The sequence below is a fragment of the Ostrea edulis genome, chromosome 6 (assembly GCF_947568905.1).
Source record: "Ostrea edulis chromosome 6, xbOstEdul1.1, whole genome shotgun sequence".
Taxonomy (NCBI): Eukaryota; Metazoa; Mollusca; class Bivalvia; order Ostreida; family Ostreidae; genus Ostrea; species Ostrea edulis.
The window spans coordinates 79,988,867-80,133,045 of NC_079169.1; the positions used below are offsets into that span (position 1 = coordinate 79,988,867).

Genomic DNA, 144,179 nt, shown 5'->3' on the forward strand with positions numbered 1-144,179 from the left:
TAGTACGCTCTAAATTAACAAAGCTAAAGGATATCTGCTCACCCTTTAGAAATCGAAACTGGTAGATATTCAAAACCAAGTATCCCAAAAGAATGTCGTTTTTGTCAGTTTTGTAAAACTACTGTTGAAGATGAGTTACACTTTATATTTGACTGCTTTATGTATAAAGATATAAGAAAGAAATATTACCCTTTAAACACCTATAATTCAGACGGTAATATACATGTATCAAAGGAAACCAAATGTAAAGTACTATGGAATCCTGTCAATGCTGTTTATGCTAGAAGGTTATTTGAATTTTTATTTGAATGTTTTGAATTGTGCAAGAAAAGTAGAGTGCTATAATTATATTACTAATATCATATATACAATACAAATTGCATACATACAGTTTAATATGTCACATGTACATGTGGGGTATGTATGTGTATATATATATGATATATTATATAAGCACTGAAAAGGCCACGACAGTTGGTTATTTAAAATTCGAATTTTTGACGCAACCCGCGTCTTTATCAAGAGACATATATTACATAAACAAATAACACGCAAAAACGACAAGTATCGATAAACTACATGTACATTGATGACAAGAGTGATCCACTGTTGTACTGAGTGATAAAAATGGTGTTGGTTTCGTTGTAAAGCGTGTTTACTGACTATGGTTAAGAGAGTTTGTACCATGGTCGGGTCGGGATGAAAATAGAATTATTCTTGAAAATTACAGAAATCAGATAAATTTAGAGGGAAAACTTACAAAACAATGTGATTATGGAATAAAATGGTGGGAAGATAATGATATGGACTGATTAGGTAGCAGGGAACAGTTTCGCACTATAGGCCCGGTCAACTTTTTCAAAAAATGGAATTACCCCGTATTTGAAGTGATATTACATGTGTAAAAATGTATACAATAATTTTAGGATGCATGTCAAATGTAGCTGAGTACTTAGTAAAAATGTTGATATACAACATGTAGGTGTCACCATGATTCCTAACATATAGATGGGTGCAAATACGAAACTAAGACACGTGGTCAGTTGCTGAAGAAATTCCGGTGAAAACATGCAGGGTCTAGCAAAAGGTCTGTAGCTGTGAGGGAAGGTGGATGGCCCCATATGAGAGGTAGATTTTTGAGAAGGGCAGATATGATTCTTGATTGTGCACAGTGTCTAAATCCCCATGTTTGGTACTGTGATGGTGTGGGGGTGGTTCGGATTAGCCCAAATGAGGGAAAATCAAAGCAAAAAAGGGGAACCTGCTCAGAGCATGTTTTGTGCACCAGCACCAGTATTTATAGATTACATGTAATTTAGGGTCATAATTTATTAACTACACTAATATGAAATACAAGTATTGACATAAAAAGGAAAATAAAATTAATATGATTTTTCATTAGTCTGTCATAATCTGACTTTGGTGTATACCCCCTATCCACATGTTTCAAAACCAAAGAAACTGTCCCCTGCCACCTTAAGTTCAAAACAACTTAGGAAGGCAATATACAAGAAAAAAATGTTGTTTAACAAGTACCAATCCATAAACTCTGAAAATTGGGAAAAGTACAGAAAACAAAGAAACTATGTAACCACCCTAAAAAACAAGTCTATAAATCAATACTTCATTGAAAGATGTGCTGGAGGCCCAAAATCAAAAGATTTTTGGCCAACTGTAAAACCATTTTTAACAAACAAAGGATGCACCACACAGAAAGACTTAATTCTCTCGGAAAATAACACGCTTGTAAACAGCCAGAAAGAAGTATGTGAAATTTTTAATGACTTTTTCATAAATGTTGCTAAAAATATTGGGGATGCAGAACAAGTAGATGAAAATCACCCAAGTATACAGGCAATAAAAGCAAATAAAACAGAATTACCACAACAACATCCATTTTCCTTTAAAGCTGTCACTGAAGACTTTGTAACAAAAAGTATAATGAAAATAAATATTAAAAAAGCCACTGGTATTGATGGAATTTCTCCAAAACTCTTACACATCGCTTTACCAGTTATCAGCAAACCTCTAAGTCAACTAATTAACATGTCCCTATCAACATCAACTTTCCCTAACCAGCTTAAGATAGCACAAGTGACACCATTACATAAGAAGAATAGTTCATTAGAGAAGGGTAACTATAGACCTGTTAGTGTTCTTCCTGCAATCTCAAAAGTTTTTGAAAGAGCAATTGAAAATCAGTTAACAATGTTTTTTAAAAATGTTTTCAATCCTTTTTTGGCAGCTTTTCGGTCAGGTTTTGGATGTCAGTCAACTTTATTAAGAGTAATTGAAGATTGGAAACAAGCATTGGATAAAAACAAGTACACAGCAGCAATTTTAATGGACCTTTCTAAAGCCTTTGACTGCCTTCCTCATGAACTACTTCTTCTTAAACTAAAAGCATATGGTCTCTCAAAAGCAGCACGAGAGATGTTAAGCAGCTATCTCTCATGTAGAAAACAGTGTGTTAAAGTAGGGGAGCACACCAGCATCATGTCAAATATAATCAAAGGTGTGCCACAAGGGTCTATCCTCGGCCCCTTACTCTTTAACATCTTTATCAATGGCCTCTTTCATTTTGTAAATAAATGTAATCTCTACAACTATGCAGATGACAATACTTTATCAAAATCAGATAAATCTTTAACTCAGGTAATAGCAGCACTTCAAGATGACAGTAGATCTCTGATTAAATGGTTTAAATCAAACAAAATGCAGGCAAATCCAGAAAAATTCCAAGCTATCTCTGTTGGAAACAAAACACACAATGAAAACATAGTTTTTGATTTAGATGGAATAAAAATTTCATGTGATGAAGAAATAAAATTGTTGGGTATTACAATTGATTTTAAACTTTCTTTCAACACACATATTACCAATATTTGTAAAAAGGCAGCAAGGCAATTAAATGTTCTTAAACGAATAGGCAAACATCTTAGCAAATTAGGTAAATTAACCATATATCATTCATTTATTATGTCAAATTTTAGTTATTGCCCGTTGACATGGCACTTCTGCACTGAACAAAACACCCGCAAAATTGAAAAGATTCAGGAAAGAGCTCTGAGGTTTATCTATGGTGACTATAAAAGTACTTACGAAAACCTATTAAAACAATCTAAATTGCCTTCACTAAAAACCAGAAGAATGCGAACAATAGCTTTAGAAACTTTTAAAATTATCAACAAACTGTCCCCACTTTTTTTACAAGATCTAGTTGTTATAAAAAACCATTCATACAATTTTAGATATACAAATACAGCGGAAATACAAAGACCCAGAACAACCAGGTACGGGATTAAATCTTTCAGATATGAGGCAGCAAAGCTCTGGAACTCTTTGCCAAACGAAGCAAGAAATATTACATCATATAATCTATTCTCAAATTATATTCAAAATTGGTGTGGGGAATTAAATTGTAAATGCAGCTCATGCAAATTCCAGCCTCTCCTGCCTAAATCTTAAAGTTTTGATCTAACTTCTAACTATGCTTCTAAGCTTATATGTACAATTTTAACTGTTTTATTTTTACTCCGCTCTGTCTCTTAGGTATGCATATTTATTTATTCTATGTATATATCCATATTTTTATGTTTGTGTTGCAAACTGTTTTCAGTTATGCATGCTCATCTTAATATATCTAGTCCCTGTGTATATATATGCATGACTTGTGATGTCTGTATACAAGTATGCGTCCTGTTTTATTTCAAATTTCTGTTTTTATGTCTATGCATGCAATTATATATCATTAGTGCTTTGTGGGTTTTTTTTTTTTTTAATGCTATATAGTCGGTTAAAGAGCTCTTAGCTCATGTTTATTGTTTACCTGTATATAGTTTTCCGACTTTAAATAAAAATTACTTACTTACTTACTTAACAATATTAGGTAGGCCGTACCATTGATGATTCGGATATCGTGAACAGCGAAAAATAATGATTGCCAGAAGAACACGATCGAACAACAAAGTCAATCAAAAGACACAGATCTAGCATTAAAATCAAAATCAACAATCAAATAGGTGAATGGGAGAGAAGTCTAAGGAAAAAGATACAGTATTATTTTTCAAGGTAATACACCTTTCAAGGTCAGACAAATTAAAGCCGCATTCTAGAAACCCCGACATCGCAACACGAAGAGCCATGCGAATCCGAACCTATGTGGATTTAGAATAATGTTTTACCATAGTTTAGAGGTCTTAAGATGATATATTAATAAAATACTTGTCTTCAGGGTCAATTCATTTTTTCCTTTATTTTAAAAAGCCGCAATGTCGAGACTAAAATACGAAAGGGAGAGAGAAAGAGCTATATAAATTCATATTGTAATGATTTCTTATCATGTTCTAACATAATTGGGAAGTATTGAAGGTCAAACAATAATCGAAATTTTGGGAATCCTCGTTATGGCTAAATAAAGGAACTCAAGGTTAAATAAAGGAACTCAAGGTCAGAGCCTTGAAACCGGGGAAACGAATTGTATTTATATTAATCAAACAAAATAAGATATCTTATCGGGTAAATTTTGGTGATTAGGCTATGGAAACTGATTTTAACTAGGGATTTATCCTGGATTCATGCGCGTGAAATCATTCAAATTATTCATTCCACCTGGACGGAATGATTTCAAACGGTGCATCCAGGATTTTTCTGTGCTCTTTCTCTCTGCATCGGTCCATATCAATACAAAATAATATTCTCGTGATTTTCTATCTATATTTCAGGGTTCTTGCATATTAATTTTTTTGTAAAATCCCTACCTACATGTACTTACCCTGATGTTTTAGGCCTTATCTTCACCTCTTATCGAATTGCTTGCTTCAACTCAATCGATTGCATCTTTACGACCGAATCGTCAACGAATCGAATTTCCTATATTTTCCTTTCACGGGAAATTGAGGGCGTGTTTAACGTAGGTCGCGGGTTTACAGACCCTTTTCTCTCACTCGAAAACCCCATCTGAAAAGATCGATGTATCTTGACAATGTACACTGAGTGGCCAAAAGTATTGCAACAAACATGGCTGACGTCATCACAATGTAAATAACAGCTGCATGGGAAAAACCAAATTTCAATGATATAAACGTTATTTATTTACCATTTTTTTCCTAGTATTTTGTTGTAAAGTCTTTCTGAATAATAACTTGTCGTAGTCTTGAAGATATTGAAGCATGGAAGCTACGGATATATGTTTAAGAGAGGCCATTCCAAATTCTTGTCACTGCAGCAATTAGGTCATACCGGTTTTTAATATCATCAAACTCACGGGACAGTTTCATTTTGGTACAACGCCAGACATTTTCAATGACATTAAGGTCCGGGGACTGTGCAGGCCAGTTGAATTTTGGAATACCGTTTTCTTGTTTCCAAATATTGGTCTGTCCAGAGGAGTGGGGGTGGCATTATCGTCTTGGAAAATAAATTGCTGATTTCCAAAAAAATTTGCTAACAACGGGTCATAAGTGATTATCCAGCAATTCAATATACTTTGCTGAGTTTAGATTTCTATCAACAGGTACACGAACACCAATACCATAATAGGTAATACACCCCCAAAACATACAACTTACTCTCACGGGCGTTTTGCGTTGGTTCAGACGGTAAGGAATCACTTCTCGGACAATTTTCTCCACAAACTTAGTTATTTTGTCCAATGACTACCTGTGTTTCGTCTGAGAAAATAACTTTCTACCACTGTTCAGGTTTACAATGTCTTTTCCTCGGCACCACAAAATTCGGCGTTGTTTGTTGACTTTAGCGATTGTAAGCGTTTTCTGAATTTTGTCCCTACTGTATCCTTCCTGGTGTAACTTACGACGAACAGTTCTCCTGGACACATTTGTATCTTCATTCCTATTAAAAGTTGATGTAATGTCTTGAAGAAATTGTCTTCTGTTAGTTTTCAGAATGCGATAAAGTTTCCGATCACCCCTCTCATCTATCACTCGGGGCCTTCCACTCCGGGGATTGTTTTTAACACTTTCTTTTTGACGGAATGTTTTCAAAACTCGTCCAACAGTGCTTCGATGAATTCCCAATGATTCACTAATTTTGTTGTCATTAAATCCCTTTGAATTTAGAATTACAATCCTTTCCTTTAGGTCCTTTGACAATTCTCTCTCATTCTTCGACATTGTTTTCATTCGATACCTCACCGGAAATCGTCTGCTACTTTGAATTACAAACGGTTCCCCATATAATTCGTACCCTAGTTAATTCGCATACCTGACATCACGACCCAGGCTTACTTTGTTACGCGTCAGCAATAAAAATAAAATTTGAAGCGAGTAAAATTGTGATGACGTCAGCCATGTTTGTTGCAATACTTTTGGCCACTCAGTGTATATACTATTCTGTGAATATTGTTTTTCATTGAACAGCACAGTTTTTTGGTAATCACGTCTTGAACATACCATTGTGTTATTGGTAGCGACACTGTTTTCCATTGAATTATATAGAAAATAATAGTGATTGACTTTATTCATTGCATAATTCAACTTAAAATAGATAGAATTTGGTGCTGTTCATTCGAACTTTATAAAACCCATCAAAGCAACAGCTTTTAACAAATAACGTTACAAATATTCGCGACGTCATTCAACAACGTTATTCATTTACTTTTCATGCATCACTTCAAAAAGAACTCAAAACAACGTTATTGACTCCTGGTTTTGAAGGGGAAATCAAATATATATGGACAAAATGATCAATTATTTACAATATGTATGTCGCAGAATTTCTTAATATTTATAAATGTGTACATATATTGTGCTATATATCTAAATTGTGTTGCGCGGATATACGATCGCATGCTCGCATTAACAATGAATAAACTAATATAGCCTACATGTAATAGTGTAATTTTTATTTTTGAATCCCATTAAGGTTAAATTTTTCATTTCATATACATGCAGTTTAATCATGTCTTAATATTCTAACCAGAAATACAACTAAAGTTGTTTATATTTATCTAACACCCCCCCCCCCCCTCACAAACACATAGAAATGCTCACTTTCCCAAGCCAAATAACCCCTCGAAAACATGAACGCGGTTTAAAATTATAAATTTTTAAAAATTGTATTGCAGATTCACTTGAAACGTCAGCTAGTTTTTCTAATTTTCGACCAACTTCACATTCTTGTTCTTTACACATTTCGAGTCTTGAGCCCGTTGCAGTGTTTGAAATAATCGTGTACCCGACCGCCCGAGACGCATGTAATTTACCACGGGCGAATAGATTTCTTGGTATAGTCCCCCGATCGGACGTGATAAAATTTCTGTTAAATAAAATTTAGATGAATCAACTTCATTATTGCACCTGTAAGTAAATGGACAAACCTCGTCAATTTAGTACATTTTACTGCATATCCTACCGTATATAAAAATTTCAATACAATATAAAGTACTAGAAACGAATTAGGTCCATCGTACTTCATTAGAAGATAGATACATGTAGTAACACATGTAAAAGTAATTTTAAACTATGTGGGGCAAGTAGGTCTTTGGCAGGGCTAACAAGTTTTACAAGCAGTCAGCCCTGCATGTCTAGCTAATTTTACAGCGATTTTCAAATACTCCATGAGGTGGGCAGTTGTAAGGTTCATCTTTGCTAGAATACATGTATTGTTAGTTTGCTGTTCTCCAATACCGGCATTCATTCGTTAATACGATCAATTCTCTCTCTCCCTCGTATAGGCAACTCCTGCTCAATTTTTCCAGGGGTTCTGGAAATGTTTTCAGAGACATTTGCAGCAGGACACATTGAAACATTTGTTATATAGGATATCCCTGCCCAACGCTTTTAATTATTCAATGTTGTCCAATCTTCACGTTTGATAGGGTAGGAATAAAATTATGAACTCGCCATTTTCAAATGTCCGTCATAAACGCGTCAAATCTCTGAATAAAACTTTCATTAACTGGAAAACTCCCGTCCGATTTTTCTCGGGTTCTAAAAACGCCCAAAAAAGCATTCCCAACATCGCCAGTTGTCTCTACTCCCCAAGTTGCCCGCTGCTAAACTTTATACAGTAACAATATAAAACATATTATTAGCCGAAATTTTGCACGGAAACGAAAGGACTTAACAAAATTAAATGTTCTACTTTGATATATAATTGTTGGTAATATTTATGTGATATCGGTAAAGTATTACGTTCTTTATACTCAGTCAATGACCCATGTATACTTTATTCAGATAACTGTTACATTACAATTGAATGTGCACATAAAAAGACGTCGAGTCGTAGGATTTGCGTACCCGAAAACGATGACGTAAGCAAACCCGCGACCTACGTTAACGTTCCTCTCGAGAATTTTTCACTCATATGGATACGTCACTTATGTCTGTGAAGGGCTGCTAAAATTAGGGCTAATGCTCGGCGTTTACGGGCTTTGAGCAGGGAAGGATTTTTATCGTGCCACAACTGCTGTGACACGGGGCCTCGGTTTTGTGTTGTTTTGGTCTCATCCGAAGGGCCGCCCCACTTAGTCGCCTGACATATGACTGAAAATGATAATTGATATGTTTTACGGCGTGACCGTGTTTGAGGGCGAAGCAAACAATATTGGCATTAGTATCTAGATCCATAACAGGACAAAAAATATCCCGAAATAATATGAATACGGTGTGACCATTGGGGCGAGCGCAGCATATCTGAATACATTTTCAAAAAAATTATATTGAAAACAAGGAAAACTGATCTGGTTCACTGTCAATACGTAAGATTACTGTCTTGCTCTTCTCGCCAATGTAGGAACCAGTTTAGCGGGAAATGCAACGAGCTTGTTGTGACGTAGCCTGGTAGTTGTGACGTGACTGTTTACATTTCTGTAGACAATATTTTAAAAAGAAAAAGAAAGGGGGAAGAATATGATTGTCATCCTTTCCTTTCAAATAAGAAATGTTTGTAATACTTCAAAGATTTTTTTATTATTATTTTACGAATCGAACCATCCGCCATTTTGTACGAGGGACTTCTGGGATTGGCGTCAAAAAAAAAATCTTGTTAAAGGTTGAGATTTAGCTCGGATTATTTCCCGCGCTCTAGTCATTAGAGCTCGCAGTACGAGCCAGAGCTCCGCGCTGGCTCGCTATTAGTACCTAATGTGTGAGGACAGAACTCATCAAAGTATTCTAACGTTAGACATTTTTGATCCGCACATTTATTGAACGCGGGAAACACTATGCAACTGATGTAAACAGTGCATTGTGACGTCATATTCAGCGTCGGTGTTTAGCAAATACAAAAACATAGTAAACGTTGTACAATTCGCGTTTTAAATCAAGTAGTGATTATATATGATTAAGAAAATAAGATTTACATGCTTTTATGAATTTTATGTAACATCTCAGAAGGACGTGAGCATGGGTATACGAGATTCAAAATGGAGAAATACATGTCCACGCGATAGTATTCGATTCGACGCCATTGGTACCAAAATTTTCAAGTTCAAAAATTTTCTCGAGAGACGTTAAACAAGATCCAATCAATGGAGTTGAAGGCCCCAGCAAAAGATTGTTTCTTTTTTAAATAAATTCTCCTCATAACAATAGAAACATAGGTCATCTAATAAAGAGCACAATTTGTGTCCATGGGACTTCAAACAGACTGTTGGAAGACCTGGTCATCAAAGATCTTAAAATCAATTTCAGAGTACATGTGCGTAGAATTGATAAAGGGACCGGCTCACGATTTCCCCTAAAAGTTTGTTTTTCACTTTAAATGATCAACATATACAATCTAATATGTTAAGAAGGTTTTATAAAAAAAAAATTTAAGGCTATTTTTAATGACAGAAGCTCATTATAGAGAGTTTATTAATATTTGTTTTGAAAACAAAGATTTAGATGTGATATTGTTTACAAAATTTTCAAAATAAATGAATCCAAGCTTATTATATATATCACATTTCAAGTATACGTTAGATAAAATGTGTCATTTAAAAGTTAAAATTTGTGATTGTACAAAATGAAGATGCTTTAAATTACAAAATTAACGTTTCAATGGTTTGTTTATTTACATAAAAAGATTCGAGTCTTTGTTTATATAATACAGAATAATAGCTAAAATATTGCTCTTATCCTTGCATTCAGATGGTCCATTTGGTTGTCAACATTAAATGAATTATATTTTAAATTTTGAAAGTGAAAAATATTTCTTATGGAAAACGTGAACCAGTCCCTTTAAAGTTGTGTTTAAGAAAAAAACTTTCTATTGACTGATTACTATGTAGCCAGGTGTTGGATCTTGGATCCACCTACTTGTTGTTCGGGTTGTTTTATGTCCTTTGTGTTAGAGACAGAAAGAGTGTATGAGAGAGAGAGAGAGAGAGAGAGAGAGAGAGAGAGAGTTGTGTTTACATGCCTACGGAAAAAACCATGTTTACCTGTCCGCCCCATACCCACGCACACCGTCAAGGTTGAAGCACGTAACTTATGAAGTAATATATAGTATAGAGTTATGCTGAGGTATAGCCTTCATCGACTTCTCTTCGCATGCATTCATATTTTGATTCTGGAAAACGTGTAAATGCCGGAGTCGGTGACGGTTTATGCTTCGACCGACATTTCGACTCAGATGTGCCTGGATTTACGCAATAGACAACTTTGTTTTCAAACATTTAGCAGTAATGCACAAAACCGTCACAAGGAAATCAACACTTACTTGCTTTTAATCCATTTTCAACATGTCCCCTGTCCCGGGTTTAAATCACAACTCTGTTTACTTTCTCTTAACTGGTCCCCTATTTTGACAACTCCCAAGACCAGTTAACCAGTTAAGAGGCACAGTAAGGAATATGTTAATACCCTTAGGTGAAAAAGCAACTACTGGTGAAATTTTAGACAAGCTTGATGCATTGTTCTCAGACATTTCAACCAATGGTATGATTATGCAGTTTTTCAATTCTTTTCAAATACCAAATGAAAATGTTACATCCTTTGGCTGTAGAATTGAGTCGTTCTTTAATCAATAAACTATGTTCCTATGTGGAATGATGAACAGTACAATATTTTCATAGACCTGTGCATTCATATTACACAACAACCCTTTTACATATGGCATTACTTAACTCATTGTTCTGACATGACTGCAACACCTTTAATAGATGTCATCAGTTCATTTGCCTTTGGTTGATAATTCGAGTGTTTATCTTTGCCTTAATATCATATGTCAGTTGCTACATGAGTTTTTATATTTTCTTTTGAGAATTCAAACTGTACAACAGTTCTTTTCCTCCCTAGACCTATTTTTACTTATTACATGCTGTGCATTTGTGTTCTTTTTTTGTAGTATTTGTTTAGCTTTTCGTCAGCCACATTACGGTTTGAAATTCCTGTGCACACAAGAACATGTTAGTGTAAACAAGCGGAACTACAATGATCTCGGATATAAATTCCCTTTCTTTATCTTTAAGTCGTAACTTGCAAATATTAGAAGTTATGATGAAAATGTACCACATTTAAACCCCCCTCAAGAAAACGACCCAAAAAAATGAAAAGCAAAAAAAAAATAAAATAAATAAATAAAAAAAAAAATTAAAAAAAATTGGAAAAATATTGGACTTGAACAGATTACCGAGCACCTAAACCACTAGGCCACCCAGGCATGTAAGTTTAAGGGTTTAACGTTTGACAGGCTGCTAAATCTCAAGGTAAATTTTGAGAACGATTTTTTCATATTTTATCCATTTTCAACAAGAGGGCCACCTTAAACCAAATTTCCTCAAACAGATTTATACACAGTCATAATCAAGTAAAACAATTTCAGTGTTTTATTTCTGGTTTAAGGTGGCCTTTTGCAACAGTTTGCAATTTTTTATGCCCATTACGTTATGAAGCAGAATTTATTCAAAAACTTCTACGTGAGAAGAAAAAATCTCTCGCTGTGACCTTCAATTTGACTTTTACATATATCGATGATGTTTTGTCTATTAACAATGATAGCTTTCATTCATATGTCGATTTGATATCCCTGTGAGCTCGAAATAAAGGACACCACAGAGTCGTCCACTCCTGCTTCATACTTAGATATTTTATTGAAAGTAGACATTAACGGCAAACTAACAACTCAACTGTATGACAAACGGGATGATTTCAGCTTCTCCATCGTCAACTTCCCACATTTATGTAGCAATATTCCATTATCACCTGCATATGGTGTTTATATATCTCAACTGATTCGATATGCAAGAGCTTGTTCTGGGTATAGTCAGTTTTTAAATCGAGGTAAGCTACTGACAAACAAGTTGATGGTACAGGGATTTCAACAGTCTCGATTGAAGTCAGCATTTCGCAAATTCTATGGTCGTTATATACGATCTAGTTCGTCAATACAACCTCGCATTGGGTCAAATGCTGTCTGACGTGTTTCATACCGATTGTTAAGGCGTTCTTGGCACACTGATTTTGACTGCGGATAACTCCGTTTACCTGATCAGGATATGGGGCTCACGGCGGGTGTGACCGGTCAAGAGGGGATGCTTACTCCTCCTAGGCACCTGATCCCACCTCTGGTGTGTCCAGGGGTCCGTGTTTGCCCAACCATCTATTTTGTATTGCTTGTAGGAGTTATGAGATTGATCACTGTTCGTTATCTTCACCTTGCATGTACATATACTAAATACTCTATATAATCACGGTGAAGTTTATGCTTATCAAATAAAAATACTATCAACATATCGATATCTTTATTAAGTAATTTGGGTAAACATAAGTATAAACTGACATTGTATAGTAGAATATGATCATGTAATGACAACTAGTACAGATGAGACAGAGAAAAGGTTGTCTGCACTACAGAGAAAATTGGATACCAAGGTGAGTGAGATAGAATCTAAAATAGATGATAAGTTCAACAAGATTCTTGAGAGACTTGACATTCACACAAGTGGAAATTCAAATTTCAAAGGGAACTATGATAAAGGTAGAGGATACAAAGGTAATGGTAGACATAGAAATTCAGGTAACAAATTTGCAAAGCAGAATGAGTCAAAAGATTAACCACCTTTGCTGATGGCCAATCAGAGGTTGGTGAATCTCATGGCCAACAAAGTTGTCAATTAGTTGGTGAAAGTAACAAAAGTGTCATTATGATTCAAGATCAGATTATGTTAGCAGTTATAGACAGTGGGTCTATGGTCAGTACTATATCACTGTCAGGTTATAAAACTTTGATTGACAAACCAGACTTAAGAGACAGTAGTTCACTTGAAGTGTCTGTAGCAGATGGTTCTGTGTTACTATACCTAGGATCCATAGCTTGTTGTGTTAGCATACCATTACTTTGTGAACAAGAGCTGCATGTACCTATGTTAGTTGTGCCAGACAATGACTTCAATATGCAATGCCCTGTCATTTTGGGAACAAATGTGATAATATTTTACAAAGATTTTGTTTCAGATGTTCCGCAAGCTTGGAAGCTAGCAGTTAACAGCATGAAAGGATCCTACAGTGTGCGGTCATTGAACAAAAAGCCTGTTGTTGTGGAGCCATACCAATCCTATGTAGTACAAGGTCTGGTTAGAGGTGTTCAGGGTGAGGATTCACAGTTCATTACTGAAAATTTTGACAATGAGTCAAACTACATTGTTTGTCCTAGAGTAGTCAAGGTAGATACGAAGACTAGCAGTTGTAGAATTCAAGTGAAAATATGCAATATCACTGCTAAGACTATTTCTATAAGACCTAAGTCAGAGGTGTGTCAGCTTAGTCAGGTTAAGATAGTGGACAACTTAGTATATCAGAAGTCTTCTCGTAGCACTGTAAATCCTAAGCACAATTTGTCAGATTTACCAAATGTTCAAATTGATAAGAAAAACTTCAATATAGAACAGTATGAGCTTTTCTCAGATATTTTATGCAGTTGTAACAGACAACAATCCACTGACATAAGTGTTACCAAAGCTAAGTTAGATGCAACTAGTCATCGATGGGTTTCGGCACTTGCAAATTACAATTTCAGCATTTCTTACAGACCAGGAAAATTCAGCTCTGATGCAGATGCTCTTTCTAGGAAATCCTGTTTATTTTCAGACTCAGTTAAAGCCATTTGTAATTCAGCTTCTTTAGATGTTTCAGCTGCAGAAACTTTATCACAGAATTTGCCATTGGATGATGCCTTTCCAACTACAGATATGTCAGGAGGAAAGAACAGAAAGAGGACATAAATATAGCCATAGTCATAGAGATTTTAGAGCAGGGAGAGAAGAGTAGGAATGAAACAAAGCAAGTTCAAAAATATTTGAGAGAAAGGAAGAAACTTCAAACCATCAATATGGTCTTGTACAGAATTTCATTCTTAGATGGAGAAAGTCTTACAACTTTGTTTGCCAGATCATTTTAAAGAGGTAGTATTTGTTGGATTGCACAAAGAAGTAGGGCATCCAGGCATAGAGAAAACAGTTTAGTTAGCCAGGCAAAGAGTTTATTGGCCATGTCTAGAGAAAGATATTAAAGCTAGAGTAGAAAACTGCGAGATGTATAAGAAGCAAACCGCCTGTCAGACCGAGAGCCGATCTTTGTCCCATTACTTCCACCAAGCCATTAGATATTGTCTGTATTAATTTGTTGTCTTTAGAAAAAAGTAAAGGGGGATTAGAAAATATTCTTATGACCGACCACTTTACCAGATATGCCTGTGCAGTTCCATGCAAAAATCAATTAGCAACCACAACAGCCAAAGCCTGATATGAAAATTGCATTGTTCACTATTATTAGTTTCCAAACAGGTCAAACAGAAAAAAACCCATCAGAATCCAGCCACTACAGGGGTCAACATTAAAGTTTGTCCGCTTGTCCGGTACCAGTGGAAAAACATTTCGGACAAGTGAATATTAATGGACACTTGTCCGATTGGACAAGTGCTTTTTTATGTAAAGAAGTCTCCAAAAAATTTGGTGAAAAGTTTATCGGTAGTTCAGAGTCAGAAGTAATGCATGAAAACTAGACTTCAATCCCGATATCAATCGCTATGTAAACTAGCTGAGTCAAACTCAATCGGGATTGGTGTTCACTTATTGCGTACTACTTTCAATCATCCATGGATCTTACGAAGTCATTGATTCGAAGTCTAGATAAAATTTTGTTTTATGCATTTGTGGTTTTTATCAAGAGAATAAGATAAAAAAAAAAATCAATCAACCAGGTATAAAAATAGACTACATGTATGTATTAAGTAAATTCAATACAGTTTTCAAGTTGACAAAATTAGATCCTTTTTTGAAAATTTTTCGGACAAGTGAAGTTGAAGTTCGGACAGGTAAATATCTTTGTCCCTTGTCCGAATGGACAAGTAGGAAAACAAGTTAATGTTGAGCCCTGCACTATTTCTTCAGATGATTCATCCCAAAGTTCTTCGGAATCTTCAGATGAGAGTGGCAGTGGAGTGTACATACTCCCTCAGCGTCATCATCGACGAGAGCCTCTATCCTCTCTACATCAATCTTCTCCACAACATTCTACCATACCGTCTTCTTTCTCAAGATCTTCAATTTCGGTGATTTCACCCAGATGAAGTACTCCACCACCCAGAAGAACCACTAGAGTTTGTAGACCTCCAGAGCAATATGGAGAGTGGCAGTACGTACTTTGAGACATTGGTATAAGTGTATCAGAGATGCATGAGTTAAAGACACCTGTTTAGTTTGTTCTGTGTGTCAGTGTGTTTGTGCATTTTAAATTTGTTGTTTTTTATTGTCCATATACATCTGTATGTTATTAATACAAGTATCTGTATATATTAGGATGACAACTAGGAGTTTGTTCAACATCAGAGTCACCACTGATGTATGATGGTATTTTTCTTGCCACTTGACCCATGCCCTGGTATCCTTGTCAAGTAAGATAATGTCAGGAGCCATTTTCTCCTGGCAGGGGGAATATGTAGCCAGGTGTTGGATCTTGGATCCACCTACTTGTTGTTCAGGTTGTTTTATGTCCTTTGTGCTAGAGATAGAAAGAGTGTATGAGAGAAGAGTGTATGAGAGAGAGAGAGAGCGAGTTGTGTTCACTTGTCTACTAAAAAAAACCATTTTTACCTGTCCGACCCATACCTACGCACACCGTCAAGGTTAAAGCACGTAACTTATGAAGTAATTATATAGTATAGGGTTATATAGACTGGTAAGATTTATCTATTATTATATTAATAGTTCAGAGTTTAATGCTATACATTTAATATAAATCTTTCCAAGCATATTGTTAATTTGGTGATATCTAAAGTTAGTGAACTGCATGTACAGTATGAATGTTAAGTATTTTGTATGAATGTTGTAGGTTTTTCCCCCAGAATATAATATTTGAAAACCCAAGAATATTGTCCTGATCTATCGACGGGTTACAACTAGATATATTTCCTTTTTTTTCAATTTTGTTGAAGTAACTGTTTATGATGTCAAAATGTTTGGTCTTTAATTTATCGTATGGAATGGCCGTGTAAAATATTGAAAAGTCATACGTTTTGATGCTGTTGATTTGAGAAAAGTTTTGCGATTTCAAGTTAAGTTCTTTAGAATTGTTTAGAATCCACATTTGATTTACACCACTTCTGGCATGTGTAGTCGCATAATACGTTTGAAGTTTCTCCTTGACAGCTGTTAATATTTTCGTGAGGAGCAAAGATAGGTGCTTAGTCGAACATTTACTAGATCCAACCATGTATCTTTCTTTGTAAAAGTTTTTATGAAGTTTATGAATCCAGTATAGGTACGGTAACTCATATTCATCTCACACATTGACTGAGATATTAAATGTGTAATAAGGTGAAAAAACTTGAATCTGCACTATGTCAGGAAGCTTTCATGTAAATTTAAGCTTTTCTGGCCCAGTCGTTCTCGAGAAGATGTTTAAATGTCACCACCCTATTTTTGTGATTATCTCCCCTTTGAAAGGGACATGACCCTTCATTTGGACAAACTTGAAAGCCCTTCACCCAAGGATGCTTTGTGGCAAATTTGGTTGAAATTGGCCCAGCGGTTCTTGAGAAGTCGAAAATGTGAAAAGTTTACGACGACAGACAACGGACAAATTTTGATCAGAAAAGCTCTCTTGAGCCTTTGGTTCTGGTGAGCTAACAAAAAGGGTCGTGGGGCGCTTTGCGCGCAGTCTGAATGACTAAGCACAGTCTGTAACACAGTAAATGTATAAATGATGGAGAACACTGATGAGATGTCATACATGTACCTTGTTACAACAATACATCACATAACACTCTCCCCAAACCTGTCTTTGAAATTTAGGAGAATTCTAGCCCCCCCCCCCCCCCCCCCTTGCACCTTCGATGAAGTGAAGTCAGGCCCTGTGATTTGAACAACAATATGTTTACTCTTGGGTTTGAATAGCCATGCCTGGAGCGGGGCTCAAACTTTAACGGTACTACCTACCGGATACTAAACGAACGCTCTAACCGTGCTAAAAAGGAGATAGAGGGATCAAACCTATTGCCATGTCATTTTTAGGACGCCAGATGGTAAGATTTATCAGAATAAAGAATGTTGTTAAAGCAAAAGATACCCATCAAATTGCGTTTTACAATGTACAATTTCTACTTGTCACAGTTTACTTAATACGTGTGTTTCAAGTCACGATGCATCATTTCGTTATCTTCACCTTTCATCTTTAGTGAGGTGAAGATAACGAACAGTGATCAATCTCATAACTCCTATAAGCAATACAAAATAGATAGTTGGACAAACACGGACCCCTGGACACACCAGAGGTGGGATCAGGTGCCTAGGAGGAGTAAGCATCCCCCGTTGACCGGTCACACCCGCCGTGAGCCCTATATCCTGATCAGTGAGAATTTTTGAAGAAATAAATATACAGGCGGTATGCAAATATTTTATTCAGAAATATAACTACATGTATAATGCATGATCAATAACAGGAACAAACACATACTACAGTGTTTACGCTATGTTCTGTTGTAATGCAAACAGAATCGTGAATTCCAATACGTCACATTGAGTGGTTTTGAAGAATGGTGGACAATCCAGTCGATCTTGCTGCTTAAGTGGGTTATGAAAGATCTGCAAAAGAAATAATACTATATATTTGTGTTTATAAATCTCGTACTTCTATTTGTTCACAAACTTATGAAATGTGTAGAGTTCCTTTGTGACTACAGCGGAATCCTCATTGTTCGTGGGGGACTGATGTTCGTGGATTTCGTGGGCCACTCTTACCCACGAATTTACGTGTCCTTCTACAGGTTTGTAAACCAAGCAGAGTTATCTCTCTAAGTGACGTCGTATCGCTTACCCACGAAAGTACGTCCCCTAGAACCAGCAAAATATTGCTTACCCATGAGCATTGGCCCCACGAATTAAAATGATTCCACCGTATTTAATTTGATACTTGATAACATAATGAAGTCAAATAGGCAAGGATAATATTTAACCCACTAAAATGACCCACGACACGAACAATATAAAACTGAAATTATCTAAACGATCCTTCTTCAGGACGACAAAATATTTATATAGAAAAGAGTACTTACTAAATGAATAAGATAAAATAAGAATGCAAACTAGCACTAAAACCTAAAAACAAACAGTACATCTACAAATTGGAATTATTGAATGTTATATGGGCCCCAGAGGGTAAGAGTAAGAGAGGCCGCCCCCCAAAAAAACATGGCGAAGAAGTGCAGAGGCAGAACGCGAACAATTAGGATGGCAAACATGGAGCGAAGCAGTCGCAGTAGCAAATGACAGAGTGAGATGGCGGAAGATGCTGTCAAGCCTTATGAGCCGACCATGGCTCTAAGAGGATAGGTAGGTAGGTATATGAGGCATTAAACAATGTCTGCCGAGAACGAGCGTCAAGCCTGAACTGCTGGAAAGCAGTATTGTCCAGTCTTGACGCTCGTTTTGAGTAGATAGTATTTAATTGCCCCATATAACATCCGATGACTTCAATATGCAGACGTACTGTTTGCTTTTAGGATCTGTAGTTAAGTGTTAGTGTTATGTTGCATTCTTTTTTTTTATTTAGGTCATTTTAATGGTCAAACTCCAAGATCAAGGTCAAAATTGTGTTATCTCCTAAAAAAGGTCTTAAATGAATACACGTGAAATATGATAGTCCTTTCACCAACCAATGAAACATTATGACCAAGGCTAAACTCCAAAATAAAGGTAACGAGGTAAAAAAAAATTCACCAAATAAAGGTTTTGTCACATGGAATACACATGTGAAATACGAAATCTCTATTACCATCCATTCCAAATTGATGGCTAATGTTACGTTTTTGCGGACAAACCAAACTATATACTAATACCCCCGAATCACTGAGAATGGGGGCATAAAGATATATTAATTCTATTCTACTCAATAATGACCGTACCATTACTCCAAATTTGCATCCGAAATACAAACGTATGATATTTTTTTATGAATGTTGTCGGATTTTTAACTTCATTTTACTTTTTGGACCAATCAAAACAAATAGTTGCTTTTTATTTCCGAAAACTCATGGCGTGTGCTCAAGAATTCCAATGTAATTCTGTCTTTTCACATGGAAGGGATGAAACTAGAGATTTAGAAATATGAGTACTTACCACACTCCCCTGTGATGACTTGGATATTATCAATAGCAATATCTCCTCTATATCCAGTTCCACGTGTACCCACAAACTGAATCTACAAGCAACAAAAATTATATGATAAAGTGCAATACGGATCAAATTTCAATTGGTTGTTGTCCGTCGCGCGCTAACAATTGAACATTTTTAATTTCTTGATAACTAGCATTCCAATTCTTTTCAAATTTGGTATGAAGTATCATTGGGACAAGGGGGACAAATTCCAGGACTCCAGCACCCCTGGGGCCTTAGGGGCGGGGCAAAAGCTGACCAAAAAAGTCTGTTGCGGACGGAATTCGAACCCCGGGCCTAAGTTTAGGATAATATTAATACATCTTGATATCTACATAATACTCCCATTCTATTGCTTTTGTTGTCCATAACAACATAGCAATTGTGGGCAGCTTCATTTGTATGGAATATCTATTATTCCCTTATATATTACTCCATTTTTAAAACTGACACATGCGCACAATCACTACAAGTTCGTCATATTGTTACCAAACTAAATGTCGTTGATTCGTTGTTTGTTCGTTTTACGTCCCGTCGAGATTCCTTCATATTGAGACGTCACCAGGGCTGTAGCAATAAGGATTCTTTAACGTACCAACGCCTGACACAGCACTAGACCTCTATTTTTCCGGTCATATCCCAGAGAAGACCTGTAATTCTTACTTCTAAATGTCGAGTGTTTGGTGAAGGAGCGATCACTACCTATGTTTACGTGAATAACGTCTTAGGTTTGACGTGGCGATGGCATAAGTGGGACTTGAATTCACGACATCCCGGTTACGAAGTGAACGGTTTAACATACGGGTGTTAAAAGTAGGGTTTCTTTAGTAAAGTTCAAAGTAACAAGCATTCTGACCCCTACCGGTCACTAAAATAAATGGACCGCAACAATATTCGAAGTTCATTATGTAGGTTATGGTAAAGGAGGAAATTGGGGGAACCAGGATAGGAATGGTTGGGAATCAACTACTATTCAGGTACAAAGACTAGACCAGGAAAAAGATTGATTGAATGATTGAATACAGGGGCGGATCCAGGAATTGTGGTTAAGGGGGCGCACATTTATGATGCATGGGGTCTGGGGTCGCCTTGAGGCCCCCAGTGGGTCCAGGGCGAAGACCTGGTGGGAAGCCCAGGGGTGAAGCTCCTGGATATTACAGATTTTATAGGGCTTTATATGTCTCCTATTTAGTCATTTGTACCATTTTCTATCATTTTCAATTCGGTGAAATTTATAAAATGACGCAAATGCTTAAAGTTATTTTTTTTTGAGTAACTTAAGTTCTCCCAATAAAGTAATTCAAGAAAACTAAAGATTTTGTCATTTATTTCTCCGGGAGTGGAAGAAATTATTGCTTCTTTTATCGTTAGGTACATTTTGCTAGAGACCAAGATTTACCTTACATGTGAAAATTTTAAGGGGGGGGGTATCAGCTGCGCCCCTCCCTTAAATCCACCACTAGAAGATTGTTTAACGTCCCTCTCGAGAATAGTTCACTCATATGGAGACTACACAATTGCCGGTGAAGTGCTGCAAAATTTAGGGCTATGCTTGGCGCTTTGAGCAGGGAGGGATCTTTATCGTGCCACACCTGCTGTGACACGGGACCTCGGTTTTTGCGGTCTCATCCGAAGGACCGCACCATTTAGTCGCCTCTTACGACAAGCAAGGGGTACTGAGGATCTATTCTAACTCAGATCCCCATGGGATTTCAGGAAAAAGAAAAATTTATAATTCGGGTTAGGTCGTTAACAAAGTCAATGAACTATGAAATGTAGGTGATCGTGAATAATTCATCTATATTGTTGTAATACTAGGCGTTTTAATAATAAGAAACTTGGATGACAGGTAAATATAACGAACAGCGAAACCTCTATAAGCAATACATGTACAAAACAGAATTGGGCCAAAACGGACCCCTGATGTAAACTTTAAGCTGGTGTTGATGTGACTCCACTAAACACAAGTTTTTATCTACTTTCTAGAGGTTAACTAAAAATCTACCAATTATCAAAAGAATATATGCAAGTATAACAAAGAAATATAAAACAAAACTGATGATTCAAGGGCCGTAACTCAGCGAAAAATCACAAAATTAAAACTTGATCTGTAACATCTTATGGCAAATCAATGTATCAAATTAATAAGAATTTGTCTGCCTTTTTGTTTCTTTTGACATTTGTTTTCCCCTTTTAGTTATGTATTTTCAACTGATATTATCCACAAATATTGCGACAGTTTTGTACATGGGTGTTTAAATCATGTTGTTGGTCCTACCTTCTCACGTAACAAGGCAACATTTTGATTGGTGCTAAGTGTTTCAAACCTAGGGTTGTTGTTTTTTTTCAATCCTAGGTTTTCATGGTCTTTTTTATGCACCACTTTTGTTTCCAGTAAAGATTCATGATATTATAGGGTTATTGAACTTATATTGGCATGAGTTGGCTGTGAAAATGCACGAGCTTGCGAGTGCATTATGACAGCCAACGAGTGTCAATATTCACTTATATAAGTTCAATAACCCTTTTATTATATAGCTAAAGTGTTTAGTTCTAAAATTATATCCCTTTTCACTCAAACTACTCCAAAATAGACGAAAATTCATCAATATTGGCATCTAAGGTGAAGGTGTGCAATAACAGCATGCATTCGTAACTGTGCAATATTTAACCCGTCATTACATGAAGTAAACTGATATTGTAAATGGGGACATCATAATTTATGTACAGTAAAACATTTTGCTTAAGTAAATTTCAAATACTGGCTCTGTCAGATTCGGAGGACCGTCGTCTGTCATTTTGTCTTGTTTGCGTCGTTACGGTAACGTCAATATTGAACGCTCATACTCGGAATGTTTCGGGCGCATACAATTTACGCAATGCAAAGTTAGCGTTCAATAAATTCTCTGGATATTGAACGCCAACATTCTCTAGATTTTACGCAGATTTTATATTAGACTATTTATAAGCTATATAATAATGTATTTTATCTCATTTGTTTTTTGTAACAATATTGTGGCTGGGAGAACGCTGTGTGTATTACTTTTTTTTATATTGCATTTCTAGTCAAGATGGCGGGTATGTCTCCCAGACAATTTCGTTCTGTATTTTTAGGACTCGCAGTTTTCGTCATTTCAAATAAATGACAATCTTTTACACCTAACATGTTTTTCTGTGATGATTTACATGGAAATAAATAAAGCTGCAATGTTGCCTTGGAGTAAGAACAAATTTAAATATAAATATCTATAAGTGAAATAACAAAATCCGTAAACTTATAATACACGCTATTTTTCTAAGTCGAAGGGCCATAACTTAGTGAAAAATGAACGTACCAAAACAAAAATTAAAATTTGGTCTGTAACTTGTTATGGCTTTGCCATGTACCAAATATCAAAAGGATATCTGAAAGCATAACAAAAAGGTTCGGAAAACTGATAAGTCATGCTATATTTCTAAATTCAAGGGCCATAACTTTGTGAAAAATCAACGCACCGAGACGAAGCTCGAACTTAATCTGTGACTCGATATGACAACACAATTTACCAAACATGAAATAAGCATGTAAAAACAGAGAACAAAGGTGTAGAAAACCGGACTGACGGACGGAGTGCAAACCTAAAATCTCCTTTCACTTTGTCGGCGGTGCACTAAAATTACGTCGCTGTAGTTACAAAATTGGTACCGTATAAGTTTTACATTATGACCCCTGGGTCGAGGCCTCTGCTGGTGGACTGTTATTCCCCGAGTGTCTCTACAGCCCAGAAACTAAGTACTTCATTACTAGCTTGAAAATACTAATGTATATTTAATTGCTGTTATAAAATTTAGAAATTCATTTCAAAATTAAGGATTATCTCCCTCATGCATAGCTCTTATCCTTAGACGAATTTGACTCCACTTTTTTTTGGCACGCTGTTTTTTCCTATAATAGTTCTAAAACTTCATTGTTATTTCGGATTTCAAACATTTCGGTTGAGCATCACTGAAGAGACATTATTTGTCGAAATGCACATCTGAAAAATGAACGTACCAAAACAAAATTAAAATTTGGTCTGTAACTTGTTATGGCTCTGGTGCATCAAAATTGGTACCGTATAAGTTTTACATTACAACTGATACCTGTATAACATAAATAGTATCAAATAAAGTTTTTCAATGTGATGTCTGTAATATAAGCATCTTAACATCGGTTCGTACCGTTATTTCAAAAATACATGTAGACATCATTAATTGTGTAGTACATGTCAAAATATTGGTTTCGACCTTGACGTTTGGTATTGTATTGACTTTATGGTATTGTATTTGGTTAATGTATGCATTTTTACATAACCACGTTTCGGTAAGTTTTTTTCTTATTGTTAGACGGCAATGCTGTGTAAGATTGACACATATAGCGATCGTTAAAAAGTTCCTCTCTTATACAGATCGATACATGATGAATGAATAAGGGGAGAAAACTGCCTACAAGTGGGTAGATATGAAAGACATAAATAAAATAACTCTCAAAGGAGTTAAAATTCGTCAATTACCTTTAAGGTACATGTATGTATATTTACTATGGGTTGTAATGAAACACACGAGCAATTAAATCATTTGAAATATTGGGATGTGAAAATAAAAATACTGTCAAAATTTGTCAAATTTGACCATTTTTGGTCAATTTTTAAGGTTAAATTTCAACGAGTGTACGTCGACTTTCCAGTTTTTGTAATGTACATTTTTCTATATGTATATGAGTTATAGAAAAATGTTCATTTTTCAGTCTTCAAAAAAGATGGAGGAATGACCCAATATATATCTATACAGATGAAAGAAGTAAAACTCTTGTACAAAATAACAGAATTTTATAAATATACTCCAGGTCCCTTATATTGAAGACGGTACATCATGCATTGTTTAAATCCCCATGAAATTCTAAGCAAGTTGAGGGAGTGTTCTAAACTGCAAGAACACAAACGTGATATACAATGCATCATTTGCGGTAATGGCGTACAATAACTCTGACGTCTCTTTTATTTTCATAATTTTTGGGGACTAATATACATGTATTCCATTTATATCACCGATTATTTTATATATTGTCCAACAATAAAAATGCAAGATATCGGTTTATCACAAGAATAAATATATGATAAAAAATAGGTTTATAGTATATCAACTTGTTCACCGATCGTCTTTCTCATTAATATTGAAAATACTCATACCGTTGATTCTGAAGACTGGGATGCTGGAAGAGTAACTTCCACCTGGTTCCACTGGTTTCCTTTGTTGCCAGATTCGTTAAAGACGGCCGTGTTGTTGTAGACTACTTCAAGAGAGCCGATGTTGCTACCGTACATGTGATATGCGAAAGAAAGGCACATAAATGGATCACCTGAATGCAGAAGAATATACATGAAATGATTGTTATGCTAAACCAAAATTTAACAAGAGGCCCAAGGGCCATATCGCACACCTGGGCTCATATTTAAAGATTTTCTATAATTATTTGTATGCAAAACTTTGATCCCCCTTGTGACCCCATCCTACCCCTGTGGGCCATGATTTTAAAAAACTGAAATCTGAAATATATTAGAAAGCTTTCATGTATATATCAGCTTTTCTGGCTCAGTGGTTCTTGAGAAGAATATTTTTATAGATTTATCCTATATATTAGTATTTAAAACTTTGATCCCCCTTGTGAACCCATCCTACCCCTTTGGACCATGATTTTAAACAAGAGGCCCAAGGGCCTAGAATCGCTCTTCTGATAAATTGTACAACCCCACCATTTCTATTCTTAGCCTCTTAGTATTCTAAATCTTTAGTTAAATCCTAAGAATTCAAAAAAGTAGGTCAATGTGACCTACTTTTTGGTTTACACATTTTGAGAACCCAAGAAATATCAACTGACAAAGTTTGATGATTTTAGGCCAATTAGTATCTGAATATTGAAATATAGCTGTCAAATTCCAATCGTAGGTCATGGTGACCTACTTTTTGGTCAGCGAACTCCGAACATGCAAGACCCATCAACTGACAAAGTTTGATGACTGTAGGTCAAATAGTATCTGAAATATATAAATATAGCCGTCAAATTCCAAAAGTAGGTCAAGGTGACCTACTTTTTCGTCAACACCCTTCAAACATGCAAGACCCAACAACTGACAAAGTTTGATGACTGTAGGTCAAATAGTATCTGAAATATATAAATATAGGTGTCCAATTCAAAAAGTAGGTCAAGTTGACCTATTTTTTGGTCGAAACCCTTCGAACATGCAAGACCCATCAACTGACAAAGTTTGATGACTGTAGGTCAAATAGTATTTGAAATATATAAATATAGTCGTCAAATTCCAAAAGTAGGTCAAGGTGACCTACTTTTTGGTCGACACACTCCATTGACTCAAGATGCATCAACTGTCAAAGTTTGATGATTGTAGGTCAATTAGTGACTGAAATATATAAATATAACTGTCAAATGCCAAACGTAGGTCACAGTGACCTACTTTTTGGTCGATACACTCCGAAGACTCAAGATGCATCAACTGACAAAGTTTGATGATTGTAGGTCAAATAGTGTCTGAAATATAGTAATTTAGCTGTCAAATACCAAAAGTAGGTCACGGTGACCTACTTTTTGGTCGACACAAACCGAAGACTGAAGACGCATCAACTGACAAAGTTTGATGATCCTAGGTTTTACAGCGCCCAAAATATGCATCTAAAATTGAAAATGTGAAATTTGAATATCTGCAAAATTCAAAAAGTAGGTCACTGTGACCTACTTTTTTTTATAAATATGTTTCAAGGTCTCAAGATGCATCAACTTACAAGATTTGATGATTCTAAACCTCTCGGTATTTGAAATAACAACTTAAAATATATCTATAAATGATAAGCCATAAAATTCAGAAAGTAGGTCACGGTGACCTATTTTTCAGTTGACGCATTTCAAGGTCCCATGATCCACCAACTGACAAGTTTTGATGATCATATGCTTCAAAGTGTCCAATATATGCATCAAAATTAATTTTAAAATAAATACCTGCAAAATTTAAAAAGTAGGTCACCGTGACCTACTTTTGAGACAACTTGACACAAGGTCCTAAGATGCATCAACTGTCAAAATTTGATGATCCTAGTCCTTATAATGACTAAAATATCTAAGATTTAAGGAATTTAAAAAAAAATTAAATTTAGGTCAACTTTGAAGTGACCTTGAGACCACGCCCTTTGCCCCAGGGTAATGCCTTGACCAATTTTCAATCTACAGCATATCCTCATCCTTATGTGTAAGTTTGGTGATAATCTGCTCTGTGGTTCTTGAGAAGAAGATTTTTTAGCAACCACTACTTTTGTTTGTATTTTCCTGATTATCTCCCCTTGTTAAAGGGTCACATCCCTCTATTTAGTATGTATGAAAGCCCTTGGGCCAATGATACCCTGTAACAAATTTGAAAAAAATTGGCCAAGGGTTTCTTGAGTTATAGCCCTTTTTCTAAAAAGTTTACGCACACAGCACAAATGGCCATAGCATTAGCTCTTTGAGCCTTTGGCTCAGAAGAGCTAAAAACTGAAATCTGAAATATATTAGAAAGCTTTCATGTATATATCAGCTTTTCTGGCTCAGTGGTTCTTGAGAAGATTTTTAAAGATTTTCCCTATATATTTGTATGTAAAACTTTGATCCCCTATTGTGACCCCATCCAATCCCACGAGGCCATGATTTGAACAAACTTAAACTCTGCACTATGTCAGGAAGCTTTCATGTAAATTTCAGCTTTTCTGGCTCAGTGGTTCTTTAGAAGAAGATTTTAAAAGATTTTTCATATATATTTGCATGAAAAACTTTGATCCCCTATTGTGGCCCCATTCAACCCCCGGGGGCCATGATTTGAACAAACTTGTATCTGCACTATGTCAGGAAGCTTTCATGTAAATTTCAGCTTTTCTGGCTCAGTGGTTCTTGAGAAGAATATTTTTTATAGATTTATCCTATATATTAGTATGTAAAACTTTGATCCCCTATTGTGGCCCCATCCAACTCCTGGGGGCATGATTTGAACAAACTTGAATCTGCATTATGTCAGGAAACTTTCATATAAATATCAGCTTTTCTGGCTCAGTGGTTCTTGAGAAGAATATTTTGAAAGATTTATCCTATATATTAGTATGTAAAATTTTGATCCCCTATTGTGACTCCATCATACCCCCGGGGGCAATGATTTAAAAAAAACTTGAATCTGAATTATGTCAGGAAGCTTTCATGTAAATTTCAGCTTTTCTGGCTCAGCGGTTCTTGAGAAGATTTTTAAATGACCCCAACCTAGTTTTGCATTTTTGTGATTATCTCCCTTGTGAAAAGATGCTTTGTGGCAAGTTTGGTTGAAATTGGCCCAGCAGTTCTTGAGCAGAAGTCGAAAATGTAAAAACTTTACGACGACGACAGACAAGGAGCAAATTTTGATCAGAAAAGCTCAGCCTTTGGCTCAGGTGAGATAAAAACGGGGAAAATGTGAGTTTTCCCCGTTAGGTTTATGTACATTATTGATTTAATACATTGATATAATTAAACAAAATAAACTACTTCGTAATAATTATGCTGAAAAGACACAAATTTACATTGAAATTGGTTTTACTTCTACAAGAAGCATGGTCAAATACCTGTTAGGACTGGTAAACTTTCCAACACAGCAATATCACCAACTGCTTTCCCAGATGTTTCAATGTAAGTGTACCAGGTTCCTTCAAACGCAGAGGTGGGTCCTGTGTTTTGTGAAGGTGTCGTACCCTACATTACAGAACACTCCAAACAAATTAACATACACAAAAACCTGCCTCTCTAGTCTTCACTGAGAGAGGGAGAGAGAAAAAATAGAATTGTGCAGGATTAACAATTCATGCCTGCTTACAGCCTGTACTATTTCATCAATAATAAAATTTATATTCTAATCTTCTCTACGTTTAGCAATCAAACTTACACTTCTCCTAGACCAGTTAAAGTCGTCTGTCGAGGTCACATCCTGCAGGAAACATGTCGTTCCACTCTCAAAAGTACAACTGAGTGGGAGTGTTAATGGGGCAGAGGTAGTTGTGGAAGGGATCACTGAAAGAAAGGGAGGGGTATATCACAATGAATAATAATATCTATATAGCCTTTAAAGATCTTCAACATACTGCCTCGTAGCTACCTCAAATGTAAAACATTTTATGCGAGATATCTGGAGTTTCATTACGAGAATTTTAACGGGCATGGTTCAAATGATATACTAAATAACCATTTCAAAACCTCCAATGTGATATCAAGAGGGTGATTACGAGGTCAAATCTTGTCAATAAATATGTTCATGTATCACCCCTTAGTTTAGGAGATATTGACTAAGGATTTTTGTCGCATTATTCTGAAAGGGCCAGCGCTTGAAATGGTCTAATAAGGAAAACCTACGGGACTATAAACCTTGAATCCGATACACCCCACCCCCATTACGAAAAGGAAGTCTGGCGGAATTTTCTAAGTCGTCACAGAAGTCTATAACCCACCCCCACACGATTTACGATTCTGAACGTCAAACAACAAATTTTTATTTGCTGATTAAGAACCTTCGAATATTACTTCCTACTGCCCATCCCGAACTGAAAAACGACGATACGTGCCTGTTACGCAATGGATTATTCGCCGTGGGTTGTTTAAATAAAGATAGGTGAAGATAACGAACAGTGATTAACACTTTAGTTGTTGATGTGCATGATAATTCATGTGTAAAGCCTGATGAACATATAAAATTTGTACATGAACACCGTGGAGTAAGGACAGTGTATGCGTGTGTTTCAAAATCTGGGAATCTCTACGAAATCACTTTAGACGGAAGAGCACCAACTCGGTATCTAATGGAGGTGATCAAAGTAGGGGAAAGGGTTTTTGAATGCAGAGAAGTTGTACAGAGTTTCTTGGTTGTTAGCTTCTTATATTTACCAGCATACATTTGTATATAGAAGATGAAAGTTGAATTATTATCCCCCCTTACATTGCAGATGGTACACATTATGCAGAGCATGTCTTCATTTCCATACACGATAAGATTCCAGAAACAATATTACAGATGCATACATAATGGGCAAATTAGAGTGCCGTCCCTTGTCTATTCTAGCGAACATTTACATGTATTTAGATCGTGTCCTAAACTTGTCACATATTTACAGTGATTTTCTTTTGTTGTTCAGGTATTGTATCTGGTTATCATCAATAGGGTTTTGTTATTGCATATGTGATAAAACGAGCTCCTCCCACCTTGTTATCGCATGGGCGGTACTAACATCAGAATTACACAATAGAAACAAGACAGGGATAATTCAGTTTTCGTGAAGTTACTTTTGCTGTTTGACGGGTAAAGCGTGCGTCGATCGATGTCTGGGGCGTTGAAACAGACGAGAAGTGTTATGTAAGAAATACATATTGTACATGTATACACATACCTGTGGCCGTTTTTGCAGACAGTAATGTTAAATAGTTATATCTCTCTCTCTCTCATTTTATAAAGAGTTTGCTAATGCAAATCTTTAATCCTTTTCCCACTTTAATATTTGTGTTATACAGCCACCATTATGTGATAGATACTGCCAGTTTTTGTTAAGTTAGTTTTACGGGTAAAGCGTGTGCCGATTGATGATGGGTGTTGAAGCAGACAGGAATTGTTATGTAACAGATATACACATACCTGACTGTGACCGTGGGTTTTTTCCAGTCAGTAATGTTAAATATCTCTCTCTCTCTCTCTCTCTCTCTCTCTCTCTCTCTCTCTCTCTCATTTTATATAGAGTTTGCTAATGCAGGTCTTTAATCCTTTTCCTACTTTAATATTTGTGTTATACATGTTTTCTTAAAACATTTGTACAAAATACATGTATAGAATTAAATTCCTGAAAAATTATTTATGAAGCCACCAATATGTGATTGATACTGACAGGGATAATAAATTTTCGCTAAGTTAGTTTTGCTGTTTTACGGGTAAAGCGTATTAAATTTTATATACACATGCATCTATGGCAATCTACCATTGTATTGAATGTATGGTTCAATAAATGTAAAATGAGAAGCTTTTGAAATATGTGACAAGTCGGTAATCTTCTAGCATCCTCGTAAAATTCACATTATCAAAGAGATGGGCGGTCCTTCTCTCACTCGTGCGCTCCGCGCACTCGTGACAGAAGACCGCCCATCTATTTGATAATGTGAATATTACTTGGATGCTAGAAGATAACCATTACTTGTATGCTTTAAATGTAAATGTCAAGGTCATTATGTAAGAGTTTGTAAAACTCAGTCTTGTAAAAAATGCGGTGGATGGATTGGAACAAAGGTGTGTCTGCGAACAACGCATGAGTGAACATGAATCGGATACTGGAGATGAACGGAGTTCCTATAACCAGGATTAGGCGGCGAGTAACGAGAACGACGACGGAGAGGTTCAAAGAGAGGAATCTGGTGAACCGTTTACGCCTTTGGAAGGAAACAAAAATGCAGAAAAAAGCACAGAAACTGACAGTGAAGAAGCTCAGACTAAAACAGTTAAAGAAAACGCGAGTGATAGTAACGTTGTGACGGAAGACATCAATGATGATGAATCAAACAGATGATGAGAACACGGGAGACAACTCAGAATCGGAAACAGAAGTTGTTCTGAACACCACCAATGTTAAAAAGAAACGCAAAAGGAAAAGTAGAAAGAAGAGTAAAGTAAATAAATATGGGAAAGGTATTTCTTTTTGTCTCGTGGTTGTGATCACTTCGTGGAACTGTAATTGGTTATGTAATATTGACAAGATGAAAATATATTCAGTTTATTTGAAGAAAAGGGATTTGACATTGTTGCTTTGCAGGAAACACACTGGATTGATCAATTAATAGAAATTTACAAACATTTATGGAATGGAAGTTTCATTTATAGTAATTTAATTACGTCGTCTAGAGGTGGAGCCTTTTTGATAAAGAATAACATTAACTCAAATGTTGAATTTGTTAAAGATTTTGAAGGAAGGTTTTACATATAACTATAGATAAAATGATGAAATATTTGATATTATTAACTTATATGCACCAAATGATCTTCAAGAAAGGACGTTATTTTTATGCCCCCGACATCGAAGTTGGGGGGGGGGGCATATTGTATTTGTCCTGTCATTCTGTACGTCTCTAATCCTGTCAGTTTGTAATTCTGTCTGAAACTTTAACCTTGATAATAACTTTTGAACAGTAAGTGATAGAGCTTTGATATTTCACAGGGGTGTTCCTTGTGACAAGAACTTTCCGTGGGTACCATCATTTATTGACCATTCCATGGTAGTATCATTGTTCAGTACTGAAGTGTTTTAAAGAGGTCCAGGTATATGGATTCATGATTCTTTGTTGTTTAATAATACATATAATCAAAGAGTAAGAGAGATCATCGAAAAGGAAAAGAGTTGCCCATGGTACAAGTCATCAGTGTTAGTGTGGTGGGATAATCTTAAATACAAATTAAAGAAATTGTCACAGTGTCATATGAAGATGAAAGCAAAGGAAAAGAATAAAAGAGTTTTACAGAATTCAAAATGCTTTGCAGAGAATGTTACAAAATGTTGCAAATGGTGTTTATGTTGATATTGAAAAGTATGAAGCATTAAAGATGGAACTAACTGAATTTGAAAATGAAAAATGTAGAGGTGCAATCTTGAGATCTAAACCTTAACCCCCCACCCCACCCCACCGAAGACACACTGACCAATGACTTTCACAATGTAAGAACAGGGCATTTTGGACATCACAGCCATGAATTTAATTTAACTCACAATACTGTGAAAGTATATTATTTTGATACAGTTATATTTTGTGGCCATATTGGCCCTGTAAAAGGATCTGAATCTCATCGAGGAGCCATGAATTTCACATTTTAGTAGAGAGCTTCATAAACATCATCATTATCATGCATTTAGTTTTTCTCATATATATATATATATATATATATATATATATATATATATATATATCTGTGTGTGAGCTCGAAATAAAGGACACCATAGAGTCGTACACTTCTGCTTCATACTTAGAGATATTTTATTGAAAGTAGACATTAACGGCAAACTGACAACTCAACTGTATGACAAACAGGATGATTTCAGCTTCTCCATCGTCAACTTCCCATATTTGTGTAGCAATATTCCATTATCACCTGCATATGGTGTTTATATATCTCAACTGATTCGATATGCAAGAGCTTATTCTGCATATAATCAGTTTTTAAATCGAGGTAAGCTACTGACAAACAAGTTAATGGTACAGGGATTTCAACGGTCTCGATTGAAGTCAGCATTTCGCAAATTCTATGGTCGTTATAACGATCTAGTTCGTCAATACAACCTCGCATTGGGTCAAATGCTGTTTGACGTGTTTCATACCGATTGTTAAGCCGTTCTTGGCACACTGATTTTGACTGCGGATAACTCCGTTTACCTGATCAGGATATAGGGCTCACGGCGGGTGTGACCGGTCAACAGGGGATGTTTACTCCTCCTAGGCACCTGATCCCACCTCTGGTGTGTCCAGGGGTCCGTGTTTGCCCAACTATCTATTTTGTCTTGCTTATAGGATTTATGAGATTGATCACTGTTCGTTATCTTCACCTTGCATATATATATATATATATATATATATATATATATATATATGGCAGTAAAGAAGATTTTCGAAAATTTAATGTATTTTCACAATATGGCCATATTGGTTCCGTCCTAGGACCTGAACCCCAGACCCAGAAGTCTTGAATTTCACAAATTAAGTAGAGAGCATCATGGACATCATAATCATGCATTTAGTTTTTCTGAAATATACATGTATATGGGATTCAAGAAGAATTTTCTAAGATCCAATATATTTTCACTATATAGTCATATTTGTCTCCGCCTTTTGCTTGAACCGTGGATTTCACAATTCAATCAGTAGATAGCGTCATGGATATCAATCATGCATTTGGGTTTTCTCAATTATATATGGCAGTAGAGAAGATTTCCTAAGATGCAATTCATATTCACATTTGCCTCGCCCTAGGGCTTGAATCCTTCACCCAAGTGCCATAAATTTCAGTTTTAGTAGTGGGTTTCATGGACATGACCATCATCTCCGTTCGTTATTTTCACCTCCCATGCATTTAGTTTTTCTCCAACATGTATGGGAATTTGATATTTTTGAACATTTGGCTTTTTGCATACTTCCCTCCGCCCATGAGACCCCGAAGGAGATTAATCCTAAATTTTACAATCTATATTCTTCTTATCCTAAAAATGATTGGCCTTGTAATTTTCAAGAAGTTAAAAATGTAAAAAAAAAAAAAAAAAAAAAAAAAAAAAAATTAACGCATAACGTATGGTGACGGACGAAGACCGATGGCAATGGGTTACCTGAGTTTCCTCGGGTGGTCTAAAGAGGTGGTTAAGTTAGATGAAGCAGAGACCATCGCTATTCACAGAATTCCGAATAAAGCTGGAAAACTAAAACCAATTCTCATGAAGATAGAAATAATATGGCAAAATCCAGTTTAATGCATGAAAGGTGAAGATAACGAAGTGATCAATCTCATAACTCCTATAAGCAATACAAAGTAGATAGTTGGGCAAAAACGGACCCCTGGATACACCAGAGGTGGGATCAGGTGCCTAGGAGGAGTAAGCATACCCTGTCGACCGGTCACACCCGCCGTGAGCTCTATTATCTGCCGTTAAGAAAAATTCCAATGGACATTGTTGGTTATCGGATGATGTCATGAAACTGTATACTGTACTGATCAAGAAACGGTAGGAAGATATGCAAATCGACAATGCCTGATGTTTTAATGGCAGTGAGTACGCTGAGCAAGATGGTATAACCGTTCAACGCTTATGACTAAGGTTAAAGCTTTTGCAAAGTGGGTCCAACTTCCAGATCAAGGTAAGCAGTCAATAACTTTTATAACTAAAATTGTCTTCTCAAAACGAAGAACATGTAAAATATGAAAATCCTATCATCAAGAATTATGACCAAGACTAAAGTTTCTCAAAAGGTGAAACCCTAAAGTAGAGGTCACAGGGTCATTTTCTTTTTCCTAAACAAAGGTTTCGTCACATGGTATATGCATGCGAATTATGAAAAGCCTAATTATTACCATACATTCAAAATTCATAGCTAAGGTTAAAGTTTTAAGACATAAAAATAAATTGATTCTCTCTTATTCAATAATTTCCGTACCATTACTCGAAATTTGCAACCCAAATACAAAAGTATATACTCCTTGGATAAATAATTTAATTCCCTTTTTGGATAAAAGGAGCTACTTTAAATTGTGTTTTATTTCTAACAAATCATGGCATGTGCTGAATCAGTAAATTCCAATGTAATTCTCCATGGAAAAGATCGAACTATAGATCTAGAAATGTGATTACTTACCACACTCCCCTGTGGTGACCTGGATATCATCAATAGCAATATCTCCTCTAAATCCACTTCCGCGTGTACCCACAAACTGAATCTACAGGCAAAGAATTCAATGATAGAGTCAAATGGAGATAAAACTTTTTTGTTTTGATATATGTTCATGTACGTTGTTTTACGGCTCTTGAGGCGGTTCAAATAATAGTTGACATTGAAGCCAACGCCTACTGTGACAATCACATTGTACGGTCATATTTGAAAGATAAGTAACATCTCATTCACGGGAGTAGAACGAGCTGCGTAGCTATCACCCTAACCACTCAGTTAACCCAACAGGTCATATTGGAGTTGACACGAGCGAGGCTCCTGTTCAACTCTTCGGTTACAAAACGAACAGTCTAAGCAATGAGTTGCCGCAACAAGGGTTGAACAAGAGTACCGCAAACGGTGCAATATACGCCTGTTGGACAGTGAAATTCAACCTGGAAGCCTATTGTGCACTCTGAATTGATTCAACACACATTCTGAATAGAAAAGCCTTACAGTGAGTCATGGTGCACCAATCCATCTGACATGTGAACTGATTATGTATTTCTTCGAGTGTGAGGTTGTGACAAAATGTCGGAGATGATATATATGATGATAAAAATTCTAGGTAACTATTTGATCTACTTTAAGCCCTAAAGCAGATCATGGTGCACCATATACATGTAGATGTAAGCTGAAAAGTCAACTGATTATGTATTTCTCTGAGAGGGAAGTTGTGACTAAATTTCAAAGCAATACCTGTGACCATAGCCAAAAAAATCTAGAAAACTGTTTGATCTACTTCTACCCCTAAATTACAATAGGCCATAGTGCGCCAATCCAGCTGAAATGCTAGGTAGACGGTCAATTCGAATCCTGGTTAATTTCCATACTTGCACAATAACGTCTAGATGTGAACTGATATCCCCACAAATATTTTAGCTAAATATTTTAAATAATATATCATCCCAGTGCCTTTAAATAATAATTATTCAAATAGCTAAACTCACGGCAATGCGGCTTTCATTAGTCTGGTCCGGTGTCCATCCCTGCCACACGAGTGTTAAGGACTTTGGTAGCATTTTCATGAATCAAGAGCTTATTTTACCTTTAGAAAAACTTTATTTTTTTAAATTTCTATAAATTATTCGTATTGATAATAAATGAAGATCGAATACATAACATATAACGAATTTTATGAATATATACCAACAACAACAGGGTACGAACTAGTTTCTGTGGAAACGATAAATAACCCCCTCGTTTCTACAGAAACTAGGTACGAACTGACCCGGTTACCTAACATGGCTACGTCAACAAACGAATTCATTTGAAGCTGGGAGTTTTCAGGTCGTGTGGGGCTTTAATGAATATTTGAAGGTATGTTTAGACACAAGTATAGTAAGAAAATATGTTAAGAATTTTTTGATATTAAATTTATGAGACAGTAACTCAAGAATACAACGATATAAGACCTCAACCGTGCGCAGCTTTTTGTGCGCCGTAAATCGAAGGTTTTTATAAGAGGTGGCTCTGTAGCTCTCCGTTATGTCAAAATATTTTTTCAGAAAGCTACAGTTCTGCAGCTATTGAAAGGGCAGTTGGAGTATAAGTATGATTACCAAAAGTGGAATTAATGCCAAGTTCGTTTAAAATACAGTTGTAATAATGAGCCTTACAAACAAAGACAATGTTGTTACTAATTCTTTTATCACTTCTGGTTTACTAAACACAGAAGGATAGATGATACGTAATTTTGTTTTAACATGTCTATTGCAGGATTTTAATATTCCTCTTATGCTTTTAACCCATTCTTACAATGTATCAAGTTCTTCTTTTTCATACTTAGCCCATCGTCTGACATAATCTTCGACAGAACTCATAATAGAGATGAAGTTCTGTCGCCAATTAAATGACCGAGGTTCTCTGTATTTTGGGTCTTTAAGAATAAGTGATTTGGGGTCCTCATTTTCAACTATATCAACGGGGGGGGGGGGTGTCAGCTGCGCCCCCTTAAATCCGCCACTAGAAGATTTTCTAGAATATTTCACTCATATGGAGACGTCACCATTGCCGGTGAAGGGCTGCAAAATTTAGGGCTATGCTCGGCGCTTTGAGCAGGGAGGGATCTTTATCATGCCATACCTGCTGTGACACGATACCTCTGTTTTTACGGTCTCATCCGAAGGACCGCCCCATTTAGTCGCCTCTAACGACAAGCAAGGGGTACTGAGGATCTATTCTAACTCAGATCCCCACGGGATTCCAGGAAAAAGACAAATTTATAATTCGGTTTAGGTCGTTAAGAAAGTCAATGAACTGTGAAATGTAGGTGATCGTGAATAATTCATCTACATTATTGTAATACTACACGTTTTAATACATGAAGTATTCTAATGCACAGAAATAAGAAACTTGGATAAAGGCAAATATAGCGAACAGTGAACCTCAATAAGCAATGCATGTACAAAATAGAATTGGGCCAAAACGGACCCCTGATGTAAACTTTAAGCTGGTATTGATGTGACACCACTAGACGCAAGTTCTTATAGACTTTCGAAAGGCGAACTAAAAATCTACCAATTATCAAAAGAATATCTGCAAGTATAACAAAGAAATATAAAAAACTGATGATTCAAGGGCCGTAACTCAGCGAAAAATCACAAATTAAAACTTGATCTGTAACATGTTATGGCAAAGCAATGTACCTAATATCAAATTCATAAGAATTTGTCTGCCTGTTTCTTTTGACATTTGTTTTCCCTTATCAGTTATGTACTTTCAACTGATATTATCCGCAAATATTGCGACAGTTTTGTACATGGGTGTTTAAATCATGTATAATCATGTTGTTGCTGGTCTTACCTTCTCATGTAACAAGGCAACATTTTGATTAGTGCAGGGCGTTTTAAACCTAGGGTTGTTGTTTATTTTCAACCCTAGGTTTTCATGGTCTTTTTTATACACCACTTTTGTTTTCAGTAAAGATTCATGATATTGCATTTTATCTCATTTGTTTTTTGTAACAATATTGTGGCTGGGAGAACGCTATGTGTATTTATTTTACTTTTTTTATATTGCATTTCTAGTCAAGATGGCGGGTATGTCTCCCAGACAATTTCGTTCTGTATTTTTAGGACTCACAGTTTTCGTCATTTTAAATAAATGACAATCTTTTACACCTAACGTTTTTCTCTCATGATTTACATGGAAACAAACAGAGCTGCAATGTTGCCTTGGAGTAAGAGCAAATTTTAACATAAATATCTATAAGTGGAACAACAAAATCCGTAAACTTATAATACAGCTATTTTTCTAAGTCGAAGGGCCATATGATAAAAATGGGGTTGATAGTATTTCAATGACTTGTTCAGCTATCTTCTTTCTCATTAATATTGAAAATACTTATACCGTTGATTCTGAAGACTGGGATGCTGGAAGAGTAACTTTCGCCTGGTTCCACTGGTTTCCTTTGTTGCCAAACTCGTTAAAGACGGCTGTGTAGTTGTACACTACTTCAAGAGAGCCGATGTTGCTACCGTACATGTGATATGCGAAAGAAAGGCACATAAATGGATCACCTGAATGGAGAAGAATATACATGAAATTATTGTTATGCTAAAACAAAAACAAAATTTAAAAAACGGGAAAATGTGAGTTTTCCCCGTTAGGTTTATGTACATTATTGATTTAATACATTAATATAATTAAACAAAATAAACTACTTCGTAATAACGTTGCTGGGAAGACACAAATTTACATTGAAATTGGTTTTACTTCTACAAGAAGCATGGTCAAATACCTGTTAGGACTGGTGAACTTTCCAACACAGCAATATCACCAATTGCTTTCCCAGATGTTTCAATGTAAGTGTACCAGGTTCCTTCAAACGCAGAGGTGGGTCCTGTGTTTTGTGAAGGTGTCGTACCCTACATTATAGAACACTCCAAACAAATTAACACACACAAAAACCTGCCTCCCTAGTCTTCACTGAGAGAGGGAGAGAGAAGAAATAGAATTTTGCAGGATTAACAATTCATGCCTGCTTACAGCCTGTACTATTTCATCAATAATAAAATTTATATTCTAATCTTCTCTACGTTTAGCAATCAAACTTACACTTCTCCTAGACCAGTTAAAGTCGTCTGTCGAGGTCACGTCCTGCAGAAAACATGTTCCACTCTCAAAAGTACAACTGAGTGGGAGTGTTAATGGGGCAGGGGTAGTTGTGGAAGGGATCACTGAAAGAAAGGGAGAGATATATCACAATGAATAATAATATCTATATAGCCTTTAAAGATCTTCAACATACTGCCTCGTAGCTACCTCAAATGGAAAACATTTTATGCGAGATGTCTGGAGTTTCATTACGAGAATTTTAACGGGCATGGTTCAAATAATATACTAAATAACCATTTCAAAACCTCCACTGTGATATCAAGAGGGTGACTACGTGGTCAAATCTTGTCAATAAATATGTTCATGTATCACCCCTTAGTTTAGGAGATATTGACTGAGGATTTTTGTCGCCATTATTCTGAAAGGGCCAGCGCTTGAAATGGTCCAATATGGAAAACCTACGGCAATCTAAACCTTGAATCCGATACACCCCCCACCCCACCCCCATTACGAAAAGGAAGTCTGACGGAATTTTCTAAGCCGTCACAGAAGTCTATAACCCACCCCCACACGATTTACGATTCTGAACGTCAAACAACAAATTTTTATTTGCTGATCAAGAACTTCGATTTTTTTCCTACTGCCCATCCCGAACTGAAAAACGACGATACGTGCCTGTTACGCAATGCATTGTTTAAATAAAGATAGGGAAGATAACGAACAGTGATCAATCTCATAAATCCCATAAGCAATAGAAAATAGATATATAGTAGAGCAAACACGGACCTCTCGACACACCAGAGGTGAGATCATGTGCCAAGTAGTAGCCATCAAATTCCAAAAGTAGGTCACGGTGACCTACTTTTTTGGTCAACAAACTATGAAAACTCAAAATGCAGCAACTGACAAAGTTTGATGATCCTAGCTTTCATATTGTCCAAAATATGCATCTCAAATTGAAAATGTGAAATTTGAATGTCTGCAAAATTCGAAAAGTGGGTCACTGTGACACAATTTTTTTTTTTTATAAATATATATGTTTTGAGGCCTCTAGACGCATCAACTTACAAGGTTTGATGATTTTAAACCTCTCGGTATCTGAAATAACAACCTAAAATTTATTCATAAATGATTAGCCAAAAAATTCAGAAAGTAGGTCATGGTGACATATTTTTTACATGACGCACTTTAAGATCCCATGATCTATCACCTGACAACTTTTGATGATCATAGGCTTAATAGTGTCCAAGATATGCATCAAAATCCATTTAATAATAATTACCTGCGAAATTCAAAAAGTAGGTCACCATGACCTACTTTTGAGACAACATGATATTAAGTTCTAAGATGCATCAACGGACAAAATTTGATGATCCTAGTCCTTATACTAAGCAAAATATCAAAGATTTAACAAAACAAAATTTATGGTAAACTTTGAAGTGACCTTGAACCTTTGCCCAAGGATGATGCCTTGAACAATTTTTTTTTATCTACAGCTTATCCTCATCCTTATGCATTAGTTTGGTGATAATTTGCCCAGTGGTTCTTGAGAAGAAGATTTTTTAGCAACCACTACTTTTGTTTGCATTTTCCTAATTTTCTCCCCTTGTTCAAAGGTCACAACCCTTGTTTTAGTACAAATGAAAGCCCTTTGGCCAAGGATACCCTGTAAAAATATTGACAAAAATTGGCCAAGGGGTTCTTGAGATATAGCCCTTTTTACAAAACGTTGACGCACACATCACGCCAGACATATGGCCATATGATTAGTTCTTTGAGCCTTCGGCTCAGAAGAGCTAATAAAACCCAAAGTAGACACATCACTTTCTGAATATAAAAAAATCTGAAACAAATTCTGCCATTTTCAAGCAAAAAATATCCGAAATAAAACATTCCAAACATACTACAACTCATACCTATACAGATGGTTCAAAAGACCAAAATTAAGTCGCTGCTACTGCAGTAATCACAAACGACGTATTCTCTGCACGACTTCCAAATGAAGCAACAATTTATACCGTTGAAGCAAAGGCTATTCAGCTTGCGTTTGAATACATACAAACTTCTAATGAGAAACATTTTACTATATTGTCAGACTCCCTATCATGTCTTCAGTCAATAAACATGAATATTGATCATCCATATATTTTAGATATCTTACACCGGTACTATCTTTTAACCAAACAAGGTAAAATAGTTGAGTTCTGCTTGATCCCAAGTCACATTGGTATCCATGGCAACACCAAAGCGGATAAAGCGGCCAAAAATGCACTTCAAGGTGATATTGTACACTTCAAAATTCCATACACTGATTTTAAATATCTCAAAAAACTATATGTAAATACTGTTTGGCAAATCTATTGGGATTTCTGCGATACAAGTAAACTTTATTCTATTCAAAACAAAGTAAACAAATCGTGTAACATCGTACTGAAACGCCAAGACTAAGTGATTATTTCAAGAATACGCAATGGACATTCAAAATTGACACATTCATACATACTAAACAGAGAACCTCAGCCTGAATACATATCTTGTATCTGTACTTAAACTATACATCACTTTCTTTTACAATGCAGTGATTTTACGCCCATACGAAATAGACTTTGTAATGTAAAACTTATACGGTACCAATTTTGATGCACCAGATGCGCATTTCGACAAATAATGTCTCTTCAGTGATGCTCAACCGAAATAGTGTGCAATCAAAGAAAGAACTTTTACAAATATCGATAATCATTATATTATACAATATTTACAAGAATGCGACTTTTACAGAAAAATTTGAAAACTTTTATAATGCAACTGTTTAAATACACGATTTATTTTTTGTTTTTTAACCTGTTTATATACATGTATTTTAAACTTTTATTTCCGTCGGACGGGACGTTAAAGGGTGTCCCGTGTCAAGGATCACAACCCCCATGGCAAGCAAAAGATCGTTTCCCTGATGTTCGAAAAAGAGAAGGCTCACTGTGGGCCGTCAGGAAAACTCAAACACTCGCAAACCAAACATAATTGAATTAGTTAACCGCCGTAAAATGGCTGAAATATTGCCAAAACGGCGTAAAACCCCAATCAATCAATATCAGCAATATTTGTCAATTCATTTAAAAGATCATTGCCTAGCTGTGTAACTCAGTAAGTTAGCACGTCGACTGTGACTTCCGGTTGCCCTTTAGCATAGTGAGCTCGAGGAATTTTCGCTGATTCGAAAACGACCGTTTGTGCTTTATGTAAGTGGCAACTACAACTGTTGAACTTTAGACAGAAACCCATTGTATATATGTTTGTTTTTCTACTGTAATACATTTGATTTTAAACCTGTATTTTTTTTTATAACACAAAGCACTTTCACATCAGCAGCCACGTCGGGTGGCAGCCATAGGGGAGGATCTAGAAATTTCACCTTTCAACGAAAATGCTGTCGTGAAAACACTTTAGTTGTTGATGTGCATGATAATTCATGTGTAAAGCATGAGGAACACAGGTGTGTCTGCGAATAACGCATGAGTGAACATGAATCGGATACTGGAGATGAATGGAGTTCCAATAACCAGGATTAGGCGGTGAGTAACGAGAACGACGACGGAGAGGTTCAAAGAGAGGAATCTGGTGAAACGAATTCTTTGGAAGGAAACAAAAATGCAGAAAAAAGCGCAGAAACTGACAGTGAAGAAGCTCAAACTGAAACGCGGGTGATAGAAACGTTGTGACGGAAGACATCAATGATGATGAATCAAACAAATGATGAGAACATGGGAGACAACTCAGAATCGGAAACAGAAGTTGTTCTGAACAACACCAATGTCAAAAAGAAACGTAAAAGGAAAAGTAGAAAGAAGAGTAAAGTAAAATAAATAATAATGGGGAAGTTATTTCTTTTTTCTCATGATTGTGATCACTTCGTGGAACTGTAATTGGTTATGTAATATTGACAAGATGAAAATATATTTAGTTTATTTGAAGAAAAAGGATTTGACATTGTTGCTTTGCAGGAAACACATTGGATTGATCAATTAATAGAACGTTACAAACATTTATGGAATGGAATTATCATTTATAGTAATTTAATTACGTCGTCTAGAGGTGGAGCCTTTTTTTTTTTAAAGAATGACATTAACTCAAATGTTGAATTTGTTAAAGATTTTGAAGGAAGGTTTTACATATAAGTATAAATAAAATGATGAAATATTTGATTATTAACTTATATGCACCAAATGATCTTCAAGAAAGGACGTTATTTTTATGCCCCCGAGATCGAAGATCGGGTGACATATTGTCCTGTTTGTCATTCTGTACGTCTGTAATCCTGTAATTTTGTCATTCTGTCTGAAACTTTAACCTTGCTAATTAGTTGTGAACAGTAAGTGGTAGAGCTTTGATATTTCACATGAGTATTCCTTGTGACAAGACCTTTCCGTGGGTACTAAACCTTTTGACCTTGACATTGACCTACTTTAAAAACTTACATTGGTTATAACTTCTAAATGGTGATTATTAAAGCTTTCATATTGTACATGAGCATTTCTTGTGACAAGATCTTTCTACTGGTACCAAGCTATTTGTCCTTGTGACATTGGTCATCTTCGGAATTAGCCATTATTGGGGGAATCTGTGTTTCACAAACATATCTTGTTTCAAACTCTATTGGGTGTTATCCCTGATACACCAAATCTTATCATTATGGGTGATTTTAATAACACATTTAGTGATATTGATTGAAAGGGAAAACAAAAAATAAGTATGACCAAAGTTATAAAGCATTGATGGAGCTCGAGATAATGAACAATTTGCATGATATAGATATATGGAGAAATAGAAATGCAAGAGAACAATTGTTTCAGCGAGTTATTGAAGGTAATCCTGTTCAAAGCAGAATTGATTATATATTGGTGTCAAATTGTTTACGTGTTTTTGTTAAGAATATTATGTATCTGAACACATCATATAGTGACCATTCCATGGTAGTATCATTTTCAGTACTATAACTTTCAGAAGTGTTTTAAAGAGGTCCAGGTATATGGATTCATAATGATTCTTTGTTGTTTAATAATACATATAATCAAAGAGTAAGAGAGCATCGAAAAGGAAAAGAGTTGCCCATGGTACAAGTTATCAGTGTTAGTGTGGTGGGATTATCTTAAATACAAATTAAAGAAATTGTCACAGTGTTATAATAAGATGAAAGCAAAGGAAAAGAACAAAGAATTTTACAGAATTCAAAATGCTTTACAGAGAATGTTACAAAATGTTGCAAATAGTGTTTATGTTGATATTGAAAAGTATGAAGCATTAACGATGGAACTAACTGAATTTGAAAATGAAAAATGTAGAGGTGCAATCTTGAGATCTAAAGCACAATGGGCAAATGACTCGGATAGATGCATAAAGTATTTTTTGAATTTAGAAAAGAAAAGACAGAAGTCTAATATGGTAAAAGAATTAATAGATAGTGATGGCATGATTAAGAATGACATTGATTAAATTTTAGATTTACAGTACCAATATAATTCAGGTTTATATTCTTTGGTGACAATAGAATGTGAAATTAAAGACAATCTCTTATCTTTTGTTGACAAAAAACTTAATGAAATAGATGTGGAGATATGTGAAAAATATATTGACAGTGGTGAAATATATAAGGCTGTTAAAGAAATGTCAAATAACAAAAGCCCAGGTTCAGATGGTTTGACGGTTGAATTTTACATAATGTGTTGGCACCACTCTAGCCTTTCCTATATAAGATTTATCAAGAAGTAGAAATGAAAGGACATCTGTCATATTCTATGAAAATGGGTATTACTGCATTGATATATAAGAAAAAAGGTGACAAACGATTATTGAAAACATTTGAGACAAATTAGTCTTCTTAATGTTGATTACAAAATAATAGCGAGAGTTATGGCCAAGACGTTTTAAAAGGTCTGTATTGCCAAATATTGTATCAGAAAATCATACTTGCTGTGTAATTGGTATAGATATTGCTGATATGCTGGTTAGTATAAAAGACATTATTGATATGGTAGAAATGGATAATTTAGAGGGATATATTATCAAAATTGATCAAGAGAAGGCTTTTGACAGAGTAAGTCATGAATGTTTATTAGATGTTTTGAATGTTTGTGGATTTGGACCATATTTTAGAAAATGGATAAGAATTTTTTATACAGATATAGCAGTGTCCAGAGTAATGGTTTTCTAACTAATTATTTTACAATTAAAAATTCCAATAGCCAAGGCTGTCCTATTTGTGCATTGCTAAGACACCTCAGAGTCGTCCACTTCTGCTTCATACTTAGATATTTTATTGAAAGTAGAAGTTAAGGGCAAACTCAACTATATGACAAACGGGATGAATTCAGCTTCTCCATCGTCTATTTCCCATATTTATGTAGCAATATTGCATTATCACCTGCATATGGTGTTTATATCTCTCAACTGATTCGATACGCAAGAGCTTGATCTGCGCATAGTCAGTTTTTAAATCGAGGCAAGCTACTGACAAACAAGTTGATGGTGCAGGGGTTTCAACAGTCTCGATTGAAGGCAGCATTTCGCATATTCTATGGTCGTTATAACGATCTATTTCGTCAATACAACGTATCATTGGGTCTAATGGCGTGTTTATATCGATTGTTCGACCGTTCGTGGCACACTGATTTTGACTTCGGATAACTCCGTTTACCTGATCAGGATATAGGACTCACAGTGGGTGTGAACGGTCGACAGGGGATGCTTACTCCTCCTAGGCACCTGATCGCACCCCTGGTGGGTCCAGGGGTCCGTGTTTGCCCAACTATCTATTTTATATTGCTTACAAGATTTATGAGATTGATCACTGTCCGCGAATTTCGCCTTTTATTTCCAAACTTTAGCACAATGTTAAAAAGAGATGTTTGATGCATGGTGTGCGATAGAAGATAGTATAGAATACAACAGTAAAACATTGATATTTATCATTATTGTTTATTTTGTAATCCACAGATTGTTACTAATAATAACTAATAAGATGTTGAAATGGGAACATTTTATCGGATCAGATATCTCACATATCAAAGACATTACTTATGAGGTTATGCTTGGTTTTCTTTCCGTTTCCTGTGTTTTAGAAACTATTCAAGAGGATAATTCATATATCGATATCAAAATTATCAAAGAAAATTATATTTGTTTGAAATCAGTTATTCCATTGAAATAGAAAAAAGGTGTGTGAAGATGAATTTACTAGAACTTATTTTATGCCAAGTTTTCTAATCAGTTTCCGAGATCAAAGCATGCATTGTGTTCAAGTCCTGTACTGTGAGGATTGTTTGTAAATTATTGATGGAAAAGTTTTTTTCACACCTTGTTTCTGATCAATTGTGGAGTAATTAATTTGAATTGGTTGATCAAGAAGATGCAAAACAAAGATGGTTGGTTTTATGGTAATCCTGTAAATCACCAGATATTAATGAAACTAATTTTAAAAAATTTCATAATATCAATTTTACACTAGAAAAATCATTTAAATTTGGGAAAAACTGAATCCAAAGTATGTCCAGTATGTGAATCAGTAATGAAGATTTATTTCCTTTGTTTTTGCAATGTAAAGAACTCAATGATTTCAAAAATGGTTTTGATATATATCACCTTGAATCACTCTTAAAGACTGAAAATAGCTCTTACAAATTTTTTTTTTTTGAATTTTGAGAAAAATCATCTTCATATGTAACTGGTTTTACAAAGAAAATCAATCATTGTTAATTCTTTCTTTGTGGTTATTTCCTTTCAGTATGTATACTTTGTATTTATAAAAGAAGACAAGTATGTCTGCAAGGTGGTAAACGACTTGACATGTTGTGTAAATATACTTAGAGAAACTATATTTCCCATCATTTTTTTCAATTATGCACTATTGAGAGCAAAACACATACATTTCATTAAAAATGCTTGTATAGAAATCTTATTGTGAAAGAAACTGAGGATGTATGTGGCCCTGTAAAAGGGTCTGAACCTGATCCAGGAGCCATGAATTTCACAATTTAGTAGAGAGCTTCATAAACATCATAATCATGCATTTAGTTTTTCTCATATACATATACATGGCAGTAGAGAAGAAGATATTCTAGGATTTAATGAATTTTCACCATATGGCCATATTGGCCCCGCCCTAGGACCTGAACCCCAGACCCAGAAGCCATGACTTTCACAAATTTAGTATAGAGCGTCATGGACATCATAATCATGCATTTAGTTTTTCTGAAATATATATGGGATTCGAGAAGACTTTTCTGAGATCTAATACATTTTCACTATATAGCCATATTTGTCTCGGCCTTGTGCCTGAAGCGTGGATTTCACAATTCAATCAGTAGATAGCGTCATGGATATCATAGTCATGTATTTGGGTTTTCTCAGTTATATATGGCAGTAGAGAAGATTTCCTACGATGTAATTCATATTCACATTTGCCTCGCCCTAGGGCTTGAATCCCTGACCCAAGGGCCATAAATTTCACAATATTAGTAATGGGTTTCATGGACATCATAACCATCATCACTGTTCGTTATCTTCACCTTCCATGCATTTAGTTTTTCTCCAACATCTATGGGAATTTGAGAAGATTTTTTAACATTTGGCTTTTTGCATATTTTCCCCCACGCATTCGACCCCGAAGGAGGTTATGTCCTAAATTCTTGCAATCTATATTCTTCTTAACCTAGATATGATTCAAACTAAAAATGATCCCGTGGGGATCCAGGTTAGAATAGGTCCTCAGTACCCCCTTGCTTGTCGTAAGAGGGGACTAAATGGTGCGGTCCTTCGGATGAGACCGACAAAACCGAGTTCCTGTGTCACAGCAGGTGTGCCACGATAAAGATCCCTCCCTGCTCAATGGCCACAAGCGCCGAGCATAGGCCTAAATTTTGCAGCCCTTCACCGGCAGTGGTGACGTCTCCATATGAGTGAAATATTTTTGAGAGAGACGTTTAACAATATTCAATCAATCAATCAAACTGAAAATTAAAAATGATTGGCCTTGTAATTTTCAAGAAGTTTAAAATGTAAAAAGTTTAACGCACGACGCACAACGTATGATGACGGACGAAGACCGATGGTCATGGGTTATCTGAGTTTACTCAGGTGACCTAAAAAGGTGGTCAAGTTAGATGAAGCAGAGACCATCACCATGCACATAATTCCGAGTAGAGCTGAAAAACCAAAACCAATTCTCATGAAGATGAAAATAATATGGCAAAATCCAGCTTAATGCATGAAAGGTGAACATAACGAACAGTGATCAATATCATAACTCTATAACTATAAGAAATACAAAATAGATAGTTGGGCAAACACGGACCCCTGGACACACCAGAGGTGGGATCAGGTGCCTAGGAGGAGTAAGCATACCCTGTCGACCGGTCACACCCGCCGTGAGACCTATATCTGTCGTTAAGAAAAATTCCAATGGACATTGTTGGTTATCGGATGATGTCATGAAACTGTATACTCTACTGATCAAGAAACTTAAGGAGCATATGCAAATCGAGAATGTCTTATATTTGAATGACAGTGAGTACGGTGAGAAAGATAGTATAACTGTTCAACGCTTATGACTAAGGTTAGCAAAGTGTGTCCAACTTCCAGATCAAGGTAAACAGTCAATAACTTTTATAATTAAAATTGTCTTCTAAAAACGAAGAGACATGTAAAATATGAAAACCCTATCATCAATAATTCAAGAATTATGACCAAGACTAAAGTTTTTCAAAAGGTGAAACCTTATGGTAAAGGTCACAAAGTGATTTTCTTTTTCCCAAAGAAAGGTTTTGACAATGGAATATACATGCGAATTATGAAAAGCCTAATTATTACCATACATTCAAAATTCATAGCTAAGGTTAAAGTTTTTAAGACATAAAAATAAATTGATTCTCTCTTATTCAATAATTTCTGTGTTATTACTCGAAATTTGCATCCGAAATACAAAAGTACATTCCTCGGATATATGATTTATTTCCCTTTTTGGATAAAAGGTTCTACTTTATGTTTTATTTCTTTAAAAAATCATGGCATGTGCTCAATCAGTAAATTCCAATGTAATTTTCAATGGAAAAGATCGAACTACAGATCTAGAAATGTGATTACTTACCACACTCCCCTGTGATGACTTGGATATCATCAATAGCAATATCTCCTTTAAATCCACTTCCACGTGTACCCACAAACTGAATCTACAAGTAACCAAAAATATTTGAAAGTGCAATACGGCTCTTGACGCCGTTCCAATAATGGTTGTCGTTTAAGCCAACGCCTACTGTGACATGGAGCCTCGATTTTACGGTCATATTTGAAAGATAAGTAAAATCTCATTCACGTGAGTAGAACGAGCTGCGCAGCTATCACCCTAACCACTCAGTTAACCCAACAGGTCATATTGGAGTTGACACGAGCGAGTCTAACTAATGAGTTGCCACAACAGGGGTTGAACAAGAGTACCGCAAGCAGTGTATTATACGCCTGTTGGACAGTGAAATTCAACTTGGAAGCATATCGTGCACTCTGAATTGATTCAACACACATTCTGAATAGAAAAGCCTTAACGTGAGTCACGGTGCACCAATCTATCTGACATGTGAACTGATTATGTATTTCTCCAAGAGTTAGGTTGTGACAAAATGTCGGAGATGATATCTATGATGATAAAAAGTCCAGGAAACCATTTGATCTACTTTTAGCCCTAGAGGAGGTCATGGTGTACCTTATACATGTACATGTAAGCTGAAAAGTGAACTGATTATGTATTTCTCTTAGAGGGAGGTTGTGACTAAATTTCAAAACAATACCTGTGACCATACGCAAAAAAATTTGGAAAACTGTTTGACCTACTTCTACCCCAAAAGTACTGTAGGCCATAGTGCGCCAATCCAGCTGAAATGCTAACTGCACTTGTCTTCCTCCGAGAGGAAGCCTTTAACCAAATATCAGGGCAATATCTGTATCGATAATGAAAAAAAAAAGCCCGAAAAACTGTTGACCTATTTTTAGCCAAAAAAGTAAGCATGTCAAAGATGGACCAATCCACCTGAAATGCAAACAAAACCTGTATTCATCAAAGAGAAAGCCTGTGACTAAATTTCAGCGCAATATCTGTATTCGTTATCACAAAACCTTGTAAAACTGTTTGACCTATTTTTAGCCCAAAAGTGGGTTAAGGACGGACCAATCCAGCTGAAATTCAAACTGAACTTGTAATTCTCCAAGAGAATATATGTGACTAAATTTCAGGGCAATATCTGTATTCATAATGAAAAGAAAGGCACAGAAAACTGTTAGACCTACTTTTAGTCCTAATGTACATGTAGGTCACGGTCGGACGGACCAATCCAGCTGAAATGCAAACTCACTCTTACAATTCTTGAGGATGAAATTGTGGCCCAAAGTTGTACATGCATCCGTTACGGAACAAAATCAGGAAAACATGACCCCGGACGGATGGACAGTCAGACAGACCCACAAACAGCGCCATAAAAAGGGGTTACTTTAGTAAAGGTCAAAAGGAAGAACGACATTACTGTAGTTAGAACTCTGCATGTTTTAAATGCTGTTCGTATAACCTCAATGGTACCAAATAACGTTTTCCATTGTTGTCTATAATAGAAGCATATCAACATCGGTTCCTACCAATGTAGATATGCAAGGTGAAGATAACGAACAGTGATCAATCTCATAACTCCTACAAGCAATACAAAATAGATAGTTGGGCAAACACGGACCCCTGAACACACCAGGTGGGATCAGGTGCCTAGGAGGAGTAAGCATCCCCTGTTGACCGGTCACACCCGCCGTGAGCCCCATACCCTGATCAGGTAAACGGAGTTATCCGCAGTAATAATCCTAATATCCTTTATTTATAGAAGATTGCACAATTAGTTTTACTAACCAGATTGCATTGTGGACATCATTAATTTAGAAGTATTGCTTTGGACAATGACTTTATGGTATTCTTTAATTCATGCTTGTTTTGCGTACTTACTTTTTTCTATTGGTATGGCGGTAAGATTTTATTGCTATTCGGCAATTCTTTGTAAGATTTACACATACATGTATGGATCGCTAAAAAGCTCCTATCATATACAGATCGACAATAAAACAAGTTTGGTGAACAAGGCAAGACAAGTGCCTACCAGTGGGTGAATAGGAAAATCACTCCAAAAGTTAGAATTCGTCAGTTAGCTTGTATATTTACCATACCATACACGAGTGGGTTGTAAATGAAATACCCGAACAATTAAATGATTTGTAATATTAAAATGCGAAAATGAAAACAAAGTAAAACGTGTCAAATTTGACCATTTTATAGTCGAGTTTAGTTAGATGTTGAATCTAAAAGAAGTTGATAGTGTGGATCGACTCTTCATATCTCGTAATAAAAAACTTTTACAAAAACTAAACACGTACATTTCTCAGTCTTCAACAAGATTGAGAAATTACCCGATGTAAAAATCTTAAACAAAATAATGGCGTTTTCGTAAAACAAATAGTCCAAGTCCCTTACATTGAAGACGATAAATCACCCCGAGTATTATAAGCAATTTTGTCGAGTGCTCTAAACCGCTAAACACAAAATATTTCGGGATTTAGGTTCGATACCTCTAATATCTCTTTTATTTTCATGATCTTTTGTTGTCAATATATTCCATTTTCTCATTGATTGCTTTTATATATTCTCAAATATTGAGAATGCCATATATCAGTCTGTCACACAAAAAATATATATGATATAAAATTGGTTTATAGTATTTCGATAAATAGGTATTTTCTGCACCTTGTTCAGCGATCTTCTTTCTCATTAATATTGAAAATACTTATACCGTTGATGCTGAAGACTGGGATGCTGGAATAGTGATTTGAGCTTGGTTCCACTGGTTTCCTTTGTTGCCAAACTCGTTAAAGACTGTCGCATTGTTGTAGACTACTTCAAGAGAGCCGATGTGGTTACCGTACATGTGATATGCGAAAGACAGGCACATAAATGGATCGACTGAATGCAGAAGAACATGCATGCAATGAATACAATGCGGAAAAAACCCCAATAACAACAAATGGGAAAAGGTGAGTTAAGTTTATGTAGATTTAATGCTGGAATATACATTTACAGAATTAAAGAAAATAAACTCATAGCTACATACTACAAAATAAATTTACATTGAAATTTGCTATGCTATTAATGCAACTAAGTACAAGAAGCATGGTGAAATACCTGTTAGGACTGGTGAACTTTCCAACACAGCAATATCACCAATTGCTTTCCCAGATGTTTCAATGTAAGTGTACCAGATTCCTTCAAACGCAGAGGTGGGTCCTGTCTGCTCTGAGGGTGTGCCACCCTACATTACAGAACACGGCAAATAAATAATGACACGTAACATTCTGCCTCTCTAGTGTACAGGAGATAAAGAGGGAGAGATAAGAAATAAAATTTTGCAGAATTACCAATTCATTTATATCATGCCTACTTACAGCCTGTACTATTTTATCAATAACAAACTTTATATTCTAAGCTGCGCAACAACAAGTAATGAAACTTACACTTTTTCTAGACCACAGAAAGTCGGAAGAGGTCACGTCCTGCAGGAAACATGTTCCACTTTCAAAAGTACAACTGAGTGGGAGTGTTAATGGGGCGGGGGTAGTTGTGGAAGGGATAACTGAAAGAAAGGAAGAAGCTTATCACAATGAATAACAATATCTATATAGCCTTTAAAGATAATTAGAATACTGCCTCAAAGCTACCTCATATGTACAATATCACATGTACAATATCACATGTACAATATCACATGTACAATATCACATGTACAATATCACATGTACAATATCACATGTACAATATCACATGTACAATATCACATGTACAATATCACATGTACAATATCACATGTACAATATCACATGTACAATATCACATGTACAATATCACATGTACAATATCACATGTACAATATCATATGTACAATATCACATGTACAATATCATATGTACAATATCACATGTACAATATCATATGTACAATATCACATGTACAGGTATGTCCGAGATGACATGAATTCTAACTGGCATGGTTCAGGAAATACATGTATACTAAACAAGTTGTTGTCCTTTTATAAAGGCCTGCAACAGGTGGATCATACGCATGTGTTTCTAACAGAAACTTAAAGGGCATAGGAGACGATTTTTTAAAAAAAAAATATATATGTTTTGCACGAAAATGTGTTCTTCTTTAATTACTTAATATATGTAAATAAATTATTCAGAAAAAATCTGTTACCTTACGTTAGCGTCTAACGATCGTCAAATGTTGCTGTGTTATGAAGTATCAAAATAGTATGGTGACTTATCTCCCTTATAAAATGTATTTGTTTATAGTAACAACTGCGGGTTTTAGCCATCAAAATGTTCAATGTGCTTTCATTCAACTGTAATGTAGCACGTCAGGTGTTTCAGTGTACTTTTGTCCAAAGGATCCAACGTTAAGAAAGACTTGGGTGTGAAATCTACACCGAGAACACAGCACTCGAAGTTGTGTGACGATCATTTTACGCGATTACGGGGGTTAATGAGGATCAGTTTCGTTATCGTATGCACTCCTTTGGCAAAAAATAATGGCTATATATAAGAAATTAAATCTTCGACCAGATGCAGTTCCAATTATTTTCAACAACGGACCAATGCAAGCACAGCGAAGACGAGAAAACCCAGCAAATGTGTACTGTATATGATAATGACGGTAGTACAGATATTCATTTTAGAATTTACTAATTAAATTTCATGTGTTTTACAAATGCTCAAGATGAAGTGTCTGGTACTCGATAGTGCTGTAGGCTTAACAAAGGATGGGCTGGTGTTGTAGAACTCTGATATATCTAATATATTGTTGTTCTGTTTGCAATATTTACATCATGTCAAAGAATGGCAATTTTGTCTTTATATCATCCATTATTTGTTTGTAAATGAAATTTATCTATGAAATAGTCATATAAAGCTCTTCTGATCAGATTTTTCTCTCTCTAAATATATAAGTAAATAAAATGAGGATGAATAGATCTAACTTTATATGTTGAGAGTTACATTATCAGACCCCCCCCCCCCCCCCCCCCCCGTTCCAAAGACAATGATGGAGCAATATTGAAATTATAGGTTTATATATCAGGTAAAATAAACCAAATTTTACGGTAATGCAACAGTTGGGGATGTTTTTTTTTTAAAGAAGCACAAATGTGTACGTCGGTTTTCTAACTGGGAATAGAATAAAAGATAATAATAATAATAGTAAAACATTTTCTTAAGTAGGTCTAAAGTGATAGTATAAAATTATTTTTCATATAGGCCCTAATGTCGCAAATGTTATTGTAAAAGGATGTTAAGTAGCCAGTTATGTTTATTATTATATTCGCCTGCACACATTACATATAAAAATCGTAATGGAAAAATTCAAAATACGGCGTTCATAATGTGAGGAAATTCTGATCTGGCTAAAAAATATATCCGAGTCAGGGTGGGATTTAGAACTAATGGGGATGGGGGTGATGTCTACCTTTTTTGTCAGTCAACCTTCAACTTGACCTCCCTCCCTTTGAAAAAAAAAATCAAAATGATCAAGCGTGTCTGCATGGGGTTAGAAATATTGCAGGTAATAACTATATATTTCTCTTATTATCACCAGAAAATATACTCTGAAAATTATCATACATTTATCATTAACTAGTCAGTATTATTTCAGCCGATTCGGAATAAATGGCATCTTGATCGATCTTCGATCTTGCTCGTTCTCCGATGAAAACTCGTCGATGTCAGACTGGCATTTACATTAATTATGAGTTCAAAGTCATATCCTTGTATAACAAACTATGGTTTCTCATTCAAAAACTCCTTTAGTTACGAATAAATCGTCTATGGGTTTGCTTTTGTTTTGACTTGCAATTCTGATCGTGACGAATTCGGGGAATACGAACGATAATCGGGTAACGATTTCCTATTCAGAGTACCTTTGCACTTCGATTTCTAAGAGTTAATTTCGTTATTAATCTCAAAAAAACATTTTATGAGGAGTCTAATGAACAAAGTTGATAATCATGGAGAGAAAAGGTATTGTTGAAAACTGTCTCCTATGACTTAATATTCTAGGTTGAAATGACCCAAAAAAATCATTTTTTTAAAATCTTGAAACATGCAAATATTTCATTAAAGTATTTTTCCTTGAGCTGTAATGATATATAATAGGCCTAATGGAGCTTTCATCTTCAGAATTTGAAGAGTAATTCTTGTATATGATCTGGACCTTAAAGTTCAAATTCAACAAGGGAAACAATCTTATCTAAATTACTAATAATAATACGTCTGGCAACAAAATACCTTAATCCAATGATGAAAGGTGAAGATAACGAGCAGTGATCAATCCCATAACTCCTACACGCAATACAAAATAGAGAGTTGGGCAAACACGGACCCCTGGACATGTCAGAGGTGGGATCCGGTGCCTAGGAGGAGTAAGCATCCCATGTAGATCGATTAAACCCAACCGCGAGCTTTATCTTGATCAGGTAAACGGAGTTATCCGTAGTCAAAATCAGCGTACCAAGAACGGCCTTACAAGTCAGACAGCATTTGACTCAATGAAAGGTTGTATTGGCAAACTATATCATTATAACGACCATAGATTTGCGAAATGCTAATTTTAAAGGAGACTGTTGAAATCCCTGCACAATCAACTTGTTTGTCAGTGTCCTGCCTCGATTTAAAAACTGACCATATGCAGACCAAGCTCTTGCGTATCGAATCAGTTGAGAGATATAAACACCATATGCAGGTGGTTATGGAATATTGCAACATAAATATGGGAAGTTGGCGATGGAGAAGCTGAATTCATCCTGTTTGTCATAAAGTTGAGTTGTTAGTTTACCGTTAATATCTATTTCCAGTAAAATATCTAAGTATGAAGCAGAAGTGAGCGACTCTGTGTTGTCCTTTATTTCGAGTTCACAGGGATATATCGAATCGTTTAATTGATTGATTGTATCTTGTTTAATGTCTTTTTCGAGGATTTTTCACTCGCAAGGAAACGTTACCAAGACCGTGAAGGGCTTCACATTTTTAGGCCTTTGCTCGGAGCTTATGGCCATTGAGCAGTGATTGTTCTTTAACGTGCAACACCTACTGTGACATGGGACATCCGTTTTTAAGGTCATCTCCGATGACCCGTGACATTCACAACTGGTGTCGAGCGCTTGGCGATGGAACTGTCACTACCTGTTTTAACGACTTTGGTCTGTCGCAGCCGGGATTCGAACCCCGACCTTCCGCATGCGGAGCGAACGCGCTAACCTCTCCGCCACCGCAGCAGTCTATATATCGAATTGAAATATGAATGAAAATTATTATTGTTAAAAGATAATGCATCGTCGATACATCTAAATGTAGAATCGAAGGTCACAGCTAGACATGTTTTCTTCTCACTTAGAAGTCTGTGAATAAATTCTGCTTCGTAAGAATATAAAAACAGGTCAGCTAACAAAGGAGCATAATTCGTGACCATGGAAATTCCAACAGACTGTTGGAATACCTGATCACAAAATACCTCGAAGATATTGTCAATGAGGAACTCAAGCATATTTTTATTTCAGAGTGGTGTTTAACAAAGTAATTTGTTTGGATGTCTGATCACTAGATATGAATATATCTGTTTTCCATTTTTGTTGAAGAAGCAACTGTGTATGACGTAAAAAAAATCTAGTCTTTAATTTATCGTGAGGAATGTCCGTGTAAAGTGTTGAAAAGTCATACGTTATGATGTTGTTGATTTCAGAAAAGTTTTGCGATTTCAAATTTACTTAAAGTTCTTAAGAATTGTTGAGAATCCACATTTGATTTACACCACTTCTGGCATATGTAGTCGTACAGTACGTTTGAAGGTTCTCCTTCTCAGCTGTAAATATATTCGTGAAGAGCATAGAGGCTTGGTAGAACATTTACTGGATCCAACAATGTATCGCACTATATCTTGATCAGGTAAACGGAGTTATCCGAAGTCAAAATATTTCCAATTGCAATAATAATGAGCCTGCCTTCTATAAGTCACTGACACATTGTATAACACATTCCGATGAAGACATGCGATCGAACTGATTGATGCCCCAGCTTGGAACCGCCGTTTGATGTCATTACCTTTGATCTCCCAAAACTTCATTAGAAATTAAAGTTAATCTCATTCTGATATGTTTATATCAATTTATCATACCAAAGGGTTACTACAAATACATCCATATACATGTCTTTTATGTGGTTGTTCATGATACTCAACACAGCGACGTTATATCACGGGAAGTCTAATTCTCACAGGTATCCATAATTGTATATAGACGTACATACTTCTACAGAAATAGAAATACAAACAAAAAAAACCCCACTTTGAGATGGAACCCCCTCATGAACATTCTGTCTATGCTTGCTAATTTTGTTGGTAGATGTATGCTGAAGTGATGACCGCCGCACCACGTGTCCGCAAATTGATGTCACGCTTAAGCAAGACAAAAATGTTAGTATTCCGCATTTTTTTTTTTTTTTTACTTTTCCGCAAAAATATGGCATTACGACTCTGCAAGCATTCGTACCTGGATTACATGTTAAAACATAGCATTTTTATGGCATAGCTATTCTAAAATTCTGACTATACAACATACAGCACTGGATAGAACACTAGCATTGCATTCTTAATTCTAAGCAATAGCACTACAGAAAAGGTTCTGAACGATAGATAAATATCTGGAGTTACTGCCCAAATTTGTAGAGGAAACTTAATCTCGGATATGACAGACACATAATTAAGATATTATGATCACCTGAGTTGAACTCATCGCCAAAGATACAAAGTAAATTACGGAACCGTAATTCTTGGGTACAACAATAGCGGTGTTGTTTGGTGGTGGTGTTTTTTTTTTTGCGGAAACGTAACAACACATTTTGTAGAAAAGTAAAAATGATTTTTTTTTTCAAAGTTTGCGAAAACGTAATACGCGTAGTGCTGATATTTCAACTACATGTAAGTATCGGCTCTGATATTTCAACTACATGTAAGTATCGGCTCTGACATTTCAACTACATGTAAGTATCGGTTTTGAACTGGATCAGTGTCCGGTGTCACATAATGAACGACGGAATAATGCCAAAGGGGTTGTGATATCTGGGACGGACATAATTTTACTTCATTTATGACGGACCATGCTTGCTCTATACACATCATTAGATATAGGTTTTCTTTTTGTTTGCAGTTTATATCATACCACAGTCTCCGGACAAGAAGTGAACGTCGTCGATTGCTATGTCACCTCGGAATGAATCGCCACGGACTGCAGTGAACTCAATCTGCGAATTCGAATAACAGATTATATATATATATATAATCATCAAACGATGTGCATCACTGCAGAGGAAAAACCTTGAATATAATCATTATTTATTAGCACGGAGAGCTATAAGATAGCATCTTTTGTTAAACATACATGTAATCTATAATTTGTTAAAATCAAACAATATAAAATGACGACATGCAAGAAAAAAATGTTTACCTGGCCAGTTGTTGGTGGAACAGAAATGTACGCTACGTTCCACTGATTTCCCTTGTTGCCACTTTCATCGAATAAGGTTAGGGAAGTTGTAGAGGAGACCATCAGGACAGACAACGAGCCAATATTGGAGCCATACATATGGTAAGCAAAGGAGAGGCAAAAAGGTTGGCCTGTTATAAACACATCATAACAGATTATTGCCATAAGTCCACAACTGGCAATTGTTTAAGTCAATCAAATAAGTACATGCAAAGAATTGGTAGAATTTTATTCAGATTGGAACTATCCCTTACAATATGCTTTCTTGATTAAAAAAATATAAGTATAACAAAAACATAGGAAATTTAGTTGATAATTTGTAGGTCTCAAAGAGTGTGTTTTTGTTAGTACATCATTTCTCACTCATACTGAGATGTCACCATCTGTACTTCAAGTGCAGCAACTATCTACATATGCATGGATCGTCATTGTGCTGATTTTTCATCGTATCGTATCTGCAGAACTGTAAATCTTTGAAACAAGATGTCCATGGGCTACATTGCTCTCCTGAATCACACTGGCCCTTCCAATGATCAGCTGTTGTGAGTTTAAATATTTTTCATCAATATTTATTCTATTGAAACAATTTGTCCCTATATGTGGCCCAAACCTAGCCCCAAACGATCACCCCATCACTGAAAATGAATGCACTTAATAAAGAGTTGCCTGAACACCAATATGACTAACGTGATCCTTTGCCGATCTGGATAAAACCAAGGTCACAAGGGCATAGCTCATGGTACGATACGAAAGAGCTTGTAGTAAGAAATCTATATACAAACCATAAAATCTCTATTTTGAATAGTTCAGGAGATATTGATTAGGTCAGAGTTGCTTTAAAAGTAAGTTAAACTTCCAGGATAAGGTCATAAACCAAAGTACAAGTCCTTGCCATAAAGAATCGATAAAAAATATATCAAAGCCCTGCTTTTAATAGCTCAGAAAATGTTGAATAGGTCAGAGCTTTTTTTAAGTGGATCAAACACCATTGTGTCACAATGTCTTGTAATGTGGATCCTATATACAAAATATGAAAGCCCTACTTTAAAACGTTCTCGATATACTTCAGAAGTTATGATTTCTTTAAAGCAGATCAAACTCAAAAGTTCAAGATCAATGGGTCAAAGGACACGATATGAAATCTCTTTCCATTAGAAATTCATATACAAGATATGAAAGACATATACCTCAAATTGTTCAGGATCAAACTTCCAGATCAATGTCATAAGATCACCAACCATTGCATCACATAAAAGGCCTTACCGTAAAAATGTATAAACAGATATGAAAGTCCTAGCTTAAATAGTTTAAGAGATATTTTTAAAAGATTTTTCCTATATATCTACATATATAAAACTTTGATCTCGTATCGTGGCTCCACCCTACACCTGGCGACAATGTATTGTACAAACTTGGATCTACTCTATGTCAGGAAGCTTTCATGTAAATTTAAACTTTTCTGGCACGGTAGTTCTTGCGAAGAGGATTTTTCAAGATTTACCTGTATACTTACATGTAAAACTTTGATACCTTATCGTGGCCCCACCTACCCCAAGGACCATGGTTTTAATAAACTTGAATCTGCACTATGGCACAGAACCCACAGTACAAACCACAGAGATTCTCAGAAGAAATTGTCAGTGCTATCAGTAAAAATAAGAATGATCATAACTTATCAGCACGATAACTGTAATTCTCAGCAAAAAACAAATTACACTCTCAGTACATTTTTCGTCCAGTAGTTGTTATACGTATATGGGTTTCAAATTCTATTATAGTTGTCATAATCCCGTGGGACCCGGCTTAGAATAGGTCATCAATACCCCTTGCTTGTCGTAAAAAGCGACTTATTGGGGCGGTGCTTCGGGTGAAACTGCAAAAGGTGTGGCATGATAAAGATCCCTATCTGCTCAAAGGCCGTAAGCGTCGAGCATAGGCTTTCATCTTTAGCAGACCTTCATCGGCAATGGTGACATCTCCATATGTGTGAAAAATTCTTGAGCGAGATGTTTTAAAACAATCTACAACCAACCAACTATAGTTGTTAAACTATCTAACCTGTCCTTAAGTGGAATCCTGTCTAGCGTTTCATGACAATTACTCGGCCTTTCTTTATATACTGATTTTGACTATTGATTACTCCGTTTACCCGATCAAGGTATTATCTCACAGCGGGTGTGACCGGTCCATTGGGGATATTTACTCCTCCTAGAGACCTGATCCCACCTCTGGTGTGTTGACGGTTCATGTTTGCCCTACCCTTTATTTTGTATTCTTTATAGGGCTTGGATTGATCAATTCGTTATCTTCATTTTGTCGTGTTTTCTTGGCACACGGATTTTGACTACGGATAACTCCGTTTACCTGATCAGGATATAGGACTCACGGCGGGTGTGACCGGTCGACAGGTGATGCTAACTCCTCCTAGGCAACCTGATCCCACCTCTGGTGTGTCCAGGGGTCTGAGTTTGCCCAACTATCTATTTTGTATTGCTTGTAGGAGTTATGAGATTGTTCAGTGTTCGTTATCTTCATCTTTATAGGAGTTATGACATTGATCGTTATCGTCACCTTTATAGGAGTTATGAGATTGGTCACTGTTCGTTATCATCACCTTTATAGGAGTTACGAGATTGATCACTGTTCGTTATCGTCACCTTTATAGGAGTTATGAGATTGATCACTGTTCGTTATCTTCATCTTTCATTATAGGAGTTATGAGATTGATCACTGTTCGTTATATTCACCTTATCATGACCTACAAGTACTTGTTTGATTATACAACTATTTACATATTCGTATACTGTGTAATTGAATTACTAAGCAAATAATGTGTGTCAGATCTTCTATGTCAATAGTACGTTTTATTTTAAAGGAAAGTTGAAATATAAGATACTTGTCGAAACTGTTGCACTCTGAAGGCTGGCATACGAGTCTATCGCCTTCGATGTCGCCTCTATGTAAGAATACATGGTCCCTTCAAAGGCTGATGCAGGGCCCGTGTTCGAAGAAGGCGTTTTACCCTTGAAAAATAAAACGGTGACAAGAACGTCTTGTAACGCTTGTTATTTTTAAATAGCACTTATTACGACACGTAGTTAATGATTAAAGTAAAAATAACTTTAATTCATGTACACGACCGATATTTTTCATCATGAAATTCAACACTTACTTGGCGATTTGTCCAGTTGAAATTGTCTCCCAAAATATTTTCTAAGAAACAAAATTCTCCACTTTCAAATGTACAGTGTAGCTCTTGGTCAACTAAAGTTGGTTCTTCGGTTGATGGGTGGTGTGTTGGCAGTATAATTGTTGTTGTCTGTGTTGTTGACTGTCTAGTTGTTGGTGCCTGTGTTGTTGGTGGTGTTGTTGGTGGTGGTGTTGTTGGTGCCTGTGTTGTTGGAGCCTGTGTTGTTGGTGCTTGTGTTGTTGGAGCCTGTGTTGGCAGTATAATTGTTGTTGTCTGTGTTGTTGTCTGTGTTGTTGACTGTCTAGTTGTTGGTGCCTGTGTTGTTGGTGGTGGTGGTGTTGTTGGTGGTGGTGTTGTTGGAGCCTGTGTTGTTGGTGCCTGTGTTGTTGAAGCCTGTGTTGTTGGTGCTTGTGTTGTTGGAGCCTGTGTTGTTGGTGCTTGTGTTGTTGAGCTTCCAGATTCTAAAATATTTATCATTGCAATACTTTAAACTTAATGAAAAAAGTTCTTATATGACTTTGAGAGAGTCGATATCCATTGATATGAATACTGAGGATTCGGACCCCATTGCGAACAAGTATGATCCTTTCATAAGCGTAGCTCAATTGAAAAAATGTCATCTTTGTCTAATTTTTACTTTCAGTCAGTTTGCACTTACTAGACGTATAGTTGTATATTCCCTATTTTCAAAGTGACAAAAACTCAATGGGGGAATAGAAGTGAGTTATCGTTCCTAGTGTAGCGACGCTACATGTCCCGGTCCAAGTGACAACTTCCGCATCCTTGTAAACACTCATGAAACAATAAAGTTAGACCATATATATCTTGGATTTGAGTCAAATAAGATCACAAAAACAATGCCAAGTACTAGATATGACACAAATCAAATCCTGGATTTTAAAACATACATTAAATCCACATATATATTAAATCCGTTCCAATATTTGGATCGCAGTAGAGCACACAATCGTTCTGTTTTTAAAGGATACGTGAAACCATTCGTTTTTAATTAAGGATCATAACTCACCCTGGGGCGTACCTTGCTTTTGATAACAAGTTAGGCACAGCCATATATACAAGGGGTCTGAGGCTCGCTATAGGCCCCTAGTGGGTCTAGGGTGATGCCCTGGTTGGGCCGGGAGGGAGGGGGCGGAAAACGGGTTTCAGGAATATTGAATGCGAAAATCATACATTTTCACATACTTTTGTCAATTCTACCGGTGTCATAAATAAAGATTTCATTCCACCAATTATGAATCGCAATTATAATCGTTGAAAATATCAAAATTGTGCAAGATAAACAGACATAAACTTCATTTTTATGTTCTCTAGAATTTTAACTGTCCAATTTAGCAATGCTTGGAATCTATCGTGGCTATTTGAAATTGAAAGTGTCCGATTCCAGTTAATAAACAGCAAAGGAAGACCAACGGTTACACATGTAGTAGATCTGCTCCAAAGCTTTAAAAGATGTCTCATTGAATAGAAAATGACCTTCACAAGGCAAAGAATCAGCTGCCGTAATAGTATAGATGTATTTATTAATTAGAGCTGACGTAATAGTATAGATGTATTTATTAATTAGAGCTGACGTAATAGTATAGATGTATTTATTAATTAGAGCTGGTGTAATAGTATACTATTAGATGTATTTATTAATTAGAGCTGACGTAATAGTATAAATGTATTTATTAATTAAAGCTGGCGTAATAGAATACTATTAGATGTTTTTATTAATTAGAGCTGACGTAATAGTATAGATGTATTTAATAATTAGAGCTGACGTAATAGTATAGATGTATTTAATAATTAGAGCTGACGTAATAGTATAGATGTATTTATTAATTAGAGCTGACGTAATAGTATAGATGTATTTATTAATTAGAGCTGACGTAATAGTATAGATGTATTTAATAATTAGAGCTGACGTAATAGTATAGATGTATTTATTAATTAGAGCTGACGTAATAGTATAGATGTATTTAATAATTAGAGCTGACGTAATAATATAGATGTATTTAATCATTAGAGATGTACTTATTAATTAGAGCTGACGTAATAGTATAGATGTATTTATTAATTAAAGCTGACGTAATAGTATAGATGTATTTATTAATTAGAGCTGGCGTAATAGAATACTATTAGATGTATTTATTAATTAGAGCTGGCGTAATAGTATAGATGTATTTATTAATTAGAGCTGACGTAATAGTATACTATTAGATGTATTTATTAATTAGAGCTGGCGTAATAGAATACTATTAGATGTATTTATTAATTAGAGCTGGCGTAATAGTATAGATGTATTTATTAATTAGAGCTGACGTAATAGTATAGATGTATTTATTAATTAGAGCTGACGTAATAGTATAGATGTATTTATTAATTAGAGCTGACGTAATAGTATAGATGTATTTAATAATTAGAGCTGGCGTAATAGAATACTATTAGATGTATTTATTAATTAGAGCTGGCGTAATAGTATACTATTAGATGTATTTATTAATTATAGCTGACGTAATAGTATACTATTAGATGTATTTATTAATTAGAGCTGACGTAATAGTATAGATGTATTTATTAATTAGAGCTGTCTAGAGCTTGATCTCTGTGAAGTTAATTTAAGTCCAAACTTTATCGAAACATTGATTGACTTGTATTATATACCCAGTAACTGTTATACGTGTACTTCTATGATTGAAACCAATCACTGTGCAGATTGCTTGATGACAGAGAATTGATTTTATAACAACATCAATGCGTCACATGCATCATTTATTTTGTTGAAGGGGGGGGGGGGGGGGGGTACGGCTGTATTTGCAAAATATTTAGTTTGATTATTTGCCTCATCGCCACAATGGAAGGTACGCCTGTAAACACAACTAGAACAACTATTGGAAATATTTATGTGCATTATACCAATAGTAAAACCACGAAATGACGTGCTATTTGAATTGACGTTCGTTTATACATGTATCAGCATCGCACAGTGTCATGTAGAAATCCGGGGTAAGCTTCTCTGCTTGTTGGCATTTCTATGGCATGTCTCAAGTTTGTTGGAAAAATTGCAATTTCAATTCACGGCAATTTTTTGGACGCCTCCAAGGATTAACTCATTTATGTATATATTGTATGTATGTTCCATGTACTCTATAACTTGTAATTGTACTTTCACTACATGTATTTTTCTAGTCAGTCTCAAAGGGGGATCACACTTTACCTGACACCTATGTACATGTTTCAGCAGGTATTGTTTATTCAGGTGATCCCCCTTAATGGTTTGTTATACATTTTACTTAACAATTTACCTTATGTCATTCAATAAATGACATATTCGACAAAACTGCATTACAGTGTTTGGTTATTTGTTACTGCTTGGACGGTTTCTTCTCATAGGAGGCATAAAATGCTTTATTGTAACATGCGGTTTTGCGTACCGAATTACCTGTCGACAAGTTCTCTCCGGCGACCTGAGATTCTCGCATTTCCTTTTCTTGATACGTTTTTAAACTGAACTAAACTCATTAAACCTAATCTGTAGTTCTTCATTCTCTTTTGCAAATCTTACTGCACCGAATGAAAATATAAGCGGAGAAAAATATTGTGAAGCCTCACATCCAAAATAAACACGATCGGGACAAGAATCGCCGCCTTGCAGGAAACGGGAGCGCAACTCATTTATATCTCCCCTTAGTTAAACACTCACCACACGGAGTAAGTGAAATAGCATCAACAGCAATATCACTGGCCCATGAACTTCCTCTGATAGCCTCAAACGTCACCTGGTGTATAAAAACAGTAATTGCAGTAGATTCTTTTCTAGGTTTATTTCCTTTTAAGTTTTACCGATTTCTGAATGAATGCCTCATACAAAGAGGCTAAATTGCTCATTTTACAAAACGAATATACACCTCAAACTCTGTATCGTATGCTTGAATTATGAACTACTGCTTTTACTTGCATTGTATCCATAATATCTTTCTCGAATATCAAAACATACGCATTCATGTGCCCAGGTAATTGCAGACGTCAGTCCCACTATGCATATTACGTGGTAATTTTTCAAAAACTAATATACAATTCAAACCATATATCATTTCGATATTTCAATTCAAAGTTTCAGATCTCGTGCCATGACCGCGTCAAACCGAAGACCCAAACAAGGGGAGTCAATGTTCCTTCGCAAAACACTCCGCATGACACAGGTCTTTTGAATATGACCCCAAAAACGGAGGTCAAATGTCGCGGCAGATGATGGCACGTTAAAGAACCCCAACTGCTACGGCCTTGATAGCTAAACATACGATGTAGGTCTAAATGTGGTACTTCACCTACAGCTGATGACATCTCAATATGAGTGAAAAATTCTCAAAACAAACAAAAACCATAGTTCTCATGTTGAAGCCGTTTTGATTCCCAGACACTTCTTTTGGTGTAAAGGATTAATTAGAGATAGAGAATAGACGCATGGCGTTGTACCTACACAGAAGCACATGTATACATCAACATGTGTACTTCGGTGCACGTACAATACATTGTATATTGTACATGTAAGGATTTAACCTTGTAATCTGTTGTTGTTGTTATATTAACGTCAGCCTGCTTCCAGCTGTTCCCTTGATCTCCCGTTCGTGTCCAAACTGAGCTTCCATCCACAAGAACATTAAGAGTTCCCATGCTCGAGCCGTACATATGATACCAGAAAGTTAGACATCTCTGAGCACCTTTTAGGATGGAAAATAAGATAAAATGTACACATCCAGCATTATTCACTGTGAAAGTATTGCAGTACTTCATAGAATCGAAAATCATGTTGATTAAATCCACTTCACTAAACCACAATTTTTAATTTTTTTATTTATTTTTTGCTAAATAAAATTCAAATCCATAAAGTTATGAAATCAAGATTTCCCTTGATTTTCGTTATCCACTTAATTGTCTTGCACTCAGTTTCGTTTGATTTTAAAAAAATCCTTAATGGACCAAGTCTAATTTAATCCATTTTGAACGATCTCACCTGGAATGACGGGCGTTTCGAAAAAAAATTTATCCCCGGTTACAACTGGGGATGAAGTTTCTGCATACAAGTAGTTATTCCCACTCTGAGCACCGGAGGGACCGGTTGAGCTAGAGGGTGTTGAACCCTGACAAAAGCAAAGGTGAAAATTAAAGAAATTTATTCTAAACGCGTTGCTAACCAACTTATATTTTCTGTTGATTTTGACTCGCATGACTGTCGAAAATTTAAAGATAGTTTATTGCAAGTACTTTAAATCATAGCATCAAATTATCTAATCCCATACGGCAGTTTCGAGATAAGAGCTCTTCTGTATAGGATGTGCATTTAGTGAAACTTTGAATTACTAAGTGGTACTGAGTGGACCTACAGTCAGTGAGGAAGACGATAAAATGTATTAAAAGCGGCTTCTCTTTGAACATGTAAATGTTGAAAATATAAAATACTATCGAAAGAAATATTTTTACGTAAGTGGAAGCATAAAAATAATGTCATATTTGCAAGTAATATCCTGGATATGATACCTATTAGCAACGAAATAACGTGATATGATAAGAATTCCATGTATTTAATTGCTTCTTGAATAATTAATATTTACTTAGTTTGTGTATCAATCGAATTCGGGTGATGAAACTGCGTATGATTAGATTCACTTATTTGCCCCACTCCCGCCTGTAAACAAATTGTTTGGTGCCTTATGTATGAGAGTTCTCCAAAGGGAAAGAACTTGGATGTATCTATAAACCGGCGTATTGTGCCGATTCATAACATAAAATTGAAATTTAAAAAAAAAATCAAATGGAAACAAAATGGTTTGATTGTCTGTCTTGATTCTTGTAGAGTTTTGAAGGATCGCGCATAAAGAAACAACCTCTGTTCAAGTGCATTTTCATCACTTTAAAACTGCAAGATAATACAATATGCATCATTATATTTCATTGGATGGTTGTAAATTCAATATCAACATCCACTTAAACAGTGTATTCAAAATACTTTAAAATACGTATAGCTGAAGTACCGAGGTTATAGTCCAGTCACGCTGATCTCCCGTGTTTGTATTCGAAAATATACAGCTAGTATCGCTTTCAAAATCACATGATATAATGACGGTACCTGAAAATATATACGATCATTTTTGTCAACAGACATAATAAAACAAAGCATCACATAGCTCTTCTGTATAGGAGGTGCATTTAGGTCATATGACTAGGAAGCATTCACTTCTAGTAATGCCAGTAGTATTACATAGACTCAAACCACTATAAAATGATAAATTAAAGTGGTTTGGATATCAGAGTGTATTTCTTTGCACATCACGTGTGAACAGGATATAATTTCTTCATAAGCTTCATATTCTTCTAAAAATGGGTGCAAGAAATGTATCACCAATAAGAATGTTCATCACAAGAGAAAGATTTGGGGAAACTCATGCTATTCCTCAATTCATACACTTGTAATCATTATTAAGGTTCAAAGGTAAGCTTTTATAATTAACATTTCCTTTCCTGTGGTATCTGCGAACATCAATAATGACAGTGTACATGTTAAACATTTTATCCGTATACTGAACATACTTTCTACAGTCTCGCACAGTGGCCCCGAGAAACCAGTAGGACAATTGCATGTGAAATTAGATGTGCCAACAGCAGTGCATGTCCCATGCACACACGGTGCCAACGCGCATCCTAAAACATAAAATATGTACAAGTATATCTAGCGCATGGGAATATTTTTAGCCTCTAAATCAGAATATGAGAATATTTATAAATTGGTTTAAATTCATTAATTTTCCATGAAGTACACGCACACTACAACCTACCAATCAGTACTGAGCTATTTTATCTCAGATTTCATATTCTCAAACCCTACCTGGACCAACAGCTGTCAAAGTTAGAGAGAAGCCCTTTCCGGCTGTAGCTGTGGCAGCAAATGCACTGTCAAATTTTAATAGCATCATTGTGGGGTCCCCATAAATCGATGTCATATACGTCTCTTCGCTGAAATTTCCACAGCGTCTGAAACATTTCATTTTATATTACTAGCTAAGTGATGATAAAATAAACAAAAGTTTATACATGATAATTTATTTAGATCCTAAATGCGTATCAGATATCGCAGTTCCACCTTAAAGTAATTTTCTTACAATAAAAGACAAACATCTTACCTAGGACCTGTCTGACCAATCAAATTGTACTGTATTTCTAGCCAGTGATTACAAGCTCCGCCATTGGTTGTTAAATCCATTTCATTTATTGTCATGGCAACATGCTTTCCATCAGGGACCTGCGTATTAACAATACATGTACCCATCACTTAAAATGAGCGTTTAAAGCGCCATTTAAAACAAATAAATGTATACATATACATGTAAGCACACCAATTTCTACAAATATAATTCATTTTGTGAAAATTAATTCCTTATACATGTATTACAATAGTCCTAATGGACTATTATTAATTCCTTCTACATGTATTACAGCAGTCCTAATGGACTATTATTAATTCCTTCTACATGTATTACAGCAGTCCTAATGGACTATTATTAATTCCTTATTCATGTATTACAATAGTCCTAATGAACTATTATTAATTCCTTATTCATGTATTACAATAGTCCTAATGGACTATTATTAATTCCTTATACATATATTACAGCAGTCCTAATGGACTATTATTAATTCCTTATACATGTATTACAGCAGTCCTAATGGACTATTATTAATTCCTTCTACATGTATTACAACAGTCCTAATGGACTATTATTAATTCCTTCTACATGTATTACAACAGTCCTAATGGACTATTATTAATTCCTTATACATGTATTACAACAGTCCTAATGGACTATTATTAATTCCTTCTACATGTATTACAACAGTCCTAATGGACTATTATTAATTCCTTATACATGTATTACAACAGTCCTAATGGACTATTATTAATTCCTTATTCATGTATTACAATAGTCCTAATGGACTATTATTAATTCCTTATACATATATTACAATAGTCCTAATGGACTATTATTAATTCCTTATTCATGTATTACAACAGTCCTAATGGACTATTATTAATGATCATCTGCCCCGCTTACCTTTATTAGCCAAACACAATTTTTCCCAGTAGGATACGGCCCTCCGTCATTGAAATTAGGTGAAGTTAGTGTTCTATTTTCTTCTTCAGTTAAAGTAATAATACCCGGACCACACTCTGCAACACAAATGAATACGTTCACAGTATCTAGCACACTGATTTTTATGTATAATCAAAATTGTATCAGATTAGTTATTGTTTCAACAATGGGGACTATTGAAATTTCAGAGTAAATCAAATCACAACTCCATAAGGTCAAGTTAAAGGATTGATTGATTGTATATTGTTTAACGTCCCTCCCGAGAATATTGCGCTCATATGGAGACGTCATCACGGCCGGTGAAGGGCTGCAAAATTTCGGCTTATGCTCGGCGGTTATGGCCTTTGAGCAGGGAGGGATCTTTATTGTGCCACACCTGCTGTGACACGGGACCTCGGGTTTTACGGTCTCATCCGAAAGACCGTCCCATTAAGTCGCCTTCTACGACAGGCAAGGGATACTGAGGACCTATTCTAACCCGGATCCCCACGAGTTTCAAGTTAAAGGACATGACATGACCGAATACATTTCATTGTAATATACATGTAAGATTTACAATGGGATTGGCCAATCGTACCACTAAATTTACGATCAATTTGAATTATACAAGTCCCACGAAACCTGCCGCAGTACTAACTTACCTGACCTTTTGCAACTCGTCCCATAGAGGATTTAGAATTCAGCTTACTGTGGAAAGACATTCAGTCAGTATTTCCTGAATATGATTTTGAATAAGACTCCTGCGGGCCTTATCGATCACGTACGTATTAGTTCTTAGTTCTTATCATCTTTCTGTATTGCATTACTTGTTTTACGTCCCATCAAACTTTTTCACTCTTATTGAGACGTCACCAGCAGTAGGTAAAGTAGCGCGAATTTAGACCTACATGTATGATTAGCGCTACGTAGCAATGAGGGTTCTTTAGCGTGCAAACGCCTGCCGCGACACGGGAACTCCATTTTGAAAGTCATATCCGAAAGACCCGTGATTCTCTCTACTAATTGTCGAGGATCCATATTTACGTCTTCATTTTGACACGGCCATGGCACAAGTGGGGCTCGCTCTCACGATTTTTCAGTTACGCAGCGAAAGCTCTACCACTGTCAGAGCTACCGCGACCGGTAGATTGTATTATTCAGCAGAATTATGACATGAAAGAATACATGTAAGTGAGTTCACATACTCCAACATTGCTTGACAGTGTCTCGCATAATGAAAGGTAATGCTATGTATTACTGCTAAAACAGGACGTCTTATTTTAATTCTGAGTTCGAAAGGGACATCACTCCCAGAAGAACTATTTAATCAGAATTTCCTGGGAATATGCACATGTTCACAGTGTGTCCTACAAAGGAATTGCGCTGACAAGAAAGTGACTGATGGACTAACTGAGTGACGGACGGGTAAAAAACATTATACCCTCTGGAACTCGTTGTGTGGGGGTATACACTGTAACAAGATGTGTTCTGAAATCGCAAATACCCCCGAAAGTGCCCATATTTAAGAAAAAAACTTGACATAATATTTTTTTTTCGCATTACGTAAACATGTTGGATTACAGACAGGTTACTGTTTAGTGAAGTAGTATGTACTGGTCAGTATAGGTGGAGATTGATAGCAACCACGTGATCAGTAAAATCGTGTATTTTCACGTGAATTTATGTTGTCGGAATTCTGTACATCGACATAGAGTAGCTAAAAGACAAAAAGGGGTCCCGAAAGAGTTGTGTTGCTGTGATGATTGAGGGGGAAGTCTAAAGAAAATTGGACATAGTTTAGATTAGAAATACGTCAATGTAATAATGGAAGATCAAATGTTTTGTCCGTGCTGTATGGTACTTCTTACCTAACGAAATGCACCACCATACATAGCTGCGTTACATAAACAAAGTAAAGTTGTTGATGCAGCATGATGTCCGAGTGCTGCGGGTTTCAATACTGTTTATGCAGTCATTGAGAGTCTAAACAAAGTTCTTCTGAGAAGAGGAATTTGGTTGATTCATTCATCGTGGATAACGAAATCATCATTTCGTTTGGTAAGTGAAATTTAATTTGTATTTATCGCACATTTCCTATGCTATTTCACAACACGATTTTATGATAACATCTCTAACTTTATAAGGGAAGATGTTTCATTTTCTGTGCATTTATGTCTGTCAAATGTGCCCTAAACTCCTACAGGCGCATGTAATTGTAAATGGATGCCATGTACAATGTATATATCACATTTGAAAAAGCGGGCTCTCACAAGTTGTTGGGGGGATGTTATACTAAACTTCTTGAAATATCATTGTGTTATATCAAACCTGGGGTTCCATGTTTCACACAAGCATGTTGGTCTACAAAACTTTTTTTAAGATAATGTAAAATCAAAAGCCCCCCCCCCCCCCGGAAATATAATGTACATGTAATGTATGTAAATAAGATATGTATGGCCATCTCTTGACCTACACTCGGTAAAGAAAACAAGTCTGATAAGTCTAGATTTCGACTTATTTTGATATTATTAAAATGAGCTGGCAGTTTATGAAAACATATCTGTCCTTTCATATTGCAATATGATGATAATGATGGTTATTCACCACATTAAGGACTCTCGGGGGTGTAAGTGCAGTTGAAATAGTAAATAGTGATAACAATATAAATAAATAACAATCATTCAGATCTACTACTACTATTGCTATACTGATTTCAGACAAAATTTAAATTGACATAATGAAATACATAAAAACAAGAGGCCCAAGGGCCTAGAATCGCTCTTCTGATAAATTGTACAACCCCACCATTTCTATTCTTAGCCTCTTAGTATTCTAAATCTTTAGTTAAATCCTAAGAATTAAAAAAAAGTAGGTCAATGTGACCTACTTTTTGGTTTACACATTTTGAGAACCCAAGAAATATCAACTGACAAAGTTTGATGATTTTAAGCCAATTAGTATCTGAATATTGAAATATAGCTGTCAAATTCCAATCGTAGGTCATGGTGACCTACTTTTTGGTCAGCGAACTCCGAACATGCAAGACCCAACAACTGACAAAGTTTGATGACTGTAGGTCAAATAGTATCTGAAATAAATAAATATAGCCGTCCAATTCCAAAAGTAGGTCAAGGTGACCTACTTTTTGGTCGACACACTCCGTAGACTCAAGATGCATCAACTGTCAAAGTTTGATGATTGTAGGTCAATTAGTAACTGAAATATATAAATATAACTGTCAAATGCCATGTAAGCACTATCCTAAGGACCAGTGCAAGTTGGAATGGGCTTCGTGACAACAAGTTCAACAGCAATTTACCTTGAAAATTAGCAAGAAAGGTACAACATTTTCTAAAAAAAAAAAAAAAAAAAAAAAAAAGCCGTTCTCATTTTAAGGCAGCTCATTACACTATTTTTTTTTTATTTAATGGCTCGTTAAAACAGCTCTTATGATGTATGATTTCACCATTGAAAATGTTATACAAGGTCTCAAGTATTTTATGTGGATTTTTTGTGATTTATCCCTTAATGATAAAAAAGGTATTTTGTTTGCAAATAAGATACTCTAGAGTCCAGATTTTGCTGTGATTTGATGCATGATATGAATATCTAAGAAAACATGCCTTAACGACTCAGATAGACATTCTAATTTTTTAAATAAAAAAAATATTTATGAAAATCGTAAACGTTAATTGCTAATATTTTTTAAATCTACTGATAAAATCTTCAAAAAACCATGTCTATTAGAAAAATATATTTTAAAAAGAAATTTGAAAGATATATCAGAGAAAAATATTTTAAAAAGAAATTGAAGTGAAATGGTCAAAATTCAGAATTTTTAATTTGAACCAAGCCCGATCGCAATCATAAACAAGAAGCCCATCAGCCTCATTGCTCACCTGAGTCACCTTGACTCATATTTAAAGATTTTTCCTATATATTCGCATGTAAAACTTTGATTTGTGGCGCCAATCTACTCCCGGGGGTCATGATTTTTTTTTCTTCCAAAATTGAATCCGGACTATATCAGAAAGCTTTCATGTGAATGTAAACTTTTCTGGCCAAGTGATTTTTCAGAAGATTTTCCTTATATATTTGTATGTAAAACTTTGATCCCCTTTTGTCGCCTCATCCTACCCCCAGGGATCATGATTTTAATAAACTTGAATTTGCACTATGTTAGAAAGCTTTCATGTAAATTTCCACTTTCCTGGCCCGGTAGTTTTAAAGAAGAAGATTTTTAAAGATTTTCCCTATATATTTTGTATGTAAAACTTTGATCCCCCATTGTGGCCCCATCCTACCCCCGGGGGTCATGATTTTAATAAACTTAAATCTGCACTATGTCAGGAAGCTTTCATGTAAATTTAAGTTTTTCTGGCCTAGTGGTTCTTGAGAAGAAGATTTTAAATGACCCTAACCTATTTTTGCATTTTTGTGATTATCTCCCCTTTGAAAGGGACATGGTCCTTCATTTGAACAAACTTGAAAGCCCTTCACCAAGGACTCTTTTGGTCAAGTGTGATTGAAATTGGTCCAGTGGTTCTGGAGAAAAAGTCGAAAATGTAAAAAGTTTACAGACCGACAGACGACGGACAACAGGCGATCAGAAAACCTCACGTGAGCTTTTAGCTCCAGGTGAGCTAAAAAGTAGCCATAGAGAACATTGTAATCAGAAAACTACATTCCCTTGATGTAAAATGGTTTACAAATTGAATTACTTTATAAAGGAAACTAATTTCTTGATCAATAGTGCATACAATTAGCAACGATGTGATTATTTTAATAATTTCTATCAATTTTGATCAGGATCGGTACTTTTTTCTCCAGTTTGAATATACATTTAGTGATTATATCTAAAATTTGGTAATATCGTTTAAATTTCTTGATCTGAAAATTGCATAAAAACTATAAAAAATACTTAAATATTAATGCAATCATTTTGAGTGCCAAAAGGTAAACTGCAAGAGCACATACATGAATACATGGCTTATATAAACCTTCTATTATTGTCATGTTCAATTCTCAAAAAGGTATTTTTTAGAATGCCTAAACATTTTAAGTTATAAAAAAGGTTAGCAGTTTATCTCTTCTGGCTGAATCTTTCTTCTCAATGCACCTACTGCAATTCATAATGTCTATGTTCCTACTCGTGGCCGAGTGGTTAGAGCATCACGCTCAAAATCACACGGCCTCTCACCTCTGGTCGGTGCGGTACAAAGACTCTTCGAATTTCAGCAAGCTTTTTTGATGGATTATTTACAGTATCTTTTAATATTCCTTTTTCATATGAAAATGGATTCCCAATGATTCACTTTGTTGTCACTAAATCCCTTTGAATTTAGAATTACAATCCATTTCTTTAGGTCCTTTGACAATTCTCTCTCATTCTTCGACATTGTTTTCTTTCGATACCTTACCGGAAATCGTCTGCTGCTTTGAAGTAAAACGGTTCCCCATAAAATTCGTACTCTAGTTAATTCGCATACCTGACATCACGACCCAAGCTTACTTTGTTACGCGTCAGCAATACAAATAAAATTCGAAGCAGTAAAATTGTGATGACGTCAGTCATGTTTGTTGCAATACTTTTGGCCACTCAGTGGTACATGTAACCCACAGGGGCTCAGCCCGTTTTGAGCCCGAACTCTCTGATACCATAAATATAGAAAAGGGTATACTCTGACCCTGATAAAAAAAAAATACCCACTCGCCTCAAATGCCTTATAAAATCAGAAAGTAGGTGGGTATGCGTAATTTCCCGGTCTCATTGCATAGATTGATGTTTTAAAAACTTTTTTAAAAAAAGACATACGGCATCGTTCTCTCGATTTCACCTGTTTATTTTACTAGGACATTTACCGGTCCAGGTCACCGAGTGGTTTCTCGCCTATGACAGCAGCAAAGGACTAAGACCATGTTTATCAAAATTCGGCCTAACGTCCAAAGTGAATAATTTTTTGTTAGAAATATTCTCTAACATGTTCTTTTCCTATAATGTACTGGTTTTTATATGTAGAGTTCGTGAAAGAACACTATTTTTAGGTTTACATTACTAGTATAAATCCTATAATTTGCTCTACTTTTTAAGATTGCGTCATACAACGTCGCTATATATTATTAGAAGTGGTAACGTATTGTAAAACATAATTATGCAATGAGCGGTTTAATATATAATAAGATCTTGAAAAAGAAATTTTCTTTCAAAATACGCAATAAGGTTATTTTACTTATAGCCCGAATGGCACACCATATTTTTCAATCCTTCATTCGACCATTTTCACACGCCGCGCCGTTAGCCTGTTTGCGCTGTTCGTGGAAGTTGCAGAGGATGTACTCATCGCATTTCAACGTAAGTTTTAGAAATATGAATATACTTCACCTCTACTCGTTAAACTGTATAACCAAATAGGTGTACCAATTGCTCTTAAAAATAATAAACAAGTCGCATGGAACGAATAGTATGGTGCGCCTGTGGTGTGTTGACAAACACGTAATATTCACGCATTGGGCTGTTGGAAATCCCACAACAAATCTGTTAACTGTTGTCAACATATATTTATTGTTTATCTATTATAATTATATATTGTTAAGATTTAAAATTGTATGTATATCAGCTGATCAGAAAAATCAGCTGTTTCACGATCATGCCATTTTCAATTCCAAGTGCATGACCTTCTCGTGTCTATTTGAATTTTCTTACATGATGTTTGACTCACTTCACACTTTGAACTTGCCATGTATCATTGTATGGTCTAAAAAGTATTTGTATAGGTTAAAGAAACATATAATTGTATATAGATGTATATTTCCATAATGGTATATGTCTCTGGGGTAACATGTAGGCCTGTGGGGGGTTATAGGTTGAATAATTTTCGAATGATTTGGTATTCTACTATGTTTAAACTTAACTTAGTGATTATTTAGTAATCAAATAAAAGTTATATGATGAATCGATACATTTCTTCAATTTACTGTAAACAAAAACTGTTTCTGTGGTTTGGAATCTGTCTGGTATTAGTGCATAATAAATAACTTCATAAGTCAATAAATATATTTTTGTTGTAGTGATGACATTTGCAAAATCTGTGAGAATAGAAAAAAATGTGTTAGGGTCAACAGAAATTTTTAATAAGGGTAGGTTGGGAAAGTGGAAACCAATTAACATATATATATTTTTTGGCCTTACGCGGAAACATGGATTAGAAAAGTCGGAATGATTTCTACATTCAATAATTTTTAAATACTTAAAAGCACCATTAAGCCAGGAAAATCATAAGAACAGTTTGGTTTTATAATTTAAATATGCCTTATTTCAAGATAAATTGTAAACATGTCAAACTTAATTTCAACAATTACACTTACAACTTACATGCCTGCATTGGGATTAGATATAGAATCACTCAGAGAATGTTGAATTTCATGGGTACTACCATGATTTAAGCATATATTTTTTGTTAGCTTATCTCCTTTATATTATTGAATATTAAATTTTTCCATACATCTACCACAAGAAAGAGAATGAAAGATAAAAATATTTTGTGAATTTGCTGATAATTGTGAAGTAAGATACATGTAATATATCAACATTAGCTACAACAAAAATTATTAGATGGGGAATCAAATTCAAATGAAATGTTTGTGTATATAATTATTTATGCAGAAATGTACATGTAACTAAACTGTCCTCTATTGTTTAGTTGGAGACATGTCAATCTCCCACCGAATACATAAATGTAATTTTTCTGAATTCTGTATCAATGAAAATACATGAGGGCATGAAAGTACAACTTTTATATGAATATTATAATACAGGGGTTCGTGTTTGCCCAACTATCTATTTTGTATTGCTTGTAGGAGTTATGAGATTGATCACTGTTTGTTATCTTCACCTTTCATTTATGATATAGTTTTGATAATGATATAATACTGGAGTAATTTGAATTTCAGGATGATATAATATGTACAGCAAAAATTGATGGCAAGGGTGACATGAATCAGATTGACAAGAATCCATATTCCTACTCCTCAATAATGCTATCATCACTGCCATCAGATTCATCAATGATAGTGGCATCAGTGACACATGCGGATAAGTGTTGGACATCACTGAAGGAATAGCTTCCTTGTTGTGCCTGCCAATAGCAAGGTACCAGATTATACAGCAGTTATGTGGAAACAAATTCCCACAATAGGGGGACCAGATTGACACCTACATTGTACAGTATCAGGCAGTTATATCAGAACTGGAAAAACTGGATCCAAACAAGACTATATTGCTTGGAAGAAACATGTCGACTCTGAAGTTTAACCCTTATTAACCCATGACACTTCTATGTCATTTGAAATATACCTGTGGAGGTTTTTAAAGTGTTTTTTTTTTGGGGGGGGGGGGGTTATTATTTGGAAGAATTCATATTTGATGATTCAAATGAAAATCTGCATGTTGAATTATGAATGTCATAATGTACTTTTTGAATGATGAAAAGTGTAGAGTCAAAAGTTATCAAATTGTCAAAAACACTGGTCAGGTCTGAATTCATCATCTTGGACACCTTGCATTTGGAATTATGATCTCTATGAAGAAATGCTGAAAATCTTGCAAAAGAGGAAATGACAAGTTGGGGTCCAAGGCACTTGCATATATGCATGAGAAGGTGTTCTATCAAGGCTTGAGGTCAATTACATAGCAATGTAACGCCTTACATTACCTAGAAAATTTCACATTACCATTACTCCTATTTTGAAATATAATGTATTACATTACTTGAGAGTGAATTTACATTACACATTTACATAACATACTGTCAGATATTAAAGAAATGGCAGAAAAATTATTTCTGTATTATGATTTTTAATTATACATTAACATAAGTACACAAAATATTCAGCAATGTTAGGAAACATATCTATTAAGTTATTCATTGCATTTGATTGTCATCAATGTTTCAAATGCTTCAGTCAATCACTAATAAAATGAATTATTCTAAATCTTCGAAATATCATCAAATATTTGAAGTAGTGTAAATGTAATGAAAAATAATGTGCAGTACAGTATGCATTACATTACCATTACTTGTAATGCAAAAATGGTCCATTACACCCCCATTACATTGAAACTGGTTGTCATTTAATTACCATTACCCCAGGCCTGGTTCTGTTGAGAGGTATTGAAATTCTCTGTAGAGACTTTGTCTCAGGAAGTGGCCGAGATTGATGGTGACAATTTTGTTGGATGTGAATTTACTGACACACATGTCTACACTTGCTACACAATATAGCATGTGGTGGTTTCAACAAGAAAGTTCTTACTCTGCAGGAAATGACGAATAGCTAATGGATTCACATTTTTTCTGACTTTTCTTCTGTACATTAGATGCATTGGAAAAACTTTCCTTTCCATTATCTTTTGCTGGTTCATTCTTTGAAATAAAATCAAGTCCGAAAATAAAGTATTTTGGTTTGGGTTTTTTCAATGAATTTTAAAAAATGTAATCTGTAATCCTTGCATATTTTCTTGGTGTTCTGTGATTGCTATTTTTATTTGTATTCAGGTATAATTTCATCTTCAGTGTCTTGAAAGAAATTAATTTTTCAATAACGCCAAGAAAAATGTAGTTAACAGTATGATTTAAAAAAAAAATATTGACACGGGTAGGAGTTGAACCCGGATCTCCCGATTGAAGGACGAGCTCTCTATGACGTCACACGCTTAAAAATCCTTCATACGTTTACTTGTCCTAGTTAACGTTATACTTTCGATATATCGGCAATAGTTTTAGTTATATCAATGCATGTTCTATAAATTCTTTTCATTTTGATCTTAGTAATTCTGTTGCTGTCGTCTAAATAAAAACTTTCTATAGCATGGAAGGTCCGATTTGTCGGACAGCAGATTCGTTTGTTTACGCATCAAAATTCTATAGCTTTTAGAATTCCTGCACAAACTTATGATAAAAACACCACATAGGGGTGTATTCTGCATGGAAATGATGTAGACTCCACATAAGTATGTTGTTTTAATTTTTCAAGCAACATAATTAATAAGATACCCACAACTCTCACAAAAATAAATAATTCCGGATTGCTCTTGATTTAATTCAAAGTTGATATTCATCAACAGCACACCTTTCGATCCAAAAAATCGTTCGTGCAAAATTTATTTGTATTGATAGATTTTGATAGACTACAGTCAGTTTCTGGATCGAAGGTCGTGTTTTATATGAATTATATGACTAAATTTGAAAAAAGTGGAGATTTCTGCAGAAAACCAGACCGATACCGGTTTTGTCTTGTATAGAATTCTACAAGCTGACGTTTTGGCGGGGAAATCTTGGTACGTCGCGATGGTATAAAGATTATATTATCAAATGATAACAATTTGATTTCAATTCATTCTGCTTTATTTTTTAACACACCACAGGGCCGATATAGCTAAACATGGTCTTAGTCCTTTCAGACTAGTATGGAAGATTTCGGACCTGTCAATTATAATTTCGCATCAAATAGACTGGCACATTACGCATGCCGCACCTAGTTTCTGAATTTTGAAGAGATTGGTAGTTGTTTTTTTTTTATCTAGGTCAGAGTTAGACCTCTTTACATGTATGGTATCACAGAGTTCGGGCTCAAAATGGGCTTAGCCCCTGTGATGTAACCTACATTGCTTGGATTTGCGTACCCAGATTTTTTATTTATTTATTTTTTTTTTTTTTTTTTACACTTTTCTATATATTGTTTAATATCTGAGGATAGTAAACCTTGATTTCACTCTAAAATTTGTTTTTAATTGCTGTCTGGTTTTGTTATCCTGCAGTCCGATAATATAGTATAGGCCTATGCAATATCATTGTTACAGGTAAACTTTTGGACTGCAAGAACAAAGGTACGACATCAAAGCAATGTTTTAATATTACTTATTAATGTAAAACTTATACGGTACCAATTCTGATGTATTAATTAATATACGAAAATTTGTTGTTAGTTTGTCATTTATGGAAAACGCCTGTTGATAGAATTAACAAAATTATAGATAGGAGTTGTATAACAAATTCATAACTTCCGCCTCTTTCTACATGAATGGTTTGTACCTGCATCCGTTATAACGGTCTCACACAGGGTGCCAGTAAGACCACCTGGACAGTAACAGTTACAGTTATGGATGACAAAGCCTCCGTTTTGACACTGCTTCAGGGGAATATCACCGTTGTCACCCTTACAGGGTTCTAAAAATATGAAAATATTGCATATATCTTGGACTTGTATGTACTGCATTAACATGTATTCTAATTATGTAAGTTTGCCTCTCTCTCTTGATTTGAAAAAGACAATAATACATGTACAAATGTATTAAATTATTAAGAATTTTATCCAGTATTATCGTTCTGACTCGGATATTGGGGTTTTATATTGGACGTTTTCTTACCGGTACAACCGTACCCATCAGTAATATCCTTAATGTCATAGAACATAAGTCCAGTGGCTGAATCGGCCAGAAAGTCCAGTCGACGGTCACTAAACTCTATTGTGGGCTTGCCATTTGTGGAGAATGCCTGGTAAAAGAATGAACGGAAATATAAATATGAGTTGTCGAACAAATTCATAACTTGGACTAAGGACAGAGTGAAAATAAAATGTTCCACACTTCAATACAGTTATAAAAATCCAGATTTGAGGTGGAGCTGTTGTTTTGAATGTTCACACACTTAGTGGAATATCGTGTGCCCTCAATGATAACTACAGCTCAGGATGCAGTTGCTAGTTTAATTTACTTTTAACTTATGCCACTTGAAGAACTGACCGTTAAACTGTACTGGAGAACTGACCGTTAAACTGTACTGGAGAACTGACCGTTAAACTGTACTGGAGAACTGACTCATAATCATACGGATTGTTATCGTGTGTGCCGCTCTTTATCATGTTATAGTTGCTCGATCCGCCATTGATGTTATCCCAAAACATAGTGACGTGATTATCACGATCACTGCGAGACTGTTCATGCATTTGTCCAATGGCATGGGTCATTTCATGTATTGTGGTGGATAACTGGAATATACATTAACATGTTTTATAAATCGTAATGCTCTCTAAGTGTTTCTACGGAAGCGTATTAGTGCCACGTTTTTATTTTTAATTTATATTTTACACTTTAATCTGTAAATTTTACACTTTAATCTGTAAAATTTATCCTTTTTTTTCTGTATAATATCACTTGGTTGGCCCGTTGCCGAGAAAAATATCCACATTGTGGGCACTCTTTACATATCTCTCTCTCACTAATACGCTTCCGTACGTTACGATACATATTGTGTGAAATCGTTCTTTATGTACTTTATGTGCACTGAATGCTCAAAGTTAAAATAAATAGATAAATTCACACACATATAATATAATATTATATATATATATATATAATACATTTTACTGTTAGCGCTTTCGGCTTTAATGCCTCTTCAGACAGTTATAAAATGAAATAATATTGCTAAGTAACGTCAACATATATATATATATATATATATATATATATATATATATATATATATAATTACTGTAACACAACCGGGGGCCTGCAGACTTATTTGCTGTTTATCCGAAAACACTCGTCCGACATACGACCAGCATCCACTGAAAATAAATAAAGTATAATTATCCTGTAATGTATCAACATCTTGGATTATCGATTTGATTCATATTCATTTCCTTGCAGATAATACCGGTAGTGCTGGCATAGCTAAATGTATATGAGTGGATCCAGAAATTTCCCACCCATGCATTTCAAAGGATCCAATTGAAATTATGGAATAACATGTGTTGGAAGTGCATACAAATAGGCAAATATATCTTATTTCTATTTAGCCTATGGAGTATAAAATAAGGAATTTACAGTAACTGAAAAATATTCAGAGACGGTTAGTTGTTTCCTAAAATCCTCCCTAAAATGACAAATTATATCATTCTTTGTACGCTCTGCCCAGTGAACATTTAGCCAAAATTTCTCTTTTACACGTACGTTACACACTGTACGACCAAGCACAAAGGGTCAAAGATATGAGGTTCCGACCGTCCATCCTCCGCCATATATACGCTCCTGATATATTTGGTATAGTATATACAGTTGTACCAATAAAATTACGATATGAAAGGTGAAGATAACGAACAGTGATCAATCTCATAACTCCTACAAGCAATACAAAATAGATAGTTGGGCAAACACGGACCCCTGGACACACCAGAGGTGGGATCAGGTGCCTAGGAGTACGCATCCCCTGTCGACCGGACACACCCGCCGTGAGCCCTATATCCTGTTCAGGTAAACGGAGTCAACCGTAGTCAAAATCAGTGTGCCAAGAACGGCTTAATAATCGGTATGAAACACGTCAGACAGCATTTGACCCAATGATAGGTTATATTGACGAACTAGATCGTTATAACGACCATAGAATTTGCGAAATGCTGACTTCAATCGAGACTGTTGAAACCCCTGTACCATCAACTTGTTTGTCACTAGCTTACTTCGATTTAAAAAACTGACTATATGCAGAACAAGCTCTTGAATATCGAATCAGTTGAGATATATAAACACCACATGCAGGTGATAATGGAATATTGCTACATAAATATGGGAAGTTGACGATGGAAAAGCTGAAATCATCCCGTTTGTCATACAGCTGAGTTGTCAGTTTGCCGTTAGTGTCTACTTTCAATAAAATATCTTAGTATGAAGCAAAAGTGGACGACTCTGTGGTGTCCTTTATTTCGAGCTCACAGCGATATATCAAATCGACATATGAATGAAAGTTATTATTGTTAATAGACAAAACGTCATCGATATATCGAAATGTCGAATTGAAGGCCACAGCGAGAGAGTTTTGTCTTCTCACGTAGAAGTTTTTGAATAAATTCTGCTTCATAGGAGTATAGAAACAGGTCAACTAACAAAGGAGCACAATTCGTGTCCATGGGATTCCAACAGACTGTTGGAGGACCTGATCACCAAAGACCACGAAGATATTGTCATTGAGGAACTCTAGCATATGTTTTATTTCAGAGTACTTGTGCGTGGAATCAGAGTGGTGTTTAACAAAGTAAGTTTTTGAAAGACTGATCACTAGATATGAATATTTCCGTTTTCCATTTCTGCTGAAGAAGCAACTGTCTATGTGATTTAAAAGGAAATGCGGAAAAATCTGGTGTAATGAAAGCGGCACAATAAGATAATAAAAATCATCAAAAATCACTATTTAATGGCAAGGCAGGAATTATCCTAAAAACAATTATCTGATAATCATCATGCACAGAGTGTAGCTATGACGTATTTTAAAACATGATAGTTAAATATTAATAGTAAATAACTTTTGAAAGATTTGAAAGCAGCACAGCAAACAAATGACCAGTCCATTAAGATATAGTGAACAGTGGGTAAATCATTTCCCCCACACTACTCAGTATTGATAGCAAATTCAGTACTCAGAATAAATATTTTGAAGACCTCCTTGCTAAGTCAGAGAAATCTTATAAAACATTTACTTCTTTAGACTATACAATTAAAGAAAAAGAAGTCATTAATGCAATAAAAACATCTTAAAAATAATAAAACAGCTGGATTGGATGGCATTAAAAATGAAATGTTAAAAACCAGTCTACATTATATTTTACCATATATGCTAAAATTATTTAACATTATCTTGTGCTCTGGCAAATACCCAGCGGAATGGAAAACAGGCTTTATTAAACCAATTCATAGGAATGATAATCCATATGACCCCTCAAATTATAGAGGAATAACAATAACTTCTTGTTTATCCAAAGTATTTAATAGCATACTGAATACCAGGTTACAAAATTACTTGGACTCCGACAATATTATTAAGAATGTTCAAATTGGCTTTCAACCAAAAGCCAGAACTAGTGACCACATGTTTGTACTTAGAAACCTAATTCAAAAATATACAAATAATAAATCCAAACTGCTTGTTTGTTTCATTGATTTTTCTAAAGCTTTTAACACTGTTTTACACTCTGCCTTCTTACACAGGTTGCACCAGCTAGACATAGTGGTCATTAAGAATATGTACACTGCAAACTCAATGTCAGTAAAACTTCAAAACAAACTTGCTAGATCATTTGAATCTAAAGTGGATATAAAGGAGATAACTTAAGCCCAAATCTCTTTAAAATACTAATCAATGGTCTATCATCTTTATGTAATCATAATGATGATCCGGTTAAATTAGGTGACATTTCCCTAAAGTATCTATTGTATGCAAATGATTTAGTATCAATTTCTAAATCTGAAAGAGGACTTCAGCAGTGTTTTTTAATAAGCTTGAATGCTACTGTGAAAATATTGGCTGTCTGGTCAAGAAGACAAAAAATTATTATATTTTGCAAAAGTGGTAAAAAAAAATCAGCTAACAGTTTCTCTATAAAAATCAAATTATTGAACAAGTGTCATCATATAAATGTCTAGGCGCAGGAATATATTCGTGAAGAGTTATGCGCCATAATGAAAGACACGACGGGCGTGACCATCGACCCTTCAGATGTACTAGCCATCCACAGGATACCCGGAGCAGAAGGAAAGACCAGGCCTGTTATTGCCAAATTCAAAAACTCGGAAACGAAAATGAAAATAATCCGAAACAGATCGAAGGAGGAAGTGAAAAAACGGTTCATGATGTTTGACCATCTAACACAGATGAACTCGCAACTTCTAAGAGAACTGAACGACGCGAGAGTCCAGAGTGCTTGGTACTTCAACAGGAAAATCTTTACGTTAGATCAGAAAGGGGTTTTTAACAAGTTTGACATCATGGATACAGACGGCAGAAAGCTTAATAAAGTTTAGGTCATAGTGCGAAAGCAACAATTCAATCGGAATCGGAATATATAAACTCTGACAATCTATAGGATCGGGGTCGCCATACAAAATAAATGAACATTTGCATGTGAATTTGTAGCTGCAATAATGTAGCCCTATCCAATTTTTTTTTAATTCTGACGTTTTCGGGATAGGGCTACAATTCCATAGGATCTCCGTAATGGTGCAAAATAATTTTATGAATAACCGATAATAAACTCTGTGTATTACTCCCAAATGTTGTTTACACCAAAAGGAGTACCAACTTTGTGCTCGGGCATGTCTAATAAAGGTGTTTTTCATTAAATATAATGTACAGCATGCAAAATTCTTCGTCTGCTCCGCCATGCTCGTTATCGCGAGATCTCGTAGGTGGATCTAATGAAAAGCCTAATCATTGACAATCAGCGCGAAAATGTAGTTACTCGAGCCACTTCGACAAAGAAAGGAAAATCATATTGTTGCAGAAAGAATTTACACTCTGCTGTTCGGTTTTTAACTTGATATTAAATTCAAACCTTTTCAATACCGACGAAATAGCTTTCGCCTCCATACTTTTCCATTGATGTAAATACTACCTTATATGGCATATGCAAATGACTTGACAACCGGAAGTTGAAACTTCAGTACATCAAACATGGCGCACAAATATGAATCGAGAAATTGGAATTTATCGAAATTGTTGAAAACGGTAGAATAGAGCCTCACAAATCTAAAGTTGCAGGTTGTAAATTTATATAATGACTAAGAAACATAAAATATCATTTTATTTACGTAAAGAAAGTCAGGAAATGTTTAGAATGAGCGCAAATGTTGCGGGAGTGAATCACTCCCGCATTTGCACCATTACGGAGATCCTAAGGAGTTGTAGCCCTCTCCCTAAAAAAAAAAATCAGAGAGGGCTACATTATTGCAGCTAGTGAATTTGTTGTGTGAGTGTGTGTGTTTGTTTAAATGATATGCTGGTAAGTGGTTACTTGCTTAAATCATGTACATGTTCTATTTTTTTTTTTTTACAATATTTTCCAAGATGCCGTTGTCTGAAAATATAACTATAGCAACAGTGAGCTGTCAAGGGCTTGCTACACTATCTGAACGTAAGGATGTTATTTAACTTCTTAAAACAAAAACACTACTCTATCATATGTTTGCAAGATACACATTTTATCGCTGAGCACGAACCATATATTGAAGCTCAGTGGGGTTATAAGAGCGTCTTTAATTCATACATGTCGAATTCAAGGTGTGTGTGTATCTTGTTCAATAACAACTTTGAGTTTGAAATTCGCTGTGAAAAAAGAGACAGTGAAGGTAATCTGCTTGCACTAGATATGACGATTGAAGAGAATAAGGTAACTCTTATAAACATATACGATTATGAATATTGTTTTATGTGGTGATTTCAATCTTACAGTAAACCCCTCAAAGGATACTTACAATTATTGTGGCATTAATAATCCTAAGGCCCGAAACAAAGTTATAGAAATAATGGAGGACTTACAACTCCTGGATCATTTTAGAGTTCTAAATCCAGATAAAAAAGTATACACATGGCGTTAAAAAATCCTTTAAAACAAAAGTCGTCTTGACTATTTTTTTTATTTCCGATAGTTTGTCAAATTTGGTAGAAAATTGTACCATAAAGCCAGGATATAGATAGGATCATTCTATTGGTGTACTTGAATTAAAATTCAATCCCTTTAAGAGAGGGCGTGGCCTTTGGAAATTTAATAAGAATTTATTAATAGATAACGACTATGTTAAGAAGGTCAAAGAAACTATTCAATATGTAAGTAGTCCGTACTTGGAAAATATAGGAAGTATAAAGTTTCGATGCAAAAATGGCTTTGATGAAAGTTTATTTCTTGAGGTTCTGATGGTGGAAATCAGGGGAGCTACCATTTCATACTCAACATATAAAAAAAGGGAAAAGGACAGCAAAGAAAAAGAATTCTTGGAAGAAATTGAGGTTTTGGAATCAGAATCTTCTATTGATTTTAATTTGTTAAATGAGAAGAGAACTGATCTTGAAAATATCAGAAAAGAAAAGCTACAAGGTCACATAAGGTCTCGTGCCCATTGGATAGAGGAAGGGGAAAAACCTTCAAAATACTTTTGTAATTTAGAATCTAGGAATTATTTAAACAAAACTATCCAAAAAAATTCAATTTGAGGGTACTGAAACAATATACAAACAATCAGAAATATTAGATAATGTTAAGAAATATTATGAAACTTTATATGCTAATAATGATTCAAATTTAGTTGATGTAGATCTGGAAAACATCATTTCCAATTACAATTCTCCTAAGTTAGAAACACATATTGCCGAAAGTTTGGAAATTAACATTGTAGAAGGAGAGGTTCTTAATGCAATGTGAAGATAACGAACAGCGATCAATCTCATAACTCCTATAAGCAATACAAATAGACCCCTGGACACACCAGAGGTGGGATCGGGTGCCTAGGAGGAGTAAGTAATGTATTGAAAAATATGAAAAACAATAAAATTCCTTGAAGTGAAGGATGTACGGCTGAATTCTTTTTAAAAAAATTGAGTTATATTAAAAACTATGTTGTAAGAGCCATCAATTGTATATTCCTTAAGAAAGAGCTTCCTATTTCACAAAGACTTGGAATTATTTCATGTTTACCTAAAGGTGATAAACCCAGACAATTCTTAAAAAACTGGCGACCAATCACTCTCTTAAATGTACTATACAAACTCATATCTATTGTATGGAAAACTTCTTTAACAAAATGTATTGTGGAAAAAATGCACATTAAATGTTTGAAATATATTTGTAGTGTACATAAAAAAAAAGCCTCAAATCAAGCTATTGTTGGTGAACTTGGTCGATTTTTCCAATGTATGTACCTGATTGATTCTTTAGAAAATTTTTAACTTTCTTTTTACTCTTATTTCAGTGAAATCATGATTTAAATGTCTCCACACTCCACGTTTCTTGTGTTATTTTCTCATGTTTGCATAAAAAATTAAGTAAGCAGTCATGTCTAACCACTGGTTAAATGATTTAACCCACCTCTGCAGATTGGTCAACATTTAACCATTGGTTAGGCAATTTAACCACTGGTTAACTTTTGAGCAACAGAATTTAACCATTAGCTAAAAGTTAACCGGTGGACAAGGGATTTAACCACTGGTTAAGCTTAACCAAGGTTTTGAGCAACCCAGTCCTGATAAACTAAAACATTGAATACGCATGCCTTATTAGAGAGGTAGTGAAATTTCACTGCCCGACAATTTTCAGAATTATGTGAATTATAACAACATATAGTGTGAAGGTTTTGTGATCTGAATGCTCAACAATAGAGGGTAAGGTTGTTTCTTGAAATGAACTTGTAAATGTGTGCACAACTTGATATTGTGTTGGTTTCGAACGGTGCTCCAATTCCTCGGTGAGTTGTTTTCACTCTGGTCATTGTTCACTTTCATGACTTTGAAGATATACCGGTAACACATTCCACCTGTGAACTGTGTATTGCGATATTTCGTTCTGTGACTGTGTTAAAAAATAAAATCCAGCCAACTCTCTTAACGTAGACGTTCCCAAGAATCTACGGATACTGAACTTTCTCCTTCAAAGCAACTATCAAAAAAATGGCTACGCAAAACTCAGTCGGTCCTTCAACTTCCATTACGCACTCAACTCCGAGTCCAACACAGTACCGTGTTCCTTATCCACCTATGGAATTTCCAGGGCCATACCCTATGCCATCACCGGGGGCATGTACTGAGCCTCAACAGGCCTTCATCTCCGACCTAGACGTTTAACGCATTGCCGAGGCTGTCAGGGGCATCATAGTCAAGGACGTTCAGACCATCATATCACCACTACAGTTACAGATTTCTACTCTTTAGAAAGATAATTCAAAACTCCGTAGGGAAGTAGACGACCTTGATATGTATAGCCGCCGTGACTGCATTCGTGTTGCTGGAATTTCAGAGGACAGGACGGACACAGACGGCGTCATACTGGACATTGCTGACTAACTTAAGATTCCCATGAAAAGAGAGGAAATTGCTGTTTCCCAAAAGGAATGATAAACCGAAGCAAATAATTGCCAGGATTGCCGATTATGAACTACATCATCGTATGCTCAAATCCAGCAAAAATCTGAGAGAAACCACGGGGATGGAAAATGTAGCTGTAAACCAGGACCTCATGAAAACCCGAAACAAACTTTTACCGACCGCCTAACGCGGAGGCCAATAAATGGGAATATATAGCTTATACCACTCGATACAAACAGGGTCACTGGGTCGGATTGCATAAATCCTACTTTACTCAAACAAGCATTAACAACTATTGCTTTACCTTTTTGTAAGTTTGATAATTCATCGCTTCATAGGTCTAAAGTCCCAGACCAATGGAAAATAGCAAATGTTATCCCTGTATTTAAAAAAGGGCAATAGTAGCATCGTCAGTAATTACAGACCAATATCTCTATTAAGCATTCTTGGTAAATACATGGAAAAGTGTGTCTTTAAATATATACAATTTTATTCATACCAATGTTATTCTTACGTCACATCAATCTGGCTTTAGGCCTAACGACTCCACAGTCAATTAATTACAGTATTAAGTATTACTAGTGACTTTTATAAGGCACTCGATCAGGGAAAAGAAGTTAGAGTTATATTTTTCGATATAAGTAAAGTCTTTGACAAAGTATGGCATAAGGGGTTATTATACAAGCTTGAAAAAATTGGAATTCGTGGTGAATTACTCGCTTGGTTTAGAAGTTACTTATATGATAGGAAACAGTACGCCATTATTAATGGTAGTGAATCAGACATAGGATACATTAGGTCTGAGGTGCCCCAAGGGAGTATACTTGTTCCTATACTTTTTCTAATTTATATAAATGACTTGGTCATAGATATTGCATGTGTGGTCAAACTGTTTGCTAATGATACATCACTTTATATTGTTGTCGATAATGCAGACACTGCAGCATCTCTGCTTAATGAAGATCTCGAGAGAAAAATCAGCAAATGGTCTAAACAATGACTTGACTCTTTGAATCCCACTAAAATAGAATGTCTAACTATATCTAATAAGGTCAAGAAACCTTTCCATTCATCTTTGATATCTAACGATGTTCATCTAGAAGAAGTCGAATCTCATAAACATTTAGGGGTCATTTTCAGTAGTAATTTATCTTGGCAAGTCCATATAGACGAAATAGCGAAAAAAGCCTAGTAGTATTCACGCCTCAGTATAATGCGAAGGGTCAAGTTCTAAGCATCTTCTATATATGAGATTGATCACTGTTCGTTATCTTCGCCTTGCATATAAGGAAACGGAATGGGATCCATTGTCAAAGCGTAGAGAAAATCATCGCCTTATTCAACTCCACAAGATATACCATAACATGACTCCCAATTATCTAAACAACATTATACAGTCTCTGAGAAATGAAGGTCACAACTACACGGAACATCCGTTTTTAAGGTAATCTCCGAGGACCCGTGACATTTACACCTAATGCCGAGCGTATGGCGATGGAACTGTCACTACCTATTTCAACGACTTAGGTCTGTCTCGGCCGGGATTTGAACACCAGCCTTCCACATGGGGGGCGAACGCTCTAACCTCTCGGTCACCGCGGCGGTCTATAGGTAACAAGAAATATACATGTTTAAAGGGAAATAATAGAAAACTGACGACAAATTAAACGGCATTAGGTGTAAATGTCACGAGTCCTCGGAGATTACCTTAAAAACGGATGTTCCGTGTCACATTAGGTGTAGCACGCTAAAGAACCCTCACTGTCCAATGGCCGTAAGCGCCGAGCATAGGCCTAAATTTGAAGCCCTTCACCGATCTTGGTGACGTCTCCATATGAGTGAAATATTCTCGAGCGAAGACGTTAAGCAAGATACAATCAATCAATGTTACCTATATAGCGAGAGCTCCGTGCTCACGAGAGGGCTTCGCAAAAAAAAGTTAAGATGTAGCATGTGAGAAAACCAAACGAAGAAGATATTTCCAGCCCAGCTGGAAAGATGATAAGACTATGGCTAAATGATTCAGAAAAGGGCATGGCTTGCGATTTTTGTGTGGAATCGGGATTTAATAATTCATTTACAGTAGGTTGCTCTCTTCTAAAACTCGACAGCATTGTAAAACATGAAAACTCAGAACAACATAAAAGAACATCGACTATTAACAGTAATAAAAACATTCCCATTTCATCTACACCTGCAGCTAAAGCTGTTGAAAACTTAAATAAGGCCACATTCCAGAAGATGTCGAACATGTTCAGAACCTGCCATGCCCTAATAATGAACAATCGACCAGTCACTGATTTCCAATGGATCTGTGAGCTTGATGAAATGAAGGAATTAGATGTGGGGGAAACCTACCGAAATAACAAATCAGCATCATTGTTTGTCAATGCAATCGCAAGCACAGTGAATCAAATTCAAAACTCTCCAGGACAGTGCGTTTCTCTGCTTGCTTGGTAACGCTGACTGTGGTGTGAGAGCATGAAATGTGATATTTGAGGTGTTGTATATCAGGAAAAAAATAACACAACTCAGATAAAAGCAAGTGCAGTAAATCTAGTTCAAAGAACAAAAGAAATTTTTATGAAAACTCTGAACATAGAGTGGATTGATCGATTGATTGATTGATGTTTTTCCGCCACATTCAACAATTTTTCAGTTATCTGGTGGCGCCCAGTTGTTGGTGGAAAACATAGAGTGGAATGAAGTAGTACAAAAACTAGTGGGAGTGGCATGTGACGGGGACAATGTCATGACTGGCTGTAGAAATGGTGTGAGAGCCCTATTACACGTACGTCAAGAGGTCCCACATGTCATAAGCATCCACTGCATGGCTCATCGCCATGAGTTGTCCTTGAAAGACCTGGCGAAAAGGAACAAAATGTATAAAAAGACTAGACACAATGTTGCTTGGTTTGTTCAAAGACTCTCGTGCTACCAACAAAAGTGCGAGGAACTCGGTGAATTTCCCACACTCTAAGAGCAATGACAATTTGTTTGACCTCTTACAACTACATTGTAGCCCATCTTGAACAGGTAATTATGTGTAAAATATTTTTTCAGTTGTTTTTATAAGGAAAAAAACTATATATTTTGCATCACCTGGATGAAAATGTTCATAAATCAAATTCAATGCATCTAACTGGCAAAATGTTTCGTAAATTACTCTGTGCATAAATTCCTAAGTATTCATGTATGCACTATCTCATTTTCAATATGTAAAATTACTTTTGTAGTTAATATAAATAACTTATTCTTATCAATTGACAGCTAAGTCAGTCCAACGATCGTGTCCCCAGCGATGCTAAAAACAAGGCAAAGGCTTTCCTGAAGCTACTACGGTCTAGAGAGAATGTCATGTTCTTGTTATTCATACTTGATGCACTGCAACCTATGAAGAAGTTGTCCGAGGTACTGCAGAACAGGACTGCTTTATTGTCAACCCAACACTTACAGTTGACCACATCGTCGGATACCCACGGGTGATTTCGATTTTTACTCATCACCCGTGGACCAAGTCGCTGAAATATCGTCGTAAAATATGCTAATTTGTTGATTATAGACAACCAATCAAAAAGTTGGAACTCTTCAATTTTGAAAATATGTTTATTAGTTTGCTTTTTATGCTAAAAACCTTGACGCCTGTTAAAACGTGCAAATTAAAAAAAAAAACGATTAAAGACAAGTCGTACAGGTCACTTATATCAAATACCAGTCAAACATCATGTAGGAATACTTTTCTCAAACTGCGAAATGCACCGGTGAGTGGATTTATTTGCAATCAGTGTATTAACTACGAAAAAGGTTTTGTTATTGACGAACATACATACGTAACATAAACTTTGATTCGTTGATTTGCCATCGCGACTTTGTGCAGCAGCCAATCAAATGAACCGCGAATATTAATTACATACGATGATTTTCCGACGAGTTTGCCCACGGGTGATGAGTAAAAGACGAGATCATCCGTGGGTATCCTACGATGAGTTGAGCATGACCATAATTGAGAAAAAGAAAAACACGTAAGTACTTAAAATATTTATTGTCTTAATCACTTTTACAACAATAATGGTGACATAATACATAACTCATACCTCTACATGCAATTATACCTATATGCATTATTCTATTATTCACTAGTGACTCCAAAAAAAGTACAAAGTAGAGAAAGTAAATGTGCAATTTCTGTGATGGACCAAATCTGAGAAAGGTTGCTGAAAGAGATGACCAATTTAAAGATGTAATTGAAGGCAATGGTGATATGAAACGGTTAGACAGGACTTCATATCCAAAATAGTATGTGTTTTACAAGAGCGCTTCTCAGAATTCTCCACTAACAGTAGTGGTGTCATCTCTGCCACTAGAATTGCAGATATTAAGAGTTGGTCTTTATCACGGGAATCATTGAAAGGTTTATAAAACATTCAAGTTGTGTTACTTGGCCTTAAGTTTTTGGCATCATTTTAATTGCTAACAATAGATTCATGCTGATTGTTATTTTTCTGTTGGTTCTATTTGCTTGTTACATTTACAAATGTAATTTATTGTTGTTATTTCTATGTTACAAACTTAATAAAATTTCCATAATTTGTAATATTGATTTACAGTTTTGACTTAATTGCCATGGAAATTTTCAGATGGTAACTAGCAATTATAATCAATATTGTAACTTCAGTTATCAACTAGTACTTGTGATTGAATGTAAGAAAATAGCATGATTCATATATAGTAATACATGTATACCACAGTGTATAAATATCCATGTGCTTTAAATGTAACGACATCTTCAAAGTAGTTTAGATTGGAACATTTTTAGAATGTAAAGGAGGGGTATGAGAGAGTAATTAAAGTGGAAATTGAATGATAATGAATTCAAAAATTGAAATTGTTACAAACTTGTTACAATTCATGTCATTTAAATTACGGGCCCATGATTTTCAATCTGGCATGGGCTCCTAGAATTTTAATGTTAAGAGACCGTTTGGCTCCTTGGACATTTACCTAAATTTCCACCCCTATTATACAGGGGTTCGGTTCTGGCCTTTTATCCTCATCCACAGGCGCGTCCGGCGAAGAAATGCATCGATTGGATGTAATTCTTGCTCCGATCCACGTCCGAGTCTTCTTACCGGTTACGAAAAAGAACATGTGCGTGATCCGACTGGTTTGAGAAGTGTCGCCGGAGCTAGTTTCGTTCAACCAGACACTTGGCTGTCTCCACAAAACTCCAACGAGCTCTGCTCTTCGAAGATTTACGGAGACAGCCGAGCGTCTGGTTGCACGAAACTAAGCCGAAGCGTAACGGACTCATCCGAGGATTGCCGATTGCGAATGTATAGCTCCATCACTTAATTTTTTGCGCGCTTGATCATAAGAGCTCGTAGTACTATCCAGCACGCTATGAATTGATAACATGACTATGTAGACATGTTCCACAGCAAATGAAAATAAAATGATAATCACATTGATATATACCTTTCTGAAAAGAATTCGATGTATGAAGAATAGGAGGCCTTGTTGGCTTCTGTAGAACCATATGGGACCCATTTTAAGCAGGTGTAGTCTGTAAATTGTTGTATTGCTACATTGATGACATCTACGTAACTCTGTTGGGTGCCTGAAACAAGAAAAAAAGAAAAAAGTCAATTACAAAACCCAGTATGAATGAAAACACTATTTGCATTCAATTACTTTATCTGCCAGCTGCATTCTTCTTTTTCAGGGAATCAATAAATTTATAAGATTTACGAATAAACGCGTATTTGTTAACATGTTATATTTTTCTTACGATGAATATGTTTATTCCGTGCCAAGTACGAGTTAGCCAAATATAATTTTGAATGCTTTTCAAATGATTCCAAAGCAATATTGTGATTTTCTTTAATTTTCATATAAACCTTCATCCTTCTCAATTTACTAGAACAAAGAAAAAAATATATAAATTCAATATTTGTTTTGTAGGATTATTGTATTATAGTGAAAATCACATAATGTTATCTCTAAATTAAAGGTTAGGGTCTGAATATGTTTGCTTAGTATTATAGTTTAATACCGGTAAAATCGCTATAGCTCCAGAACACACTTTGAACGAAAGTGTAATGCACAATGTTCAACGTCCACAGGCCTCATCACTGTTTTCATTTTCTTATCAATACAATGAATACATGTATGTTGTATGATAATGGGACATATCAACAGAGGTAAATTCATTTCATGCACAGTAAGTAAAGTAAGTAATTTTTATTTAAAGTCGGAAACTATATACAGGTAAACAATAAACATGAGCTAAGAGCTCTTTAACCGACTATATAGCATTAAAAAAAACCCACAAAGCACTAATGATATATAATTGCATGCATAGACATAAAAACAGAAATTTGAAATAAAACAGGACGCATGTATGTATACAGACACCAGTTGACATTGTTAATATGTCTGTGGTCTCATAGGCGTAGCTTGGGTTCGAATATTACCGAGGCTGGGGGGCTGGGCCCCCCAGAAGCTATCGACATTTCAACAACGTAAAAGGTGTTTTTTTTTACCGAGGCAGCTGCCTCGGTTGCCTCAATGGAAGCTACGCCACTGAGTCTGTTTCATACAAATCACAGGTAGGATACTCGATCCGATGCGAGTATCTGATGAAAAAAAAGAACAAAAATAAAACACGGAACGGAAAACGAAACAGAACAAAAACGGATCGGGATATTCAAAATATATAAATCATAAAGTTTAAATATAACATAGCAGGTAGATTTTGTCTTTATTCATGCATGTATTCGTGTGAACGAGGCATTAGGTAAATGTTTGTATAAAAGTTAAAAAGTGTTTTACAAGAATATTGTAATTGCGGCACTATGACAGCAATATCTATGGGCAGAGAATGGAAAGAATAAGTTATCAAATAGTGATCACATTTTCACAAGAAAAGGGAGAGAGCAAAAAAAAAACAAAACAGCTGAAGAACAGAAGAAATGCCATTGTAACTTTATCTTTCAATGTTGTTTTCAGGGGAATTATTAATTGGATTGGCTTGAAAAATCATTTCTAAAAGTGAATACCAGAAAAGAAATAATAAGATTTAAAAGGCTGTTTCTTTTTCGGTACATGTATTTTATTTTTTCTCATTTTCAATTTTCTTTATATTTGTGAAACAACATACTGTCATAATCAGTGGAGAGAGGGTGTCAGAAAATGGCAACTCCGGGAAAAGAAGTAGTATACACAAGCGCTTGCTTAAATAGTACGTTATTACGATTTTAAAATACGTACATGCATACATCATGTACAATATAAGTATATATGTATACAACATATGAAGTACATGTATATGAAATGATGGAACATAAGGATGTCCCGTTTTCCATGAAATTTCTGCTGCCCTCGTTCATAATACAATAAGCCCTTTCATTTTACAAAATGTCGACCACTCCCATAATATCAACTAAGCTTTTTACGTTCCGTTCCATTCCACGTTTTAGCAACACCCGATGATTGTTTACAAACGGCCAAACCACGCGATTTCTTCCAACCCACGCGGATTTCATATCCTACGCTACGCGCTATTGCCGCACAATATTATTCTAAGTACTTTAAAGAAATACATGTATGCAAGGTGAAGATAACGAACAGTGATCAATCTCATAACTCCTACAAGCAATACAAAATAGATAGTTGGGCAAACACGGACCCCTGTGTATGATACTGCGTCGGTATTTTGACAGAAGCGCAATAGTATGAGAAGGATATTTTAAATGCCTACCAAGAGTTATTGTTCCTTACACTATTTGTTCTGAATGCTTTGTAAATTCTCCGATATGTGCCGTTGATTGGAAGACTTTCGGTTAGGAGTACCCTCCTAATAATTGCTGGTGCATGCGCGCCCAGCGATTAAAAAAGGATATCCGTGGACGTCATTTCCGGTCTGACGAAGAAGTCGTGATGGCAGTTGAAGAGTGGGTCAATGGAAAGGACTCTGACCACCTTTTCAGTTCTGGACAGATGACACTTGAACACCGTTGGTCTAAGTGCATCACAATAGAGGGCAATTACATTGGATCTCAACCGGAAATAAGTTATTAGGCTGGTTACTTATTGACTCGCCCTCGTAAATAACAAGATTACCGAAAATAAATAGCAAGGTTATCGAAAATAAAAAATAAGATTTTTTAATATCAATCTAAATTAAGAAGATCATTGAATGTAAATCAATATTCTCTCACACAGATAACAAGATTCTCGGATATAAATCAAAATGTTCGGATATAAATCAAGATTTGTGTAATATTGCAACGTTTTAGACGCCATTTAAAACCGTATTTTTATATACAAATAGGTAGAGGTTTTTATTCTTTGTATTATAGAATGCCGTAGTGTTGATATCTTTATAAAAATCAAACATTAATATTGACCACATGTACATGGAGAAAATAGAACTTACTCAAACTGCTCGCAATTGTGTAGGGAATGATTTTATCTGTCCACAGTGGGGCTGATGTCAAGAAATTCCTTCTCCTCCTCCCCCCAGTGCTCTGTAAATATTAAATTAATCATCTTAAATGTTTACATATTGCTCTTATTCGGACGCATAATACTTTCATATTCGGAGATGAACTAAAAGGTATCTAGATATAAATATTACATATGCAGTAATAAGCATTAATTTTATGATCGATTTGGTCTGTGTGCGTAGAAAAAGTGGATTCCCAATGGCAACACGAAATATTTCCTTTGACGCGATAATTCAAATACTAGTAAATAAAGCCTTCACTAAATTGCCGACCTTTAGGTTGATATCATGATGACCTTTATACTTACACTGTCCTGAAGGTCATTCATTTCTTGTTTTGTCAGTTTGTGACTGTCGTGAGTATCACCATACACTTTCCCTTTCTTTAAAGCAATCTCGGCAATTCCATCCGGCTAATAAAGGCAACCAATCAAAAATCATTTCATCATTTGTCGGTTTTACCAATTTAACTCCCAGACTGTTAACAGCAGCAGTGGAATTATGCAATTATCATCACTATTTCATTTTTATCTCACTGTAAATGGATCGATTTATTTTCAAATTAAAACAAAATCAAATGTTTGTGAGTTCTTTGTAGAGGGTATTTATTTAGTAGTTACATGTGCATTGTGCTTTTTTCCGTCATCCACATACATACTCTCCAGAATATTGACGACTTCCGAGTCGGGGTCAACTTTGCCCTGCAATATACAAGGATGTATTTAACCACCTTTCGAGTACATAATAATATGCATTAAATAGTTATTACTCCTTACAACTTTGTTGTAGTATTTCGAGTCCATATGTCAAACTTGCGTTACGCAGTTGGCAGCACTAAGCAAGATGTCCACCCCTGACCAGGGTAGGCCACACGTCAGCTGCCAAAACATTGAAAATCACAGCTGTCAATGTTGTTTGTCGTTAAAATGTACATGTGTACCTAATAAGAATTTTTTGCTTGTTTCCAAACCAACATCGTTAATGTATCTATATACAGGCGTTTAATAATGCCCCAATGCAACGTAAACTACTTAGTTTTATCCCAGATGAAAGGTCGAATGTTTTAAGTTTATTCTTGACTAATTTAACTTTCGGACATCTTAGATTGGATTTATTTCTATAAGGTATGCAATATGCGCCTTATTCACACATGGTCGGAAAATTGATTGATTGCGGTTTCGGCGATATTTCAGTCATTTAAAAACCCAGTGTCGTCGGTAAGTTTTAACATCGAGTTCATGGACTGCAGATTTATAGGAATAAGGACCTACAATGTATTAGATGTAAAACTTATACGGTACTTTTGATGCACCAGATGCGCATTTCGACAAATAATGTCTCTTAAGTGATGCTCAACCGAAATGTTTGAAATCCGAAATAACTATGGAGTCCTAGATCTAAATATAGCCAAAAACAGCGTGCCAAACAAGTGGAGCCAAATTCGTCCAAGGATAAGAGCTATGCTTGAGGGAGATAATCCTTAATTTTGAAATGAATTTCTAAATTTTATAACAGCAATTAAATATACATCCGTATTTTCAAGCTAGTAACTAAATACTTAGCTACTGGGCTGTAGAGACCCTCGGGGACTAACAGTCCACCAGCAGAGGCCTCGACCCAGGGGTCATAATGTAAAACTTATACGGTACCAATTTTGATGCACCAGATGCGCATTTCGACAAATAATGTCTCTTCAGTGATGCTCAACCGAAATGTTTGAAATCCGAAATAACTATGGAGTCCTAGATCTAAATATAGCCAAAAACAGCGTGCCAAACAAGTGGAGCCAAATTCGTCCAAGGATAAGAGCTATGCTTGAGGGAGATAATCCTTAATTTTGAAATGAAAATTTTGAAAATTAGACTAATTCCACATATTAGATCAATTAATATAATTGCCTGTAGTATGTCCAGGGGTCCATGTTTGCCCTTCTCCGAAATTTGTATCTTGTACAAAAATGATTTGATCTTCACTTCATGTAATTGGTTATATCTGCATTGTAATGTTAAAGTGAATGGTGTTTCGGCATTATGATATCACGAAGATGTTGTTTCTAACTTCATTGTCATTCTGAAGAACTCTTGCAAATATAAATAATAAGGTACAATTGTGTACCTAAAACGGCCCAATGCCGTGGGGATCCGGGTTAGAATAGGTCCTGAGTACCCCTTGCCTGTCGTACGAGGCGACTAAATGGGGCGGTCCTTCAGAAGAGACCACAAAAACCGAGGTCCCGTGTCACAGCAGGTGTGTCACGATAAAGATCCCACCCTGCTCAAAGACCGTAAGCGCCGAGCATAGGTCTAAATTTTGCAGCCCTTCATCGGCAGTGGTGACGTCTCCATATGAGTGAAAGATTCTAGAGAGGGACGTTAAACAATATTTAATCAAACAATCATAAAATGGCCCCAAAAATCCTCTGTTTTAAATGTGTCTTAAATTAAGCTTGACCTGTGGTTTAAGTAAATTTAAATATATGCCAAGTGTACTTTCTCAAATTAAATCGGAATTTAACATTATTACGTCATGAATTTTTCCCGCCTTTTTTCAAAACGAACTTGTTAATTGTCAAATTTTATCCAGATTATTGCTTAGGAAAAGGTGTGCCCATCCGTCGAGCAAAATCAAAGCAATATATATTGCGTATCAATAGAAGATAACAAAATATATTTTAATATGAATTTGCTCGACGCATGGGCTGTATGTTTCTCTGAAGGGAAAACCCTCTGAATTTATGAAATTTTCATTGATTTTGGCATTTTTTGTCAATTTCACGCTCCTGTCATACAATACAAAGCAATTTTTGATCAAATTAAACGTATTTTGGGTTTGCTTATATATTTTCTTATTTGAATGCCAGATTTTGAACTCCTACTGAAATCATCCATTTTCTGGGCCAGCTGACTGTAGAAACTGTACCTACTTCTTTATCAACATAGGAGGTCAAAATTGTAAATCATTATACTGGGAAGAAGGAAATACTTTTTTCTGAATAAATTAATGACTTTTCAGAACAAAAGTAGATTTTTCTATATATAAGGCTGTTCAAAATTAATTCTATGTTTAACGTCACCTCAAAACTTCAATACCTACGAGGGAGGGAGGAAAAAAATAAACAAACAAAAATTTTAAACAAATGTGTATCTATTGAAAATCACCTATCCAGTGATCCCAAAAATCAACAATTTCAAATAATAGACATTGTTGGGTTTTATATTCAAGTCCAAGTCAATTACAATAACCCAATTTAGTGACCAAAAAAGTAATATGTGAAATTAAACACATTGTAGGATTTGATTTTCAAGTCCAAGTAAATTTTCCCAGCAAAGACTTTTTCCTTAACCTGGGTTTGTATCCCCTCTGCGAACACACCTTGCAGATTGGGTGAGCAGAGGAGTGGCTTGCGATAACAACAATGGATTGTCATCACCACAAACAGCAAACTAAAGGAAAGCTTTTCCTTTTGTGGAAATGGTTGCTAGACACATGTGACTCACAGTTACAATTAAAATTATTATGACAATATTTCATATATTTTTGTAATGACACATCTTAAAGTTTAAAATATGCTTTACTTTGTTTTGTGTTGATTTTGTTTTTGTTATACAATTTTCTATGTGCTATTAATCAGTTTTGAAAAGAAGATGCTAATTTGGTGTACCACAACTAAAAGATCAGTATTCTACAAATCAAGGCAGGGGGTTCCAATAGTTTAGGACGCCTTCAAATAAATTGATTAAAATATTACAGTTTTCTTTTTAGTGCTTTTAATTTTTATGATTAAATGCTTTGTACAAAGTAATTATCAATCAGTAAGTTCTGTATTTCCAATCGTAGTACAAACTGTCATGAAATAGTATATCGGAACTCTTCATTGTTGAGAAGGTAAATTTTATATGAAATGGTGGCCGTTTGCAACGGCTTCGAAAATAGTCATCTTTATTTACTATGGGATTTACATCACGTAAAGGTAAAAAAAAAAAAAAAATGCATGTTTCATTGTTATTGGGAGTTAATAGGATGTCTAAGGCGAAAAGTTGAAGTGGTCAAAGAATTCAGTTTAACCCATTTTAATCGCAAAAAGCGGCCGAAGTTCAGGCAAGATTTCCCGAATCACTTTGTGTGACACTGGTCTGACATTCGGAAGAGGCGTCAGTCCAAATATCCAGCTTTGACGAATCTCGCTGAGATTAGTTCGGTTCAAACCATCTTTGTACGTTTTCTTTACTTTATACTTCCATTTTCTTCATGTAAGGACCTCTGATCCAATTTTGCAATGCGTTTCCCTCTTATGCTGGATGTAGAATTAAGTCACTAAATGAAAAACCAAACCTGAACGACTACTTCAAATCCGGATTTGTTTGTTTTTTCAAAACGGCAATTTCGCCGAAACCTACGCGCGCGGGTGACGTTAAACATAGAATTAACTTTAGGCAGCCTAAGCTTTCATTGTAAAGTGTTTGTTTTTCTATGGATACAACTAAAAGAGTAATCACCGATCCATTCTACGCCGTACTGATCTTACAAACAGAGCGTTGGCTTTGCAACTGGGAAAGGGGATTTATTCTCAAATATACGGTGTCACATCCGACCTAAGACGTTTAACATATATTTAGTGACTGTTCCTGAGCAAAGAAAAAGGCGTTAGAAGTCTTTGAATATGGATTTTAAAAACGGAAGTCTCGTGTTAATGACACCCCCCACTGCTGACCTGTCAGGATACCCCAGTGGTTAGAGCATTCGCTTAGTGACAAAGAGGTCTTACGTTCAATCACCGCTCGTGCCATAGCCACTTCATCCTAAGACATAAGAATAGGTTCTTAATCAAGCCCAGTGTAAAAAAATTTCTTTATTGTTTACCCTCTGTGACTTAAGAATAACAAGACCTTAATAAGAGTTAAAACAGTGTTGTGATGACAAAACGGATCTTCCTGAATTATTTCACCATACGAAACCAAATGTCATTGGAATCCGAGATCCTTATATTTTTTATTTTATTTTTATCATTTTGTCAGCTTTATTTACATGATGGTCATTTTGAAAACTGAATGGAAAAATGTTAATGCCGAAAGTAGACTTACAGCCGTCAATTATCTCAATTATCTTCACAATATTTTATATGACAACAATATGGAATAATTCGGTATATGGCAGCCATTTTGAAAATTTGTTGAAGTTAAATCTCAAGATTAAGAAATGTTTCGGTATAGGGCAGCCATTTTGAAAATTTGTGGAAGTATTAACATGATGAAATATTTCGATATAGGGCAGCCATTTTGAAAATCGCGACACAAAAAATATGCCAGAAATGGACTCGCCCTAGAAACTACATGTAAATTAGGTTGAAATCCGACAAACTTTAATTTTGTAAAGCCATTTTAAAATGGCGGCCATTTTAAAACATTTCAAAATTGAATGGAAAGATATATTGGTGCAGGAAATGAACTTAGGAATCTCAATAGACCTTAAAAACCAAGTGTAGAGATTTCAATACTGAAATATTTCTGTACATGATGACCATTTTCAAAATGGCGGCACAAAAATATGGACTCGGGGTCATCAAATTATTTTAGAGATAGAATTTGGTTGAAATCCGACAAGCTTGGGTTTTTTCTACGATTTTCGCAACCATTTTAAATTAGCGACCATATTGAAAAGTGATGGTGCCCCGTCTCATTAACCCCTATCAGCCTACACAGTTTGAATTAGAGCATTTTCATGAAATCATGCAGACAGCATTTGACCTAATGATAGGTTGTATTTGCAAACTAGATCGTTATAACGCCCATAGAATTTGCGAAATGCTGATTTTAAACGAGACTGTTGGAACTCCTGCACCATCAACTTGTTTGTCAGTAGCCTGCTTCGATTTTAAAACTGACCATACGCGGAACAAGCTCTTGCGTATCGAATCAGTTGAGATATAAACACCATATGCAGGTGATAATGGAATATTGCTACATAAATATGGGAAGTTGACGATGGAAAAACTGAAATCATCGAGTTTGTCATACGGTTGAGTTATCACTTTGCCGTTAATGTCTACTTTTAATAAAATATCTTAGTATGAAGTAGAAGTGGACGACTCTGTGGTGTCTTATTTCGAGCTCACAGGGATATATAGAATCGACATATAAATGAAAGTTATTATTGTTAATATACAAAACGTCGTCGATATATCTAAATGTCGAATTGAAGGCCACAGCAAGAATTTTTTTCTTCTCACATAGAATGTTTTTTTTTAAATTTTCCTACATTATTCCCTATAAATCACTAGTTACGTAATCAATTATCGATTAGCTGACGTCAACAGTTTCCGAACGTCAAAACAAGCAACCTTGAGTTAGTAGTACTTAAACAAATTATTTCCAGTTTTAGAGATAATAGGAAAAATACCTTTGACCCTTCCTGGCCCTTTATTTAAGGGATTGATCCCGAAATTTTGATATACATTTTAAAAATGTTTTCTCATTATCTAGAACTTGTGTTCTACAGCGTTAACTTTTGACACTTATCTAAGGAACTGACTCCTAAAACTTGATATTATTGAATAGTTTTCCTCATTAAATACAACGTTTTTTTGTAACGTTTAGCGAAATGTTTTCAGTCTTCGACATTATATGATATTATATGTAGTTTTAGGGGGTCGTCCCCTGAATTTTTTGAAAGGTCCCCTTGTGTAAGACAAAAGGAGTAGGCCCACGAAGATTCACATTGGGCCCTGTGAAATGGCAAAAATTAAAGTGACGTTTCGACAAATTCTTTTCTGCATAAAAGATAGCCTATGTATGATAGTTAATAATTGTGGTTGAAATTTTGGAGTTTTGCACTGGTGTATCTGAAAGGCTGAAGTACATTTTTAAGAATCATGACAAACAACACTCTTTAAGATACAATTTTCTGTTTTATTTCATAAAAATCCCGACCTTGTACTTTACTTGGGATATTTATTCCCATTCATGCTCAAATAGTATATTTACTCCCATTTCTACGGGACATTGTATGCCATATTAAGTTTTAAAATAGGGCACCGCTAAACCGGTACATGATACGCCCGCATACATTATTGACCAGGAATTTGAACAAGTAAGAAAGGATTATCCACAAAAGGATTTCGTCGGAGTTGCTATAACAATGTATTTTGCATTGAATAAATCTAAGTCCAAGGGTGTAACTCCTTCAAAAATAGTGGGACAGCATTCCCCTTGTAATATGCACATCTGCACATTGTGATCTTCCTCTATTGGACTACGTTTCATTAAAAACCCAAAAGGGTTTAGGAGGAGTTGCGAAGACAAGGTACTAGCATAGAATACATCTAAGTCCAAGGGACCTAACTCCGTCAAAAATAGGGGTGCAGCATTCCCCTTGTTTTATGCACATCTCCGCATTGTGATTTTTCTTATTGTACTAAGTTTCATTAAAATCCCCCGTAGGGTTTAGGAGGAGTTGCGAAGACAAAGTATTTGGAATAGAAGAAAACCCACGTCCAAGAGCCGTAACTCCTTTAAAATACATTGGACAACATTCCCCTTGCAGTATGCACGCTGCCACATTGTGATCTTTCTTTGTATCAAAATTCATTAAAATCCCCAAACGGGTTTTAGGAGAAGTTGTAAAGACAAAGTATTTTGAATAGAAAAAATTAAGACCCAGGGCCACATTGTGATCTTTCTTTGTACCAAAATTCATTAAGATCCCCCAAAGGATCTAGGAGGAGTTGCGAAGACAAAGATTAAGGGACAGACGGACGACAGCGCTATAGCATAATACGCCCGCATTTTTATGCAGGCATATAAAAATAGGAGTTAAAATCCTATGGGAGAAAACAACCCCATCAGAGATTTTTTCTGTCATGGGATTTATGGTGGGAGCACTGATGGGAGTAAAAATCCAATGGAATTCCTTGATTTCAGGTGAAATATTTGTGTAAATGTTGGTGCACGTCTTGTGAACATAAAATCCCATCATTTTTTAAAAGGGGTTATTTTTACATTTTATATTCTTCAACATTTAGCAAAATGTTTATAGGTTTGCAGATAAATGGGATATTCAATTTAAGGGATCGCAAGGAAAAAAATGAAGATGGCACATTGTTTAAAATAACATTTTGATTATTTATTTAAGAGATAGAAACCATCAAAGTTTAGTACATCATTCCTTTAGAATTCCCTTATTACGTAATTGGTGATCAATTTACTGACATCAGCAGTTACAAAACATTAACACAAACAATTTTCCTTCAATAATGCTTCACAAATTGTTTTTAGTTTTTGAGATCTCGGCCCGTTATGCAAGGCGCTGACCCCCAGAAACTAGATTTCGTTAATTGAGTCTTGTAATTATCTAGCAGACATTTTGTGTTTTACAATGTTTACGAAAATGTTTATAGATTTTGACATTATTGGGATAGTCCATTTTTGGGATCAGTCCTGTGTTGGGCAGCATTGGAAACGGAAGACCTCAATAATAGGAATGATAAGAAACGGAGCAAAAACCATGTGTTCCCTACACTATGCTGGGAATCATTAAACACAATCTCGTGAACGAGGAGGTCTTCCTATTTTGATTTTGTAATGATGCGATGCGATAAATGCAATACAGGTGATAATTCTGACCTAAAATTAGCAAGCAAACTTTGTTCTATAATCCTTGATAAAATATCTGTAGTTTTAGCGATTACAAAAATTGAATACAAGGCCTGTGTAAAATCCTTATTGCGTTAATAATTTAAACATTATTTTATTATGTATGAAACATAAATGGATTAGGCAGCAGGCTTGCAGCCTATATAAGCCTTCTCAATCAGTTGTTGCAGATTGTCAAAAAAAAAACATTGCTTCAGTAATGCTTTACAAAGTCTATAGATTTTGAGAAATATTAAGAAAATATTTTTGACATCTGCTGTTCACTTATTGCAGGGACTGGTCCCAAAATGTTTAGATCGCTGTATGGTTCTTGTAATTATATACAACTTTTGTATTTAAACAGTTAACAACTGAAAATCTTTTTCTACTTCGAGATAATCAAACAGCCGATCGATCAATGAATTTCAGTTCATATTTAAATTGGAACAGGTTTAAAAAGCGCTTGCTTTGTTTGTTTTCTTACCTTAAGAGCATCCTCGAGGAGCTTGACGCCATCCACAGAATGACCATTGTATTTTGTGTCCGTTTCCTCCTCCTCTTCAGTATCTGTTTCCTCTTGTCGTAAACTGGCGATTGACCTCTGGATGAAAAATATTGCTGCATATTGGTATAGTAAAGCACGTTTACAGCGAACACACTTAACGTGAATTTAATCTTACAGTAAAGCACGTTTACAGCGAACACACTTAACATGAATTTACGCTTACAAGAAAGTAATTCTGCGTCACTGTAGTTTTAGAACATGCTATGAATTTATTGTACATGTATATACCGAATTATGTTTAGAACGAACCAAAATTATTCGTTCCCATGCACTTTGCTATCCAGCTTGTTTTACAATTTAAAAAAGTGCACTTATATCTCTATACATATACATGAATTTAGAACTCGTGTGTGACCCATAGTAAAAAAAAAAAAAAAAAAAAAAGGGAGATGGAATGATGTCTGTTCATCTCTTCTGTCATATATCAAACAATTCTCAACCATTAAAAGCATTGACGTTCCCCACTCAATTAATTTCTTAAATGACGAATGATAAGTTGATATAGGTCACTCTAACCCTATGTATTATGAAATCAACTAGTTCTGGAATTACCCACGACTTTGGATTTCGCTTGGAACTTCTTCCCGACTTACTGTATTTTTACAGAGTGTATTTTATGCTCCTATGCAAAGAAGAGGAGCATATTGCTTTGCACCTGTCGGTAGGTCGGTTGGTAGACCACATGTTGTCCGCTCTTGTGAACCATTCATTTGATCGTAATGAGATTTCATATGTATCTTGGTTATGAGTAGCAAAAGGCCCCTATTGTTTTTCAGGTCAAAAGGTTAAGGGTCAATCTACTCTGGACATCAGAAAATATTGTCCGTTCAATATCTTGAGAATCCTTTGCTTGACAGATATCAAACTTAGTACACTGGTACATCTTCAGGAGAAGATGACCCCTATTGATTTTGAGGTCACATGATCAAATGTCAAGGGTAAAACTGGACATATGAATACACTGACCACTCAATGTCTAGAGAATCCTTTCGTTGATAGACATCAAACTTGGTACACTAGTACATCTTCAGGAGAAGATTACCCCTATCGATTTTTAGGTCACATGGTCAAAGCTCAAGGGTCAAACTGGTCATAGGAATATACTGTCCACTCAATATCTTGAGAACCGTATGCTTGACTGACATCAAACTTGATACACTCGTACATCTTCAGAAGACGATGACCCATATTGATTTTGAGGTCACATGGTCAAAGGTTAAAATGGAAATAGTAATATATTGTCTCCTATATTTCAAGAATTAGTTGCTTGATTGACAACAAACTTGGTACAGCATAAGAAGTAGATGGCCCCTATTGATGTTTAGGTCATATGGTCAATCCACTCCTGACATACATGTAATACTACTAACAAATAAATTATGAATGTGTATAACCCTTTTCAATTTTGCACCGGGGGTGGGGGTGGGGGGCGGTATATATGTTTTAGAAACATATCTTGTTATTGTATATTTATATAACGCTTTATATTGTTAATAGAGAATAATACATGGCAAAATTTGTATCAAACTCCAAATCAACCCTCGACCAATATCAGACCTTGGGTTTACGGCCTTGGGTTGATATTGGAGTCTTTGCCATGTATTGTTGTTGTTGTTTTTTTTTTATACATTTGAAAATGGTAAATTTTAAGTAGCAATGCCCAATGGAGGGGGAGATAACGTTTCACAAATTTCCTTAGTCTCGTTTTCATACCGTATCAGAAAAGAGCTTGTAAAGTTATTACGGTATTTTCTTACGTATATTAAAACGTTTTTGGATATGTCAAAAGAACGTATGAGATGTCCCCTATCTTTACCAACCATCGATAGATGAAAATATGTCAGAAAAGTGAGTTTTTGTTAGAAGTAAAGATTTGAAAATTATTCATAATTCCTTTTTCGTGCGAGTAATGTTACAAAAAGATATGGAAAGCTTCCTTGATTATATTACAATAGAACTGCATCAGCTGTAGACAAGTACTCTGCTGTTCTTGCATTTGAAAAACTGATATTGCTAAGACGAACTTCGATTTGTCAACATTTAAAATGGCCGCCCCACGTGGTTGAGAGAAATGTAAACAAGAGATTTATTCCATTTCAATATGGAACATGGGTGAGTTAGAGATGATTAACTGATTTGCATTAGTCAATCAATTAATGGAATAGTTTGCATGCGTGATTATGTATGTTGGAACAACACAACAGTGTATATACAAAAAGGGATGATTTCAACACTGATTGAACTTTATAGATCAATGGCACAACAGCATACCCAATAAAAATAAGTATATTAATTCTTCACTTTTCTAATTCCAGGTGCAGAGAAGAGGATTAACTGGAATAACACATATGTATCTTTGTTATTAAAATTCTTAAAATTAATATACTTGTTGCATTATGAATTCATTGAAAAGAAAGATACATGTAACTCTGTCATACCAATTGAGTTTTTTTTTTTTTAAATGCTTGAAGAAAAGAGGTAACTTTCAATTTAGTTTCTTGATATTGTTTTAGGTTCAATCGGACCGAAGTGTTCGATGAGCGCGATCGACTAGAATCAGTTCCTGGATGTATGCTGGAGCTAATCCATGTACATATAGTCTTGAAAGTATACGATGTCTAGGCATAACGGACACTTTCCGTAGAAATGGATACTTTCAGAAAAATCAACCTATACTTTCCGTAGAATTTTCAAAATAAAGATAGAGTCCTCGACAACTGAGGACTCTTGCCGAAAAAAGAAGCGGTAAATTTCTTTAAATCGACTTCTAAGGAATATCAGTGGCATTACCCTACATAAGCGAGATACGTTTATCGCCATGCATTTGTTATTTTCGCCTATTGCACATTATAATTTGACCAAACATGCTTTCACGTAGATAAGAACCACATAAAATGAAGATAATTTAGTTTGAATTGGTAATATCACGATATAAGATAAACGGATATTTTCTTGGGAATACAAGAAATTTAGCATTGCTAATGCATTTTAAAACTGTGCAGTAATACCATCGACCTTCATTTCTTTCTTAGGCAACGGTCCTATTCTGTCACACAAACTGTGTCACCGGACATTTTCAGACTTTGTTGCTATGCATGCTATTTCTTTTTTTAACGTTGGAACACACACACACAATATTACCGAAAGAAAATAAAGTCATCTTTATGGTTGAATAGTCCTAAAAGACGAAAATATATAATCCTTACATGTAATGTAAGAAATCCAAAAATTATAACACATGTATGAATTTTGCTGAGCAAGGCTGTGACAGACCAAGGAAAAGAAAAACCGCATAAAGAAAAGGGGGAAAGTCTTTGATCAAACTCAATATAACCAAACAGATATACCTGGTGTAGTTTAGCGTTTGAAGACAGCCTTAAGGGATTTCTAACAGTTTTTGAACGTACCAAAGTTAGTCATGGGCGACAAGTTTCCGTTGGAAAGTATTTCCTTATGTTTCCGTGAACAAAAAGTGTCTTGGGTTAGCTAGATTATTCATCAGCATAGGGTACCCTGATTGATTGATATATAGTAAAGTATATACAAGCAATAATCCAGCATGACTCCGTATTACCGCGCTTATTAACTCCTGCTTATCTCGACCAGAAGTTGTCAATTTAGGATAATTCATTCAAAAATTATTTCGGTATTTCATTGACTAACTTTAAAAGTTTCTCGGGTTAGCTGGGCTGTTAATCAGCATCGGGTACCAAAATGTATCAAAATAAAGTATTTCAAACAATACTCCAGCATAATTTCGCTGCATTCCTGAGTTTATTGACACACTGCTGATTTCGACCGGAAGTTGTGGATGTCCACAGCTCGTTCAAAGATTATTTTTGGCATTACAACAAAACCGCAAGAAATTCTACATCAATGTTTAACTGTGGAAAATATTTTTTAAAAAGGATTATACATCTTCACCGGATTTGCGGGATCGGGCAAAAATTATTCAATTCAAACGCACGAAAGAATTTATAGTTAAATAAACAAAAAATCAAATACGCTTTAACCTATTCAGCTGGTATGGCAACATGTAGATCCGAATCAAAAGCTTAAGTTGGTTGGTTGTATATTGTTTTACGTCCCACTCGTGAATCTTTCACTCATATGGAGACGTCACCATTGCCGGTGAAGGGCTGCAAAATTTAGGCCTATACTCGACGCTTACGGTCTTTGAGCAGGGTGGGATCTTGATTGTGCCACACCTGCTGTGACACGTGGCCTCGGTCTTTGCTGTCTCATCCGAAACACCGTCCCATTTAGTCGCCTCTTACGACAAGCAAAGGGTACCTAGGACCTATTCTAATCTGGATCCCCACGGGATCAATAGTGATTGGTGGAGAATACATGATGTGAAAATTTACAATAATTTCATCGATGGAAGTGGTGTTTGTTTAGCAAGGGAGATAATATTTACGTACATGTACAACTTAATAATTTACAAGCTTTCCAACGAAAAGCAGTCTCGTCTCGTGTTTTCACGGCAATCAGAGAAACAACCCCGAGATGCCTTTCCCGAGCTTACCGAAAAGACCGGAGAAATTGTTATATTTTCGTCTATTGGCCATTTGATTTCATTACAATACAAGGGAATAACACTTTAATTATTTAGGCCAGTTTTAAGACTATTTCTATACTTAAATATATTGATATACATAGTTTTGCATGTTCATATATGATTGTTAAAACTGGTGAAGCACACCACTCCGTCGGGATCCGGGTAAAAATACACATAGGTCCTCAGTACTCCCTGTTTGTCATGAGAGGCGACTTAATGGGACGGTCCTTCAGATGAGACCGCAAAATCACAGGTGTGACATGATAAAGATCCCTCCCTGCTCAAAAGCCGTAAGCGCCGAGCATACGCCTATAGTTAGATCATGTGGTGAGGGCGTGTCCCGAGACACAGATCATGTGGTGAGAGCGTCTCCCAAGACACAGATCATGTGGTGAGGGCGTGTCCCAAGACACAGATCATTTGGTGAGGGCGTGTCCCGAGACACAGTTAAATCATGTGGTGAGAGCGTCTCCCGAGACACAGATCATGTAGTGAGGGAGTGTCCCGAGACACAGATCATGTGGTGAAAGCGTCTCCCGAGACACAGATCATGTGGTGAGGGCGTATCCCGAGACACAGTTAGATCATGTGGTGAGAGCGTCTCCCGAGACACAGATCATGTGGTGAGGGCGTGTCCCGAGACACAGCTGGGTCATGTGGTGAGGGCGTGTCCCGAGACACAGTTAGATCATGTGGTGAGGGCGTCTCCCGAGACACAGTTAGATCATGTGGTGAGGGTGTCTCCCGAGACACAGTTAGATCATGTGGTGAGGGCCTGAAGCAAATACTTTCTTTGAATAAATTAGAGTAGACGATGCTGATTAACAGCCTAAGAAACTTACACAGTATGTAGGAAAGAGTCCCAGGCGAAATCAAAATTGGCTTGTAGTTGCAGGCTTTGTCGATTTTATAGTATAAAGCGGAATACTTATTTGCATTTACGAAATGAAATCAAGAGCGCTATGATTAAACCAAACACGTTCTTAGGTAAGCATGTAGCAACAAGGGGAGGGGGCTAACCCCCATTTGAGAAAGCGATTTGCCCCCGTTATATTTACATGCAAAGTTCGATTGATTGTAAATCCACCCATTTTTAGGTCACCTGAGTTACTCAGGTAATCTATTAAATTGGTATTGTTCTGTGTCCGGTATTGTCGGTCGTGTTAACAATTGAATATTTGTAACTTCTTGGTGACTACTCTTTCGATTCTTTTCAAATTTGATAAGAAGCATCTTTGTGATAAGGGCGACATACAATGTGAATTTCAGAGATCCCGAGGTCTTAGAGTCGGGACAAAAACTGTCAAAAGATAAACAATTTTCAAAAATCTACAACCACACATCTGTAAGAAAAACTAAATGCATTGTCAAGTAAAGCAAAAACGCCTCTACCAAAATTGTAAATTTCATGATCCCCAGGATACAAGTTTTAACCTCAGGACGGGGCCATACTTGGTACAGTATATAGTGTTTATGTGTAAAACATGTAATGCAATTGATACTAAAACAAGAGATGTTTGTAAAACACATATGCCCCCATGGTGCAAAATTGAAAAGGGATTCACACACACATCATTTAATTGATAGTAGTATCATCAATTCAAAATATTGAGCAGACAAGATCTTCCTATGTCGAGAGTGGATTGACCATGTGACCTAAAAATCAATAGGGGTCATTTACTTCTTATGCTGTACCAGTGTACCAAGGTTGGTGTCAATCAAGCAACTAATTCTTAAAAAATAGGAGAGAATATATTCCTATGTCTAGTTTGACCTTTGACCATGTGACCTCAAAATCAATAGGGGTCATCTTCTGAAGATGTACCAGTGTACCAAGTTTTTCTGCCGAATTCTTCAAAATATTTTGGAAATATATTGGTATTTTTGTTGTAAGGTCTATCAATTATGGATATAGAAGTTGTATTTTGTCAGTTACACAAAGACATGGTATCATTACATTGCTACAGAAAGGTGACAAGCCAAGATAATATCTGAAGAACTGGAGGCCTATCACTCTGTTGAATACTGTTTATAAAATTTCATCAGGTACAGTGGCTAGTAGAGTAAAACGGTATCTAGATAAAATAATCAACCCTGATCAAACAGGTTTTATTCCCAACAAAATACAAGGCTTATCTATGATATTATGCATTACACTGAGGAAGACAATATACCTGGTTTATTATTACTTATCGATTTTGAAAAAGCTTTTGATACAGTATCTTGGGAATTTATTAAAAAAGCACTAACTTTCTTTAACTTTGGCAACTCTATTCGGAACTGGATGCAAGGTGAAGATAACGAACAGTGATCAATCTCATAACTCCTATAAGCAATACAAAATAGATAGTTGGGCAAACACGGACCCCTGGACACACCAGAGGTGGGATCAGGTGCCTAGGAGGAGTAAGCATCCCCTGTTGACCGGTCACACCCGCCGTGAGCCCTATATCCTGATCAGGTAAACGGAGTTATCCGCAGTCAAAATCAGTGTTCCAAGAACGGCTTAACAATCGGTATGAAACACGTCAGACAGCATTTGACCCAATGTGAGGTTGTATTGACGAACTAGATCGTTATAACGACCATAGAATTTGCGAAATGCTGACTTCAATCGAGACTGTTGAAATCCCTGTACCATCAACTTGTTTGTCAGTAGCTTACCTCGATTTAAAAACTGACTATACGCAGAACAATTTTGTACAGATATTACATCTGCAGGAAATCAAGGTGGTATTCTCTCTGAAACAAGAGATGTTTGTAAAACACATATGCCCCCCCCCCCCCCCCCCATGGTGCAAAATTGAAAAGGGTTATACACACACATATCATTTAATTGAGAGTAGTATCATCAATTCAAAATATTGAGCAGACAAGTCTTCCTATGTCAAGAGTGGATTGACCATGTGACCTATAAATCAATAGGGTTCATCAACCCCTGAAGATGTACGAGTGTACCAAGTTTGATGTCTGTCAAGCAAAGGGTTCTCAAGATATTGACCGGACAGAATATTCCTATGTCCAGTTTGACCTTTGACCTCAAAATCATTAGGGGTCATCTTTTCCTGAAGATGTACCAGTGTACCAAGTTCGATGTCTGTCAAGCAAAGGGTTCTCAAGATATTGACCGGACAGTATATTCCTATGTCCAGTTTGACCCTTGATCTTTGACCATGTGACCTCAAATTCAATAGGGGTCATCTTTTCCAGAAGATGTATCAGTGTACCAAGTTTGAAGTCTGTCTAGCAAAGGGTTCTCAAGATATTGACCGGACAGAATATTCCTATGTCCAGTTTGATCCTTGACCTTTGACCTCAAAATCATTAGGGGTCATCTTTTCCTGAAGATGTACCAGTGTACCAAGTTCGATGTCTGTCAAGCAAAGGGTTCTCAAGATATTGACCGGACAGTATATTCCTATGTCCAGTTTGACCCTTGACCTTTGACCATGGGACCTCAAAATCAATATGGGTCATCTTCTTCTAAAGATATACCAGTGTACCAAGTTTGATGTCTGTCAAGCAAAGGATTCTTGAGACATTCAGTGGTCAATATATTCCTATGTCCAGTTTGACCCTTGACCTTTGACCTCAAAATCAATAGGTGTCATCTTCTCTTGATGATGTACCAGTGTACCAAGTCTGATGTCTGTCAAGCAAAGGGTTCTCAAGATATTGAGCGGACAGTATATTCCTATGTCCAAAGTAGATTGACCCTTGATCTATAACCTTTTGACCTGAAAAACAATAGGGGTCCTCTTCTTTTTATAACCAATACACATATGAAATACCATTACAATCAAGTGAATGGTTCTCAAGATACTGAGCGGACAACTCATGGTCTACCACATGGGGTAAAGACCAGCAGTTTGACCTTTGACCACGTGACCTGAAAATCCATAGGGATCATCTACTCTCTTAGGAAAGCCTCTGTATCAATTTTGGCTATTATCAAGCAAGGGGTCAAAAGATATTGAGCGGACAACACATGGGCTTAAGACCAGATGTTTGACCTTGACCTTTGACCATGTGACCTGAAAGTCAATAGGGATCATCTACTCTCCAAGGGCAACCCTTGTACAAAGTTTGGTAGTTATCATGCATAGGGGTCAAAAGTTATTGAGTGGACAACACATGGTCTACCACATGGGGTAAAGACCAGCAGTTTGACCTTGACCTTTGACCATGTGACCTGAAAATCAATAAGGATCATCTACTCTCCAGGGGCAACCCTTGTACCAAGTTTGGTTGTTATCAAGCAAAGGGGTCGAAAGATATTGAGCGGACAACACATGGTCTACAGACCGACCGACCGACAGTTGCAAAACAAATATGCCCCCTCTTTTTCAAAGGGGGGCATAAAAATCAATATTCAGAGGGGGTGTAGGCAAGGTGACCCTTTGTCACCATATATTTTTTTTAATTTGTGCAGAAATATTAGCTATTCAGATTAGATTAAACAAAAGTATTAAAGGTATTACTGTAAACAATGTAGAAAAGATTTCCCAGTTTGCTGATGACACTTCACTTATTCTTGATGGCAGTAAAGAATATCTCTTAGAAACATTGGAAACACTGCAACAATTTTCAGGAATGTCTGGACTTTATATTAATTTTGACAAAACCCATATAGTATGGATTGGATCCAAAAGATTTAGTAATGAAATTTTACTGCCTAACTACATGTACAAGCTTAAGTGGGGTACTACAAGATTTAAACTACTAGGAATACATTTCGATGTGGATCTAAAGAAAATGATGCAATTAAACTATGAACCAAAATGTGTACAGATTAAATCTTTACTTAAACATTGGGAGAATTTTTTTTTTACTCCCATTGGAAAAATCAGTTATTAAGACATTGGCTTTGCCCTTATTAAACCATATTTTGATGTCAATCCCAAATCCCTCCGAGTTATATTGTAAAAATTTAGAAAAATAATTTTTTCTTTCATATGGAATAATTCAACTCACAGAGTAAAAAAAGAAGTAGTAGTTAAAAAATATGAAGATGGAGGATTGAAAATGGTAAATCTAATGTCTTTTATAGCTTCTATGAAATTATTTTGGGTAAGACATCTTATTTTTTCCAGCAGAGGTATGGGACTGTTTATTCCCAATTTTGAGTTGAACAAATTCATTAACTGTGGGGTTGAATACATCACTCTTTTAAAAACACTGAAAATAAATTTTGGATTGATGTATTCAAGTCGTACATTACATTACATGGTCTTATTGATGAGTCCACTGTTGCTGCTGATTCACCTCCATTTTATAACCCACAGATTCATATTGGTGGAAAACCATGTTTTAATAAACAAATGTTTGATAGCAACATCAGACTGATTAATGATATTATTAATGAAGATGGTTCACGTTTTAGTTTTCAACATTTTTGTGATATTTATACAAACATTAGGATTTTTTTTTTTTAAAGAATACAACAGCATTATCCATGCAGTAAGAGCATGGATAAAAAAAACCTCAGAACCTGGAAAAAAACATCATGAAGCTCACAAGTCCATTAATTATGACAAATACTTACACAATTTTGAAATGTTAGAAATCAAAATTTTTCTGTGAAATTCTGAATAAAAATAACTCGGTCTCAGCTGGCAAAAAGAAATGGAGTGAGCTTTTAGATGTAGACGACAGGGAATGGAAAATAATCCACAAAATACCCTTCAGAGTGACAAAAGATTGTAAGCTCCACTGGTTTCAGTACAGAATTATGAACAAAATTTTAGCAACAAATTCATTATTGTTCAAAATAAAAAGAATAGATTCTAAATATTGCAACTTTTGTCACTCTGAAGAGGAAACAATAGAACATATTATATGGGAATGTAATTATTTACAATTATTTCTTGTAGAATTCAAACAATTTTTAGAAGATAAGACTGAGCGACAAATGAAATCCTTTATTTTAGCTTGTATTGAAAATAATAGTGATATACAAAACATTATCATTTTATTTCTGAAGTATTATGTCTATACTGCAAGATGCACTAAGAAACCTTTAAACTTGTCCGGTGCAATATCACAAATGAAATTATTTTATGAAATCACAAATATATAGAATATAAGAATGGTGAAAAGAAAAAATTTGATACTCAATGGAACAGATGGAACTTCATATTTACTTAAAACATGCCTCTCTCTTTTTCTCTCTTTCTCACTATCTCTCTCCATGCACATAATGATAATTATATATGACTTGTTGTATTCATGTACTTTATTATGTGTACAAAAACCAATAATAATAATAAAAAAAAAGTTTGATGTCTGTCAAGCAAAGGTTTCTCAATATATTGAACGGACAGTATATTCCTATGTCCAGATTGACCCTTGACCTTTGACAAATGATCTCAAAATCAATAAACTGCCGCGGTGGCCGAGAGGTTAGAGCGTTCGACCCGCATGCGGACGGCCCGGAGTTCGAATCCCGGCCGCGACACACCCAAGTCGTTAAAACAGGTAGTGACAGTTCCATCGCTAAACGCTCGACATCAGGTGTGAATGTTACGGGTCCTCGGAGATGACCTTAAAAACGGATGACCCGTGTCACAGTAGGTGTAGCACGCTAAAGAACCCTCACTGCTCAATGGCCGTAAGCGGCGAGCATAGGCCTAAATTTTGCAGCCCTTCACCGGTCTTGGTGAAGTCTCCATATGAGTGAAAAATTCTCGAGTGACACTTTAAGTAAGATACAATCAATCAATCAAAATCAATAATAATAATGATGATTATTTTTTTTATATAGCGCTTTTCCAGCGTATGCTGCTCAAAGCGCTTTACAATACATTATTATATCAATCTTGAACATTCTCAGCTTCCTGGGAAGCATACAGTGCAAGCTTCCAATACAGGCGCTAGAGCACTAACATTCTAACAATATCTTTCCCTGTCTATAGCCAGGTAGCCCTTTTACACTTGGGTGGAGTGAGGAAATTCGTGTAAAGTGCCTTTCCCAAGGACACAACGTCGGCCTGCCGCGGCCAGGACTCGAACCCATGACCTTTCGATCGAGAGTCTGACAGTCTAAGCACTAGGCCACCGACGCCAATAGTGGTCATCTACTCCTTAGGATGTACCAGTGTACCAAGTTTGATGTCTGTCAAGCAAAGGGTTCTCAAGATATTGAGCGGACAGTATATTCCAATGTCCAGAGTAGATTGACCCATGACCTTTTGACCTGAAAACCAATTGGGGTCCTCTTCTACTTATAACCAATCCACGAATGAAATATCATTACGATCAAGTGAATGGTTCTAAAGATATTGAGCGGACAACATGTGGTCTACCGACCGACCGACAGTTGCAAAGGAATATGCCCCTCTTCTTTGCAAGGGGCATAATGAATCTAAATGGATATTTTGAAGAAGCAAGTAGCCAAAATTGTAAATTTCATGATTCCAGGTTTCGGTTGAATGGTAGGGTCAAATCATTATAGTGATTATTATTTTTATCATTTGAAAGACGTCTTTAATTTTGCTGATACTGTATATCAAAAGGCTCACGGGCCACATCGCTCACTTGAGTTACCTTGGCTCGGCTGTTGTGAGTTTTAAAAACAGGTTTTGTTTTGTTTTTTTAATACAAGAATCATCTTTAAAGTGCAAATGTTTTAGGATATGTAAGTTTGGGAAAACTGATAACTTTTTAATCCAATTCAGCAGCGTCAAAATAATTTTTATCTTTTGGGTTTTAAAACAATTGCGGGTCGTACCTCTTTATTTAAAAATAGAATGTATAAACTTTCTTATCTCGAAATTACGATATCGTTTCTCATAATTTGATATTTGTTCACTTAATTCCAAGAAAAATTAATACACAATTATATCTTTTCACACAATTTCGAGAAGATTGGCTCAGATTTTTATACAGTAATGCACATGTCATAATGAAAACCATTTTCCCTTGAAACTAATGAAAAAAATAATTACAAGTACCCAGTGCCCCTACTGTAAAATATGATCGTTACCCTTCCTGGACATATTTTCCTTCAACTTAAGAAATTGAAAACACTGTATATATTTGTGGTTTTACTTGCAATGTTGGATAGTTATTATACTTCGGCACATTGTCTCTGTATTGACGCTCCATAGATATTTAGAGTTCGGGGGAGCAGGCTTACCTTGAACACGTGTGCAGCATGTCTTCTCCGCAGTTCATTCAGAATACGTCTCGACTCCAATTTCCCAATTGCTATGAATAAAAAAGTTTGTGCAATGAATTTATCGATCATTCATCACTGTACATTTTGGGTAGTAGATGTGCTGTATAAGCCGTATCGACTTGCAAAGATACATCAGTTGCAAAGGCGAAATTGCATGACAGGTAGAGAAGTCAAATTTCTAACGATACAAACAGATCATGGTTACCTCCGCTCTACACGGTTGTCATGTCATATCCAGTTTGGGGAGATTGATTGATATTTTCCGCCACACTCAACAATTTTTCAGTTATCTGGTGGCACCCAGTTTTTATTGGTGGAAGAGAGAACCCAGATACAATGTAACTGGGAAAAGACCACCGACCTTCCGTGGCACACACAGCTAGACCCCTGGACACACCAGAGGTGGGATCAAGTGTCTAGGGGGAGTAGGCATCCCCTTTCGACCGGTCACACCCGCCGTGAGCCCAATATCCTGATCAGGTAAACGGAGTTATCTGTAATCAAAACCAGTGTGCCAAGAACGGCTAACAATCGGTATGAAGAATTTAAAATTTCAAATGAAATTGAATTTAATTTGAATCTTGACCTTAGCGTCCTAGATGAATGGTAAAAAATGGTGTTAAAGTTTAATCCCTCTAAAACTAATGCTGTACTTTTTTCATTGAATAAGAACATGCATATGGATCCTCCTAAATTGTTTTTCAGTTGGAGGATGTGTTAGTGCACAGATATTTAGGATTGTTTCATGCGATTTGGGCTGGTCCCAGTATATAAATAAAATAACAAGTGCTGCTTACAAAAAACCAGGTCTTCTTAGAAAATTAACATTCTTTTTAGGAAGAAACACTCTTTTAAAAATGTACACTAATTTTATAAGACCTGCTTTAAAATATGCCTCTGTTGTTTGAGATGGATGTAGGTCATATGACATTGATCTGTTAGAAAAGGTCCAATTCCGGATTTTCGTAATTCTTGCTTGTACGAGTTGTCGTTCGTGCGACGGTATGTATCCAAAGTTTGGTTGGTATATATATATATATATATATATATATATGCATGTGTTAAATACTATGGATAACAAAGATTCGCCGGCTAACCGATTACTTGGTTGAAAAAAAAAACTAACTGATTAGAAAATTTGTAACTGATTGGCCGGGTTATTAGTAGTAAAGAAATACGGTCTAATACCTGTATTACCAGTGTTTAAAAATAGAGGGGGGGGGGGTGTCGTAATATTCAAAAGTCTAGGTGATGTTAAAATATTAACTTAAATGACTGATCAGATTTAATAATCTTCAAGGTAAAATTTCATACCGATATTTATATTCCATTTTGTAGGTAAAACCTTTTTGAAAGTTCCCAGTCAGGCTCTATAATGCTTGCGTAAAATAACTGGCCTTCCCGGCAAGCAGTAGGCCTACTATAGTATCACATTGATAAATTCAACGCTGCCAGCATAATTTCCAGATGGATTTTATAATCAGTTCAATGAATCGTACCATTACAATGCATGGCAATGAGGACAAGTAACACATGTATATTTCTGGTCAGAGAAACATATATTATTATACATTGTACAAAGTTAGAGGATAAAAATAAAAGTGGAGGGGGGAGGAGGGGAGACGCCTAAAATCATGAAGGTCAGACTAAATCATATTTCAAATAAAATTTCTGAGTTACTTCTCAATGTTTCACGCATAGTAATACTTGATCGAGAGAGAGAGATGAAATGTCAGCTGTGTAGAACGGACTCGCACGTCCTGAGTAACTTGAGTGGCGTCCGAACAGATTTTTGCCACCTTTAGCAATTCTTGTAAACAAACTTCGAAGACAATATAATTATTTCTTTAACATAAACTTGAAGCCAAATATTGTAATAAAAATAATTATATGATGCACCGTTCTGGCGTGGCTTTGCAAAAAGGGAACATTTTGAATTTCTAAAAATATTCCTGCTTTCATGCAGTTTTTGTTCATGTCTTTACCTATCTAAGCATTCGTCATACTGTTATTTAGTGAATTAAAAAAAGACTGAAGCTAAAATGAAATAAAATAATACAGTAATTGAGAATGATACGTTTTAACGATTAACTGATTAATTACATGTAATCGGTCAAAAGAATTTTAAAATATGGCTAATCGGTTACCAAATGTTCACTCCAAGGCATTGTCATCCCTACTAACTTAATATTACTGCTGTGTTCACAAACAAGATCTTCAGTGTTTGCACCTATGATGTGTTTGCTAAACACTTTACTTTTGTATTCTTTATAGAATCGATGACTATTCGTTCGTTATATTTACTTTTTCAAACCGCGTACAATGTTTAGGGTGTGTGGGGGGGGGGGGGGGGGGGGGGGGGGGGGGGCTAGTGGAGAAGTATGCCTTAATAAGATGACAAGTGGGAGAATATGTTATGATTTTTTTAAATTATATTATTACAGTTTATTTTATTTCAGGTGTTTTTTTGTTTTTGTTTTATATATATATATATATATATATATATATATATATATATATATATATATATATATATATATTACAGAATTGTATAATTTTGACCTCCGATATTTAATTCAAGACCTCAACTGTACGCAAAATAATCCTGCGCCGCAAATCGAAGGTTATCATAAGGGGTGGATCTGATTCAGGAAATGCATTCGATTTCATGGGCCAACCTGAATACAAATTCTTTATATCTTTAATGTCTGATGTGTTTATCTGTTAGAATGGAACCAATCTCCGAGTCCCGCACATGTTTTGCAACTTTGAGTTTGTTGCTATTTTAAATGACTTACTCGAGAAAATATTTGGATTTGCAATGTTTGGAAATTTGTGATGTACATGTATTCAACGGCAGTGTTAGGATATATTGGCCAGGCTGTAATGTATTAATAAGCGAATTCATACATAAAATGTAAATGTTTGTATTGGGTGCTTTGTATACTCTTTACCGGAAGTTCATATATACCGTCCCACACGAACGATAACTCCTACATGCAAACATTACGAAAAGAGGCAATTATGTGCAGCACGAATTATTACTGGGCTTCCTATACTAACCTGTAGAGATTTTCTATATTTAGAAACTGGTTTAGAACCTCTATCTTCTAGACGAATAAATGCTAAATTAGTTACTACGTACAAGATTCATAATAACGAGGTTCCACAATATCTAAAAGAAACAATACCTAGTAAAATAAACAATATTTCCACATGTAGTCTCCGTTATGGAGATAACTATTCAATACCAAAATGCAGACTTGGGGTTTACAAGACATCATTTGTACCGGATACTGTGTGGAATTCTCCTAGTATCGAATCAGGACAGACTTCTTCAATTAAACAATGGTGTAAAAGGGTTGGCTCTATCATCAGTAATCCCAAACCCCCTATGTATTTTTCATATGGTTCTCGTTCGTTGAATATAATTCATACCAAACTGAGACACACCTGTATTTTGAATTATGGTCTGTATAGACGCAATATTGTTGATTCTCCTTTGTTCCTGTCGCATGCTTCAACACGTATATCACTTTTTCTTTACTTGTAAGAAATATTCATTTGCTAGATACAAATTAATGGATAGATGGCTAAGGTTAAATGATTTGGTTATTATTGATACACATCTACTTTGGGATGATAATGTCTTATCTACTGAATTGAATAATTGTATTTTCTCAATGTTCAAACGTATATTCATGAAACCAACAAGATTTAGCTGATGATCATATCATATTCCATTGTTTATCTATAGAACACTTACCATTATTGTATTCCCTGTATATCATTTTAAAGACAATTGTGTGTTGTTACATGTATCAGATTACCCGGTATAAGGAGAAGGACTCGTAAGTTGTACGAACTTGCCTCTGATCCTTTTGTATATACTATATACAATAAAATGCGTTCAAATTCAATTCGAATTTAAAATCTCTTACTTGCAAACACAACATCATTTTATCATTTCGGGTGAAAAAATCCTAAATAAATCATAAAATAACCGAGAGCTTATATCACTCTTTCAATGGTAAAATCATGCTTCATACGGGTTGCGACTGCTGAAATTACATTATCTTTTTCTCTCTCTTTTCTTCCTTAATTGTTGTTTTAATTATTTATCTGGACAACTTGATACAGTGTATTATACAAACCGCCGCGGTGGTCTAGAGGTTACAGCGTTCGGTCCACATACAGAAGGCCGGGATTCGAATGCCAGGCGCGACAGACCTAAGTCGTTAAAACAGGTAGTGACAGTTCCATCGCCAAACGCTCGGCATCAGGTGTGAATGTCACGGGTCCTTGGATATGACCTTAAAAACGGATGTCCCGTGTCACAGTTAGTGTGGTACGCTAAAGAACCCTCACTGCTCAATGGCCATAAGCGCCGAGCAAAGGCCTAAATTTGAAGCCCTTAACCGGTCTTGGTGACGTCTCCATATGAGTGAAAACTTCTCGAGAGAGACGTTAAACAAGATACAATCAATCAATGTATTATGAAATACGTTGTGTGTTGTGATGTAACGTTATAATTCTCAGACCTGCATCCCCCCTATTAGATCTGTTATTAATAGAGATTAATAGAATCCTTCATTAGTACGAGTGTGAGATAGGGAAATTCCACCGAGGGGACAAGATTCGCAGTCTTGGACGAGGCTTTGCCGAGTCCTAGACAGCGAATCTTGTTCCAGAGGTGGAATTTCCCTATCCCACACGAGTAAATAATGAAGGATTATTTTTCTCACATTTTAACTACAGTTTAGTGCATACAATTAGGAGTTTTCAGAAAATTTTAGATTATCAAAATCCTCATTTGAACTCCGATGCAAAAACTAATTAGATAGGCAGAAAGAGCATACCCGAAAATGGTTTACACTGTAAGTGTAAACTAAAAACCCCAAGGTTGTCCACCAGAAAGCTATACTACATTAAAATTTAAAGATAACAATGCAAAATATTTTTACTTCACTGTGTAACGTAGATCTTCACCGTGTAACGTAAATCATAGAAAATATGTGACGTCACAATCAAATGACGTCGCAGCAGTGTGAGACAGAAAAATCTCAAATGGCTGTCTCACATGGGTAAAGTCGATCTCACACTGGTGATAATGTGAGAATAATAGAATCCTTCATTAGTACGAGTGTGGGATAGGGAAATTCCACCGAGGGGACAAGATTCGCAGTCTAGGACGAGGCTTTGCCGAGTCCTAGACAGTGAATCTTGTTCCCGAGGTGGAATTTCCCTATCCCACACTAGTAAATAATGAAGGATTATTTTTCTCACATTTTATCTACAGTTTAGTGCACAAATTTAGGAGCTTTAAGAAAATTCTGAATTATCAAAATCCTCATTTGAACTTCGATGCAAAAACTAATTAGATAGGCAGAAAGATCATACCCAAAAATGGTTTACACTTTAAGTGTAAACTAAAAACCCCAAGGTTGTCCAACAGAAAGCTATATACATTAAGATTTAAAGATAACAATGTAAAATATTTTTACTTCACCGTGTAACGTAAATCTTCACCGTGTAACGTAAATCATAGAAAATATATGACGTCACAATCCAATGACGTCGCAGCAGTGTGAGACAGAAAAATCTCACATGGCTGTCTCACATGGGTAAAGTCGATCTCACACTGGTGATAATGTGAGAAAAAACGAGCACACCGAATAACTTTTTATTTATATTTTTTTTTATAACGCTTTATGGTTCTTGCTTTAAATTTTTTATTAGTTGTTTAGTGTTGGTTGACCTATTTGTCTTATATTTCGGCTGCAAATTATATATGTAAACCGTATATGTTTATGAAAAAAAGTATCTGTGTTCTCAGTAAGTACGGTAATTATATTATAGAGAATTGAGTACAAACATCAGTGCATGTACATATAGATGTACATTTCACTTGTGTAAAATATATTTAAAATGCTACACCAGATCTTAGGACTCCAGCGGTCACCTTTTAACCACAAACAAAATAATGCAAGTTGCGTGCACGGTGCAAAATATGAGAGTCCAGAATGCACAATGTATAAAGTAATATAAGAATACTGAACTTGATACGATTGTATAGACTGACGGCTTTGTGCCTTTATCTAATGTATGGTTTTTAGTAAAAACAATTATATGAAAGTGGGCCTATATGATTACATAAATTCATACATGCACGTAATAGATATTTCTGTAAATTAGTGAAATGAAAATTTTGACCATCGTGCACGCGCATCCAATAGACAGTTATCCAAAGTTTAATGCAATTTCTTAATCTGCAAATATTTTATTTGAATTTTCCCAAGGAGACTATTTCAGAATTTTTTTCATATTTTCCATACTAGCCAACAGTTTGAATTCTAATGATTAATTTTGTTGATATTTTTTAAATAGTTACCTTTCCTGTTGACCTCCCCGTGTGCATACACAACTATGCATTGTAGGATGAGAACCGCCAACAAACCAAGTCCTTTTCTCTCGATTGCCATTTTCCTAAGTACGATGAAATTTAACAGGGAACTCTCTTTTATACGATTTTCGTGAAAATCGTGACAATCATGAACATGCGCATAAACATATATATATATATATAGAGAGAGAGAGAGAGAGAGAGAGAGAGAGAGAGTATGTATCTTATATTTTTTTAAGGTTTATACGGTTTTTAATTGGGCAGAGAGACTTCTAAATTATCATGTGTTACATTGTATTCTCGAAAGTATGCTGTGTTGACACGTTGATTCTTAATTGACAAGATATCAATTCAAACTGCTTCCGGGTGTTTCTGCTGTCCATACTTTGTAAACTGGAACTCTTCTTTTCACCTATGCACTTTTTTTTTTTTAAACCTAGTCTTCGTATATATAAAAAAAAAATCCCAGCCATGTAAACCTTTAATAGCTACTTCTCATCTAGACCTTTCTCAAGTCTCTATGTCAATTGTTTTGTTTTGGTTTTTTGTTTTTTTTTTCAAAAAAAAGTTTTGCTCTCTACGATAGTATGATTGTCCTAAACAACAATGTTCTGACTTTATAAAGATCAGACACATGAAATAAAAACAACATTAACACATAGATTGGAGCAAGTCTACTATTTATAAAGTGCAATGTTCAAATAGAACAGATAAATTATCTTCATAGGAATTTGACTCGGAATTCAAAAGTGACACTTTCAAGAAAAATGTAATCATATGTTTTTCTGCTTTTAGCATTTTTGTACATTGTGAACATCTTTATCAAACGCGAGGGAAACTTTATCTTATAAAGTTCAACATTATCATTTTCAGTTACATGTACATCTGATTTGCTATACAAGAATATTTTCACTCGTATGTGAAATAATGAGTAGCGATTTCAAATTTTAGTACTTAAACGTAAAATGTTTAAATAAAAACAACTGCTTGGGGATTTCATCTGGAATTCAAAGTTGCTCATGTCAATATTGGTAACCCACCCCCACCCCCCATTTTTATGGACTAAACCTTCAATGACTTCTTTTTATTTTAGAGATTATTAATTTGCATAAAAAATTGGGTTCACATATTCTATTAGAAGTTATACGCTATCCAACGTGTACACACGTCTTGCCAAAAGAAAGCCTCTTGGAAATGAAATAATCACGTTAATCCCAGTGTAAAGGTATGTGTGACAAAAACACCTATCTTAATAAATGTTGTGTAATCTTAATAAATATTGTGATTTGAAGCAATGCAATGTTTTATATTACATGTATATATTATAGTTCTTTAATGACATACAACAGGTAAGCATCAGACTTTGAGACATCGATCGATCAATCTTTACTACCATTCAAATGGACACGGTAAGATAATTGTTAATTAACAGTTACTGCGAACATTCCTACTACCCTTGGTGATCGTCAACACTCACCGGGTCGCGGTATCTGCTATAAACAAACGAGATCGATCACACCTCCCGCTCCATTAGCCCTGGACCGTCGTTGTATTCGCTGCTCCAGTGAACACAGATCCCCGATGCAGATTTCATGAATTTGCCATCCACCCACTCTCTCTCTTCTTTTCACCCTCAAGATTATTGGGTCTGGTCCAACGCCCTTGGAATAAAGTACGCCACGTGTTTCAAAATTAGTGAGGTCGCACCTACACATTCTTGGGTATATATGCATAAAATTTAATATACATGCAAATGATCTTCACGACCAGTAGATATTCTGTAATTTACCTAGAACTTAAGATATACATGTAACATTTTGAAACATAATGAAAGAACATCAAGATTCAGATTGTAACTTTCGTAATACATGTACATATACTTGTAAATAACCTTCTCTAGAAAACAATATGTTAAATATATTGCAAACAACAAGTATAGTTTGATTTTTATAGTTTATAGTATACAAAGGGTTGTAAATTTACTCAAACTTTCAATTCTTTTTTAAAATGACAACGTATAATTTTTCAATGAACGTTTTTTTTCTCTCGGAGTACGAATCTAGAACTGTGTTCTCTCAACTACAGAACAATCAATACGTGGACGTCAACTATAGAAGGGAAATCCGCTATAATTTTATGCATCCTTCTTATATTCTTAATTTTAACTGTGATAATATGACAATTTTAATCCTTATAACATTCTTAATTCTAAATTTTGTTTCTACATGACATCCTAATTGTATGTTACATTATATTTCAATTTTCCATTTGCTTTCGTTTTGCTTTATTCTCACATATTTGAGTATATCATATGTGGTATCCTTAATTCCTTCTCACCATATTGCATTTTTGCAGTCGTTGAATCTTAAATATTACAACCTGAAAATCGTCTAGTAATTTTATTGAGATTCGTTATGTTTGCGTGGATTCATTTGAAATGTGCAGTGTAGTTTCAGAGAGGCACATTACAGATCAAGTTCGAATTTCGTAACGTTTTATGGACAAGTTTTAAAGAAATTAATATTTCTATTTTACGTTCTTTTATTCATCGGGATCGAGATGGTGTGTTCCGATGGAAATGCGGTAAAAGTAGGACGTGTGAATAGAGGCAGTCAACGAGCCTCGATCGCTGATTTAGTAAAATAAAAAATAATAATAAAAAAAAAAGTAACAAAAAAAAAAGAAGAAAAACTTCATTAATTCAACATTTCAAGCTCATTAATCACGACAGGTTCATATAAATGAAACGAAGTCTGACGCGTCGACTATCGCATTCCTACAATCGGCCTTCAAACAGTTGTCCGAGTTGATATTTAGTAGTATTTTGACGCCCTTTTTAAGTATTTAACATAAAAATATAAAAGGTGTATCGGTGTCATGTTTTGTGTCCCATATGCACGATTATTTAAATATTTCTCCCACGTATTTTGTGCAAAGACTACTACTTCATCCCTGATAAAACTACATGCGTCAACTGTATGAACAATAAAACATTAAATTAATTCGACACTGGTAAATATGGTGACTTGGTACCAATGCATCGGGTCACAGTTCGAGGTCAAACATTACCATGGATATTAAGTAAAGACGTAACTTAATGGGGCGCCGGTAGGGGACATGTATTGCTTATGCAATGTTTTCATAATGCTTGTTTAACATGGCTGTTAGGCTAACATCAAACTAACAAGTCAACATTATAACAAATGGGATGAGTTCAGCTTCACGATCTTCAACTTCTCATGTTTATCTAGCAATATTCCACTATCCCCTGCATATGGTATTTATGTTTCTCAATTGATTCAACGCCCAAAAGCACGTTCTGTGTGTACTCAATTTTTAGATGAAGACAGGTTACTGACAATTAAGTGATATTACAGGGGTTTTAAGGTAGCTCATTAGACTAAAATTTAATTTAATGGCTCGTCTAAGCACCTCGTATGAAGCATGATTTCAGCATCGAATAAGTAATACAAGCTCTCAATTATTTTATAAATTATGATTTTTTGGGGGTGGTGGTGATAAAAAGGTGTTTCGTTTGCAAATAAGAGATTGTAGAGTTCAACTTTTGCTGGGAATTGATGCATTATTTGAATATCTAATAAAACATTCCTACAAGACTCCATGAAATATAGACGATCTAAATGTTTGGGAAAAAATATTTATAAAATTTTTAAAAAGGTTATTTGTTAATAATTTTTTTAATTTACATATAAAATCTTCACACAAGATGTGTTTGTGAAACACAAATGCCCCCGATAATGGTCAAGGTCACAAGGACAAATATCTTGGTACCAGTAGAAAGATCCTGTCACAAGAAATGTTCATGTGCAATATGAAAGCTCTAATATTTACCATTTAGAAGTTATGACCAATGCAAATTTTTTTTTAAAAAGTAGGTCAAATGCCAAGGTCAAAAGGTTTCTTACCAACATAACGGTCTTATCACAAGAAATACGCATGTGGAATATCAAAGCTCTAGCACTCGCTGTTCAAAAGTTATTAGCAAGGTTAAAGTTTTTTAAAAAAAGTACATTAAACTCCAAGGTCAAGGTCACAGGGTCAAAAATGTTGGTACCCATGGAAAGGTTTTGTCACAAGGAATGCTCATGTGAAATGTCAAAGATATAGCACTTACTGTTCAAAAGTTATTAGCAAGGTTAAAGTTTCAGACAGAATGACAGACAGAACAAAAACAATATGCCCCCCAATCTTCGATCTCGGGGGCATAAAAACATGTCAATTAAAAAAAAGATATATTAGACAAATATATTTAAAGAAATTGAAATGAAATCACCAAATTAAAGATACATGTATATCGCTATATTTTAGGTTTGGGTCAACCAAGAAGAAAAAAGTACCGATCCCGATCAAAATTGATAGAAATTACTAGAATAATTACATTGTTGCTAATTGTATGGACTTTTCATCAAGAACTTAAATTCCTTTATAAATTCATTTCATTTGTAAACCATTTTACACCAAGGGAATGTAATTTTCCTATGACAATGTTCTCTATGACTACTTTATAGGTAGCCGGGTAGACTGTCCGGACAGCTGTTTTCATGATCCCGGTGTCGGCGTCACACTTTAAGAAAAAAAACCTTTAACCTGGACCATATCTTTAGGGCCAACGGTTTTCTTATTTCACATACTGTATGTGAGATACCAACTGCTTCGATTTCGGTGGAGCATCTCCGATTTTAAACCTCGAAATCCGCTCTCCGATTTAAAGTTGAGTATGCTCCGAGTTTTTTTTTTTCGGGTTCGGAAATACGATAGAAAGTGAAAGTAAATGTTTGGGCGCAATGTAGACGGAGAGCAGTGAGGATGGAAAACGGCAATAACACCCTACCAAAGAAGAAGTATAGGCGCCAGCACAATCAAAGATATACCTCCGAATATGAGAAGACATATCCTTGCTTCAAAATATCTTCCATTGGCAATAATTATATACTTTATGCGGGATGAACATTAGTGTGACACACGGAGGTTATCGGAGATTTGACGAGGCATGTTTCAACTACTAAGCATAATTACCTAGCCCATTTTCAAGAAAAGCATGGGAAAATTTCATTTTGTCACCAGCAACAGTGCTAAAGAGACAGGGGTAATTAAGGCTGAAGTTATCTTCTTATTGAAAACAATGCTCCAATGTCACTCGCTGATAGTGCTGGTACAATGTTCAGGAACATGTTTCCCGATTCTAAGATTTGCAAATTGCTGACCTAGATAAAGGTATTATCTTAGACTGTGACAGAATCGACATTGCTTGGTGCAAAATTGCTAAGTTGAAGTGTCCCATTACTGGAGGACCAAACTTTGGCAAAAATCATGTTGGGAATTTTTTTTATTTTTTTTATTATTATTATTTTTTTTTTATTTTTATTTTTTTATTTTTTTTTTTTTATTTTACATGTTGGGAATTTTGATTATTTTCCACTCAAACTCAAGACTGTAAGAGAGTTTTCAGTTATGTGACCATGACTAAAACAAAATAAAGACCAAATATGAAGACTGATACTTTAGGAGCCTTAGTAACCCATAATGTTTGCATAAACAGCAGGGGAGAGAAATCTTGTACTGCAGCTAAATCAGCAACACACAATGTGTTACATGTACATGTACATTAAATTGATGATGTGATTGACACTAAGTCATTCTTTAAGTTACTCTGAATAACTTTAATTGTTAATGTGTTCAACATGAACATATATTAACGTTAAGAATTATTAATATACATATATACTAAATTTTTACTCAGTTTTAAGGCTTTTTGCAATTTTTCTCCAGCTTCAAGGGGCTCCGCCACTCTGATCCCCCATCAGGGCTTCGCCCTGAAACAGACCTCCTGCTCCTCTTTCTTGTTATCAAATGTTGGAATATCATAATAATATATATTCCTCATGAAGAGACCTTTGTTTTGGTACCAAGACTTTTGACCCTGAAACTTGACATTGGACTTCGGACTCTAGAATCTCTTATTTGCAAACAAAACACCTTTTTAATATTCCGGAAAAAAATCACCAAAAAAATCATAAAATATTGAGAGCTTGTATCACTCAATCATACTTCACAGTGGCGGACTTAAAGTGAGACAATTTTTGGGGTGAATATGGGATTTTAGCAATATGAAAACATTTACAAATAGTTTTACAAAATTCTATAACATGTCAGAATTCCATAGCATTAAAATTCTATTGTAAATTACGTTCTTTACAGCGGAAATTTGATACATTCTGTAAAACAAAAAGTGTTTACGTTTGTGGTGGGGTTTCGAATTTTCATCATTACTGAAGAAATGGTGTTTATAAAGTTTTATTTACTACGAGCGCGTTGTTAGATTGAGCAGCCATGCGTTCATAATCAGATAGTCAGAAATTGTGACCGAGTCCTATTTACCCCGTGTTGACCTTATCATGAACATACTAGTGTATCGTGTCATCTTGTACCTCAGTCTATGCTACTAAAGATACCAACTCGACTTTTTGGTCAATCATCGCGCTTGAATGGCGATGATTGTAATTTTGAATTGATGTAGGCTTGAATTATTTTGAAAATTCTTTTTTTTTGTTTGTTGTTGTTGATATTATTAATATTTTGGAAATTCTCTCAATTCATTTACCTTTTACAATGATTGTATAGACAAGCTATGCAAATTATGACAGGTCAAACGGTTACATCTCCGTCTAAGGAGATGTCACACTAAATTCTAAAGGACTAAATTCCTTCATTTTCGGGCAGAAAAAGCACCATCACACATCCTCCTCAGGGGTATTCTGGTTTTGTGTTGGGAGCAAGTTCTTGTAATCGTTTGAACCTCATCTTTCTTGCATCAAAGCATCCGCAGAAAAGATTGTGGTCAGAAAGTCTTTCTTCAGCAATTAAAAGAAATATTAAAATATATGAATTTAAAAATACTCGAAGGAATAAAACAGGTATAGTCGGACACTAGGAAATGTCATGATTTATGTCACATAAAATATCTGTATAAATCACTACATCGATAGACTAATTGGAGTTTCGAGTTACTGCCGGAACACCGTTTGTACCCGAATTCTGTACACGCCGTAAAAGGGGCATGGACACAATTTTTTTTAGTACAAAAACGCTTAGATTGATTTTATATTGTTTAACGTCCCTCTCTCGAGAATTTTCATTCATATGGAGACGTCACCATTGCAGGTGAAGGGCTGCAAAATTTAGGCCTATGCTCGGCGCTTACGGCCCTAGAGCAGGGAGGGATCTTTATCGTGTCACACCTGCTGTGACACGGGGCCTCTGATTTTGCGGTCTCATCCGAAGGACCGCCCCATTTTGTCGCCTCTAACGACAAGCAAGGGATACTGAGGACCTATTATAACCCGGAATTTTCTTTAGATATTGGATTAATAATATGGTAGTATTTGATTCATTTAAGATATAGCAACAAATCTAAATTTCAAAGACTGACGCAAAGATGTATATGAGACATCTAAACTTTTCATTTACAAAACAAGACACAAGCCTCGTTTATGTTTACATGTCATGTAACTCAACTATCAGTAACTGTTAATAACATGTTGCCCACAATTGACGGCTTCGGTAAAACAAAGCATCTTTTACAAACTAATTTTCTGTTTTATCTTCTTTATGCTTGCTCCCTCAATCGATTTATCATAAACGTGTTTCGAATTGTTAAATGCGTTTATCATACGTTTTAGAGATCTTGGTGTTCTCACCTATGCACCTGGATTCTTGGCTATGGCAAACACGATTTTGGAGCAGGATTTTATGTAAATGCAAAGTATATCCTGTATATAAATATTTTAATTCACTTATATATAAATGATCTTTATTTCTATAACGAAAAACTCAATTTCAATCGAACAAAAATCATGCCCATGCCCCTTTAAAATTGGTTAGCCCTATGGATTCCCCGTTTCTTGCAAGGACATTTCTAAGCGGAAGGAAACTAGGGGAAAGTGATAGATTTTTACACTTCAAATGTCTCAGAGCTTTAACAATATTTCCTACAAAAGGCCCACAGACCTTATCAGTCACCTCTGTTTAAGTGAGTTAGAAGTATCATTAGCCCTAAAGGCTGCGAAATCTGTAATAAATTTCCTGTTCTACATATCAGTAGGAAAGGAAGCTGTATTCTTAAAACACAATGCCCCGAAAGACTTTGCATAATATATCAATGTTATATTAATAATATATGGCTATTTTGAACCAGCCCTAAATCAGAACCCTGGGGTTGCGAAATTCACAATTTTGGTACATCCCTTCGAGCTTTTCCTTAATATGTACATAGTTCCATAATCAGCAAAATTAAAGAAGTCTTTCAAATGATAAAAGCATTTAATTACTATGATCATTTTGGTCCCACCCTGGGATCATAAAATTTACAATTTTGGCAAAGGGCTACCTGCTACTTCTAGATGTTCATCTAGTTTCAATTTAGTATCAATAGCACCAAAGAAGATGTAATAATCTAATATGCATTAGTACGGAAAAGTAAGGTTTTGTTTTATTAACAAGAACCATACAGGGTTTCACATATTTACACAGAAATCGTTGTTTTATTATCATATAATCAACAGTAACACGACATACAAATGCTTATATACATGTACCTAACAGGTTACATCTAGTTGTGTTTCATGATTGAGTCTATTAACAATGTAAAACCACATACTATAATGTCGATTTCAAAATTTACTCCATCACATTCATTCATGGCATTGTCAACTAGAAATTGAGAACGCCGACTTGAATCTTGCATCGTCAACTTTAAACTTAATTGGTTTTGTTGACTTTAAAGTTGATTTCAGCTATCTATATTCATGGAACAATTGTGCTCATTTTTAGCTGACCTTTTTCATTCTTGTGAGACAGAATTTATTAAAAAAGCTACTCCATGAGAAGAAGCAATATCTTGATGTGGTATTCATCTCAGCATTTATAGAGCTCACGGCGGATGCGACCGGTCTACACGGGATGCTTACTCTTTTTAGGCACCTGATATCACCTCTTCTATATCCAGGGGTCCGTGTTTGTCCAACTCGTAATATTGGTTTCCTTATGGGAATCGTGAGATTGATAACAGTTCGTTATCTTCACTTTTTCACAAATTGACGAGGTTTTATATGTTAGCAAAATTCGGTTCATTCGATTTGTCCCAGAAAGAGACACCATGGAGTGAACCATATCCACATGTATCTCATTTTAGAATGTTTTACTGAATGAGACTTCGTCGGTAAACTAACAACTCAACTTAATGACAATTTGAAAGCCTTGAGCATTGTCGTTGACTTCCCTTTCCATATTTTTATGGCAATATGTCATTACTATACATATCTTGTTTAAATCTATGGTTCGATACGCGAAGGCATGTTCTACGTATGATCAACTTTTAAACCGAGAAGGCTACTGTTGAATACCTGGATGTTGATGTTAAAGGCAACATTTCGAAAAGAAAATTCTACCATGGTAGTTATAATGATCTTATTTGCAAATACAAAGACTTTTGATACATTTATCTGTGATATATCCGCATCGGATGCTTACTCCTCCTAGATACCTCATGATATCCCACCTCTGGTGTTTTCAGGGGTCTGTGTTTACGTTGCTCACAATTGTAAAAACTGTGATTTTTGAAAGGATTTATGAGATTGCTTTTTGTGTTTATCTTCACCCTTTTCATGTTAACCCACTGGGGTAACCGAATGGGCAATGAAGTTTAAATGGACAATTGATTTATAACTGATATTCATTTTTCCATTATGGTTCAAAAAGAAATCGGCCATCATGACAATGGTTTATTCATCCTTTTAACTTTTATGATAGCATTTATCAGCTAATGGTATGTATGACCTTGATGGTATCTTTATGTACATCTTCATTGTCGCATTGGTCCTGGGCTATTGCACTATATTGGTCATGGCCGAACGTGACATCTAATGCCCCTATCGGATGTACTTCAAATTGACACATACTTTCAAAGGTGTTGAAATGCGCAAAAAACAATTACATATTGAATCTCATAAGTGTAAACAAAATGTGTTTTTTAAAACACAAATACTAAATCGATGGAAAAAGAAATTATTAGATAAAAATGACACCATCAAATGAAAATGAAAAGTATTGAATGAAAATAAGATTACGAAATAAATACATGTATTAAAATTATAGCTATTACTGGTTGAAAATCTCAAGAGTCAGGGGCTTTATTTTTCTCTATTGAGAATTTGATGGTTCCTTTCATCTATCGCTCAGATAAAGAACCTTCTTAATCTTATGGCAGGATTAAATGTTACAAGATCTAAAGACATGGTCCGAATTGAATCAGTTAACATTAGATGCAGTGTGTGTCTCAGACCGCAGACGATATATGCCCGGAAACATTCCGTCCCGCAAACATTACGTCACAATCAATACACAAGCAAATTACTACGTCGTTAATTTTCAAATTTTTCGTGTTTTTCATCTTTAAATTTACTCAGTTAAACCAATAAAGAAATTGTAAAAAAATAAATTATTGTTAGTTTCTATATGAAATTGAAAGTATATAATAAAAAGGTTATAGACTTTGTATGGGAAATATGACGACCTCGTTTTTTGTCGCGGACGTCTGCGCGCCAAAAAACTCGGTCGTCATATTTTCCCATACAAAGTCTATAACCTATAAATATACAATTATTACAATGATAGAGAAAAAACGAAAAAGCAAGAAAAGCTGGAATTGAGTATTGAAAAAATATATAACGCACATATAACCTGGCGGCCGATAATAAATGTCGATGCAGATGGAATTAATATAAACTATAGACAATGCTGAAGTAACATGTTGTAAAGTTATGCCATATAAGATAAACATATGTTTTGTACTCATTGCACATGCTGTACTTGTATTCTATGTAATATAACGTCCCGTGGGGATCCGGGTTAGAAAAGGTCCTCAGTACCCCTTGCTTGTCGTAAGAGGCGACTAAATGGGGCGATCCTTCGAATGAGACCCCCAAAAACCAAGGTCCCGTACCACAACAGGTGTGATACTATAAAGATCCCTCCTTGCTCAAAGGCCGTGAGCAACGAGCATAGAACTGAATTTTGCAGCCCTTCACCGGTAATGGTGACTTCTCCATATGAGTGAAATAATCTCGAGAGGGACGTTAAACAATATTCAATCAATCAATTTATAATATAACAGCAATAGATAGAGTAAAACAACAAGCTCAGAACCTTTAACTTTCAGCAAGAAATGTCTGAATTAAATAAAAAACAAGTTCCTGTTTTCACTTTCAGATAAATTATCCTAACCATATACATGTATAACAATAATTCAGCATCTAGTGAATATGGCAGTGTAAGAATTGTATTGATTATCTCCCTCATGCATAGCTCTTATCCTTAGACGAATTCGGCTCCAGTTTTTTTTGTTTTTGGCACTGTTTTCCCCTAAAATAGCTCTTACAAGTTTATTGATATTTCGGATTTCAAACATTTCGGTTGAGCATCACTGAAGAGACATTATTTGTCGAAATGCGCATCTGGTGCATCAAAATTGGTACCGTGTAAGTTTTAAATTGATCCTAACTCTAGAGTATATATATGTATTACAGCATAAAAGTAAATGATCAGTACTTTCAACTTCTCCCCAAATACAAAGAGGTGAATTGCATATTTTTCTTTAAAATATATGAAGCTTTGCATTCTAATCTTAATTTGGCATGGATCATAGTTTGTCCGATTCTGGATCCTAAATAAAAATATTTTGGGATTTTAATTCTACCTGTATTATGGTATATTTTTTAAAGCAAGATAGGGAGGGATTTGATTGGACAATTCGAGGTAGTGTATTCTATTTCCGTATTGTAGCTGGAAAAATGAAAGAAAGCAGAGGTAAGCAAACTCACAATACCCCACGCCCCAACATTGCTTGACAATGCCTCACATAATGAATGGTAATACTATGCAATACTGCAAGAACAGGACAGGCCGACGAGTTCAATAGGGGCATAACTCCCACAAAAATTACTGAATCAAACTTTTCTGGGAATATGAACATCTACAGTGTGTCTTTATAGATAACAAAGTTTCACGAAATTCTATTGAGCTTCTTAATACTGCAAGAACAGGACAAACCGGCGAACTCAAAATTCTAAGTTCAATAGGAGCATAACTCACACAAAAATTATTGAATCAAACTTTTCTGGGAATATGCACATCTGCATAGCGTGTCCTTATAAATAACAAAGTTTCACGAAATTCCGTTGAGCTTCTTAGTGGAGTTGCTCCGACAAGAACAGGACAGAGGGGCTCGAAATTCTAAGTCCAAAAGGGGCATAACCCCCACAAAAATGATTGAATCAGAATTTCCTGGGAATATGCACATCTACAAAGTGTGTCCTTCATAACTACAAAGTCTCACGAAATTATGTTGAGCGGTCTCAAGAGGAGTTGCACTGACAAGAAAGGGACTGACAGACTGACGGACGGGTCAAAAACATTATACCCTTCGCAACTTCGTTGCGTGGGGTATAATAAATTAGAACATACATGTAACTTAGTTCTAGAGTTGATTCTTGCAGTGGATTCGATGCTCTTGTGTTGTAATTATGACTTTGATTTCTTTGTGACTGGATGATTTTGGTTAGATAAATGAGTCATATTATGGTACATGTACATATTGTGGAGTTGGATAAGACGATGATTTTCTCTACGCTTTGACAATGGAACCGTTTCTTTATATACAAGATACCTGGATGTTAGTCCCCCGTAACTATTCTGGTTGCTTCTAACTGTCTGTTTATAGTTCTATTGACTAGATATTCTGCTATAGTGTCTCATATAATGTCAGCGTATTCTAGGACCGGTCATACAAATGCAAAAATATATTTCGCAAAGATACCTGGTCAAGATATAGGGCTAACGGCGGGTGTGACCGGTCGACAGGGGATGCTTACTCCTCCTAGGCACCTGCTCCATCCTCTGGTATATTCAAGGGTCCGTGTTTGCCCAACTGTATTGCTTATAGGAGTTATGAGATTGATCACTGTTCGTTATCTTCACCTTTCATTTAACTCTTTGCAACATACTCAGACCTGAATAGGTTTTTTTAAAGTGCTATTAAAATAACGCCTAAACGTTTGTGAGAATTATCTTCTTTCTGATCAACATCATTCGACATTGAATATCAATAGAGAATGGAAAGTTTCCTGGACCTTACTATATGTATTAAGACATTCTGTTTTAGTGGGATTAAAAGGTACAAGCTATTATTTTGACCCGTTTGTTGTTGGGTTTTTTTCGAGATCAACATTTAGTAGAGATATTGAAGTGTATGCATTATTGACAACAATATAAAGTGATGTATCGTCAACAAAAAGTTCGACCACACGTGTAATATTTATGACAAAGTCATAAGCTGTTTCATTGTATAAGGAAAAGTAGAGGTTAAAGTACACTCCCTTGGGGTATTCCAGCCGTAATGTATTCTACGTCTGATTTCCTATCATTAACGACGATGTACTGTTTCCTATAATTAACCACGTCGCACTGTTTCCTATAATTAACTACGTCGTACTGTTTCCTATAATTATTACGTCGTACTGTTTCCTATAATTAACTACGACGTACTGTTTCCTATAATTAATACGTCATACTGTTTCCTATAATTAACTACGTCGTACTGTTTCCTATAATTAACTACGTCGTACTATTTCCTATAATTAACTACATCGTACTGTTTCCTATAATTAACTACGTCGTACTGTTTCCTATAATTAACTACGTCATACTGTTTCTTATAATTAACTACCTCGTACTGTTTCCTATAATTAACTACGTCGTACTGTTTCCTATTATTAACTACATCGTACTGTTTCCTATAATTAACTACGTCGTACTGTTTCCTATCATTAACTACGTCGTACTGTTTCCTATCATTAACTACGACGTACTGTTTCCTATAATTATTACGTCGTACTGTTTCCTATAATTAACTACGTCATACTGTTTCCTATCATTAACTACGTCGTACTGTTTCCTATAATTAATTACGTCGTACTGTTTCCTATAATTAATACGTCGTACTGTTTCCTATCATTAACTACATCGTACTGTTTCCTATTTCAATCTCATAACTCTTACAAGCAATAAAAAATACATAGTTGGGCAAACACGGATCCCTGGACACACCAGAGGTGGGATCAGGTGCCTAGGAGTAAAAATCCCCTGTCGACCGGTCACACTCGCCGTGAGCCCTATATCCTGATCAGGTAAACGGAGTTATCCGTAGTCAAAATCAGTGTACCAAGAACAGCCTAACAATCGGTATGAAACACGTCCGACAGCATTTGACTCAATGATAGGTTGTATTGACGAACTAGATCGTTATAACGACCATATAATTTACGAAATGCTGACTTCAATCGAGACTGTTGAAACCCCTGTACCTTCAACTTGTTTGTCAGTAGCTTGCATTGATTTATAAAACACTGACCATAAGCAGAACAAGCGCTAGCGTATAGAATCAGTCGAAAGATCTAAACACAATATGTAGGTAATAATGGAATATTGCTACCTAAATATGGGAAGTTGGCGATGGAGAAGCTGAAATCACCCCGTTTGTCATACAGTTGAGTTGTCAGTTTGCCATTAATGTCTACTTTGAATAAAATGTCTAGGTATGAAGCAGAAATGGACGACTATGTGGTTTCTTTTATTTCGAACTCACAGAGATATATCGAATCGACATATGAATGAAAGTTATTATTGTTAATAGACAAAACATCGCCGATATATCTAAATGTCGAATTGAAGGCCACAGCAAGATATTTTTTCTTCTCGCGTAGAAGTTTTTGAATAAATTCTTCTTCATATGAATATAGAAACAGGTCAGCTAACAAAGGAACACAATTCGTGCCCATGGGAATTTTCAACAGACTGTTGGAAGACCTGATCACCAAAGTCCACGAAGATATTGTTAATGGGGAACTCTAGCACATTTCTTATTTCAACTTCAGAGTACTTGTGCGTGGAATCAGAGTGGTGTTTAAGTTTTGGATGACTGATCAATAGATATGAATATTTCCGTTTTCCATTTTTGTTGAAGAAGCAACTGTCTATGATGTCAAAGTCTAGTCTTTAATTCATCGTGAGGAATGGTCGTGTATAGTGTTGAAAAGTCATGGGTTTTGATGTTAGTGATTTGAGAAAAGTTTAGCGATTTCAAGTTTACTAAAAGTTCTTTAGAATTTTTTTTAGAATCCACATTTGGTTAACACCACTTCTGACAGATGTAGTCGCACAGTAAATTTGAAGCTTTTCCTTCACAGCTGTTAATATTTTCGTGAGGAGCAAATATTTGGGCTGATCAAGTGCCTTATATAAGTCACTTATGATAACGGATGATGCTAGAGATGGGAGTAATCTTAATAAGCTGCAGTAATCGATTACATTTTTTCATGTAATCTGATTGATTGATTGATTGTATATTGATTAACGTCTCGCTCGAGGATCTTTCACTCATAATGTAATCTGTAATCGGACATTTTTTTTTTTTAGATACATGTAATTTTGATTACTTGCACTATTTTATCGTGATTTTTAAAGATTTTTTTTTTTATTTCTCTCTAACCTTGTGCAGTGAAAATTAATTATTTATATTTTATTGATTAAAATAATAGATACATTTATTGTTTTATTTTCACACCCCCCCCCCCGATTTTATTTCGAAACAAAATGCCCCAACCAAAGTGTGAATAAAACCATATATTGTTATGAACAGAAATATGAAATTACTGAAATTTATTTTCCCTCTTTTTTTGGTTTCAGTCAAAACAAAAACAGATGTTCTTTTGTAATAAAAAAATTTATAATCATTCTTCGTGATGAATAATCATGACAAAGAATGGCGTCAATAATATATCATAATACAAGTGAATGTCTCAATCATGGCTGGTAATGATAGTTGTAAAAACAAATGTTGCCTAAGCTCACATTCTGTAGGTCTTCACAGGGACCACATCTATTTTGTATTGCTTGTAGGAGTTATGAGATTGATCACTGATCAGTGTTCGTTATCATCACCTTTCATCGAGAAAGTGTGAAAAACACCCAAGTCAAGTCAAAACATATACATTCAAGCGTGCAACATTGGTTCATCATTTCTGAATTGTTCGTCAAAGAGTTACTATGTCTTCCTCAGTTTTCTCTCACTTCCACATACCACCTGGTGCTACAGGAGAATTCAATGCCTCCTGCAAGCATACAGTAAAATACTTCATACAGTAAAATGAAATTTTAAAACTACAATGTTAAATAATTGTTTCAGGTAGAATAATTTCATTGAATTCAAGTTGAATTTATATAAATTTACATTATGTAAGCTTGAATATATTCATATGTCAGGAATCAACCAAAAATTGATTAATGAAAGGGGAAGATAAGGAACAGTGATCAATCTCATAAATCCTATAAGCCATACAAAATAGAGAGTTGGACAAACACGGACCCCTGGACATACCAGAGGTGGGATCAGGTGCCTAGGTGGAGTAAGCATCCTCTGTCAACAGGTCACACCCGCCGTGAACCCTACATGTATATCTTATCAGGTAAACGGAGTTATACGTAGTTAAAATCAGTGTGCCAAGAACGGCCTAACAACCGGCATGAAACACGTCAGACAGCACTTGACCCAATGCGAGGTTGTATTGACGAACTAGATCGTTATAACGACCATAGAATTTGTGAAATGCTGACTTTAAACGAGACTGATGGAACCCCTGTATGCATTGTTCCTTGTAAGGAAATTAGCATTCTTTAATTTTGAGTTATTGTAAAAAAAAAATTCATGGGTAAATTAAATTTTTTAAAGTTATGTCCTAAATCTGCTTATTCTACAAAGTTATTGTATGATACTTCTAAAGGGGACTGTAGGTTTGCAGTCCATCCTTCAGTCTGGCAAATGATTTTCGCACTTTTTGTCTCTGTTTTTGCACGTTTGGTACATTGCTTTTCCATGACAGTTACAGGTCAAGTTCGAATTTCGTCCTGGTCCATTGATTTTTCACTAAAATATGGTCCTTGAACTTGGGGAAAATAGCATGAATTATCGGATTCCGGACTTTGTTGTGCTTCCAGATATTCATTATATATTTGGTACACTGCTTTGCCATAATATATAACAGATTAAGTTTTAATTTTGTGATTTTTCTCCGAGTAACGGCCCCTGGACTTTGTTAAATAATGTAAATTATTAGTTTTTCGGACTATTTCTTGTAACTATTCATTTTTTAGTTCGCCTACACACAGTTGATAAGAACTAGTG

General features: G+C 35.5%; 1 protein-coding gene and 1 long non-coding RNA gene across 2 annotated transcripts; one reads left to right on the top strand and one right to left on the bottom strand.

Moving 5' to 3' along the window:
- Positions 1-17,889: 17,889 nt before the first annotated feature.
- Positions 17,890-120,458, bottom strand: LOC125647382 (MAM and LDL-receptor class A domain-containing protein 1-like). Its single transcript, XM_056142009.1, has 36 exons — positions 120,421-120,458; positions 112,895-113,058; positions 107,642-107,775; positions 99,151-99,231; positions 98,839-98,943; positions 98,462-98,552; positions 95,500-95,641; positions 82,678-82,753; positions 81,980-82,174; positions 81,555-81,681; positions 81,220-81,354; positions 70,112-70,227; positions 69,182-69,300; positions 68,887-69,032; positions 68,592-68,702; positions 68,036-68,130; positions 67,018-67,144; positions 66,564-66,724; positions 65,712-65,782; positions 61,983-62,451; positions 61,707-61,833; positions 58,772-58,941; positions 58,487-58,568; positions 52,740-52,858; positions 52,411-52,537; positions 52,022-52,191; positions 49,300-49,381; positions 39,165-39,286; positions 38,848-38,974; positions 38,457-38,626; positions 35,034-35,115; positions 28,564-28,688; positions 28,247-28,373; positions 24,805-24,974; positions 19,562-19,643; positions 17,890-18,028 (listed from the first exon to the last, which is right to left on the bottom strand). The coding sequence occupies exons 1-36, from the start codon at positions 120,456-120,458 to the stop codon at positions 18,018-18,020; spliced, it is 4,596 nt and encodes a 1,531-aa protein (XP_055997984.1). The 3' UTR covers positions 17,890-18,017.
- LOC130046983 (uncharacterized) lies at positions 76,381-79,581 on the top strand. Its single transcript, XR_008796071.1, has 2 exons — positions 76,381-76,481; positions 78,080-79,581. It is a non-coding gene; the product is annotated as an uncharacterized LOC130046983 (long non-coding RNA).
- Positions 120,459-144,179: the final 23,721 nt, after the last annotated feature.

What these genes read in the sequence shown, in the direction of transcription:
- LOC125647382 (XM_056142009.1), bottom strand. Translation starts at nt 120,458, where the DNA reads ATGAACTGCGGAGAAGACATGCTGCACACGTGTTCAAG. An exon ending in TGAATGACCTTCAGGACAGT is followed by an intron (nt 98,553 to 98,838) that starts GTAAGTATAAAG and finishes TAATATTTACAG; the next exon opens with AGCACTGGGGGGAGGAGGAG. An exon ending in GAGTGCAACAGTTTCGACAA is followed by an intron (nt 58,942 to 61,706) that starts GTATCTTATATT and finishes TGTTTATAACAG; the next exon opens with GCCAACCTTTTTGCCTCTCC.